Below are 144,179 nucleotides of genomic sequence, written 5' to 3'. Positions count from 1 at the left end.
CAGACTTCTCAGACACTGACCCCTCTTTGTCTGACCACTTCAAAAAGGCAGCTGCCACTGAAGGCTCTGCCTGGTTGATCTTCAAAGGGAACTTCCATTGCTTGAACATAATAAGCAATAAGTGCTGAGAGCTGACCAGAGTTGACCAACGCCTTATCTCAACTGTGTGCTCACAGACTGACTTTGTGTTTGGTTTGTTAACTTCCTACCCCTGTTCTATCTTGTTTGTTGTGTGACTTGTCTTGTGCTTTGCTTTGTATGACATGTAAGAAGCCAAGTTAAACATATTGGTGAAATGTCATTGAGTTTAGAACCCTGAACCTGCTTTGTAATTATGTTAACCTTGCTTTATGACTAAATAAACCTTTTTAAAATAAAGCTGACATTTTGGAAAGACACCACTCATGTATGTGCCTTCATAGCGTGTGCATCACATCTCCAAAAGGTGCATTCTGAACTTCATGAATTAGAGGTTAGTACCTTGCAGGCAGTGGATTAGGGATGGATATGCACTAGGAGTAGGGAAGGCTGGGGTGGGGATATAAGGTAGCTTTTAACCCATATCTGCTTTTATGGTGCTTGACTTAGCTAACTTCAGAGAGGCTTATTTGGGTGCTCTGAGACTACAGGTGGGAATAACATACTTAAAGCTAACAAGTCTGGGTGTCACGCTGGCCCAGGCCACCCTTCTTGGTGCCAGGACACTAGGTGGCATTGGGAACATAGATTGGAGGGTTGTAGAAACAACAAGGTTGTCATCCTTCAAGAATAAATCTTTCAAGAGACTACAGTTTTTCTCAGTTCACAACTGAGTGTAGTAGCAATCATTCTCCTCCTTCTCCACAGGGTAAAAGAACTTGTGGTCTCAACAACCCCAGTGGCTTTTAGGTATTCTCAAAACAATGCAGAAGAGCTTACATGACCTCAGAGATCATTCCAACTTTTGCTCAGTAGCCTGGTCTACGAGTTGGGTTGCACGTTTGCCCTTTGAGTGGAGAGGGAAGAGAATGTTAGGGGTCTACCCACTGTGGATACTCTTCAAATGAACTGGCAATACTGGAGTTGGCTCAGCCAATTTTTATGACTAATAATAAGTGCCAGGGTGGAGTAATATTAAGCAATTGATGTTGCTGCACCTCTTCATAGTGAGAAAATTCTGTCCCCGCCCAAACACACACTGGGATCACAGGCATCTCCCAACATGACTTTGTGTCAGTTTATATCCTGGGAAAAATTGACTCATGCATAAGCAGAGGGCCATGCTCTCAAAGGGTTTTTGGGAAATGTTAATTTTTGAGTTTGCCTTTGTGGATTGTGTTGCTGAGTTCAACTTAGCAGTGCTTCCCAACATATGATCTGAGGACCACCTGTACCATAATCCCCTGGGATGCTTCCTGAGCCCTGTCCCATATTTATTAAATTAAAATGCCATGGGGAGTGAACCCTAGAATCTGCATCTTATTATTTTTTATTTTTTTATTAAAAATTTTTTTTTAAGTTTATGAGAGATAGAGACAGCATGAGTGGGGGAAGGGCAGAGAGAGAGAGGGAGACACAGAATCTGAAGGAGGCTCCAGGCTCTGAGCTGTCAACACAGAGCCAGACAAGGAGCTTGAACTCACAAACTGTGAGATCATGACCTGAGCCGAAGTCAGATGCATAACCTATTGAGCCACCCCTGCGCCCCTAGAATCTGCATTTTAAAGAAGCTCCCTAGATGATTCCTATGTGCATTAAATTTAGAGGCTTAGCAACTTACAATGTTGGTGTCATAAGTTTATAGATGCAGTAGGGAGGTGAAAAGTTGGAAATCTGGAAGAGCAGTTCACTGCTAGATGGAGGCCATTTTTACAAAGAGAAAACAAATGAAAACAGCCCATGGAAAGAGTTAAAGCAAATGTTAGTAACATGTGGCATTCATATCAAGTTACAGGCATAGCTTCTGAGTTCCTGTTGTGGAGCATCCAGTGGGGGACATGTAATGTGCCAGTACTTACTTAGTCCAGTGGCCATGTCCCCAAATGTAGTTGAGAATTCTGTGCCTGGGCAGGTGGAGCTCTTTAATCAAAAGGGGACAGATGATGGTCATAGCACTATCACATCATCTATCAAAAGCCTAACTGATCAATATTTCTCCACAACCTGTGGAGTCCCTTTGACTTCTGTGTCATTTCCATTTGTTTTTTGTGCCCTATAGATAACCAGTGTGTGGTTTGTTTGTTTGTTTGTTTTCAGCTCTGTGGTTCTTATTACGATTGCAAGACACCCTCGGTAATAACCATCAGGAAACTTGTGGGAAAAAACTATACTATTTACATGTTCTGGAAATTACATGGCACACATGGGGCCACACAGTAAGGTCACAGGTGGAGAGACAGAGAGAGAGGGGGGCATGAGAGAGAGCAAGCATGGGCCTGGAGTTCTGCGTTTATTAAAGTTGAGAGTGAGGCTTTGCAGGATCATTATTTACTGGTGAATTTAAAACAGAAGAGCAGGAATTTAAAGTGCCGGAAGAGAAAAAATAAATGGCCCAAATGCTCAGTTGTCGAAACCAACCAAGATCTCTAAAACAGAAGAGCCTTGGTGGGGGTAGGGGATAGGAGAGTGGCCTGGTTCCTTATCTAGTCCCATGGTTGGCAATGCGTTTATTCAAGATAGCCATCTTTGAAGTGGATGCCCAGGCAATCAAAGCTTCTGTCAGGCACTTGCATTACCAAAAAGAAAACCCGGGGCGCCTTGGTGGTTCAGTTGGTTAAGCGACTCTTGATTTCGGCTCAGTTCCTGATCTTACAGTTTGTGAGATCAAGCTCCATATCAGGTTCTGCACTGATAATGCAGAGTCTTGGGATTATCTCTCCCTCTCTCTCTCTGCCCCTTCCCTGCTTGCATGTTCTCTCTCTCTCTATCAGAATAAAGAAATAAACATAAAAAAAAAAAAAAGAAAAGAAAAGAAAAACCTACTGTTGGGGCTTACACTATGCCATTTTAACCTTTCCAGTGTTCCTTTTCCTTTGCATGGATCCAGCCACCCTGGGAAAGAAGAGAGGGCAGAGTTAAGCTTTAAAACGTCTCTTATTTTACATTCATTGATATTTGGAAAATCCATATTTTTATCAAGGGCTTTCTAAAGACTGAAATAGAATATTAGCAATACAAACCTTACACTAAACTCAGTAAATGAGGTCTTGGTGTAATACTTCTGAGAGGCTAGAAAACTCTAACTTCGGGGCGCCTGGGTGGTGCAGTCGGTTAAGCGTCCGACTTCAGCCAGGTCACGATCTCGCGGTCCGTGAGTTCGAGCCCCGCGTCAGGCTCTGGGCTGATGGCTCGGAGCCTGGAGCCTGTTTCCGATTCTGTGTCTCCCTCTCTCTCTGCCCCTCCCCCGTTCATGCTCTGTCTCTCTCTGTCCCAAAAATAAATAAAAAACGTTGAAAAAAAAAATTTAAAAAAAAAAAGAAAACTCTAACTTCAAGGCTCATTGCACAGAAACCCAGGGGCAATGTTGCTAGGAGCTACTCTAATACACTGGCAGTTATGATTTCACAAGGTCTCTCAAATTCACCCCCCCCCCTTGCTGTTTCCCGGGTGCCATTCCAGCCAAGCTTTCATCACACCCTTACCACATTATTGCTGACACTTCCTGGTTGGATCCTCCCCTTCTAGCACCTCCTGAAAGCCAAACTCTTTCTCATACACTTAAAAAAATGTTGCTCCATCTTGGGAACTTCCCATCGTTTATCAAGAGCATTCTAAATTCTTAAGAATAGCACTCGAGTACTCAGGGTTATTCCTGAGCCAGCCTTCTCTTTCAGAACTTCCTTGCAGCTGGGTCTTCTTCATGTCTCTCATACCTCTTCCTCATTCTCATTTTCACCTCCATGCTCTTGCTCGTCCAGTGCCCCTTGACAGGGATGTTCTTCTTCTTCTCCATCAGTTTGCATTCACTACTGCTTCGAAACCACGCCACGCAGAGCCTCTGTGGTTCCCCCCCCTTGTTCTTGGTTTGCATTGCATATTCCTGTTACCTCACTTACTGCGCTTACGTTCCACTTATCCTCTCCATGATCTGATTGTAATCTCTTCCATGACAGAGACTGCTGTCTTGGCTGTTACCCAGCGTATCTCCTAGACTGTCAAACAGAGCAGCTGCCCCACAAATGGGTGAGCAAGTCCATAGGTCTTGCCAATTTCTTATTGGGAAAAGGGGGCTACTGGTCACTGTAGACTTCTGGAGTCCTTGAAGGTTGCTGGCTGAATATGTCTTGTTCAAGTTCTCTGCTTTGCAAGAAAGGAAACTGAGGATCACTTTGGATTCACAGTGCTTGTTAATCACAGGACTGACACTAAATTTAACTATCAGTTTGAATGGTCTTTTCTTAAGAATCCCATATAAAGAAAAACCCAGTCAACCGCGTGGTCGGCGGGTTTTAACACCTTCTGATGTCCATCTGCCTATTCATGTCTCTCTAATGATAGAACACAATTTCACATATGCAAGAATGGTAAGGGTAACATTTTCCTTTTCTTTTCCATTTTTCCTTTTCTTTATACAGATAAGCTGGGCTTATATTTTCCAGATAAGTTGAAAAATATTTTGTTTTTTCATACAAAATAGCTGTGTTCCAGAGAGACAAGCAGTTTACTGGCAAGAAAAGCAGGGCACCCCTGCCAATGTTGGGTAGCCAAAGCCTTGGCAGCCTCTGTCTTGGGCAGCAACTGAGGACAAGCCAGGGAGCTGGCCAGAATTGAGAGACCTGTGAAACAATTAAAGTGGGGTTTGACAAGCAAAGAGAGCCCTTATTTGGCCTTCATTATATTTCTTTACATATGTGGCATTTTTAAAAAAAAGTTATCTATTTATTTTGGGGGGGGGGAGAGAGAGAGAGAGAGAACGAGTGGGGGAGGGGCAGAGAGAGAGAGGCGAACAGAGGATCCAAAGTGGGCTCTGTGCTGACAGTAGTGAGCCCAATGTGGGGCTTGAACTCATGACCCACGAGATCTTGAGCTAAGTGAAGGTCGGACGCTTAACCAACTAGACTACCCAGGTGCCACCACATATCTAGGTTTAAATATAATTCACACAACCCTAATCACAACCTTTAACATTGTGTCTTGAACCGATTATCTATTTTTTACCTTGCAATATGTTTAAAAGGATTTGAATCAGCATGTCTAGGTGCTTCAAACACAGCAACAATATGACCAAATGTAATCGAGGCTATTGGGAATGGAGGAGAGAAGGGAAATAAGAGTAAGAAGAAAAAAAATGAAGCCGAGGTGAAGTTATTACACTAAATGCTGGCTTTTCTAAGGTAGGGTTAGTTGCCAGAGGCAAGTTACAGATTTGGATTTTAAGGTCCTTGGAGCCAAAGCAAAGAGGGAAATAAAATTAGCTCAATAATTCATGGAGAAGAGAAAATAAAACAAACTAGTTTCTTTTGATAAGCACAGCTATTCCCTGATAGACATTTCTTCCATGGTCCCACAAAGAGGAGATGTGTAAAGCAGTGACAGAGCTGTCTTCAACACATTCCTATGGTAAATGCAAGTTCCAGAAGCCTTAGATATCCTGTTTTCTATATACTGGCTAGTCCAGAAAAAGCAGTTTTCAAGTAGCATGATCAGCATGAAAATTCCTTGAGTTACTTAATTCAGAGATAACATCTAAAGTATTTAGAATACTATATTCATTGGATCTCTTGTAGATATTCTTCCATAAACGTTTCTTACAGATGGACAGCCAGGAGTTAAAGGTTATACCCCTTGACAAGTCGCTGGGCTTCAGATTCTCTGCACTGCTGGCCAAGGGCTGGTCCAGATGTTTCGACAGTTTGATCAGTCATTCATCTAATATGTTCTTATAAATGAGTTGTTTGGCAGTCTGTATGCCTGGTCTGAATTTAGGCTTAAGGCCTAGTAGTTTGATCTAAGCTGGTACAGTTACGAGGCTTCTAGGTTACACAATTCCAGGGATGTTATTCACAGCATATTCTTTAAAAAAAAATTTTTTTTTTAACATTTACTTATTTTTGAGAGATGGAGACAGAGTGTGAGCAGGGGAGGGGTAGAGAGAGGGAGACACAGAATCTGAAGCAGGCTCCAGGCTCTGAGCTGTCAGCACAGTGCATGATGCGGAGCTCGAACCCACAAACCGAGAGATCACCACCTGAGCCAAAGTCAGCCACTTAACCGACTGAGCCACCCAGGTGTCCCTATTCATACTATCTTCTAAAATGGAGCTCACGTTTGCAGGATGTTTTTACTAAGGATACTTTCTTATTTTCAGTAAAAATGTGCATAAAGGGGGAGAAGGCTTTTATGGGATGAATTTAAATTCACCCACATTTTCAAAGGAGGGCTCACTGGAGGTAGAAAGCCTAGCAAGTAATACAATGGGTTTTCAAGTTAGAGATGGCTGGGTTCAAGAATGTGGACATGTGACTTCACCTTTTTGAGGACCAGTTTCATTGTCTGTGAAATGTAGCAACAACAACCACTTCACAGGGCTGTGAGGATTAAATAGAAAATGTATGTAGAGTATTTCACTCAGTGTCTGGCATATGTATAATGTTCTATAAATGGAAGCTAGTTGCATTTTCATTTCCAGATATCCTAGCAACCGTCCTTACATTTTGCATCCTCAGCTGCATCTTGAAGGATCTAGAAATATAAAAAGAGATGAAGGAAAGAAAACAGATTAGAAGAATGCATTTGTATTTTTGGATTAATTTTTAATATTTGAGGTTAATGAGATTAAAAAGTCTCATCATTATAACCAAACCAGGCTGGGTACCTAAGTATTTTTTTCTTCTTTTTTTCCTTATGTAAAGTGGGTCCTTAGTGGAGATATTGGGTGAATAATGCTGGATGGTCTCTTGATTGCAGGGTCTACTTCTGATGACTCCCTCCATCTTCTGGTTCTTATCTTTCTGTGTCCCATGACTTGGTCCTCCCGTTTCCCAAGTCGGAAAGATGGGTGTCACCCTCCACTTTCTTTGCTCACTCTCAGCCCCCTTATCAAGTACTCACCACCTCCTGTCAGTTACAATGGACTCCACCATCTACCGCTTTCCGCTGGGATTGCACCACCCTCATTCAGGCCTTGATCATGTCTCTCTTGAATAATTGCAGTGGCTTCCCCTGTCTCCTCCTTTGACTGTGCTTCTCTCACACATGCTCTCCCCTCTTTGCCTATGCTCCATTCTTACACAACAGCCAAATATGTTTTCCCGAAAGCAAATGTGGGGCACCTGGGTGAGCTAAGCGTCTGATTTCGACTCTGGTCATAATATCAAGGTTTGTAAATTTCATCCCATGTCAGGGTCTCTGCTTTTAGTGCAGAGTCTGCTTGGGATCCTGTGTCCTCCTCTCTCTCTGCCCCTGCCCTGTGTGCACACTTGTTCTCTCTCTGTCTCTCTCTCAAAAATAAACATTAAAAAAAAAAAGCAAATCTGAATATATTGTTTCCTTAGTTAAAATCCTTTGATAGCATTTTATTGTTCTTAGGATATAATTCTCACCCTTTAACATGGCTTATAAGAACTTTAAAATTTTTTTAAAAATTTATTTACTTGAGAGAGAGAGAGAGAGAGAGGGAGAGCGAGAGCACGAATGAGAGAGAGGGACAGGGGAAGAGAGAAAGAGCATTCCAAGCAGGCTGCATGCTCAGTGTGGAACCCAACGTGGGGCTCGATCCCATGACCCTGGGATCATGACCTGCGATGAAATCAAGAGTTAGAGGTTTAACCTACTGAGACATCCAGGTGCCCCTTATGAGACCTTTCTGGGGCGTCTGGGTGGCTCACTTGGTTAAGCACCAACTTCGGCTCAGGTCATGATCTTGTGGTTCGTGAGTTCAAGCCCCGCATCAGGCTTTGTGCGGCCAGCTCAGAGCCTGAAGCCTGGTTCGGATTCTGTGTCTCCCTCTCTCTCTGCTCCTTCCCCACTTGTGCTCTGTCTCTCAAAAATAAAATAAACATTAAAAAAAATTTTTTTTTAAAAAGAACCTTTCTGATTTGGTTCTTGCAAAATTCTCCTAGGGTGCCTTATTCTTTGCTTCTTTGCTCATGCCTTCTCTATGCTTCCATTTGCCTGATTCTTCTTTATCAGGCCTGTTATGGACTAAATTATGTATCTCCCCATTCATATGTTGAAGCTCTAATTTCTAGTACCTCAGAATATGACTGTATTGAAAGATAGGGCCTTTAAAGATGTGTGATTAAGTTAAAATGAGGTCACTAGGGTGGGCCCTAACCCAATATGCCTGGTGTCCTTACAAGAAAAGGAAATTAGGACACAAATATACAGGCCATGGAAAGACAAAGAGAAGATGACCATAGAAAAGCCAAGGCGGGAGGCCTCAGTAGAAAGCAACCCTGCTGACACCTTGATCTCAGATTTCTAGCCTCCAAAATTGTGAGAAAACAAATTTCTGTTGGTTAAGGCACCCAGTCTGTGGGTGCCTCTGTTCTGGCAGCCCTAGAAAACTAATACAAGGAAGGCCTCGCTGAAATGTTATTTCCCATCCCATCCCTCCAACCCACCTCTGACATCTGTGTGTCTCTGCTGCATACTCCTGTAGCGCTTTGTAATTTCTCTATCAGAGCTTTTACCACAGTGTTTTAGAATTGCCTGTTTTGCTTTTTCTGTTGTTTTTGATTGTTTATTTCGCTTTTGTGTGTTTGGTCTGTACTGTCTAAGCCATAAGCTTCTTAGGCAGGGACCATATCTGTTTTGCTCACAGTTTTATCCTTAGTGCCTCACACAGTGTTTTACACATTCCAGGCATTCAGTGAATAGTTGAATACAGGGGGTGAATGAATTGAGGATGATTAAAATCCTGGAGGTTAAACTAATGTTAATTGAAGGTCACCTAGAGCTAGAGACTCAGGATGTAATTTTGACTGTCAGAGTTGCTTAAAAGAACATTAACTAGGTTACAGTTCTCAGCACAACGATAGAAACCATCCTCCTTCTACCATTCCAGTTACAAAGCAATACTCAAAACAAACAGAAGATAGCAGAAGATGACATCTTTGAATGAAGCAAACCACTTTAAAACTCCGAATGGAGCTTAAGATAACTGATTCAGATATACGAAGAAAAGCAGAGTGGCTGTAGGTTGAAATCAAGCCCTGATTCAGTAATGACCGGTGGGTTCTTATCCTTCACATTCATTAGTCTTCCCCAGGCATGACTGGGTCAAGTTCCATTCCTCCTTCTAAGTACCATTGCTCTGCCTCATCTAATCTGCAAGCCTGTATGAGTAGGTGCGGCTGTCAGACAGCCAGAGCAGAGCCTGGAGACAAAGGGTGGAGTCAGGAGTTATGAAGTCCAGGACAAGTAGTCAGACCAGAATTTTACGCAATCAGTTCCTGATGACTCACTTAACCTGCGAACCAGGGCATTGGAAGCCTGTATGACATATTCAAGTTACTTCCTGGTTCTGTAGTCAACTGTGGTGAGGCAGTACCCTTACATTACAATCTCCTCTTTGGATCAGCAATTAGTGTACACATGATTTGCAAAATGCTTTTACTAAGCATATTATTATCTGAGAATTAAAAAAAAAAAAAAACCAAGATAGTATATTTTCTATGGGATAGCCAAGAAATTTAATTATTGCAAGACATTTCTTTGGTGAGCAAGGAAACCTAAACAGGGCTGAGATGATCTCAGCAGATGTTTCTTTTCTTTCTTATTCTTGTTGTTGAAGATCTCTGCTCTCATTTATGTTTAAAAATCCTTTTGCTGAGGTATAGCATGTAGATGGGACACAAATAAGAAGCTCAGTCAATGCTTTTTGTCTTTCAAATAACATTATTTCTCTGATTATGAAAACAATATATACACAGTGTAGAGATGTTTTAAAATATGGAAAGAAAATAATTATCATTAATAATTCTCCTAACACCATCACACAGGGATCCTTTTTAACATCTAGGTGAGGAACTTTCCAGCCTTTTTCTATAGGCTGTATTCAAATATGTACTTTATAAAGTTGTAATTGCATAGCTTATCTGGGTTTATTATTTTTACTGTGAATATTTTCCTATATCATCACATATTTTATAATTTGACATTTAACAGCTGCATAGAATTTTACCCTGTGATCTTACTCTATTTAAATAATTCTCTATTACTGAACATTTAGGTTGTTTCCAATTTTTTGCTAAAATAAATAATGCTGCATAAACATTGTTCTGTATAAAGTCCTGCCCACATATATGATAAATAGATAAATGATTAGAGGATGTTGCTATTCCCAATTTCCTTGGCGAAGATGATCAGATGTCCTGATTTTGTGGGTCAGTGTTAGTTTATATTTTCAGGTCCCTGGATCCTTGGTATTAAGGAAGCATAAGCCACAGTAGAGGGAAATACTCAATTGAGGAAAGTGCGGTTAGAAGTAAAAGTCAGTTTACCAACCTATTTCAGTAAGGATGACAATAATAGACACAGAATTATTTAAGAAAGATATCTGAGAACCTAGGTAAATACCAACAAATAAAAGTGTGGCCAGATAATATTTCAGGTATTTACCTATATTTTTACTCTTCTGCTTTTTCTTGCCCATTCAAGCTAGTGGTCTCTGCTCATCCATTCCTCAAAGGACAGATGTTGCATGTTAGAAAGCAGATGTAGTCTGAAAGACTTTCTGGCTTCTGTTTCTAAGAGGTTAAATTCTAGAATAGAGAGTGGGTAGACAAGCTGTCTGTCTGAAATTGTAATGAGACTTGAAAAATATTGTCCTGACTAAGGGGAAGGGAAGTGGTGAATGAACAGAGATTTTGAGGGGGGTTGGAACAAAGGAGGATGGTAGAAAAAACCTTAAAAAGGAAATAGCTTCAAAGTATATCTAGGTGTGTGGGTCCTAGGCAGCCTCGCAAAGATTCCGGTGCCTGGGATGTCAGACAGGAGCAGAGAGGCGTGCTGACTGGAATGGTGGGCATCTGCACTGTAAATTGGGTGCACTTGAGAGTTGGAACCAGATTGTGACTCCTATTCCCCATCTTTGGCACTACATAAGTTTCTGGAACAATGGCACCCAGAGTGAGTGAGGGAAAAGAATTAAGTCAAAGAATTAAGACTGTTTCCCTGTGAGATGAGAGCTCAAAACAGAAGCAGAAATTTAGAAAATCATTATATTCCTTTAATACTTGTGCTTATGGATTGAGATTTATACCCACTATAATTTCTATATTTTCTGTAGAAATTAATAAAATTTTCAAAAATTCTTACAAGAACACTAATGGGAAGAGTTATGGGACGGAGTTGCAGGATATAATCCGTGCAAATTTGGATAGTATCATGGAGTTATTTAAAAATATCTGACATTCCTTCACACTGTTTCAAAGGAATGAAGTAGTGATTTGGGCATTTTAAGAATTAGTTTATAATATTTAGAAACTTTAAAATTTGCTTTAGAACTTTAAAATATACTTTTTTATATTAATTTTCAGTGCAGGTTAACGATGTCACATGTTTTACAATTTAGTGAAATCAAATAGAGGCTTATCAGAGTCCCTAATGTTCTGGCTTAATCTAAGAGTTAACTTTGTAGTATTTAGAGCAAGAGATATTTTCTCTGGCTATCCTGCAAAAATCACATTTCTCATTACTGGATTTGTGATAATAATTGGACAAAGAATACTGCAGGCTATACTATCTGGTAAATTCTCAGTGGGCAACTTCACTTTCAAGCTTTTTCACCTGATTTGGTTGGCCAACTAACTGTCAGGGAACTTTAATTATTTAAACATAAGTTACCTAATGCTTTATAGGGAGGAGATCTGGAAGTGAGACAGAAATAGCCATGGATAAATATGAGAGTTAGAGAGACAGACAAATAGAATGGATAACTGCTTTTCTAGGGAGCTCTGAATTCAGTCCCAGATCTTCTTTGGTATCTAAGCGGCCTGGGGTAAGGCCCTGATTCCTCATGAGCCCCAAGGGTGATAATAGTCTCTAGTGACTTCCCAGGTGGGAGAGGCTCACGAGAGATGATGTGACTGAATGCTGCAAGGGCCCTGGCTCACTGTGCTCACTCAATGTTCCCAGCACTGCCCACCCCTCCCCCCCACACACCCCGCCTACCTCCTCTTTTCTGCTGAGGCTCCTTAACAGAGAAATACTTTTATATGGAGAAAGGTCATTTTATAATCCCCATCTCTTTCCAGAAAAAGTGTGCTGTTTTTTGTTGTTATTTTTCATTTTTAATTTTTTTAAGTGGCAGAAAGATACCCTTTATTGAGCCTCTCCAGTCCTAGTTCTCTTTCTCCTACACAGTCTTGGTTCTCCTGAGATGTCCAGTCCCCTGTTTAGCAATGAGACCCACTTTGCAACCAGCAGGGGTATTTTTGAAGATGGTATCAGGTTTGACAATGTGCTGGTGGTTGCCACCTCCAAAGGGATGCTCCACAGAGTTCATGGCCTCATCCCGCAGGCGTGCTCAGAAATTTCTCTTTGCCTTATACTTGTGGTAGGCACAGCAACCGAGCTTGTCAGTGCAGTCCCCTCTGGCCACCACGCCGACCACAGCTTTGTTGGCTGAAGAGATGACCTTCTTGGAGCCTAAGCGCAGCTTCATTTGGGTCTCATTGGTCTTGGGGTTGCGGTAGGTGATGACGGCGTCGTTTTGGAGGTTCTGGCCAGCTTGCCTCTGTCATCAGCTTCTCCTCCAGGCAACATATGATGGTGCTCTCGGGAATGGTGTCCATTGCGAGCACATGGCCAATGCTGAGCTGGGCCTTCTTGCTGCAGTACGTGAACTAGCCAACGTGGATGCCCTAAGCTGTGAAGAACAGCTCTGTTTCTTATACTCGTAGGGATCCCTGAGGACACACTTGGCAAGGAGTGTGTCACAACCCAGAGCATGGATGACATCCTTCCTGATGCCCTTGATGTAACTGTGTGGCTCAGCAAAGTAGGTGTGCAGCAGGGTCCCTGTGCAGCAGGGACCACTGCTATCCTCCAGAAGTTTCAACGCTGCTCTTCGTCATGTATGGATTTAAAAGCAGGTAACTTCTTTCTCTCCTTCTCTACAGTTTGAAGATATTTTGCCCAGACTGACCATAACTTAGGATTCCCTATGTTTTATTCTTGGAGCTAGTGTAATCAGTTATATGGTTATCGAGTTGATCATATCTAGGCTCATGGTCTTAGGTGGACAGAGAAGAAGGACAAATACAGGGATTCTTATTCCCTCTCATACTTTGGATTCTGACCATGTGGAAGAATGGACTGAGGAAGTCAAGTCGAGGTCTTACCTGGAACTGGCTGTTCCACGAAGTAAGTGTTAGGTTAGCCACCTATATATATATATATATAGTGTATATGTATATACATATATATATACACTATATATATATATACACACTATATATATATATACATACTATATATATATATACACACTATATATATATATATATATATATATATATATATATATATATATAGTGTATATAGTAGAGTTCATGGAAAACTGATGTTCTTTACCAGCAGAAAGGGGAAGTGAGGTTTTTGGAGGGCTTTCCAACTTGGAATTTTCCAGTCTAAGCAGCTGTAAGGCAGTGATCTTCAGGTGTGAGAAGACAAGTCTTGGAATCTCTTTGTAGTAAGAGGAGGAGAAGGACATACAAAGTTTGAAAACCCATATGTGTATATGTGTTTGAAAGACCAAACATAACTACTTTAAATAATATAACTTTCATAAGAGAGGTAGTCTTTTTAATTCTTATTTAATGAGTATGTGAGTAAATAAAGTTTGAGAAACTGCTTTAGTCTGTAAAAGAAGGTGCCAGAGATGTAAACCAAGTTTAACCCCAGAGTTAGCAAAGTAGGGAATGAATAGCAGCTTAATTAGCAGAGACATAGAGAGCCAGACCTGAGAGACCATCCAACCCAGCAGTTGCCAAACTATAGCCCTAAGAGCCAAATCCAGGCTGGCTGCTGCATTAAATTTTTTTTTTTTATTTTATTTTACAGAGGTGGGGGGGGGGGGAGAGAGAGAGAGAGAGAGAGAGAGAGAGAGATAGGTGGAGAGACAGAATCTCAAGCAGGTTCCACACCCAGCATGGAACCCATGCAGGGCTTGATCTCTCGAATCTGAGTTCATGACCTGAGATGAGATCAAGAGTCAGATGCTTAACTGAGCCACCCAGGCGCCCCAGGCAAGCTGCTGATTTTTTAATGACTTACTAGCTAATAATGGTTTTTATGTTCTTAAATGGTTGAAAAAAAATCAAAAGAAGAATAATATTTCATGACATGTGGAAACTATGTGAAATTAAAATCTCAGTGTCCCTAAAGTTTTATTGGAACCCAGCAATGCTCATTCATGTATTCTCATTTGCTGCTTTCATGGTGCAGGGACAGAGTTGAGTAGTTATGACAATTTATGGCTCAGGAAGCTTAAAACATTTATTATCTGACACTTTACAGTTTCAGGTACACAGCATAATGATTCAACAATTTTATACATTATTTAGTGCTCATTAGGATAAGTGTACTCTTGATGTCATTTATTTCACCCCTCCCCCCCACCCCCCCTCCACTTTCTCTCTGGAAACCATCAGTTTGTTTTCCGTATTTAAGAGCTTTTGTTTGTCTCCTCTTTTCTTTGTTCATTTGTTTCTTAAATTCCATATATGAATCATATGATATTTGTCTAGAAATCATATATTTGTCTTTCTTTGAGTTATTTCCTTTAGAACCATACCCTCTAGGTCCATCCATGTTGTTGCAAATAGTAAGACCTCATTCTTATTTTATGGCTGAGTTATAATACTCTTTTGTGTGAGTGTGTGTGTGTGTGTGTGTGTGTGTGTGTGTGTGTGTGTGTGTATGTATCACCTCATCATTCATTCATGGATGGATGGACATTGGGTTGCTTCCATATATCTTGGCTATGGTAAATAATGCTGCAGTAAACATAAGGGTGCATATCTTTTTGAATTAGTGTTTTCATTTTCTTTGGGTAAATACCCAGTAGTGGAATTGTGGAATTATTGGATCATATGGTAATTCTATTTTTAATTTTTTGAGGAACCTCCATACTGTTTTCCACAGTGGCCATACCAGTTCGTATTCCCCACCAGCAGTGCACAAGGGTTTCTTTTTCTCTACATCCTCACCAACTTGATATTTCTTGTGTTTCTGATTTTCACCATTCTGACAGGTGTAAGGTGATATCTTATTGTGGTTTTGATTTGCATTTCCCTGATGAATAGTGATGTTGAGCATCTTTCCATGTGTCTGTTGGCCATCTGTATGTCTTCTTTTGAGAAATGTTTATTCATGTCCTCTGCTCATTTTAATCATATTATTTGTTTTTTTGGGTGTTCAGTTGTATAAGTTCTTTTATATATTTTGGATATTAATCCCTTATCAGATTTCTCATTTGCAAATATCTTCTCTCATTCAGTAGTTTGCTTTTTGTTTTCGTAATGGTTTCCTTTGCTGTGCAAAAGCTTTTTATTTTGGTCTAGTCCCAATAGTTTAATTTTACTTTTGTTTGTTTCCCTTGCCTGAGGAGACATTATCTAGAAAAATGTTTCTGTTGACAATATCAAACCCATGTGTCCTTCTAAACATTTTATGGCTTACTGTCTTGCATTTAGGTCTTTAATTCATTTTGAGTTTATTTTTGTGTAAGAAAGTAGTCCAGTTTCATTCTTTTGCATGCAGCTATCCAGTTTTTCCAGCATCATTTGTTGAAGAGACTATTGTTTCCCTATTGTATATTCTTGCCTCCTTCATTCATAGATTAATTGACCGTAAGTATGGGTTTATTTCTGGGCTCTCAATTCTGTTCTGTTGATTTATGTGCCTGTTGTTGTGTCAGTACCATGATGTTTTTTGGTTATTACAACTTGTAGTATATCTTGAAATCTGGGATTGTGATACATCCAGCTTTGTTCTTCTTTCTCAAGATTGCTTTGGCTGTTTGGGGTCTTTTGTGGTTCCATACAGATTTTAGTATTATTTGTTCCAGTTCTGTGAAAAATGTTGTTGCATTAAATATGTAGATTGTTTTGGTTAGTATTGACATTTTAACAATATTGCTTCTTCTAATCTGTGAGCATCATATATCTTTCCATTTATTTGTGTCATTTTCAATTTCCTTCATCAGTGTTGTATAGTTTTCAGAGTACAGGTCTTTTAGTTCCTTGGTTAAATTTATTCCTAAGTATTTTATTATTTTTGGTGCAATTTTAAATGGGTTTATTTTCTTATTATGTTTTGCTGCTATGTTTACTAGAAAGCTTCTTAATTTCAAGGTGGAATGGCCTTTTTGTTTTTGATTTTGCCATTAATGTCTAGTTTCATTACATTGTGATTATCTTCAATCTCTTTTTAGATAGTACCCTTCTCTTTCTCCATTGATGTACTGAAGAAACTAGGTCATTTATCTCATGATGTTCCATATCTTGGATTTGGCTGCTTGCTTCTTCATATTGTCATTTAACCCATTTTTTTTTTTTTTTTTTTTTTTTTTTTTTTATAATTCATGTTTCTGTAAATTGCTGGTTACACCTCAGGCTTGATTAGATTCAAGTTTAGTGTTTTATGCAGTAATACTTTATGGGGATGCTATATACTTCCTATTGCAACAGATCATAAAGCATGTAATGTCTTGTTCCACTTCAGTGATACAGATATTATTCATCGGGTTTAGGTGAGTAAGCTTGATCCTCCATTATAACCTTCACTATCAACCTTTTGTGTAATGGTTTTAGCATCCATTGATACTGTACCCTTGACCTATTATTTCATTAGGTATAGCAAAATGATGATTTTCCTGTCATTCTTTTTGCTGGTTTTGGTTGTTGTGGTTCTATTTATTTTTAATAGCTTTATTGAGGTATAATTGATGTATAATAAAATGTACATATTTGAAGCATAAATGTTAATTAGTTTTGACATGTTTATATGCCACTTATTACTATATAATACATTATTAAATATTATATATTAATAACTACATGTTTTCTATGAAGAATTTTTCACCATCAGCTATTTGATTATCCTAAAATACAGTTAGTTCATATAGGGAAAGTCAAGCGAAATGCTTGATTCTTTCCATTAATTTATCAGTTAACAGATAATGAGTTGATGCCCTGGAAGCTTCCATTGGTAACAATTAAAGTTTTTTTTTCCAACACTTTTTTTTGGGGGGGGGTGGAAGGGTAATATTATGAAGCATGCATTTTTATACATTTGAAATGTTTCAGTCAATTACAGTCACTATCTTTTTATTCATGTTCATGTTGTCCAATCTTAGGCTATTGGGAGCCTCTTTGAGTTGGCTCTTAATATATTTTTGTACAATTTCAGTAGTCTTTGATAGCTTCTTTGCTTTTTGGCACAAAAAGATGTCATAGATTCATCTTGAATATTTTCTACCACAAACCTGGAATCAGACAATTTTCTAAAGAGTCCTGGTTCCTTTTATTGGGGAATGGTAATTAGAGCTATGAGCTGTTCTTTATGTTTTCATTTTTAGTATTCTAAAATGATATATTGGTTTATTACTAATGGTATACATTATTGAATTAATATTTTTTATATTAATTGTTTAAGTTAATAGTGTTTAGGTTTGTTTTTTAAATATCAGAACTAAGTAATAATCTATGGCTATTTAAAGTAACTTTATTATATCTTGCCTATTTACTCATGTAGTCAGATTTTACTTACCACAAAAACTATTTATAAAAGGGCACTGGAAGGGCACCTGGTTGGCTCAGTTGGTTAAGTGTCCGACTGTTGATCTTGGCTCAGGTCATGATCTCAGTTCATGAGATTGAGCACTGTGTCAGGCTCTGTGCTGACAGCATGGAGGTTGCTTAGGATTCTCTCTCTTCTTCTTTCTCTGTCCTTCCCCAGCTTGTGCTCGGGTGCCTGTGTGTGTGTGTGCGTGTGTGCTCTCTCTTTCTCTCTCTCAAAATGAATAAATAAACTTAAAAGAAAGAGCACTGGGACAACAAGTTGGGAGACCTGGGGACTCAGGCTCACTTTATAGGTGGTATGAACTTGAGGGAACCACCAGCTCTCTCTTTTAAGTTTCTTTTATTTTTTTAAAAAATTTTTTCAATGTTTTTAAATTTATTTTTGAGAGAGAGAGAGACAGAGAGAGAGCAGGGGAGAGGCAGAGAGAGATGGAAACACAGACTTTTAAGCAGACTCCAGACTCTGAGCTGTCAGCACAGAGCCTGACATGGCATTCGAGCTCATTAACTGAGAGATCATGACCTGAGCCAAAGTCACCACTTAACCAATTAAGCCACCCAGGCAGGATCCCTTTCTTGTAAGTTTCTGACTCCTCTATACCTAGGCAGGGATTAGAGGCATTGGCCTATCTCTGTGGACAGCTGATAGCTGTATATGCTATTTGCTATATCACCCATTTGTTGGGCATCAACAATCAGTCTATCCAGCCAAGAGAGACAGCCAAGAGAGAATGATAAGAATGACCAGATAAGTTTGAGACATTTGTTCCTTTTCACCTTTTAGATCAAAGAGAGATGGAGGGGGAGGAGTGAAACAGCAAACCATAGCCATTTCTTATTCTTTTTTTTAATGTTTCATATATATATATATATATATATATATATATATATATATATATATACACATACATATACATATATAATTTATTGTCAAATTGGTTTCCATACAACACCCAGTGCTCATCCCAACAGGTGCCCTCCTCAATGCGCATCACCCACTTTCTTCTATCCCCCACCCCCCATCAACCCTCAGTTTGTTCTCAGTATTTAAGAGCCTCTTATGGTTTGCCTCCTTCCCTCTCTGTAACTTTTTTTCCCCTTTCCCCTCCCCCATGGTCTTCTGTTAAATTTCTCAGGATCCACATACGAGTGAAAACATATGGTATGTGTCTTTCTCTGCCTGACTTATTTCACTTAGCATAATACTCTCCAGCCATTTCTTATTCTGAGTCTCTCAAGCCAAAGTTGTTCTGGTGGAGAAGATGTGATCATTAAATTGGATTTGAAATTAAAATTTTACTAATACTAGAATTTTTGATAAATAAAAGTGACTGGAAAGAAAGATTCTGCCCAAAATGTTAAGGGATGGGAAAGAAATTTCAGCAAAGCTTGGTCAAAGGCAGTGAGGGATGGGAGAAAAGCAAAACTCTTTGAGTTCATAGCCCACTGTGTTCAGAATGTGCCATAAACTGGGTGTATTTGGTAACCATAATGGGAGAAGTTAAATTTTTCTTATGCATCAATATAAGAAACAGAGATTCTGAATAGAAAATTTAGAAGGATTTTCTGTACTTTAAACTTAGAGATTGATAATTTCCTTTACCTACTCATCTCAGGCTTTTCCTGTAATTCAGTTATTCTCTGCTAGGTGGCAGAAGATATCCTGGTTATGCCATCCAGGAGCTCAAATTCTAATTTTCTGCTCAGATTTCATTGTAGATTTTAGCTGTATATTTTTCAAATAAAAAATAGCAGCATTATTTGAGTATTTTAATAAAAACTTTAAGTATGCTTTAATATGAATAGGAAATGTTGATCAATCATATATATATTTTTTAAATCTAAAAGGTAAACTACATAGAAGTATTTTTCACTGTATTGCTAACTAATCTTGTTCTTATCTCTAGACTGACTAGAATGCTATTTCTTAATTCCCTCTGATTTACTTTTGTAGTAATGTGTCAATAGTAAATTGCTGGCACAGTTCTGAGACTTCATGTAAACAGTATAATTCAAATTTGTTGCAGTTTCCTTCTGGTACTGGTTCTAGGATGTTGGGGTTTAGGAATAATTTTGTGTCTGTCTGTTTTTACTTGTACATAGGTTTCCATTTCTTATTTTCAGAGTTTCACTTTTATCCCTTCTATTGGCAAAATCAAGAAATGAAAATCTCTGACCTGCTGAGACCAAAAATCCCCATTCTACCAGGTTACCTTCTTCAATTAGAGGGCAGTAATTTTCCACTGATTCATAGAATGACATCACTTTTTCTTATCAGCTTTCTAACTGGAAACTCATTTAAACTACTTTACATATGAGAGTACTTATCTTGCTACATCCTAGCCACAACTCTGAGTTTCTACAAATAATTTTAGAAAGTTCTATACATTTTAAGACAAAATGTTAAGTTTCTGAGCAATAGTTCAACAAATATTTATAAACAGTTTTAAAAAATAAATCCCCAGCTTTTTATTACAATGTTTCTAAACATTCAGAAAAATGTCCAATAAATATTCCTATACCAACTACTCATATTAAATAATTAATATTTGCCACATATTTAAATACATCTTTTTTGTGATACATTTTAAAATTGCAGATACTGTGACCATTTACCCCTAAACAGTAGAGTCACATCCCCTAAAATGAGGACATTCTCCTACATAACTGTATCATCACCCCTAAGAAAATTAACAATACTTCCTTAATTTTATCTAATAACCAGTCCATTTTCACATTTCACATTTCTCTCAAATTCAAATTTAACGCATTACTTTTCGTTGCTATTTAGAATTATTATAATCTAGAAAGGCCTTTAAAATTTTTGAAAGAATAATGATACTGTTTTTAAAAAGTTTATTTGGAGAGAGAGAGAGAGAGAGAGAGAGAGGGAGAGAGAGAATCCCAAGCAGGCTCTGCATTGTCAGTGTGGAGCCCGATGTGGGGCTTGAACTAATGAACCATGACATCATGACCTGAGCTGAACTCAAGAGTCAGATGCTTAACCAACTGAGCCACCCAGGTTCCCCTAATGATACTGACTTTTTGAAGAGATCAGGACAATTGTCTTATAGAATGTCCAATATTTTGCATTTGTCTGGCTTTTCCTTATAGTGTCATTTGATTCTAAGAGAATATTGTCAAATTAATTTTATGGCAACCAGTTCCTACTACCATGTGAAAGTTTTCAGAAGTTGCAGTAGTTTAAAGCCATAAAATGTTTGTACTGACTCTTTTATAGTTCTGGAAGACTTGCAACCCGAGAATGTCAGAGCAGGAAAGCCCACCCCCACTGACACATTAGAAAAGGGGAACATAGAAATCTATTGCTGCTATAACAAGTTACCACAAATACAGTGGCTTAAAACAGCACAGATTTGTTATCTTATAGCTCTGGAAGCCAGAAGTCCAAAATCAAGCTGTTAGCAAGACTGCATTCCTTTATGAAGACTAAGGGAAACTTTGTTCCTCACTTTTTCCAGCTTTTGCAGGCCATCTGCATTCTTTGGCTTATAGTCCCTTCCTTCATCTTCAAAGCCAGCAGTATAAAATCTTTAGATCTCTCTCTGGCCCTGACCCTGACTTTCCTGCTTCCCTCTTCTGCTTGTAAAGACTACTGTGATTACACTGGGCCCATATGAATATAATCCAGAATACTCTTTCTATTTCAAGGTCATCTGATTAGAATCTTAGTTGCATATGCAACCTAATTCTTTTTTGCCATGTAACACAACACATTCAGAGGTTCTGGGGATTAGGACGATGATTCCATTATTCTGCCTATGACAGGAAGTGACTTGACAAGTTACTCTCAAGAGTCTTTTTTTTTTTTTATGGTTAATTTTTTTTTGAGAGAGAGAGACAAAGCGTGAGTGGGTGAGAGGCAGAGAGAGAGGGAGACACAGAATCCGAAGCTGGCTCCAGGCTCTGAGCTATCAGCACAGAGCCAGATGCAAGGCTTGAACTCACGAACTGCGAGATCATGGCCTAAGCTGAAGTTGGACGCTCAACTGACTGAACCACCCAGGCCTCTTTTCAATACACTGCAACCTTATATGTTTGTTTTGCATTGGAATTGAGTAAAAGGTGATCCTATGTTGAACCCTCTTTAATAGAGTTTAATAAAAGAGGCATTGGAAGGATTTTATGACAAAATTATATTCTTATAACCATGTGGATACACAGCTGGCTTTTTTCCCACTTCCTCTTTTTGAAAAATTTCCTTTAAATTCAAGTTAGTTAACATATAGTGTATTTGTTTCAGGAGCAGAATTTAGTGATTCCTCACTTACATATAACACCCAGTGCTCATCCCAACAAGTGCCCTTTTTAATGCCCATCACGCAGCTAGCTCATCCCCCCGCCCCCACATAGTGTTTGTGTATCTTATAAATCTGATGTCAGATCGTTTCATTTGCTAGTTTTATTTTGATAAGGAAGGTAAATGTTTTAACTATGATTGGAGAATCTAAAGGCTTAAATCTTATAATTCAACTCAACCTCTTACATTCTAATTTTCTTCTTCTGTCACTTCAAGTTAGAGTGAAAGAATCCATAAACATTGGTGGCTCACACATACCACCTTCTGGATTATGTTTAAATCAGAACTGAAGTGGATCATGCTGTCGACATTCAGACTCATGTAGTGTTAAGAGTGGTGTTGGAGTGGTGTAGGGCAACTCAGCATCCACAGGGCTCTTTGGGTGCCGACCTCTTATTCTGATAATTTAAAAATTTTTTAAATTTATTTTTGAGAAGGAGAGCGGACACAGGAGGGGGAAGGGCAGAGAGAGGGGGGACAGAGGATCTGAAGTGGGTTATGTGCTGACACTAGAGAGTCCGATGTGGGGCTCAAACTTATGAACTGTGAGATCACCGCCCGAGCCTAAGTTGGACGCTCAACTGAGTGAACCACCCAGGTGCCCCTCCTATGATAATTTTTATAAGCGCTAATGCAATAGAAATTTTGTTTCTGGCTCAAATATTTTTATCAAAATTAAGAAAATCAGAGTCATTGAGGCCTCATTAAATACAGTAAAATCTGTTCTACTAGTGTTGGTGGGTTATTCTGAAATAGCAAATGAAAATTGTTGGGTATTATTGATCAGATCAGGTAGGGAAATCTAGGAAAGGGAAAATGATGAGGTTTTAGTAGAGTGAAATGTTTTAAGTTAGTGAATTTTGGGGAGAAGACAAAATAAGAAGGAAGAAACTAAAGAATCTTGGGTATACAAAAGTTTGTTGAGCCAAGAAAATATCTGGAGTTGAACCAGGTACATTAGAGGCTTCGGTTTAAGTGTGAAATCTCTACTCTCAGCTACCCTGATTGTGAGGCCTACGCTGTAAAATTAATGATACTATAATGGGAAAATCCACAACCTCCACCTTGGGGGAAGGTCTGGAAGAAGTTTGGGAGGGGCTTGTGCAGTAGACCAAGGAAGTGATTTTGAGGGCATGGTCTTGGATTCCAAGTAACAGTGACTATATAAGCTTGGGAGCTCAAGAATGTCTTGGAAACCTCAACTATGTTGAATGTCCCACCAAAGTGGTTTTGCCAGGGGAAGTAAACTAGTGTTTTTGTGTGTCCACATTAGGTCATTTATTCTGCCCAGTGGCCATTGCTATCTGGGAAGGAACCTTAAGATGATGGGAACTTAGAACTTATTCTTTGGTGTGTTCTTAGATCCTGACCAAGAGGGCCGCCTGCATGGGAAAACAGAAAAACTAGAGATACTGCAGGATGTTTGGGAATGAGGAGAGTGCATCACTCACATTAAGGAATCTTCAGGAAAGAGGTCCCCAGCAATGGAAGAGGGTCTCTAAAGAACATATGAAAGTACTAATGAGCAGGAGTCATCTGTAAACATGTGCTGGGTATCAGTCAGTATGGGTATGAGTATCCCAGTTTACTTTTTCTTCCTCTCTGTGCCCCATCCTTGGAGAGGATTGCCACATGTGTAGGGAAGCAAGGGCATAGCACCTGTGGGATAAATAAGGAAATGGCTGACCACAACCCCTTCCCTGAGTACTGGCTTCTCTGTCTGCAGGAGGCCTGAGCTGAGGGGAAAGGGAAGGAGACTAAATTAAACCAAGTTTGACTGTGATAAGAAACTGGACATTTGAATTACTGATTAGGACCTCGTGTCACCTAACAGTTATCAGAAAAGTCATACCCAAGTTTTCCACTTAGGGAAAGGAGAACTCGCTCACGGAGCAGATTTAGATGGATAAGGACACAGAAATAAAGTTATTTTAGGATTATATCCCATGATTTTTGCTTTTTTGATATGATTATTACAGTTGTGAAAGTTAAAGGCATAGATGTCTGGTGCCTTAATTAGGATGCTGGGGGGAGAAGGGAAGGGTCAAGAGACTGGAAAAGAGGAGAGATTGAAGGATGCTAATAATATTCTGTTTTATATTTGGGTTAAAATTTACTTACCACATTTATATAACAAAGAAAGTGATTTTTAAAATTATTCTTTGAATGCTTTACCTTCCACCTTATTTAATATTAAATATTAAATAAATCACTTAATATTGGCCAGGATGTAGGGAAATGGATTAACACTCTCCATAGCTTATCCAATCAAGAATTCTGATGGATTTACATCAAGACCCTACAAATGATTTTTTCTAATCTACTTCCCACTATAATCTTGGCCTTATTAGTCCTTAAATCATAGCTAAAATACCTCAGGTAAGGCTGTGTTTCTTTCTCGTTCCATCCCTCCCTCCCTTCCTCATTTTAATGATGTTATATAGCATTGCAAAAAAAGAGAAGCAAACAGATGATACTATTTTCCTTCCCTATATTTTCTCTTCTTCCTTTTCAATGAAACCTCATTCATATTATTCTGTGAGGTCACACTATTCTGTGTCCTACTATCCCCCTTAACATTACTGCTAGACTTGATTATGTGTTTTGACATAGTACACACACTTGTCATATCTGTTGTTTATGGGCTCTCCCACAATGGGATTATAGTGTAATTTCCTTAGCCATCCCCTGGATGTTGTGCATCTGGATTTTTTCTTGTTTGTATCACAGAACTTCAACAGTGTATAAGTGATCCCTTGGTGCAGTCTCCAGGCATGTGGCTCAGGTGGGTTCTCATGTAGCTGGAATATGTTGCCGCTAATTAATTTTGTTTCCTGTTGGATTATTTCCTTGGGAGTGTATACATAAAAGAGAAACTATTGGCACAGAGGCTGAGAAGGATCTGTTTAAACACTTTTAAACCTTTTGCCCAAGGACAATCCAGAAAATGAACCAGCCCACAGTTAGTTTATCTAAGGAGAGATCATAATAGATGACATCAGAAGATCCAGGCTGTCTTTCATCAGCCTCCAAGACCTTTTTCATATAGTTCAAGGAATTACTTCTTGAACTTTGTTGTCTTATTTTTATTTTCCAACTAAAATTTTAGCTGTTTGGCAGACTTTCAGGTTCTTTTTGAGTGTTTGATGGACGGACTTCTCTTGTGAAAATGGGGCCAGTCAAATCACTGAAATTCTATTGTGTGATTTTTTTTTTTTTTGGCTGATTAATTCTTTTTTATTTTTTGGATGCTTTTTAACATTTTCTATTGTGGAAATTTTAAAAACTTACAAAAATAATGTGGCACCTGGGTGTCTCAGTCAGTTAAGTGTCTGACCCTTGATTTTGGCTCATTCATAATCTTATGGTTCATGTAATTGAGTCCTGTGTTGGGATCTGTGCTCACAGCGCAGAGCCTGCTTGTGGTTCTCTCTTTCCCTCTCTTTCTGCCCCACTCTAGAAAAAAAAAAAAAAAGAAGGAATAGAAAAATGGAGTTCCATGTACCCATTATCAGCTTCACCAACCACTAACTTTCTGTTGTTCTTTCTTCTCTTTCTCCTTGTATACTTATTGCCTCCTCATATTGTGATATTTTAAAGCAAATCCCAGACATTGTATGATTTCACCCATAAATACTTCAGTGTAAATCTCATCTTATTAAATGACCATGGTGCACATGGCAAAGCAAATGGGGTAAAATGTTATCAATAAGCAAATTTGGGTAGAAGGGATATATGTGTTCTTTGTACTACTTATTTTTGTAAATTTTCTGTAAGTTTGAGATTATTTCTAAGGAAAAAGTAAAAAAATGACACCCAACCAAACAAAAAACATGAACACAATAATATCACAGCTGATGATCCAAGGAATAGTTTTTCTTGTTTTACTATAAATCATGCTCTTGGAAATAAATTAAGGGAGAAAACTCAGATAAATATTAAAAAGAAAATAAAAATCAGTCACAATTCTAACACCCAGACACAATCACTATTAATGATTATGTATTTTTCTTCAGTCTACACACAAACATATGCCTATCATTAAAAAAGTCAAATAGTACTAATGAGCTTATAACCAAGCACATAATTCCGTTCTCATCCTCTCAAGTACTTGCTCCTGCTTGCTCTCTCTTATCTGCTAGCAGGCTCCAATGGCAAAGTGCCAGCTGCAGCTCTGTTTTCAGCATAGTACTTTCTTATCTACCACAGCTGTTAAGATGAAAGGGTATCATATTTTGCTTGCTTTTACTCAGGAGAATGTGTTTTTCATTTTGTGTTTGATCTTAAAAATGCTTTGTGGGGCAGTGTATACTGCAGATTGGTTCATCCATCATCCACTTTGACCTCCTTCTAGCATGTCTTCCTATACTCTATAGGCTGGACAGCAAAAGCCACATTTCCAGACCCCATTGCAGCTTGGATTTTGCACATGGCCAGTGGGAGGCTTGGAAAGTTGATGTGAATGGGGCCAAGTACAGTGGCAGAGGGGTTTGATTCCTCAAGCTACAAGGAAGAGCCTAGCGTCCAGTTCCGTGTGCCATGGGTGCTAAGTGGCAGGCAGTGGAAGTAAATGAAGTTTTTGCCAGAAGAACCCCATGGAGGGATTAGATATTTCTTCTGACTGCATTGTTCCTGATTGTGTAGCATCCAAGCTTGGATCATCAGAAGTTTATAAGCATCTTGATAACTTATAACAAATCTAGGATGAATTTTATGGTCTTCAACTCAGCCACTTGATAGAAGAAATGACTGAACTCTATGATACTTCAGATTCTAAAAGCAAAACCTCCAAAATTTAGTCATCTGTGGTTCTATGATTTTCCATATTTTCCCCATACTCTTGAAGGTGATACTTTTACAGGAGTTATTTTTTTTTTTTTTGGCAAATAACCAATTATGGCAGCTAATATTATATTCTCTTTACATAAGAAACTAAGACAAATAAATTTGGACATTAACTACCTCATCTAAGGACATATTATAGTTTATCTGTTATGATGTTTGGAATCCAACTCCTGGTTTTCCACGGCTCCAATACTCGACCTATTCGTGACTAACAATAAAGAGAGTCCCTAAGAGTCCTGGAACCAATTATAGCTGTAGCAGGACTTTATAGGAGTGGGTAATTTTTATCTAATACAGTTTGTTTATTTGTTTAAAACTTAACTACATGGCTATTTTAAATTATTTTCTTAATTTTTTGGATATAATCTTGTGCTTTAATGTACAAAATTTGAGAACTATAGACATTTCTAAAGAAGTGGAAATGATTAGTCCATCACCAAGTAGCAGTGTCTTTACAATGTGAATGTTTTCCTAGGTCAGATAGAAACAAAACATTTAAAGAAAATTGGGAGATTTTGGACAATAACCATATCTTTGGGTTGATATCAAGGAGAATAACACATTCTTCCAAAAACATTTCCTAATGCTTTCGTCAGTGATCAACTCCTATATTGACCATGAGGGTTATTCTTGGGCTTTGATCTCTTACCTATTTTCAATATACTCACAAACATTTGCACTCTACGTTCTGGGAACTCAGTCTTTGAGTTAATTGTTTTATTGGTTCTAGCCTCCTACTCTAGCTAGTTATCCAGGTAGCTAGTGTCCCAATTTCAGAAGGAGATAGTTGGTGATGTGCTTCTATTACTCCCCCAGCCCCTTACTGCAATCCAGCTCTTGGTATAAATAAATAACCCTGCCTCCACTCCAAACTCCTCCCACTCTTGTGCATGATTCAGGGAGGGGATGGATGTGGTGGTGGTTCCAGCAGAAGAATGACCCCCTAACCCCACTTGATGCCTGGGTCACAGTTATCTTACTAGTCCCCAGGTACAACTTCATGCTGGTTCTGTCCAGCTTCCTGCCTCTTTTTGGCTTCTTCTAGTAGTTCTCCACTTCTCATACCACTAGCTGAGCAGCAACTCTCAAGGCTAAAACTCTTCTCCCTGTCCTTTGAATGCACTTTTGTTCCTGTGACTCATCCTACCCTGTACTTGTTATATCCCTGACCCCTACCTCACTCCTTGCATGATAACAGAGTTCTCATCCAACTGCTAGTATTTTCCCATGATCCAGGACAGGAATCCAGGGTTTCCTGGACACCAGTGATCTCATTACAACAACTTCCTTCCACCTATCCCACTCCAACCACCTTTGAGGTGCACCTTTGTATCCAACGGACTCCTAAAATGACCATTCAGTCTTAGACCAGGGATGATTAACCAGCACCCCTAACTAATGCTGTGTTGCTCTTCCAGCCCAGATATGTTCAAATTCAGTAAATGGCAGAAGGAAACTGGTCTGTGCAGAGCTAGCCCACAGAGCTTCTATGACTTTAGCCAGGCCCAAAGAGATAGCATTGCTCTGAAATGCAACTTTTTGGAGAAAAACGTAGAGAAGTCCAATTTCCCCCAATTGAAATGAATGCAGTTAGACACAAAATAGCCATGTAGTGAAGTTTTAAACAAATAAACAAACTGTATTAGATAATAATTACCCACTCCTATAAAGTTCTGCTATAGCTATAATTGGTTCCAAGACTCTTAGGGACTCTCTTTATTGTTAGTCATGAATAGGTAGAGTATTGGAGTAGTGGAAAACCAGGAGTTGGATTCTAAATATCATAACAGATAAACTATAATATGTCCTTAGATGAGGTAGTTAATGTCCAAATTTATTTGTTTTAGTTTCTTATGTAAAGAGACTATAATATCATGTAGTTGATGATTATAGGGACTTGAAGAGTGATAATGTTGCATGATGATCATTACCTATAAAATTCTAATGTAAGTTCTCAAAATCTTCTAGGAAACTCTCTCATTTGAGTGAAAATCCTTCATAATTATAGAATTCATTTTTATTTTCAAAAGAAAAATAAACAGTTTCCATTCCCAATGGACTCTTAAGAATCTTTTGGAAAAACTCTTGACTGACTTTATTACTGGGTCATAGGGTAGGTCTATTTTTAATTTTCTGAGGAACCTCCACACTGCTTTCCAGAGCGGCTGCACCAATTTGCATTCCCACCAACAGTGCAAGAGGGTTCCCGTTTCTCCACATCCTCTCCAGCATCTATAGTCTCCTGATTTCTTCATTTTGGCCACTCTGACTGGCGTGAGGTGGTATCTGAGTGTGGTTTTGATTTGTATTTCCCTGATAAGGAGCGACGTTGAACATCTTTTCATGTGCCTGTTGGCCATCCGGATGTCTTCTTTAGAGAAGTGTCTATTCATGTTTTCTGCCCATTTCTTCACTGGGTTATTTGTTTTTCGGGTGTGGAGTTTGATGAGCTCTTTATAGATTTTGGATACTAGCCCTTTGTCCGATGTGTCATTTGCAAATATCTTTTCCCATTCCGTTGGTTGCCTTTTAGTTTTGTTGGTTGTTTCCTTTGCTGTGCAGAAGCTTTTTATCTTCATAAGGTCCCAGTAATTCACTTTTGCTTTTAATTCCCTTGCCTTTGGGGATGTGCCGAGTAAGAGATTGCTACGGCTGAGGTCAGAGAGGTCTTTTCCTGCTTTCTCCTCTAAGGTTTTGATGGTTTCCTGTCTCACATTCAGGTCCTTTATCCATTTTGAGTTTATTTTTGTGAATGGTGTGAGAAAGTGGTCTAGTTTCAACCTTCTGCATGTTGCTGTCCAGTTCTCCCAGCACCATTTGTTAAAGAGACTGTCTTTTTTCCATTGGATGTTCTTTCCTGCTTTGTCAAAGATGAGTTGGCCATACGTTTGTGGGTCTAGTTCTGGGGTTTCTATTCTATTCCATTGGTCTATGTGTCTGTTTTTATGCCAATACCATGCTGTCTTGATGATGACAGCTTTGTAGTAGAGGCTAAAGTCTGGGATTGTGATGCCTCCTGCTTTGGTCTTCTTCTTCAAAATTACTTTGGCTATTCGGGGCCTTTTGTGGTTCCATATGAATTTTAGGATTGCTTGTTCTAGTTTCGAGAAGAATGCTGGTGCAATTTTGATTGGGATTGCATTGAATGTGTAGATAGCTTTGGGTAGTATTGACATTTTGACAATATTTATTCTTCCAATCCATGAGCAGGGAATGTCTTTCCATTTCTTTATATCTTCTTCAATTACCTGCATAAGCTTTCTATAGTTTTCAGCATACAGATCTTTTACATCTTTGGTTAGATTTATTCCTAGGTATTTTATGCTTCTTGGTGCAATTGTGAATGGGATCAGTTTCTTCATTTGTCTTTCTGTTGCTTCATTGTTAGTGTATAAGAATGCAACTGATTTCTGCACATTGATTTTGTATCCTGCAACTTTGCTGAATTCATGTATCAGTTCTAGCAGACTTTTGGTGGAGTCTATCGGATTTTCCATGTATAATATCATGTCATCTGCAAAAAGCGAAAGCTTGACTTCATCTTTGCCAATTTTGATGCCTTTGATTTCCTTTTGTTGTCTGATTGCTGATGCTAGAACTTCCAGCACTATGTTAAACAACAGCGGTGACAGTGGGCATCCCTGTCGTGTTCCTGATCTCAGGGAAAAAGCTCTCAGTTTTTCCCCGTTGAGGATGATGTTAGCTGTGGGCTTTTCATAAATGGCCTTTATGATCTTTAAGTATGTTCCTTCTATCCCGACTTTCTCAAGGGTTTTTATTAAGAAAGGGTGCTGGATTTTGTCAAAGGCCTTTTCTGCATCGATTGACAGGATCATATGGTTTTTCTCTTTTTTTTTGTTAATGTGATGTATCACGTTGATCGATTTGCGAATGTTGAACCAGCCCTGCATCCCAGGAATGAATCCCACTTGATCATGGTGAATAATTCTTTTTATATGCTGTTGAATTCGATTTGCTAGTATCTTATTAAGAATTTTTGCATCCATATTCATCAGGGATATTGGCCTGTAGTTCTCTTTTTTTACTGGGTCTCTGTCTGGTTTAGGAATCAAAGTAATACTGGCTTCATAGAATGAGTCTGGAAGTTTTCCTTCCCTTTCTATTTCTTGGAATAGCTTGAGAAGGATAGGTATTATCTCTGCTTTAAATGTCTGGTAGAACTCCCCTGGGAAGCCATCTGGTCCTGGACTCTTATTTGTTGGGAGATTTTTGATAACCGATTCGATTTCTTCGCTGGTTATGGGTCTGTTCAAGCTTTCTATTTCCTCCTGATTGAGTTTTGGAAGAGTGTGGGTGTTGACTGACTTTATAAAAGAGAGAAAACAAACCCCTGTTTTTGGAAGCTACTGGTTTTCAGGTTTGTTCTACTAACATATAATGGATAGAAAATGGCTGTTAATGATCTAAAACCAAAACCCAGAAAGACTAAGAACACAAGGTTTATAGTTCTCCAAACAGATTTGAAGGACTAGAATATTGGTCAGACTTTTTTTCGGGGAGGAGAGAGATGGAGCTAGTTGGTGGGGAGAGCACTAGAGGGAGACCAGGTGGATCTCTGAGAAAGGCGCTGGACTGTTTCCTGAGCTGAAAACGCTCAAGAAAGGGGGAGTAGAGTAAAAATGTTGTATTAGTTTCCGTTGCTTCTGTGACAGTACCACAAACTTAGTGGCGTAAAACAACATAAATTTATTATCTTACAGTTCTGGAGACCAGCAGTCCGAAAAGGCTCTTACTGGACTAAAATCAAGGTTTTGACAGGGTTGGTTCTTTCTGGAAGCTCTGGGGAAAATTTGTTTTCTTGCCTTTTCCATCTTCTAGAAGCCTCCATGTCTCTTGGTTCATGGTTCCTTTCCCTATTCAAAAGCAGCAATGATCTCTGGAGTTTTTCTCACATCACATCATCCTTACACTGATTCTCCGCTTCCTTCTTCCACTTCTGAGGAGCTGGTGATTACATTGTGCCCACCTGGACAATCCAAAATGATCTCCCTACCAAGGTCAGCTGATTGGCAAACTTAATCCCATCTGCAGCCTTAACTCACTCTTGCCATGTAACGTAACCATCATAGGTTCTGGAGATTAGGACGTGGGCATCTTTGGGGGGCTGTTATTCAGTCTTTGACAAATGTCTATACAGATTTGGAGACACATGCCCTGTTTTCCCTCTGGCACCTTGGAAGCTAGTCTCTATGAATTCTCCATACCATCATGGGGAGGCAGCAGTTAAGTAGAGGCCGGGAGGGAGGGGCCTGAGAGCTGCCTGGCAGTTCCTAGGCTCCAGTGTTCTCTATTCATGAGAGAGCTGGCAAGCCTGAGAGGGCCCTAGCAGTTGGGACAAAGTGACACAGCTGTGAAAATCACTGTGGATCCCATGACCGGGGACCATATGGAGATGGGAGGCCTCATAGGATGCCAATATGGAGGCATAACAATTACTGAGGACCAGATCAGAATGTTCTCAGAGATGTCAATAGGAGCTGCTGATGTTTGAGGAACCCCACCTCCCTTTACACTAAAAGCTCTCATGGAAGTGGTAAGGAAGAAACCTCTGAACTGATGCCCAGAAATCTGAACCAATTCAGAAAACTCTGAAGTTCCTGAGAAAACCCCAGTTTGACTAAGATGGAAGTTTCTGTCACTAGGCTGAATGGGAATTTGAGATAGAAACTAAGTTGTTAGAGAAAAATAAAGTTCACGTTTTACACTCCTGAATCTGTGCTGAGAGTTGTGCTGCAACTCAAATGAAGATAATGATGTTGAGTCCAACATTCTCAGATTTAATTGCTATATTTTGGCTTTGGCTTAAGAGCAGCATTTAGAGTGATCTGAGAAACTACTGCCAGACCGGTGACATTCTTCTCTTGGCGTTGTGATCATAGAGGCAGAGCATGGGGGCCTCTGGGGGGGTCTGATTGACTTTCTGGGTTTGTTGCCATGAGCAAGCGTTACTAGGGCTGATCAGAGTTCTTGGGGTTATTATGAAGAAAGTTTGTGTCATCAGTGGGCTTGTCATTAAAATCTGAATGGTAAAAAAAGTTTGTTTTATATTTTAATGAAGTGAAAAAAATAATTACAATATCAGTAATAATATTAACTAATATTTATTGAATGCTTACTATATGCTAGGCACCATGCTAAAGTACTTTACATACATCATCTCATTTAATTCACATAAGCGCTCTGAGGGGAAAGAATGATTATTACCTCTATTTTAGAGACAAAGAAGCTGGGGCTTAGTGAAGTTAAGGTTCCCTGCCTGTGGTCATCCAACTTGTAAGTGACTGGCTTGAACCCAGGTCTCTCTGTCTCCAGAGCCTGAATGCTCAGAAATATGCCATTCAACCACTTTAACCACCTATGGGCAGATTCCCACTGCTGGAGGGATTTTAGGTATGGCATTTGGCAGGGAGAGTGCCAGGCTGATGTCCTGTGAGAGCTCTCATGGAACACTTTCTTACCCCAGCAACTGGTAGGGGCTAATGACTGGGATCTTGTTTTCCACAGAGTCAGCTGTGGATCTGGCTTCGGGAAGCTTTGGGGACAGGGATTGGGGGAACTTATGGATCCCTGGGGCTTACTTGGGCTTAGCTCATGGAGGTGAGGGTGGTGGGGTAGGCAAGGATAGGCAAGGAGCTCAATAATACTGCCTTATATTAACCAGACTGACATTTTTTCAGTTTATATTGTCCATGAACTATTATAACATTATTATAACAGAAGCATTTTCTTAGAGATAAAGCTACATATAGCAATATTAATTACAGATACAGCTCATTGGATTCATGCAGTTCCTTCCCAACAATTTGAGGTGATTCTTGTGATCCTGGAATCTAAACATGGCATCACTATGACATTCTCCACCAGACATGTTGGTGTAGGAGGGATGCTAATCTTCTAGATGTCACATGATAGCAGCAGCAAGTAGGAGACCAAATATCTTATGGTTTTCATAAATAGGAGGGGACATGTTCACCTTATGCTCTTGAACACTTGAAGTTCTCTTCCCATTGTCAAGGTGCTGGGAAGCACTGATGATGTTCTGTCTTTCAGACTCTTAACTCTAGTGGTGGCCAGTCTGAACTTTTTTCACTCTGCACACTTTTGTGTCTGGGCCAGGCTGTCTGCAATGTTCAGGGCAGGCATTTCGGTGTTAAGAAAAAAAGAAGGGAATAGGTGGGTTACTAAAGTCTTGGTTTTATATCTGGGCAGTTGGATGGGATAGAATGGAGGATGAGAACAGAGGAAGAGACATGAACAGCAAATCTGACTATGATGATCTCAACACTCTGACATCTCCAACCACAGAAGGACACGGTTCTTTTTTTTTTTTTTTCTTTTTAACTTTAGAGGAAACATTAGTCAATTCACTGTTATTTAAAGCAGTGCAACTAAATTTGAGGTGTTTGGCGTGTCTTATTCCTCCTTCCACACACAGGGGAAAGGAGTCTGGGGCGATTCCTCATCCCTGTCAGAGAACACGATCCCAGGAATCCTCTCTGGATCCTCCCTGGACTGGCCACCTTCTTCCATTTTATGAATGCAGTATATTTTCTGTGACAGTGCTGCCACCACCACTGATGACAAAGCTTTGTGAACTGGACACTACAAGTGCTGGGGACATCTCTTCAGGGTCCTCCATCTCTGGTCGGAAGTCCCCGTCTACAGGCCCTTGAAGGCCTCTCTCCTGGGCACTCAGTTCTGAGTCTGTCTCCCCGCACTGTAGTGGGAGTAATGCCTGATGTCTGGTGAGGGTCTCATTGCTTTTCTGGGCCTCCAGGGAGTTCTGGTGCATAGAATTCCTGTGAGCCATGGCACTCTTCTGAGGCTCATCAAAGCTCAGTGAGAAGGTGACTGTGCCACTGCCGAAGATGACTTTCTGCTTGCATCTGGGCTGTGGCTGTGGCTGTGGCTGCTGCTGTAGGGACGAGGGCTGCTGTGGCTGCGGCTGCTGCTCTTGTTGGGTCAGGGCCAGTGGCTGCTGCTGCTTTTGCCTCTCGGGCTGTGGGAAGGGGTCTTCACTGTTGCTCTTACTGCTGATGGAGGAGGAGGGTGTGGATCCCGTGGAGCCCCCAAGGCTGCTGGACCGCTTGCGAGAGACGTTGCTGCGGCGCAGCGTGGCCCGGGCTGCTACTTTGAAAGCATGGGCAGCAGTGCTGCAGCGCACCTCCTCGATGGTGTTACGTGATGGCTTGAAGAGGATGATGTAGACCTTGTTGAAGAAGATGCAGGCCAGCAAGCCAAAGCTGGCTGCCAGGATGGCGATCACTTCCACGGCAGAGACAAACTTGCCATAGGTGCTGGCGTAGGCTGGAATGAAGGAGATCCAGACGATGAAGAAGATGAGCATGCTGAAGGTGATGAACTTGGCTTCATTGAAATTCTCTGGCAGCTTCCGGGACTTGAAGGCAAAGAAGAAGCAGATGGCAGCCAGTAGGCAGGTGTAGCCAATTAAGAAGCCCAGGGCCATTAGCGAGCCCTCGTGGCATGTGATAAAGATGATCTCATCCTCCAGCTCGTGGTTGCGGTAGCTTGAGGGTGGTGCAGTGTAGAGCCAGATCACACAGATGACAATCTGCATGAAGGTGCAGAGGAAGACCAGCAGGAACTGCAGGTTGAGCCCCCACCACTTGCGGTGGAAGCTCGTGGGGATCTTGGCCTCAAACACCAGGAGGACACGGTTGGTTTTCACTAGGATGCATGATATGCAGAGCACAAAGCTGATGCCAAAGGCTGGCTGGCGCAGGCGGCATGTCCAGTCCTGGGGCTCACCAATGAAGAACAGGGAGCTGGAGAAGCAGCAGAGCAAGGAGAAGAGGAGGAGGTAGGAGAGCTCTCGATTGGTAGCCTTGACAATGGGTGTGTTACGGAACTTGAGGAAGACACCCAGCACGAAGGCTGTCAGGAAAATGCCCAGCACAGCAAAGAGAGTGAGTGCAATCCCAAAGGGCTCCGTCCAGGACAGAAACTCAATCTCCTTGGCAATGCAAGAAGTGTGGTTCTCATTGGACCAGAAGTCATCGGGGCACTTGTCACAGGCACTTGCATCTGTAAAATGTTTCAGGGAAGAGTTAGTCACTGTGGGGCATAGACTAAGACCTGAGTGTAAAAGTGTTGGTAAGGGTATACAGATTATTGGATGCGGTCACTTTAAACTTTCTTTGTTAGTGAAATGATCGAACTCTGACTTATGTTTGTTAACATACTTATTTAATTTCATGTATTTTTAATAGTTCTGTTATTTTTTTCCTTTGTACATGGTGGGGGGGGGTGGTGCTACCCCTATTAGCACTACTTGCTGATGGTCTTTAGCAGAGAATGATCAATCTTGCTGGGCAGGTGGCTGGCTGCCTACATACCAGGAATCTAGCATAGTTTACCAACTTCTCACAGTATTCACACTCAGCTTGATACATTTTGGATATATGGATGGACTTTGTGGACATGTCAGAGCAGACTTCCTCTTCGACCAAGGCAGAATATCCCACACAAACGACCTGTGCCTTCCTCACTCCACATTCATGACTTTCCAATGAGGGAGACTGCAGACACATTCAGTCAGTAGACATTTATTAAGGCTCTACTATGTCCCAAACACCTTGCAGTTTTGGGGAGTTAAAGGAACATGGGCTTTCAGTCAGAGATATGGATGGGAATCCTGGCTCTTCTGTTTACTAGCTGTTTGGTCAGGCTCCTTAACCTCTCTGAGCCTCAGTTTCAATCATCTATGCAAAGAAAGCAATAATCCCATTATTGTGGTAAGGATGAAATGAGATAATAACAGTAATAATAACAATTATAGTTAATATGTGTAAAGCATCTCCAAATGCCAGTTAAGGTTTTTACTTAACATTTATCTAGAACTTAGCATGTGCTATAACAGTATTAACTCATTTAATTCCCCCAACTCTGTAAAATAGGTTTATTATTATTTCCACTTTGTAGATGAAGAAACTGAGGTACAGGAAAAGCGTAAGTAAGACAGCAAATACAATGCCAGGCACCCAACAGGCAATATATCATGGCCTATTAATTGTGTAGTGTAGAACAGACAGAACTTTGTCTATTTAGGGCTACTGAGCTGTAAGAAAAGGAATATCAAATTGGAGAGTGGCATCAAAGTAAAACGAAAGATGTGTAACCTTTTATGGTATTACAAGGCATCCAATATTTCTTTTCTATCCCCCTCAATGCCCAGCCCAACGTGACTCTCAGACATACCTTGTTAAATGAGAAATTGTGCGAAGTACCTCCTCAGCCTACCCCTTCCAGGGACTTGGCTGACCCCAGTGCTCCAAAGTGAACTGAGCACTGCAGGAGAGCATGTTCCTTTACCTGTTTCATCACTGTACTCCCCATCAGGACATTCCACACACTCAAAGCAGCAGGTGGGCTCCCCCTCAATGATTCCTTTTCTGGTCCCTGCCAAGCAGTCTCGACTGCAGTTGGAGAAAGGTACCTAGAGAACCAAGAGCACAAAAGTGAAGGGCTGCAGCTGTGGGATCAGTCTCCCCTTTTGACACAGGCACGGAAGAGGAGTTTGTGCACAAGGACCAGTACAACAGACTTCAGACTCATTCCAGACAGAGGAAGCCCCAGAGATCCTTGTTCTTATTATCAATGAAAGGGAGGTGGGAAAAAAAAAAAGAAAGGGAGAGGTGTCCTTGGGCAAGTGCCTGCAGGTGTGCGTGCGCGCGCGCGCACACACACACACACACACACACACACACACACACACACACACATCCATGGGAGTCTGGAAAGATTAATTGTTGCCACTCTACACAGTGACCAAAATCCTCCTTAAATAACCCCCCCATTCCATTCCCTCCAAGTCCCAGAATGGGACATCTGTTTGCTTTCCATGGAAACAAGAGTTTAAGGCAAGCTAAAAGATGCAGGGACACAGGTCTACATACATATAGAGGGATAATCACAAAGGGAGATGCTGAGATGAGAGGAAATTTGTTTAGAAAATGGGATTCTGAACTTTGCAGTGAATTGCAATTCCTGCAACTTTATTTTAGGCTTTATAGGGTGACTTCTGAGATCCTTGAACCACTCAGCAAGGCAGGCAGGACAGGCATAGAGGAGCCAAAAGTAAATGGATCAGAAAAATATGTCAGGTAACTACTACCCAAAAGAAATCTGCAATAGTGATATTAATTTCAGATAACATAGATTTTATTTATTTATTTCATTAGTGGACTTCAGGTGCATGGAATTTGATTAATCATAATCCTTGTTTTCCCATCATTACTTGTTCATATTTCAATCACTTTTAGCCAGTCATTTTTAATGACTACCCCCCCAAAAAGCTAGGACTAGAACAGTAACCTGCACTTAACTGTATGCTTTCCTCTAACCTCTTGCTTCCTTCCCTACTATATATTCATACCTGAGATGACCACCATTCTCTGTTTATCACAGGCAAATGACATTAAACATTCTTTCTTTTTTAAAAAAAACACTAAACTTTCAAGGGACAGATGAATCTAATCTTATGTGAACTCTACCAGAGATTGGGGGGAAAAAAGGGGAACATCTTCTAACTCATTCTTATATAAAGGCCAGTATAACTCTGATTCCAAAACCAGATGAGAACAGTATGAAAAAGAAAAAAAAAATTACAGGCCCATCTCACTACTTTAAGTTGTCTTTAGAAGCAGACCTGAGTTGTGGATTTGTCTACAAGTGTTTGCAAGGAAAGTTCTCCCAAGAAACCAGGAAGAGAATGGAGCAAGTCAGACACAGAAGGGAAGAAGACAGCAAGGGTATGATCTTGAGCAAAGTCCCTTAGAGGGTAGCTTCTGCCTGATCCCATAGGGGAACTCTGGACTGTAAGTTATTCCTTAGAGCTGTCCTGACCTAAGGAAAAGGGAGCCAGGGTTTTTGTACTTCCACACCACTCATTGTTAAGGATCTTTTTAGGGAAATGTAAATTTGTAGACTCTTCTGCCTTTCTGAGCCCTGTGGGCAAAGTGGGTTCTATTAGCTCGCTGGTAGTTTTCTGAAAAAGTGTGGTGAGTTCTGTTGGAAGCAAAAATATATAGAAGTCCTGGAGATATACGCAAAGTGTAAGGAATCTGAAAGGACCTGAGAAGAGTACAGCTACTTTTTATCACTTGAATATAGATGAAAACACTAAAATAATTAACAAACTCAAAGGACATAGGAAAGAATATGTAGCATGATCATGTTAGGTTTGTGCCAAGAATGCAAACAAGTTCAGTACTAGAAAATCTATACTGCATCTATATATATATAATCCACTGCATTAATAAATTAATGGAGAATAATCATGATCATCAGTAGATAAAGAAAAAGCATTTGATGAAATTCAACACAAAATAGCAATTAAAAACTTACCTGAAAAAGGGAGATAGGAAGAAATATCTTTAACTTAAAAAGGGCAATATAAAAACTTCTTAGGTAAACATCATTCTACATGAAAAAATAAAAGCATTTCTTTTAAAACAAGAATGCCCACTATAACCACTATTATTAAATATTGCAGAGTTCATAGCTAGTGGGATAAGACAAGAAAAATAAGGGCATAAATATTGGAAAGAACTCAGTAAAACTTGTTATTTACAGATGATATGATTGTCCACGTAGAAAACTTAAAAGAATCAGCAACCAAATTATTAGAAATAATTGGGGAGCAGCCTCAGACTGCCACAGACTTTTCTTACCCAAGTTTCATTAGTTTTTCTTAAAAAGGCACTTCAGCTTTTGTTTGCTTTGGTTGATTACCATATCCTTAAATGGTTGTTTTTGACAGTTTTGTCCAATTTATTGCTTTATTGTTTCAGAAGCTCTTCTTCTCATTCCATATGATCATGTCAAGTAACACAGAAGGGTGCATACTATTTCCAAAATGTTTCTTTAAAAAAATTTTTTAAAAAATATTTATTTATTTATTTATTTATTTATTTATTTATTTATTTATTTTGAGAGAGAAATGGAGTGCAAGCAGGGGAGGTGCAGAGAGAGAGGGAGACACAGAATCTGAAGCAGGCTCCAGGTTCTGAGCTGTCAGCACAGAGCATGATGCAGGGCTCAAACTCAAGGACCGCAAGATCATGACCTGAGCCGAAATCAGACGCTTAACCGACTGAGCCACCAAGGCACCCCTCAAAATGTCTCTTTAATAAGACTCTTCCCTTCTCTCCCCACCTACCTGCTTGACTTGGAGACATCTTACAAAGTTAAACACATGGAAATCAACAAAGGAAATTTTGTACTATATCAGAAAAATAACTGGTTTGACGAGGATTTTTTAGAAAACTTGAAGAGAAAATAATTGGCATTATTTTCTAATGAAAGAGGGATATAAATGACAGTATTGGACCTGATGATTGCTAAGATTCTTGGGACCTTGGGAAGGAAAAGAAAGGAAAAGAACTAGTGAAGGACATTAGTACTTTCTTTTTTTTTTTTTTTTTTTTTTTTTTTAACGTTTATTTATTTTTGAGACAGAGAGAGACAGAGCATGAACAGGGGAGGAGCAGAGAGAGATGGAGACACAGAATCTGAAACAGGCTCCAGGCTGTTAGCACAGAGCCCGACGCGGGGCACGAACCCACGGACCGTGAGATCATGACCTGAGCCGAAGTCGGATGCTTAACCGACCAAGCCACCCAGGCGCCCCAGTACTTTCAACTATAGTAACACAGTACCCTCAGAGATGTTATCTTTCCCAAGTTACCAACCCATTTGATTTTCTAAGAAATTGTCCTTTTGATTTATAGGTCAGCCCGGAGCTATTTGGATAACAGGGAACTACCTCTGTGTGAATTGTCCAGACCCTACCTTGAGTGATATTTCTGTTTGCTTAAATATTTCACTCTGGTTGGGGAAAGTTTTAGTCAAGGAAACTATTAACCATTTAGCCAAGGGATCAGATTTGTAAAGAATAAGAATTTTCTGAGGATTATCATCTGTATACTAAACACTCATGGATTTCATGGAGAACCTTGGCATTAGAGCTATATGACAAGAGCTAACAAGAGTTAGTGAGTTGAGGGAAGTGGTCTCATCATTTTGCAAGTCCAGTGGTGAAGCCTAAGGCCCTTCCGAAGTCTAGCACAGTTTCCTGCCTGTGGTGGAGGCATCTGTGGTTCTGATGGACAGCACATACCTCCCTGGAGAATCCACTCCACAGGATTTTCTCCTCATTGATGAAGAGCCTTTCTCCTTTCTTGGCATAGACGTTGTAATATCCGACTTCCTTAAACACTATGGAGCCATCCTCTGGAGAGAGGTGCCAGTTGATGATGGAATAGTTCCCCACCAGGTCCCCACATTCATCGAAAGTCACCTGCTCCCCCATATTGTTGGTAAAGTTTAGGTGCCGTAGGTGCTTCAGGACCTAAAGAGGAACAGAGACTTTGAGTACAAGCCACAGGGCTACCACATATGTTTAAGTATGTTATGTACTGCATGAGGACAGTAAACTATCTTGTTCTAACAAAGTGGAAGGAACATAACTTTAGGAAGAGGCACCTTTTTCTAATTTACACTAAGGTAATTGTATGTGTTAGCAGTAGCCCTGGTAAGCCACAGGCTTTACTTGATACTCAAATTGTAACTGGGGCGAAAACACCTTCTTGAAGTCAGGAAAGTAGACTGGGCACATCTCACCATGGCCCCTGGCCAAATCAAGTCTTCTGCAGGTACATCATCAACTGGTGGTGCCCCAGGAAGGGCAGGGTTTGTAACCCAGAGCCATTTCTGGTGCCTTCTGAGATGGGTTTTGGGGAAGGAGTGGAGGCATGAAGTACTTTTAAGATCTGTTCCATCTTTCTTTATGCTGCTGCCTCTGTGAAAGTGTCTTGCTGCCAAAAATCATGGAGTGGGGTGAGTGGAAGGAAGAAAGAAATGAGGCTGTGGGTGGAGCCCTCACCATCACTGTTGTAACAGTCATGGCCAATCCCTTAATCTTCGCAGGGTTTTATATGTCATATAACTCTTGTATAAAAAAGTAATGATAATAATTGTTAAACTTTAGGGGCGCCTGGGTGGCTCAGTCGGTTAAGCGGCCGACTTCGGCTAAGGTCATGATCTTGCGGTCCGTGAGTTTGAGCCCCATGTCGGGCTCTGTGCTCACGGCTCAGAGCCTGGAGCCTGTTTCAGATTCTGTGTCTCCCTCTCTCTGACCCTCCCCCGTTCATGCTCTGTCTCTCTGTCTCAAAAATAAATAAACGTTAAAAAAAATTTTTTTTTTAATTAAAAAAATTAAAAAAAATAATTGTTAAACTTTATTGGTCATTTTACTACATTTTAGGCGCAAATGCTAAATGCCTTATATTTATTATCTAATCTTATCCTTACAACAAATAGTACTATCACCCCCATTTTACTGATGGGGAAAGTGAGGCATAGGAACAGAAGTATCTTGTTTAGGGTTACACAGTTAGCAAGTGGTGCAAAGCCTGCGCTCTTAATGGCTATGCTCTATTGTAGTATTGTTAGGCACCTGGCTTTGCTTCCTATGTGCCCCTGACATGGGTCAGGAGGAGACAGTGAACACTCAGCCCCTTCATGTGGGATGTGCCAGGGGTCCCAAGGCATCAAGAGAGAATAACACATGGTCCAGCCTGTGAATATAAGTGTTCTTGCTTCTACTGCACCTCACAAGTCACCGAGATTTATCACCCTCCTCCAGCTCTGAGCATGTTTCCTCACCTTGTAATGAGAGGGCTGGTCCAGAGAGGTTGAGGAATCTCTGCAAACTCTGGTATGGACTCTTCTCTCTGTTCTGTGGCTTCATGGTCCCTGAGGTACATCTAGAGGCACCTCTCCCTTTTATCATTATTTTTATCGTTACCCCTAAAAAACCAACATCTAATCTGACACTGGGGAAAAGTTTGGGTTGAGTCTGTCTAATGGATGGCTTTACTGAGGCCTTGCACCTATTATCCAGGTTAATATTCATGACAAACTAGGTGACTTAGCTAGGCCCCTTCAGGGCACCTTTAATATTCTACCCATTCCAGAGATGACACTGCTTTTTAAAACTATATATCTGTATTCACTTTACTTTCAAATAAACATTTATTGTAAGGAAAATTAAATAGGGAAAAGGAGTCACCTGAATTTGCTCATAAACAGCTCTGGGACAAGTTTGGAGACAGAGTCAATGGCAGACCATGTATGCACACAAGCATACCACCCTGGTTGCCTCACCTAACCTTCTGTATGGGATTTACTACTTTAGTGTCCTCACTGCTACCCTGGCAGACTCTGGCTGCCCTGACTTTTGCCCAGAGCTATGGGGAAAAAGGGGGTGTCCTTCCCTTCCTGCTATCTGTTCTTCTATTCTGCAGTCAGAACTGCTGAGCTATCCTCCAAAAAGATGGAGAATGAATCCTACTGAGGATTCATGCTACCTGTGTTCTCCTGAGGCTTCCTTGATGGTCATCCATCTTATATTTTTTCCTCCATTTTTACTGACCTTTTAAAACTGTCTGCAGAGCAGTACCCCAGATATTTTCCTTTTTTATACCTCCAGTTCTCCTTCCTTTTCCTCCATGCTCTTGGAATGACCTGGCCTCCTCCTATACAGAATGATGTACATCCTTTTGTTTGTACCCCAACACATCCTTGTCCTGACACAGCTTTTCTTCCCTGAGAGGAACATACAGTCCTTCTGCTGTGTACAGCTGAGCTTCTCTTGCAGCACTTAGAACCTCATTCCTTCCACCCACTCTGGAACCTCCATTCCATAGTCATGCTTTTCTTTTCCCACATCCTGCTGGGGATCTATCATGGCTCAGATGAAATATTCTTCAAACTTCTCTAGGTAGCTTCCAAAACCTTCCATACTTTGGTTTCATGTACCTACCATTACTTGTTAGTGCAAATGTTTTATCCTAGTCATACAGTTTCCACTGTCCTATCCACAATCATGCTAACTCTGTCTTTGCTCTGATGTGTGTAAAAGGAGATGAGAAGAGTGGAGAGGTAGGGAACTACCTCTTATTTACACTTCCTATGTGCCAGGCATTGTACTAAAGCTTTACACACAATATCTCATTTAATCCTCACAACCACTCTATTATTATATTCATTTTATAGATGAAGAAACTGAGGCATAGAAGTCAAGAAACTTGCCGGTCATAAGCTAGAAAGTTCTTGAGCTGTGATTTAAACAGGGGCGTTTCCTGCTGCACTCTCCTGCCTCTAATATAAATGATTTAGAATGTCCATGGCAAATATTTGTCAGTAATATTTCCTCATTAAATATATTTTGAAAAAGCATCACTGTTATTTGAAGAATAATTTTAAAAGCATATATACAGCAATAAAACTGGAGTATTGAGCATAAATTTACTTCCTTCTTATTCAGGTTTAATTCCTTGGTTCTCAATATGCCAGGCAACAAGCTTCCTCTCTCCTTTTCTCTGTCTTTAAGTTCTCTGCAGTGAAAGTCTCCAGGCATTAGTGGATGAATAAGGAAGGGAACAGGGACAGTCATTTTATAATTAAATTGTTATCTTCTACATTGGTCAGGCTGGACAGAAACGTGACTCAAAGATCACCACTGGCTGTAATCCTTTTGTGTTGCTATTGGCATGGGATGGAGATTTCTACCATAATCCTAACATGAAAGAAGAAGAAGTCAATCAAAAATCATTTTCTTAAAGTTTCCATTAAAAAATTATTGTAAACACAGGGTGAGATGTGTGTGCTGTTAGAATCAGTCAACAAGTAAATATTTATAGACTATCTACTATGTGTTCTGAGCTAGGCTGCAGTAGTATAAGACATAGTAATATAGTCCTCATGAGCTAACTTATAGGGTATCAGCTCTAAATAGAGCTAAATTCAGAAGGGATGGAAATTTAAAAGGGCTAAAGAGGTCAATACAGGCTTGAGGCATGGTAGAAATTTGGATTGGCAAAGGACAGAAAGAAGGAGGGTGTTAAAAACAGTGGGAATAGCATGGACAAAGATCAAGTTAGGAATAAGCATGAAGTGTTCTGGGGGCAGTAAAGAAACCAGTCTCTCAAAATTCGTGTACATGCTAGAGAACAAGAGGAAATAAAGTAGATAGGTAAAGAGGATTCAAGGCAAAGAGGCTGGATTTCATATTAAAAGGCACAGGATCAGATAATAACAGGTTGATGAGAATGTAGAGAAATCTCCATACACCGTTGGTGGGGATGTAAAATGGTGCAGAGACTTTGGAAAATAGTTTGACACTTTCTCAAAAAGTTAAACATAAGAGTTACCACTTGACCCAGGAATTCCACTCTTATGTGTAATCCCAAGAAAAATGAAAACAGATATCCAAACAAAAACCTGAACACTACTGTTCATAATTCATAATAATAAAAAATGGAAGCAACTTAAATGTATATCACTCGAATCAATGGATAAATAAAATATGTTATATCCATATGATGGGATACTATTCAAGCCATAAAAAGGAATGAAGTACTGATACATGCTACAACAAGGATGAACCTTGAAAACATGCCAAGTGGAAGAAGTCAGTCACACAGACCACATATTTTATGATTCCCTTTATATGAACTGTGCAGAAATATCCAAATATAGAGAGACAGAAAGTAGATTCGTGGTATTTAGGAATGGGGGGATGAGAAAGTAGGGGGTGATAGCTAAAGGGTATGAAGTTTCTTTTTGATGTGGTGGAAAGATTCCAAACTGATTGTGGTTATGGTTATACAACTCTGTGAATATACTAAAAACCACTGTAGTAGGTGAACTGTATGATATGTGAATTATATATCAATAAAGCTGTTACCAAAAAAGGAGGTATTGAAAGGGATTTCAAATGTCCAAATATGACTTCATTGGTGGAGCAGGTAGAGACCTTGATAACAAGGTAACCTTGAGTACATTTGGTATCAAGAGTTTACTAATGAGACATTGCAATTCTAGCCTCAGATGGGACAGGGAGATAAGGATAGGCAGAAGGTAAAAGCAGGGCAAACATCTTATCCAGAAAAGGAAGAACCCAGGATCTTTGTGGCTAGAAATTTTATACCCAAAATTTATTAGACAAATCTCCTCTAAAGTTAAAGACACTATCTTATTCCTTTCTGTGTCCCCAGTGATTTGTAGAGGGCCCGAATTTGAATGGATACTCAAACTATGTCTGTTGAATGTTTAGTTGACAGTCTAGGCATTAAACTAACACTGTTGAGTTTGTCAAGTGGTGCTCATGATGAGGTGTTCACCAGTCTGAGGATAAGTAAAAAAATAAATAAGGTCAATATGGTGTCTATATCAGTTAAAAGAGCAAGTAGGTAGAAAATCAATAAAGGTGTAAAAGACTTGAACAATACTTGATCAATAGCACTTGACCTAATTGATATTCATAGAACACGCAACCCAATAGCAGTAGAATACACACTCTTTTCAAGGGTACGGAGAATATTTACCAAGATAAACCATATTCTGGATAATAAAACCAAGTTTCCATAAATTTAAAAATATTCAAACAAAGTATGTTTTTTGACTCCTGAGAATTTAAATTAGAAATCAGTAACAGAAAGATATTTGAAAAATCTCCAGATACTTGGAAACCAAATAACATACTTCTAAATAATATATGGGTTAAAGAAGAAGTGGAAAGGAAAGTTAGAATGTATTTTGAATTAAATGAAAATGAAAACATAGCATACAAAATTGGGGGGATGCAGCTAAAGCAACATCTAGAGGGAGATTTTTAACAATAAAATTACTATAGTATAAGAGAAGAAAGGTCTCAAATTAATGACCCCACTTTCCAACCTAAGAAACTAGAAAAAGAAGAGCAAATTAAATTCAAATAAAGCAGGAGAAAGGAAGTAATAAAGCTCAGAGCAAAAATCAATGGAATAGAAAACAGAAACATAGAAAATCACTAAAACTAAAAGCTGGTTCTTTGGGAAGATCAATAAAATTGATGACTCTCTTCTCAGACTTATCAGAAAAAAAGATGAAGATGCGTATTTCCAAACAAAGAATGAGAGAAGTGACGTCACTAGAGATCTTGCAGACATTTTCAGGATAATCTGAGAGTATTATAAATAATTTAATAAGCAATATTCTAAACAAATTTATGCCAATAAATTCGACAACTTAGACACCGTCTTTGAAAGACACAATCAAAGCTGTCTTCAAAGCTGTCTTCAAAGGAATAGTTCTATAAGTATTAAAGAAATTGAATTTGCAGTTCAGAATTTTCCCACAAAGAAAATTGGCCCAATTCACTGATAAATTCTGCCAAATATTTAAGGAAGAAGGTAATACCAATTCCACACAAACTCTTTCAGAACATTGACAGGGAGGCAATACTTCCTAACCCATTCTTTGAAGGCAGTATTACTCAGATACCAAAACTAGACAAAGATATTATTAGAAAATAAAACTATTGACCAATATCTCTCATGAACATAGAGGAATAATTTCATAACCAAATTTTAGTTGTCTACCTTCCTACATTGTTGTAGGAATGCAAGGGTGAACATTCAACTACATTAACATACTACAAAAGGGAAACCATATGATGATCTCGATAAATACAGAAAAAGTAGTTGGTAACATCCAATCTCCATTCCTGATAAAAAATTTCCATAATCTAGGAGTAAAAAGGAACCTCCTGAATCCTCTACAAAACCTATGGTTAACATTATGCTTAGTGGTGAGAGATTGAATGTTTTTCCTCTAAGATCAGGAACAAGAGAATAATGTCCATTCTCACTGTGGCTATAGAGTATTATACTGGAGGTGCTAGCCAGTGCAGTTGGGCTGAAGTCAGCTGATTCAGACTGAAAATATAAAGTTCTAAGTTCTACACTCAAACAAAAACAAACAAACAAAGGAACTTTCAGATAAGGTTGAAAAGGTTTAGGATTCACTTTTTGAAAAACTTACCATTGAAGGTCATAAAAATTAAAGTTTTATATAATCAGTTATAACTTAAACCTATTTTTAAAAGCAAAATACTCAAAATTATACTGTGGGATTAAGGTCCAATACAGTTTCTCCCTTTGAGGTATCACTGTAACTTAAAAGTCCCCCCCCAAAACTGTTCCATATAAGATTGATGACAGAAGTATGCCAGAAGATGAAGAGAGCAATCAACACTTGAGATATAGGACTGATATCCCCTTAATATAGAGAGATCCAGAATTATTCTATTAGCTATAATAAATTCATTCAAAGTAATAGCAGGAAAGATCAGGCCCCCCTTTTAAAAAATAAAATCAGTCAAAATAGATTTTTTTTAAGTTTCTTTTCTCCTTTTGGGTTTTTTTCATTAGTACAAATTAGGCTAAATTTTTTTTCCTGATAAGATCCTTAGGAAGCCTGTGTCAATTAAAAAACAATAGATGTTGGCAAGAATGTGGAGAAACAGGAACCCTTGTGCACTGTTGGTGGGAATCAAACTGGTGCAGCCACTCTGGAAAACAGTGTGGAGGTTTCTCAAGAAATTAAAAAAAAGAACCACTCTACGACCCAGCAATAGCACTACTAGGAATTTATCCAAAGGATATAGGAGTTCTGATTCATAGGGGCACATGTATCCCAATGTTTATAGCAGCACTATCAACAATAGCCAAATTATGGAAAGAGCCTAAATGTCTATCACCTGATGAATGGATAAAGAAGATGTGGTTTATATATACAATGGGATACTACTTGGCAATGAGAAAGAATGAAATTTGCCATTTGCAACAATGTGGATGGAACTGGAGGGTATTATGCTAAGTTAAATAAGTCAGGCAGAGAAAGATAACATGTGTTTTCACTCATATGTGGAATTTGAGAAACTGAACAGAAGACCATGGGGGAAGGGAAGGGAAAAAAAATAGTTTCAAACAGAGAGGGAGGCAACCTGTAAGAGACTCTTAAATATAAAGAACAAACAGGGTTGGTAGGGGGCAAGCAGGGGAGAGGGAAAATGGGTGATGGGTACTGAGGAGGGCACTTGTTGGGATGAGCACTGGGTGTTCTATGTAAGCGATGAATCACTGGAATCTACCCCCAAAACCAAAAGCACGCTGTATACACTGGATGTTAGCTACCTTGACAATAAATTATATTAAAAAAATAAAATAAGAATAAAATTTAATGGTTTCTGTATCTTCATGTCTCCATAATCCTGTTTATACTCTTAAAATCTTTATTGAAGTGGTGTGTTTCCTCTGTCATTTACCTCTTTAATGAAGAGTTAAGTTTCAGCCCGAATTTTATTGTTTTTTTGTTTTTTTTTTTTTGTTTTTTTTTTTTTTGTTTTTGCATGGGCATTTTCTACTGACTTCTTTCAGACCACTCACCTTCTCTTTTACCTGTGCCTATGGCTCTACTGTTTTGTTATTCACTTAACCTCTATTTACCCCTGTTACTTACCATTGTCTCATTCTCTTTATTTGTTCATTCAAAAAGTATTTATTAAGCACCTAATATGGGCCAAACAGGCACTTTTTTTAGTGACAAGAGACACAATTATATTCGAGATGGACAGAGAGATGTTTGCTATACTCTAATTTCGTCAGTTGTGTCCACTCTTACTTATTTTCACACTGTACTTTGTTTCTGTGTCTGTACTGTGAAACCATTGACTGACCCAGCCTCTTAGGAGTTAGCAAGGATGTGCCTAAAGGGACAATTTGGCACATGGTTCTTTTAACAGTAACCTTGGTTGCTGCCTGGGGGCAGATGTGGCTAGGTACGTGACTTTGGGCAAATCATTTTGGCTTCTCTGGGTCTTACTTTCCTCACCTACAAAAGAATACTACTCAAGACTAGTGTTTGCTGAACACTTATTATATATAGTCAGTATCCTGAGCACTTTATACATGTTAACTAAGGTCATCCTTATAATGAATTTCTACATCTCCATTTTTCAGGTGAGGAAAGTGAGGCACAGGCACATTAAGTGACTGCCCATGGCCATACAGTTGTTAGGTAGCAACTGGGATTTAGATCTAGTTAGCCTGGCTCTAGAGTCCAAACTTGTCAACCATTACATTATATATTATCCATTCAGCTGTAGGAGTCAGATTAGGTAGTCTATCACATTGTCTATTGCTAGTTACAAAGGTTAACTAATATAAAATATAGGTTGAGAAGATGGGCTTATTTTTAAAGTGGGATCATGGAGGCATGTATAATGCTTGTGGCAACACAAGCGGCCTTAATTGGAAAAGTGATCCATACTAAACGACATCCAGAACTCCATGCATGGCCTGTACTTTCCCACTCCAGGGTCTTTTCATTGTTTTATATTTTTAATCAACTTTATTGCAGTAAAGTTGACAGAGGATAAAATATGTCTATTTTAAGAGTACTGAGTTTTGGCAAATGTACATGTCTGTGTAACCACCACTACTATCACCCCAAAAAGTTCCCAGATGTCCCTTCCAAGTTAATCTTCACCCCCACTTGCAGCCCTAGGGAGCTGTGGATCTCTTTTCTTTCTATCATTAGAGAAAGGATATCATATAAATGTAATTACAGGATGTATTTTTTTTTTAGGTCGATTTTTTTCACTCAGCATGATGTTTTTGGGTTTTACCTATGTTACCTTTGCATTTGACATTTTCTCTAAGGAACACTTTCCAAAAATCCTGTCCATCCTTCAAAGCCCATCCCAGATGATATCTTTTGTTTTCTTCCTTACTTCAAATCCTAACCTTTAAGGTACGTAGTGTTTCATCCTCACAGTCAGTTTTACCTTGTCCATTAATAATCACTTAATTGTTTTCTAAGGCATATCTCTAAGTCATCTCTTTAGATATCTTTAATATTTCTTTTGGCATTCTGTCAAGTTTTGCATTTGAGCACTTAATTTTCTACATAATACCTTGCATATCAAGGAAGGTGGAGATGGAAACCATTTCATCCTTAAAAGGAATGACAGGGAATCTTTAAATTGATAATTACTGACCCACAAAAATCAACATACATTATAAAATAAGTTAGATATTTCCCCAAGCGAGAACACTCTTCTTTTGCAGTTTTAAAAGAGGGACTAATAGTTCCATTAAAAAAGAAAATATAAAAATTTCCTTGAGATTTGTAATCCAGCATAATATGCTTCTAAGTTATTTTATTTAGGGAGAAATATGAGGAAAATAAGAATAAATGAAGGGGAAGAGAAAGGAAAAAAGCTAAAAGAAAGACTGACACATAGAAGATAACATACAGACAGAGAAGCTGACAGGGTTTTAAAGAAAATTAAACACTGGGAAAGACACATTAAGAGAGAGACACATAGTTTACAACATGCACACACAGAGATGATCACATATTATCTTTTATGTGGTAATATTTCCATCTTGTGGCCTTTTAGGGTATTTCCTCTAAAAGATTTTAAAGTCAAACTGTTGCTCATTATAAGCATAAATGGGAATTACCTCTTGGCACATACTCTAATGGCTAATTGAAATAAACCAAAGACTAGACACTAAAACCCCCCCCACTGTTGTCTAGGATTTCTAGTTCTTACACATGGCATCACTTAACACAGAGGGAACATGGGATGGGGTATACAAAGCACCCTGTTCACACAGAGGTGAATGAAGAATGGTTTGCGCAGATAAGGAGTCTATTGTTTCTTGCCCACTTCCTACACTAAGAGTGCTGGGAGATCCAGACTGATCCTTATCTCCCCTCCATTTCTTCTGGTTTTCATCCCAATTCACACCCCTCTCCAAATCCCAACAGTATTAGCAATTTCTGGAAAGATCAATTTGATTTGGCTTCTGTTATCACCATGGTTTTGTCATCATGCATACCTATTTTTTGACTAGTGAGTGGTTGGTGTAAGGTGGGGGAAGTAGGAAGCATGCCTTGTGCACAGTCATCCTGAGAGAAGGAAGAAGGTGATTCCACACTTACATGATTTTCCATACAAATTTGATTGTTGGGCATGTGGTCCAGGCTTATCTAATCAAAACCAAGAATACCTAAACCAGAGTGATTGATGTAAGTAAGGGTGGGTTGTTAGATTGAACAGTTCTCTGCAAAGGGCTCTAGGTAGTGTTGTCAGGCCAAATCAACTAGATCACTACTCTTTCTTTCATTTATTCTACACATACACAGGTGTCAGGCATTCTGGACACAGTGTTGAACAGTCCAGTGGAGGAGTCAGTGTGAAGAGAGAGGTGAGGAGCAGTGGAGAAGGACTTGGGGATCTCCATGGAGGTCAGGAGGGAATTGTGTGCTGTGCGCTCATAAATTATCTGTTAGTGTTACTTTTAAGGATATGAATTGATAAATTTAGTGGGAAAAACATCAACAAAAGAAAGAACTTGTGATTGACCTAATTTAATCAGAAGTTTAATTAGTAAGAATATATTTCAGTCAACTAAAGAGTTGTGGAAATTTAAGCTGAATATATAAATGGCAAAAATGAGGAAGAAAGATTGTAAAACGTGTATGTGGGAGTATGACTTGAGAAGACTTCTAGGAGAAAGTGAATTTTGAAGAAGTTAAAAATTTGTGGTGGACAGTGTTACGTGGGACAAAAATGGATGGTGCTTCAGGTGTGGGATATAATCTAAACAAAAATGCTATGCCAAAAATTCGTAAGTGCTTTATGGGGAGGTGCCAGTCAGGTTGGCTTATGAGAGAATTGAGAGAAGGTAGGGGTTGAAATCTAGGCTGAGATACTTACATTAGATTGTATAGATTATAGGGGTGATAGGTTTCCATATAGGTCTTAATAATGAGAGTGAATAGGGGTGCCTGGGTGGCTCAGTCTGTTAAGTGTCCGACTTCAGCTCAGGTCATGATCTCATGGTTTGTGGGTTTGAGCCCTGTGTCAGGCTCCATGCTGACAGCTCGGAGCCTGGAGCCTGCTTCGGATTCTGGGTCTCCCTCTCTCTCTCTCTCTCTGTCTCTCTCTGCCCCTCCCTCTCTCTCGCTCCCTCAAAAAATGAACAAACATTAAAAAAAATTTTTTAAATAATGAGAGTGAATAATTGCTGGTCTATCTCCTGATACAAAAGACATGGCCAACATCTTAAATTCTAGAATTCCCACCCAACTGCCTGGGTTCCTGAGGCTTAAAGGAAGCTTTTACAGAAAGCACACAGGACATTTTGGCCAATGACCACATGTTATTCCTCCCTAGAGCTGTGACTCTATTTTTCTGTCTCCTCTCCTGAATGAATTGTGCCAGACTGTGTATGAGCCAGGAGGGCACATCTTAACTTGTAAGTAGGGTCAACTGAGGTGTCTGTGTGGTGGATATTTTTTTAAATTTTGTCTGCTTTGCTTCTCTTTTTTCCTCCTTTGGTAACACCCTGATTTCCCTTTGGGGGTCCACTCCCCCTCTAACTCTCCCTATGTAATTTGAAAGGACTCCACTCCTAGCTTCAGTGATAGATATGTGATCTTAGACTGGTCGATCAGTGTGGTTTCTGGGACTTATACAGGAGATCTTGGGAAATAAGAGCCGAGTAGTAAAGATTTTATGAGCCTGAAGCTATTATAGAGGTTGAAAACTGCTAACCCTGAGGAATAAGGAACAGAGATGGAGATGAAAGCATCTACTTGTATCTGGAATACTTCTGAAATTTTCAGTATTATGGGCTACTAATAATATGAGTTTCTTCTGTTTAAGCCAGTTTGGTTTGGGTTTTCTACAGTATGGAACTAAAAGTCCCACTCTTGACTGTAGCCTCATTCTTACAGCTTTTTTCATATATGCCCAAGCTTTGGTCTTGACAATCTAGATCTTACTTCCTTGTTTGGAAAGGAGTCATTGAAGAACAGAAATGTCAAATTACCCACTGGAAGCCTCTTTTCCCTTCAACCCCACCCTGGTCCTGTCGGCTTTTCAAGAGCTGGAGTCTTCCTTTTAGGAGACATGGAAGGGAAGGGAGGAAAGACAACAGTATTTGCTAAAAGATTGTTCCTTTGTTCCTCCATCTTAAAACTCCACTCTTTATCATAATGGCTCTTGAAGTCTTTTTTGGTCTTTGACTGTCATTAGAGTGCTTCTTTGCCAGGGTTCAGGAAACAGGTGATGCAGTGCAAGGAAGGAGACTTTAAGTACCTCATAGAGATGAGAAACTTTAGCCAACAATGATGTCTGAGTGTGGTTTTCCCCACAAGAGAAGGGCTGAGAAGCACTTGCAGGTCCTGGCTCATTCTGCCAGCCTCGACACCGCTCCTTACCCTATGATAGTCTCTAAAATGACTGACATAGGTTGTATATTCTTTGTTTCTTTATACCTTTTCCCAAGGGTCTGTGGTGGTAGGGTTCTACATACACAGCTGTTGTAGTTATCATTTTTAACCTGGTTGCCTAATTAGAAGCATATTGAAATGCTACTATAATATCATCTGTTTAGAACTTGAAAGTTTATAAATTGCTTTCACATATGTCATCACATCTCATCTTTAAAAGAACCTTGGGCAGAAAGTGGGCTAGATATTGAGGCCATTTTACAGATGAAGAGACTGACTTAGAACAGTGGCTTGCCAGGGATGATGCAGCTAATTTATGGGTGAGCTGGAGCTCAAGCTGGAGACTGGGTCATTCAGCTCATGTTCAGGAATGTCTCCTCTCCCCTCCCCCTATAATCATGCACTCTCTGATAGGTCAGTCTGGAACTGAGGAAAAAATAAAAGCAGTATAAAACAAGGTTTGATTGAAAAATCAAGGTAACTACACAAGACACGAACAACTATGTAGGATTTAAGTCAGACCAGACTTTTATCTTCAGAAATTTTATGAAATGAGAAAAATTATGATGTCTCTTCTATGTGCAATTCAATTCAAAAATACAAAACAAGACTAAAGTCTAAAATGAGTGTAGGAATTCCACCTAAGTTCCAGTTATTTTCTATGATAACTACTTCAGTGTTTATTTTTATTTTTATTTTTATTTTTTTTTATTTTTTTTTTTTTCCTGTGCCCTTGATTTGCTTGTGTCCTAAGCTTAGTTGGCCTGTTGGGTGGTCTATCACATTATATTGTGAATAATACTTTGGTAAAAGTAGTGGCTAAATGCGATAACACTAGCATATGGAATTTAATAGGTACTAAACTAATACTTGTTATAAGAGGACAAGATCTGTAATTTACCATAATTGTAAAAATACTCCATGTACTCCATTTAATACATAGTATTAAATCTGTTCCAGGATATTTAAAAGCTCTTAGGGGCTGGGGCACCTGGGTGGCTCAGTTGGTTAGGCAACCGACTTCGGCTCAGGTCATGATCTCACAGTTTGTGGGTTTGAGCCCTGCGTTGGGATCTGTGCTGACATCTCAGAGCCTGGATCCTACTTCAGATTCTGTGTCTCCCCCTCTCTCTACCCCACCCTTGCTCACGCTCTGTGTCTCTCTGTCTCTCAATAATAAATAAACATTAAAAAATTTTTTTAAAAGCTCTTAGGGGCCATACTTTAGTTATTCTGAACCCCTGGACTAAAGAACAGTTGAACCAAGGCTTTAAACAGATAACCAAATTAAATTACTATCAATTTTGCAGAAGTCAGTTACTTAGAATGTTTGAAAAGGCAATTTGAACCCAAAGCTATGTATAGCAACATCATTTAGATACTGTCTTTTTGAGGTGACCACTTTATCTGTCTTGCCTGGGTCAGCCCAATTCTGCTACACAGTGAACTGCTATCTAAGTGAAGTATGTACCTGCCAAGCCTCAACCTTCTTGATATCTGCGCAGGAACCATTGGTGAAGAGCCCTCTTCCAGGTAAGCATGTATATATATCTTGCAGGGCATGAGCAATGGAATAGACTGCTAAGTAGACATTGTAGGATATCCGTAAATGTGTATAATCCATGTAAGGGGTCTCCACGCTGCTGATGTTCTCGTCCCCTGTACAGAGAGGTCGCAAGGCAGTGGAGCTATTGCTTATCCTGCCACCACCTTCTTCATGACCTCTCAGGAAAGTGTCCAGTGCTAAAGGTCCTTTAGCACCTTCTTGGAGGTGGCAGTTAAAGGTTTCTTCCCAAAACTCCTTGGCAAAACCATTGTGGACAGACTTTCTGGGATGGACTTTCTGCAGGAATTCCCGGAAACCCGGGATCTGTCCAGCCTTCAGAGCGAATCCAATGGTGCCTCCAACCACATGGAAGTACTCGGGCATGGCAATCAAGGAAGAGCTGGCCCAGGCCTCGCTGGCCAGCCAGATCCTCCCTGTGATATTACGCCGGACAATCTCCTTGATAAGGGGTTCAAGGTCTGGGCCACTAGAGAAAACAACAATGACTTTGGCTGTGGAATTCTGGATCACCTCCACCACTTGCTGGATCTCTTCTTCATCAGAATACTGGGAGATGAGTTCACTGAAGTCAATGCAGATGTCCCTCTCCTCAGCTTCCTCTCGAAACTTCTCAATCCCTGGCCGGCCGTAGTCATCATCAGCAGCAATTGTGCCCACCCAGTTCCAGCGGAAATACTCGATAATGTCTGCCATGGCAGTGGCCTGGTGTTCATCATTGGGGATGGTACGGAGAAAGGACTTGAACTGATTTTTGTTGCTGAGGAGTCTGCTGGAGGAGGCATAGCTGACCTGGAAAGAACATAGGATGAATGAGTGAATGAGATGCCAGATGAACCTCAAGGTTCTGTGGGGTTGGCTTTTTGAGCATTCATTAATTTATCAAACATGCTGTTCATTGCAGATGGGATGAAAGGATGAAGACAACCAGAATATGTTCCTCTCCAGTGTGAGCACTCAAGCATCAGTCAGTCTTTGGGGGAGCATTCTAATTCCCAGTGGGTGATTCTTCACAATGCCACTTTCAGAAATGGGTCTGGCCATAAAGTCAACCCAACAATAGTAGAATCTACTTACCCTTTCAAGGAGAGTCTTTACACGCTGTTGCAAAGTTGCTCCTAACTTCCTTTGTGATGTCTCATTGGTTATCATATATCCATGTACACATCTTCTTCCTGTTATGTCCAGGTTCTGATCTAAACATTTAGCTTCCCCTTTACTATGATGAACACTGTGTCCATGACTCACTTCTGGAAGGAATGCAATTCTCTGTGGGTGATAAACCTAAGGCTCTTCAGAGGAGCCCCAAGGGGTTCTTCTTTCCTAGTCTGTCTAGGTTCTCTCCTTCAGTCTCCAGTTAGTCTCCCTCTTGTTAACGAAGGAGAGTTTAATAGTTCTTTTCTCTAGTTTTCTAGAGAGATTTTAAAGGAAACTAAGTTAAAAAATTGGGGGGAATGTCTTTAATATTTCTCACCCATTGAAACAATTAGTTTTCTATGTTTAGTGTTTTAAAATGAATTTTCCAATATATTTCTTCTTACCAATGAATAGTTTCTACATCAAAAACATGAAAGACATTGGTGTATGAAAGACCATGACCAACTTTGCTAAAGAGCATGATTTTTCTGACAAGAGCTTTGATTTTGGAAGTTACAATATAAAATTGACAGTTTTTTCTCTTATCAGCAAGCCCCTTCTTGCTCTATTATGAGAGATCATGAGGTGTAGGTAGTTAGATTAAGTAATTTATTGAGATGTTGTTGTTTTCACAGAGCTCTACTTGCAGACCCAAACAACAGGCTTCTGTCAGATTTTTGCAAATGAAAAACCTACTCAGGCATTTTGTAAATTTATCCATTAATGTTTACTTCTTCTTTTTGAAAAATGGGTTGAAAAGGGTTTTAAAAGGATTAAAATTACAAATATATCTACTATGAATATGTTTCTCTTAAAGAATGCATTTATAATATTTGTCTAGTTTTTAAAAAGAAACTAGGAATGAGGGGGGTAAATACTACTTCACTACCAGTTCTCCCCACAAAGAAAAAAAACCAACTCTTAAAAATACACAAAACTTTCTTATATTGTGAGAGGGGAGAATTTCATGAATGAGTCAGAAAACTTCTGTCCAGAACTTTTCTAGCTGGTCTGCTTGTTCCATCCACTTGGTGGCATGAGTAGCATAAGAAATACCCTTGGCCTCTGCCCCTACCCTGCAGAGCAGTGGCTCCCAGTTCTGGTGCACATTAGGATCACCTTGGGAGCTTTCAAAACTCCTGATGCCCAGGCTGCATCTCATATCAATTAAACCAGGATCTCTATGGTGTGAAACCCAGGTATCGGTTTTTAAGGCTCCCCATGTGATTCTAACACGCAGTCATGGAAGAGAAACATTACTGTAGATATACTTACATTGTTTTGACTGAGAATTATAGTCTTCATGACACTTTAATAATTCAAATTTAGCTTAACCTTGTCTTTCATCCAAACCATAAAGAATTAAAACCTTTACATTTATATTCTTTATTTACCTTATCCACAATTATACCTTGTGCCTCTTGGCCACAAAAACTTACTTTCACTGTGTATTAAAAAAATACTGTACAATATTCAAAATTTATAAGATGCATATTTGCATCTTACCCAACACATTTACCGACCATTATTAGATCATTTTGTGCAAAAGTTATAAAGCCAGGGCTTCCCCATGGGAAACACCTTTAATTCCCTGAAGTAAGGATTCGGGAAATGATGACAAGTCTTTTTCAGTTGCCACATGAATATAAAAGGATAATGTCTATCACCAAAGAAATGGGGACCTCCCAACATATAAATGTGAATTTATCAAAGGTACTCTTAACAAATTTTAAATATTAGACATTGAAAAAAATAAATTTAAAGCATGATCTATAATTTTAAAATTGATGTAAAGGATGTATTACAATTGAGCTGATTCTCTCATCCACGGACATTTAGGTTGTTTCCAACTTTTCAGTATTATAAAATGATGTCATAGATCTATAAATATTAACATGAAAAAAGATTTGCTACATAGGGGAAAAATATGCAACTTTGAACAAATGTTTATTAAAGCACTTGTTTCAGTGAATTGTTAGCATTTGAAAATGCAGACATCTCCTCATCTAGGGTGAGTTCCTGCAGGGTGGACACTATTTGTTCATATGTGCTCTATAAATATTGTTGAACGAAATAGAATATTTTCCATTCTGGAATGTGCAAGACAATGATTAAGTTCTTGTTCTGTGAGAAAATATACTCTGCTTCCCCCTGAGCTAAACTTTAAGCCAGAAGTTAGAGAGGCAGAATTTTAAAGGAATAGGATTAGGAACAGATTTTGAGTTTGAAAGGTAAGTTTACATCATATGGCCTCATTCCTTTTAGTAAAGGCAGAAGAATGGTCATTTACTAAAGGAATGGAATGGAAAATAAATACCTGGCAAAAAAGGCAAAGTTTTACACAAGGTATGTTTAAAAGAATTTTGGAAGAGTTGTGAAGGTTTAGTGGACATGGTTGATATTGGGGTCTCAGAAATCCCAAATGGTCATGGTACAGTGCCCCTACTAATTAGAAGGGGTTTTTTTGGTGCCAGTGTAAAGCCAGAGATAGGAAAATAGCAAACTGTATGGACACTGGGCATGGAAGTCACTCGAGTCCTGATCCCTGCCCGCATTGCCCCATATAAGAAGTCATGTGTACCTGGGGAATGTAGAAGAGGCCCAGCAGGTTTGCCACCGCTGTGGAGATGCCCGAACCAGTTGCTCCCACCACAGCGATAGTAGAGGGGATATGCTCTGAGCAGTTGCAGAACTCGTCGAGGTTCAGAGAATCAATTTTATTTTGTGCCACAAAACTCAGAGTGGCCTCCAAGGCTTTAGAAACAGTGTTGCAAGTGTCAAATATCCTGTATCCCAGTGTCATGTTGGGAAGAAGGACTGGGCTGCTGTTTATTTCCTCGATGGCAAATATCATTGCTTGTAACCAGCGAAACCCGCGGAAATTATACCTGCAAGAAAGAAGAAATGGAAGAAAATGGGAGGCTTTCTGGTCAACCACTTAAGAGTAGGGACTGGGCAAAGCTCGGTTTGAATCATGGCTGTGTTATTCTTTGTTTTCATGATGTGTTCTTTGAGACTCATTTTACTCTCTGTAAAATGGGGACAATGCCTACCTCATATGATAGCTGTGAACATGAGATAATTATGTAAAATTCTCAGCCTGGTGCCTTACACAGAGGAAGCAATGGTAGCAAAGATTGTTATTAGTAATAGAATGAATAATTTGTATCTGCTTCATCCAGCAAAAAGTTTGAAGTTGCTGATCTAAAGTATTAAAAATAATACAGATATTTTTAAAAAAGGACTACAGAAAATATAAATAAGATTAGGATTTTAATATGTAGGAGCCTAAAACTAACCTCAGATTTGCAGAGTCACAAATTTAGATTATGACATTACTGGAGGTCAAAGGGGAAAGGGAGATGATAGAGCTCATCTTTGTAAACAAACAAACAAACAAACATGTAGGATGGCTGTTTACAAATAGTGATTATTTCTGGGTGGTGGAGCAATGGCTTTTAAAATTGTGGGCTTTTGGTTTATTTATATATTCTGTTTTAAAAAATGAGTATGCATTGCTTTTCAAAGAACATTATTTTAAATAAAAATCAAGCAAATTAAACAAAGAGAAGTAGGGTCAGTTACATAGTTTTCACTCTCCCAAGATTTAGCTCAGAGTGAGGGCTAGTTAAGTATGCTAAATCAGTGTATCAACGTCCAAAGGAGGAAATGTAACAACTCCACAGGTTCTCTCTTTATATGGTAGGTTATACTACTTGAACTCAATGGCAGGAGGTAAGAAATATTTGCTGTACTCCACTGTGTTGTTTAGGTTCCAAACTTTTATTTTTATGTATTTATTTTTTAAATGTTTATTTATTTTTGAGAGAGAGAATGCATGCAAAGAGGGGCAGAGAAACGCAGAGAGAGAGGGAGACAGAGGATCTGAAGTGGGCTCTGCACTGACAGCAGAGAGCCCAATGTGGGGCTCGAATTCATGACTGTGAGATCAGGACCTGAGCCGAAGTCAGACACTTAACCAACTGAGCCCACCCAGGTGCCCCAAGATTCCTAATTTATTCCCCTCCACCCAGTTTCCTAACTTTTAATGTGACCTTTTCTCTTAGTCATTTTCTTTATGTTTCCATCATTTTTTTGTTGTTGTTTAGTTATTTGTTTTAAACCTTAAGTTAAAAGTTAAGTTTTAAGTTAAGAGAGATTATAGAATTTTTCTTTACATAAAACATTTATACTGCTAAACTGATTTTACTATCTTTCTTTAATATAATTTAAAAAATATAGTATTCCAGGGCTTTTTGCTTAACCTTAGGTATATACATGGCACATGCACAACTCTGGTCAGCAGGGTACAACAAAGAAGATATTTGTCCAAATGGGTTATATGGAGAATATGATCAGCATAGTTGAAATTCTGTACTTAGTTTTTCTGTATTTATGAGAAAAATGTGAAAATGCTATCTAATTTTAAAGCTCTCATTAGAACATGAACAGAAATCCAGTTTTGTTGGAGCAATTCTAGTTTTCATGTTCATTTTCCAGCAATCAGGGAGACCATGGAAGAGTGCTGGATCCCTTCTGAACATTGCAAGTCTTAGAGAGAAAGTGTTATTTTCTCTTAGAAGTTGGGTAAAGACTTGGGGTGCAGTCACGGTCTCTGATATCCTTGTGAAGGGAGGTGATATACAGTCCATTCTACTCTGTGGAAGTCAGATTTTGTTTGAAGGAACTGCCTAATTCTAGGTGCCATATTCTGCTAGAGTCATGATAAATTAGGGAGCCTCAAATGGAGGGAAATCAAGTCATGAAGTAATTGTTCAGAAGACAGATTCAGGCCTGGAAAAGAAGTGATTCAATGGGATAAGTTAGCTGTCTTCACATGGCTGAAGAAAGAGTTCAGTGAGAGATTTGGATGGATTCTGTGGTTTCTCCCATCAGTGTTAGGTATATTCTGTGTTAAACAAGAGGATTTCAGCCTTCTATACGAAGGGCTTCCAAAATACTATAGACTGCATTTTGTAGATGCCTGCGTCATGCCAGCCACTGACGTTTCTTTCAACTTTAAAATCCTTTAAAAAAAAAAATGAGAATAAGGCAGCTAACACTCAGGTATTATTGACCTTTGGGGCACTTAAGGTAAATGGGAGATGTTACTACTCAGGTTTGCAAGACCTATAATAAATTGCCTTCTAGGTACTTAGTCTTCCATTAAGCAACACTGCTGCCAGATATGAACAATGACAACTCAGTTACCAAGTGACTGGCACATACTCCCAACAGGCCATGGATTTTTCTATTCAGTATATTTGACATTTTACTTTTTGAAAACTTTCTTTTAAAGAGGGTCATGGAATAATTTCAGCATGACTACCACTCACCATTTTTGAAAAAAATAAAACCAAGTTTGAAAAAAAATTATTTTGGGTTTGATACAGCTTTTCTCCAACCACCAGAAGAGAAGAGACTCTCTGACTTGGCTCCTTTCCTTACCTGATACATTCCACAGACTCTGGCCTTGACTTTAGATCTTGATCTTTGGCTGCTACTCCAAAATGAATAGGAAAGAGCCCCCCGAGGATAATGTCCCCTTTCTTCTGAGCTCGTTGGTCAGGCCCATAGGCAGAAGTGCACCCGGTAATTGCCAAGAGGATCAAACAACAGCTATAAAATGCCATAGTTCTGCTTTCTCTCCAGGGGGAGAAACAAGAGTGCTGGTGGTTCGGGGGCCCCTGGAACTTTTCCCCCTTGGTGCAGTTCACTCCCTGTAGTGGTGGCACATGTCTACAGAGTGATTAATAACAGAATGGAAGCTGTGGTGTTTGAATATCCATTTCTGCCTTTGCCATTGCAGACTGGTAAGGTGGGTGGTCCTTGAGTCTTTAGAAGCCACATCATGTGAAGACTGATGCTTTCTAAAAGAAAAGAGAGACAAAATTAATTCAGCTAAGCCTAAATCCCATCTTGTTATGATGACTATAACTGAGGTAGCTTAGAATTTCCATTTAGAGAGGTTGAGGGGTAACAGGAGGGGACAGCATGACTTAAGAGTCTTAGACTATGTTTTTTTAGTACTTCATGTAAGATACAGAAAACGTCAGTTGCCCATATTGGAGAAGGACTATGTTCAATTGTGAGGCCACATTTTAAAGAGGTCATTGATAAGCTAGGGACCCCACTGATGTTATTGCTGGATTTTAATCCATTCATTCTTCTGCGTGAATCATGCATAGAATTTTCCTAGGAGAAGCAGTTTCTTGCATTAGTATAATATAAATAATATTTTATTCACCACCTATGTTCTTATAGAAAATATAGAATGAGTCATACTCAAGTTTAAATCTGGCTTTAAATCAAACAAAAATGTCAGAAAAGGCCATTTATTCTTTATGCTTTCTTTCTTATGGTGGCTTCCCTTTTTTGTACCTGTTTATCACAGATATCTGGTTTCAGTTTGTAATAGGACACTCCACAAACATTTGAGGAATAGTTCTTGTAAAAGGACGCAGATAAATCAAAGCTCAGATTATGTTGTAAGACTCGACTACTAGATTTAAGGAAAAGTTTCTACTTTAGCATGATTATCCTAGTAGGAACTCTTTGCTCTCTATCTCACCCTCTCTGTGAGTCAATTACCAATGATACGTTGATGTTGGGTAACTATACAGCTTCTCCTGAGGTTCAGGACCAGCCCTGAACTGTCAACTGGTCATCTCTACCTGGATGTCCCACAGGTGCTTCCAACTTGACAGGCTCTAAACTCATCTTCCTCCCAGATTTGTTGCTGCTTGTTTTTTAATCTCAGCAAATGACGTACCATCCACAAAGACACAAAATGAAGAGTCATCCTAGCCTCCTCCCCTCTCTCCTCATCATTGCCTTTCATATTCAAACAACCATCAAGTCCTGTAGATTCTCCTTCCTAAATCTCTGGAATCCATCTACTCCCTTCCATTTCCAAGGCCATCTTAAGTCTGCCAGCATTTCATACCGGGATTTCTGCAACTATTCCCTAATAAGCATTCTTGCCTCTGGTTTTATCCCTTTGCAGCCTGCCTTTGCAGATCTTTGGATGTCATGGAACATATGGTTTGGAGCACAGGCTCTGAAGTTAAAACTGGCTTTGAATCATAGTTTCACTGTTTTCTAACATATGACTTTGGTAAAGTCACTTTCTGTGATCTCATTAAAATAATGCATGTAGAGCCATTAACATAGTGTAACTAGTAAACTCACAGAAAATGCTAGCTGTAATGAATACCTTTCCAGCCTCACTCTTGGTGGTCTTCTCTTTGAACTCTACACTCCAGCCATGCTAAAATTCTTTCAGTTCCTAAATTACACCAGACCCTTCGTAAAATCCCCAGACCTCACACATGCTGTTCCCCCTCATTGGTCCCTCTGGCCTAAACCTTGCCTGGAAAACATCTACTTATCTTTTAGCTTTCTGATGCTTATAACCATGAGGCATAGCTTGCCAAACTGTGGGGTCTTTATGTGAATGGAGAAAAAAATCTCCTGTGGGGTAGACACAGCCTTGTACTAAGGCATCCAGCTTGGGAGTGGAGCACAGGCTGGATTTCCACTCATACTAACCCCTCAGCTGTACAGTGAGCAACTTATAGGACTCTTCAAGGAGGTCTTATCTGGACCCTCAGACTAGGCAGGTCTAATCTGTTATAATCTTTTACATCTTGGATCTTGGAGTTCTCCTCTTGGGAGATTTTTCACACTTTATTATAATTACATGTATAAATGGCTGATTCTAGAGCCGAAACCCTTAATCATTGTCGTATGCTATCTCTTGCCCTTTAGGAACCCTACCTCCTCCTCTGTCAGCTATTCTAGCAGAGGGTTCTGGGCGCCATATGGAAGGAGCACCCCAGCAGACACTCAACATTCCTAGAATTGTTTCCAACAATGTCTGGACACCCACGGCTATCCTAGTTTTCAGACTCTGGTCCTGTATTTAGAGTTTGGGCTTCATTTCTTGGTTGTGCATTCATAAGTACATGTGCTAAGATCTGAGAATACAAAGATAACAAACATATGCAGTTCCCTAGCCTGAGAAACCCCCAGTACAGGGGCAAGTACACTGGTGTAGAGGATCAGAATTTACCTCAACATTCAGAAGTGAAAAAGAATATTATAACTTTGGTTTCAATGACTGAATTCAGCTGTGCTCCTCAGCACTTAGCCCAGTGTCTTGAAATAGTAACTGCTAAGTAAATGTCTGTTGAGTCAATGCATAAAAAAGAAAGCACTTTGGAAGAAGACAGAAACTAGCATTTATTGAACCAGGCATTGTGTCAGGTCCTTTAAAACGTCTAATGTATTTTAAATTTCACAACTGTAAAGAAGGCAGTACCAACTCCACTTTCAGCTTACTCAAGTGAGAAATTCTGGCACTTGAATTAAGAATGCCTCAAGAACTCAGAATTTTAAGGAGTTGCAAGTAGTGTACTGAATTAGGAGAGGGAACATTATGACTGGTTAAGGTAGGTCACTAAGAACTGTTAAATTTTTTCCTGTGAAAGATTAACTACTTGGAGAAGTTTATTAACTTCATTAGTCCATTGAAAAGAAAATTCATGGCAAGAAGTAATAGATCAAGTGGAGATTTCAGGTCAATTTGCAGCCGTTAACTCCACCAGTCTAATGCAGTCTCCAAACCACCCTTTTTAGTCCAATTACTAGGGTCTAATTTACTTTAAAGCTGAATCATTCTAGATCCTCATTCTCCCTTTCCTCCAATATCCAATCACTTTGTCCTGTTGATTCTACCATCTCTCTCCACCCTGCCATCCCCTTTCCATTGCTGTTGTCACTGCCTTAGCCAGATTCCCCTTGCCACCGCCCCCCCCCCCCATTTCTTTTTTGCAAAAGCTTTCTTTTCCTTCTATCTCACTGCTTCTGTCATTGATAGTGACAATCAGACCAGTACCAAGTGTGATCATAGCATGGTGGATTAACAATTGGAGTTCATCATTGTGACTTCAGTTTACAGTAATTAGAATACTAAAGTTCTTGACTAATCACTAACACTTCAGTTTCAGTATCTGCAGTAGAGACGTCTAATTGTATCCCTCATATCTGTACTCCTTTTATGACACAGTAAAATAGTTTTTAGCTGGATAAATCGTTATCTAAAATAAAAACCACTTTCCTCAACTTCCTATATAATTATGTGTTGTCATATGACTAAGTTTTGGCCAGTGGGATGTAAGCTGATATGCTCTGTGGTAGCCTCCAAGAAACTGCCTGAGAAAGAGTGTTTGTCCTTTGTCCCTTCTTCATCCCTCTTCCTTCATTCTGAGGCATGGAGGTATATGTGACAGCTGGAGCCCATCTTGAACCATGAGCCATGTCTTAGGGAATGATGGTGCCATGAGCTGACTGTTTCATGGAGCAGAACCTTTGTATCAGACTGTTTCTGGACTTTTACGTGACATATAAAAAAAGCTAGCTTGTTTAAGCTATTGTTATTATATTTCTTCTTATATTAACAACATCTATCCAAGAGTCACAAGTAAACTCATTTGCTTTCCTTACTATAAGTTCATTTCATTTAAATCATATAATAGTGTTTGCCTTCTTGCAAAAAAATATTGTAAACACAAGCTGAAGCTAGTATTTGTTCTTTATCTCAATGGAAAATATATTTGGAGGAAGAAATGACCCATGTACCAGCTGGTTTTATGTTTAGAAGGTCCTTGAAATCATAAGGAGTGTTTTAGTACTAACAGATGATGGATCACTAACTTCCTCATCCAGGAGACATGGGATGGCAGGTCAGGGCAGACTGGTCTGTGGCTCCATAGATTAATTTGTAAATTCATGCAATTATTTATTCATTCAAAAACATTTATTGGGCTCTCCTATGTGTTAGACACTAGGGAGTGCAAGGTACCCAGGAGAGAAAGTTGAGATTGCTGCCTTCAAGGTGTTTATGGCTTAAAAGGAGACAAAGATATGTATTACAAGTTCCATGAGGCAAATGCTAGGAAGAGGCATGAATTAGGTGTTGAGGGAGTGCAGAGGGAGGAGATGTTGCCAGGAGAACAATTCACAGTGGGGACTGGAAGCTTCTTGGGGGTAGGGCCTATCTCTTTTCCTCATCACTGTACCTTGGCACTCAGCACAATATGTAGAACTTAATATGTGCTTCACAAATATTTGCTGAATGAATGAATAAAGAAAGCATGATCAGTAAAAATGGGGGCTGGTTGGGCAATTCTAGGACAGAACAGAGAAGGGGTCACCCCACAAGACCAAAGGTTTCTGAGGGCAGGGTCTTTGTCATGATCACAGTTGCACTACCGGCACTGAACATGGAACCTGGTACTGAAAGGATGTTCAAAAAATATCTGTTGAACTTGCATTTGTTCCAAAAGTTCCGGAATCAAGTACAAATTAACAGAGGATAGAAGGGCAAGGTTAGAAGGCAACATTGCAACATTTCAATTTTAATCAAGTTAAAACCACCTTGGCTCTTGCCCCTTGGCTTTAACATTTCCGGAAATTATGTAACTCTACAGAAGAATGATTTTACCTACATTTCAACTAGAGAAAACCAAAGCACAGACCGCCTGAACATAAAACACACTCAGTAAATTAGAGGCATGGCAAGCTCAAAAACTACAATTTCTTGATTCCTAGGCTGCAGAAATAAAAATTCTGGGTTGCCTAGAAAAAAAGGTGGTTATGAAACCAAAATTGATTTCCAATAGAAATCATTTATCTACATAGGGTGAGTACCTTAATTTGTCTGTGATTTATTGTACTGTAATCTTTGTCCTCTTGTGTCATGCTGATCATAAAGAATACTAACAGTAAGGTGTGAAGCCACCATTACAGAAAGGTGAAACTTGTATGTTTTGATGAGGGTGAACAGGGAAAAACCTGAGAAAGTTCGACCAATAATCACAAAACCCGTGTACCCGGCTCTGGTTACAGCTTTCTTTACCTCTTGCCGAGGACATAACCACAAGGTGGGTTTTTAAATGCACCTGGTGTGCATTTGCTAAAGAATTAGGGACATCTTATCTGTCATTATTAATGTGACCATCCTCAGTTCTGTGTCAGACTTCATTCCTTCTGTATTAAAGCAAGGGGTGTCTTGTTTTGAAATGAGGGCCCTCTTTCAGCACTGGGAGAACACAGACTGTAGAGTCACACTCGGCTGCCTCCCTCCAGCCCTGCTTGCTGTCTGCACGCCAGCTGCACAGGTTCTTACCCTCCATCTCCCTGACAACAGGTGTGACTTTTGGAGAGTCCATGCCTCATTTAGCCCTGGTAATGACTTAATTGAGTTGGAAAAATGCAAGGACAGGATCGTGATAAAAACCAGCTGAGCTGGGTTCCTGTTAGTCATTGGAAAAAGCTATCAAGGAAGGGAGGAGAAGGATGAACAAGAGTGGGGAGGAGCAGCATGGGGTGTTGAGCAAAATGGGGAGAAAGAGCCAAGACAAAGCAAATAAAGGAGATACGTAGGAGAGGAAATGAACATTCATTAATGTTGTACTATAAGCTCCTTGACAACATGGCCTGGTTTGTTCTGTTTGTGGCCCGGAACCCAGAGGAGCCCTATAAATGATTAAGTGAATAAATATATGTGTGGAGTGCCCACAACACAATAAACCATCTTAGGAGTTCATGAAGCTATCTCAAGAAGAAAGGAAAAGACAGAAAAAGAAAAAGACATAGAATGGGAGTTGAGGGAACGTGAAAAATTCAAGGTTAAAAAATGATGAGAGGGGCGCCTGGGTGGCTCAGTCAGTTAAGCATCCAACTTTCACTCGGGTCATGATCTCGCGATTTGTGAGTTCGAGCCCTGCGTCAGGCTCTGTGCTGATAGCGGCAGAGCCTGGAGCTATTCTGTGTCTCCCTGTCTCTCTCTGCTCTCCCTCCCTTGCTCATGCTCTGTCTCTCTCTGTCTCAAAAATAAATAAACATTGAAAAAAAATTTTTTAAAAATGATGAGAAATGCTCATTGTCTGCTATAGAATCTTATGAATTGAAATGTATGCTGGCTTTGGGCTTTGACATTGCCAATGCCTGGTTTCCATGATAGGACTGAGTTCCTGGGGACACAGGCCACGAGGTAAGAGATTTCTTGTCCTGAAATGATTCTCTTCATGCCTTGTGTAAGCTCTGATGATGGATGTGTGGACACCCATGAAATGGTTCAGGTGAAAAGCAAAGACACTCAAGTCATGTTTTTATAAAGAAAAAATGCCAGAGCTTCAAGTCCTACATGAGAAAAAGATTTCTGTGGAATAATGTCCTGGTATCACCTTTCAGAACTGTAAGGAACCCTGATTAGCCAGAGTGGTATCTTTCAGTCTGGTGTCCCAAGATGTGCTACCACAGCGTCCTCAGGTAAAATAAGTTTGGGAATTGATGTACATACACTCTGTGTCGCAAGGACACATTTGCCTTGGTTGGTGACACATCCTCATCATTGGTCTGTGCCTGGTCCATTTTTATTTCTTTTTTTCTTTAAAAAATTTTTTTAATGTTTATTTATTTTTGAGAGAGAGAGAGAGAGAGAGAGAGAGCGAGCTTGAGCAGGGGAGGGGCAGAGAGAGAGGGAGACACAGAATCTAAAGCAGGCTCCAGGCTCTGAGCTGTCAGCACAATGCCTGACACGGGGCTCGAAACCATGAACCGTGAGATCATGACCTGAGCCAAAGTTGGACGTTATCCTACTGAGCCACCTAGCCGCCCTGATTTTTATTTCTTTATTAAGTTATTTTTATTGATTAATTTTTTTGTTCATATATCTTTTTTCTTATTCTATCAGTTTTGGTCTTTTTTCCCCCTCAAATTTTAAGAGTTCTTTATACATTATGGATACTCGCCCTTAAGCTGTGATATATGTTACAAATATTTTCATATAAGTTGGCAGTTCTTTGACTTTATGTTACCATGCAACTTTAAAAACATTTTTAGGTAGTCAAAATTATGAATTATTTCCTTTATTGCTCCTGGATTTTGAATTAATGTTAGAAATCTTTTCCTTATACTGAGTTTATAGAGGAATTCACCGTAATTCTTCCAGTGTAATTCATTTAATTTATTTTCGAATTTTTTTCTTTACATTTAGTTTCTTGATCAGTGTGGAGTTTATTTTTATGTATGGTATGAGGTATGGATCTAATGTTGTCTTTTACAAGTAGCTGCCTAGTGTGCCAGCAACATTTATTAAAAAGTCCATCTTTGCTTCTCTGGTTTAAGATGCCACCTTTATCTATTCTGTTCTTATCTGTATGGCTCTTCTCATGGCAGTGGCAGTAGCACCTTGTTTTGTTTTGTTTTTTTTTTAAATTTTTTAAAATATTTTTATTTATTTTTGAAGGAGAGAGAGAGACAGAGCATGAGTGGGGGAGGAGCAGAGAGAGGAAGGGATAGAATCCGAAGCAGGCTCCAGTCTCTAAGCTGTCAGCACAGAGCCTGACGCGGGGCTCGAACTCACAAACTGTGAGATCATGACCTGAGCTGAAGTCGGACGCTTAACCGACTGAGCCACCCAGGTGCCCTGCACCTTGTTTTAATTATGGGAATTCGTAGTATAGTTTAATACCTGGTAGGACTAGTCCACCTTTGTAGTTTTTATTTCTTAGTGTGCTATTCTTGCATGCTTGTTTCTCCTTTTGAACTTTAGCATCAACTTGTCCAGCTCCATAAAAAAGCTTGTAGATATTTTTATTGGGATTGTGTTACATTGACATCTTTATGGCGTTGAGTTGTCCTATCCAGGAACAAGGATGCATGTCCTTTTGTTTCAAGTTTAATTTCGTGTCTTTTAAGAGTATCTCCTCTCATTAGTTTTGTACATTTTTGTCAAGTTTATTCCTAAGTATTATCTTTGTTACTATTATAAATGGGGCTTTCTTTACCATTATGTCCCTTGGATGGCTATTATTTGTGTTTATGAACTCTATTGATTTTTGTATGTTTAATTACATATGCTGATACTTTTCTGAGTTCTTTTATTATTTAAATTAATTCTATTGTTCACTGATTCTCCAGTATTGTCTGGAGATATTTTTACTTCTACTTTTTATTGAGATAGAATTGACATATAACAACATATGATTTCAGGTGCACAACATAATGATTCGGTATTTGCGTGTATTGTGAAATGATCACCACAATAAGTCTAGTTAACATCCATCATCACACATAGTTACAAATTTTTTTTCTTGTGATGAGAACTTTTAAGATCTACTCTCAGCAACTTTCAAATATACAGTACAGTATTATTAACTATATAGTCACCATGTTGTACATCTGATGACTTATTTACTTTATAACTGGAACTTTGTGCCTTTTGACCACCTTCACCCACTTTTATTTCTTTATTTCTAAGCTATTTTAAATAACAAACAAGCATCCCAAACAAAGAACATCAGTAGTACCCTACCCGAAGGTTCCCCTTGCACCTTATGCTCCTGCTTCTCTCTCACCAAAGAAACCATTATCATGAACCACATGTTTATCATTTCTTTGCTTTCCTCTCTACCCCTCCAACCCCTGCTTTAAAAATACCTTTTTTTAGGGGCACCTGGGTGGTCAGTTGGTTAGGTGTCGGGTTCTTGATTTTAGCTCAAGTCATGATCTCACGGTTCGTGAGTTTGAGCCCTGCATTGGGCTCTGTGCTGACAGTGTAGAGCCTGCTTGGGATCCTCTATCTCCTTCTTTCTCTGCCTTTCCCCCACTCGTGCTCCCTCTTTCTCAAAACAAACAAACTTTAAAAAAGGCATCAACTCAATATTTTAAAAAATAAAATAAAATATTTTATTTTTAAATTTTTAGGGAGAGAGAGCATGTGCAAGAGCATGTGCGAGTAGGGAAAAGGTTCAGTGGGGAGAGAGAATCTCAAGCAGGCTCCATGCTCAGAGTGGAGCCCAGTATGGGGCTCCATCCCACAACCCTGGGATCATGACCTGAACCAAAATCGAGAGATGGACACTCTCCTGACTGAAGCACCCAGGCCCCCCCCCGCTAAATTTAAAAAATCATGGTAAAGACTGGGAGGATACACATCAAAATATTGAGTGATTAGATCTATGATGGAATTGTGTATGTCTTCCTTATTTTGCTTTTTGTTTTTGAAATTAACAAAAAATATATAATTTTTTAAAAATCAGAAAAGATGTTATTGTAAAATGTTATTTAAAAGGTGGCTATAGAGGTGCCTGGGTGACTCAGTCGGTTGAGCATCTGACTCTTGATTTTGGCTTGGGTCGTGATCCCAGGGTCGTTGGATTGAGCCCCGTGTTGGGCTCTGCACTGGGTGTGGAAGCTGCTTGAGATATTCTCTCTCTTAACCCTCCTCTGGCCCTCTCCTCCACTTGCACACTCACACACACTCTCTCTCTCTCTCAAATAAAAAAATAAAAGGATGGCTATAGACATAAACATTAAACATGAAGGAAAAACACTGCAAAAATGATTTTACTATCTAGTCATACTATATATACTTCAAAAGATATTTTGAAAAATATGTTTATGGATACTTCTTCATATCTTCCATTCTTTTTCAATAAAATTTTTACCTCCTTCTTTTCTCTTCTCTGTCTCTTAAACTTTTAATTGTAATACAAGACATCAGACATATACACAAATCATAAGTGAATGAAAACACATCCATGAAACCAGCATCCAAGAAAGTAGATTAAGATATAGAACCAGAACCCCAGAGGCCCTACTCACATCTCCTCTCACTTATTATCCTCAACAAAGGTAACCAGTAGCCTGACCTTTACCATCACAAATCACACATTTTCCATGTTTTTGAACTTTATATATATGGAATTAGGTAGTATATACTCTTTTGTGTCTGGCTTCTTTTTTTCCAACGTTGTGTTTGCAAGATTCATCTATATTGTTTTGTGTAAACATTGTTTTTTCTCACTGTTGTATAGTTTATATGTGATTATATCACATGTTATTTATCCATTTCCCTGTTAATTTTTTGGTAATGTTTATTTATTTATTTTTAATTTTTTCAATGTTTATTTATTTTTGAGAGAGAGAGAGAGAGAGAGAGAGAGCGTTGGCAAGGAGCAGAGAGAGAGGGAGACACAGAATCTGAAGCAAGCTTCAGGCTCCGGGCTGTCAGCACAGAGCCTGATGTGGGGCTCGAACTTGCGAACCGTGAGATCATGACCTGAGGCGAAGTTGGACGCCCAACGGATTGAACCACCCAGGCGCCCCAAATGTTTATTTGTTTTTGAGAGAGAGAGAGAGAGAGAGAGAGAGAGAGAAAGAGAATATGAGTGGGGAGGGGCAGACAGAGAGGGAAACACAGAATCTGAAGCAGGCTCCAGGCTTTGAGCTGTCAGCACAGAGCCCAACACGGGGCTCAAACTCGTGAACCTTGAGATCATGACCTAAGCTGAAGTCGGATGCCCAACTGACTGAGTCACCCAGGTCCCCCATCCATTTCCCCATTAATGAAGAGTTTGAGGTTTTAATAAATAGTGCTGCTGTGAACATTCTTGAACACGTCTTTTGGTAAAATATGTTGAGTACATGCCTGAAGTGGAATTGTTGGGTCAGTTTGTGTATGTTTAGCTTAAGTAGACAATTACCAAAAAGTTTTTCAAATGGTTGTAATCAATTTATCTTTCCACCCAGAAGTATATGAGAATTTCCACTGATCCATATCCCTACCCACCTGTGATATTGCCAGTCTTTTTCACTGTAATCATTTCTTGCTTTCTTTTTATGTGGTTATTTTGTATTTACCTGTATTCCCAAGAAGCATGAATTCTTTTTTAGTTGTTTTAAACTTTATCAAAGGGCATCATATTGTATGTAATCTTCTGAGACTTATTTAAAATTATATTAATAAGATTCATCTATAATATGTGTTACTGTGGCTCATCATGTTGACTGCTGTGTAATAGCCCATTGTGTGAATATGTCACAGTTTATTCATGCACTTCCCCATTTATGGATATTTGGGCTCTTTCAATGATATGGCAGTTCTTTCCTTCAAGTTTGCTCTATGCAAGAATCATGGAAGAGTTCTATGAAATTCCCAACTGCTACTAACTCTTTGCAAAATCCAAGGCCAAAAATGACATACGCCCAGTGTTTTATCATTCTGTTTTTTCTCAATGTTAACTAAAATCACATGAATTTTAAAAATTAGGGCCATTTCATTTTGCTTAACTTATCACTGCAGCAAAAGACTAGAGGCAGAAAACTCTAATTCATGTAAAGGTACAAGAGAGTTGCCTTCATTTTTCCAAGCTTAACAACCCAAATTTCTTTTAAACCTTTTTGCATAGGCCTAGTTCATATTTTTCTAGAGATATATGTTACTATTCTGTGAGCTTTTTCTAACTTCTTCATGCCATTTTTTAGTGTATGCTAACAAAAAACGGGACCATGCTTGAGACTGACTAGAGGGTGAGAGGCATTGTGTCCCAGCCCTTTTGTGACAGATCTCAGGACATATTTGTTGGCTTTTGCCCATACACCATAATTAGGCTGACTCATATTAACATTCTGGTCATCCAGGTTCTCCTTGTTTTTCTGATATGCATTTGTTTTCACAGTCCTTTCAGAATGTATATTTGTATTTTTTAAAATGTCCAGATATATCACATTGTAGCTGTTCAAGGTGAATTTTATTTCTCAAGAATTATGGCCCCCTGTTAAATTCATTTTGAATTTTGTTCCCATTTTTGAAGGACCATGTATGTCCCCCTGGTAAGAAATGTCAGGAAATAACTGACCTCTCCAACTTTGCACTTGGTGGAGAATCACAAATTATAATTTAAAAAATAAATGCTGGAACAGTTGCCCCTATGAGAAGACTCTCCATTGGACACCTGGAGCTGTTCTGGAGGAGGACTATCTCAAAGTAAGGAAATCTTCCCCAAATAAAGCTATTTATGTTTCCATAAACCTGACTTTGAAGCAGATTATCCAACATACCCTCATCTCACATGCTGGAAACCCATCTAATTGATTCCCTCCAATGTAGTAAACCTCAAGCAGAAATGTAATGTTATTGAATAGTGGGTCTTATATCTGTCAGGAACTGGGCAGGATGTAGGGCAGTGGGTCTCAAAATGAGGTCCCTGGACCACCACTACCAGCAGGAGTAGCATCACCTGGAACCTGTTAGAAATACAATTTTTTTTTTGCCAAAAATGCAGTTTCCTGGGCCCTGTCCCAAAATACTGAGGGTGGAATCCTGAAATCTACATTTTTAAAAAATATATGAAATTTATTGTCAAATTGGTTTCCATACAACACCCAGTGCTCATCCCAAAAGATGCCCTCTTCAATACCCATCACCCACCCTCCCCTCCCTCTCACCCCCCATCAGCCCTCAGTTTGTTCTCAGTTTTTAAGAGTCTCTTATGCTTTGGCTGTCTCCCACTCTAACCTCTCTTTTGTTTTTTCCCCTTCCCCTCCCCAATGTGTTTCTGTTAAGTTTCTCAGGATCCACATAAGAGTGAAACCATATGGTATCTGTCTTTCTCTGTATGGCTTAAGAAATACAAATTTTTATATTCCACCCTGACCTACTGGGTTAGATACTTTGGGGGGTGGGGCCCGGCAATCTGTGGTATATATTAAATACAAGCCATGTATACTCAAGTTTGAGAACCACTTCTGGACTATCACAACAACTCTTTTTTATCTGCACTGGTATAGGCTAGTAGAGTCTGTTCCTGGCCCTGAAAAGTCTATTTCCTAGGAATAGTTTTAAAATGAACCTTTTTTCCCAACACTATAGTTTTTTTTCCCCAAGCATAATCTAGCAAATTAGAAATGCATTGGAACACATACACAATAGTTTCCTGTCAATGTCAATTTTTTCTTCGGTTTTTCTGAAATCTTTCTCATGCAATAATTCTTAACATCCAATCACACCAGTATATACCAGGAAACATAGTTCAGAAGTCATTGCTCTGTAGCTAGGGTAACTTTCAGAATCCGTAATCAGTATGCATGATTTGTAGAATCAGAGAAAATGGCCATTAACCACAGATTGGCCACTTTTCGTCTTCTCTCCCAGCCAGATGGAGGGGATTTACCTATCCGGTGATCATTCTCTTCTACCTTTCTCTGGAAGAAACTTGGGAGTTCTATTTTTAAACTTATATCTTTCATTATTAAATTCCCCTTTCAAATTTGCCAAATGGATATATATGCTTCACAACCAGTGGATTATCTCCAGATAATAAGGTCCAGGATCCTGTTTACATGTGACCATTAGAAGTCACTTTCACAAATCTCTTCTGTCCAGTACCTCCTGTTCCCTTCTTTCTCTGGCAGCCCTTCTGGGGCTCAGAAAGGCCTCTCCTTCAGGAGCTGGAATAACCCTGAACATTCTGCAATCTGTAGCTATCCAGTGCACTCTCAGTGTCTCTCTGCCTGTTCCTGAGCCTGTGAATGGCTTCTGAAGACATGGTCTGGATAAGAGGAGGCCACAGAGGCCTAACAAAGAACTCTTACCACGTTGATTCCTCCATTCCTCTTCTTTTTTTTTAAAAAAAAATCTTTAATGTTTATTTATTTTTGAGAGAGAGAGAGAGAGAGACAGAGCGTGAGCGGGGGAAGAGTAGAGAGAGAGAAGGAGACCCAGAATCTGAAGCAAGCTCCAGACTTGAGCTGTCAGCACAGAGCTTGATGTGGGGCTCGAACTCACAAACCACAACTGAGCCATCCAGGTGCTCCCCTCTATTCCTCTTCTGAAATGAAATCCTATTTTCTTATTTTGATTGTTTCTCTCTTCTCTTCCTCTTTTGCTGTGTGTGTGTGTGTGTGTGTGTGTGTGTGTGTGTGTGTGTGTGTCAGAAGTTTCCGAACTGGTTTTTAAGACTTCTTCCAATCCCTCTGATGAGAAATAAACTCTTTTAAAAGTTATGGTAAAGGTTACTATTCCTGTTCCTATTTAGCTATGCCCATGCGCTGACTATAGTAGACCAGGGGGCAAACTATGGCCAGATTTGGCCCACCCATTTTTGTAAACACTCCATTGAAATAATAGGCATGCCTATTAATTTGAATATTATCTGTGGTTGGTTTTATGCTACAAGGGCAGATGGGCCTACAAAGCCTAAAATATTTACTATTTGATCCTTTACACAGAAAGTTTGTTGACCCCTGAATTAAACTGAACACAGAGAAAACTCTGCCTTTATTGTGACTGTATGCCAACAGCTTTGGGAATAGCTATGTGCCTGGTGTGCACAATGGTTTCTGCAGATTAAAAGAAGCTGATTCCGTCAGCCTTTCTGATTAGAGGGATGGGTCCAACAGCCTGTTTTGTGGCCAGAGAAACAGGTCACTTCTTCCCCTTGGTTGCCATCTGACTCAGGAGGCATCAGGGGTCTTGTTTGTTTACCATTTTCTCACATGAAGAGAATGGAGTGGGTTGTGTGGTGGGGATTACCCCAGTGAAAAAACTTTAAAGATGGGAAGTCCAAGCTGAGAAGCTGAATCACCAGCAGCAACCATTTCTACCCACTTTGATACTGCCAAATGAGTCAGTTCCCTGGGAACCAGTTACCTTCCTGTGAAGATGACCTTAAGAAAGAGTATGATTGGTGTGGTTTGGTTGGGAAACAGAAAAACCACTACCTCCCATCTAGCCCATGCATGATCTGGGTGAGGTGTAGGCCTGACGGGAGGAAGCCCAGCACTTCAAGTGAGGAAGAAATGTTTGGTGATCATTTTAATTCTGCTCCCTTATCATTGGATGGATGTAAATTCTCTGGTGAACTTGTCCTCTTGCATTTCCCTCATTTTCTTCTCCCCCTCCACTTCATAGCTCCACTTCCCACCACTCTGAGGCTCGGATAAGGGCTCCTGACATTAGATTAGAGAACATCAGAAGAGGAGGGGGCTTATGTCAATGCCTTTTAGCCAAGCACCACCAGGACAGGGGAAAGGGAAGCACCTAGGGTGCAGAATGTGAGAGGCACTGCTTGTTATGGCTGGCCCTAGTCCTGGCTCTTCTGGAGGAACAGCCTTGTGGTTGGGCAAGTTAGGTTTGTTACTTATTTCAGAGAAGCAGAACTGTGGGTCATCTCAGAGAAGGTGGTAGAAAGGACTATAGGGCTGAAGCTTGTGTGAGGGGATTTTGCAGAGGGTTTAAGGAAGCAGGGCTTGGGATGCTGCCAGGAAGCAGGGGTCATTCTATGATTGGGCATCTTAGTGACTCTTATCCAAAAGGAAGGAAGACTAGAGTGAGGCTGAAGCTGTAATTGGTAAAGAAGCAGTAGTAATCTGAGCCAGGACAGGGAAATGTTTGGTCATTTTTGTGGTTTGGATAATGTTAACGTTTTGTTTTGTTTTGTTTTTATCTGTGCTCAGACATGATTGTGGAGTGTCCATCACAGTCGCAGAGTGGCCTTGTTTGATGGTGATGTTCTATGAAATTGCATATATTCAGCATGAAAACACCCACCCAGCTCCCAGGTATCGGGAGCCATTTTTCTCTTTCTCACAGATCAGTTACTCATTGCCTCACTCTTTTTCACTTTCCTTAAAGTCACAAGATCACAGGATAGTGGAGCCAGAAAGGACTTTAGAAACCAGCTAGTTCAAATTTCGAATGTTTAAGTTAAGGAAATGGAAGATCAGAGATGTTGCCTGCCTTGCCAATATCACACAGCCAGTTAGTACTGTGTCTCACACACAGCATCACACAGCTGGTACTGGGACCCAGGTTTCTTGACTCCAGAAGCCCTGAATACCCTGACCCTAACTCCTTCAGCAGCCTCACCTGTAGGTGTAGGGAGAGCCTACACCTCTCTCCCTCTTCCTGTGCTCCATCCAGTCTGCCTTCACTTCCTCCAACAGGCCACGTTCTTAATTGTCTCAGGCTCTTCCCACAAGCTGTTTTCTCTGCTTGGAATGCTCTTCAACGCCTCTGACCTGCACTTCTGGCTTTCTTCATTCCTACTCACCCTTCAGGGTTGGCTCAAATCCCATCACCTCTCAAGGAAGCCCCTTCGGACTCTCTAGGCCTTGCTCTTCCTAGTGCTCTCTGTATCTTCCTGGCATTTCCCTGCCAGTCCCTCTGAGTGTCCAGGCAGGCAGGGATCTGGTCTATCTCTTTCACTGCAGTATGCTCTGGACATAGCAGGTACTCGATAATGAACGGACACTTTACCCCAAGCCTGGTGGAGGTTCTGCGGCTAGAATTCTTTTTATAGAACAACAGAAAAAAGGATTCTGAAATCTTTTCTGTGTGCCTTTATATAAAGTCTGATTGCAGGTAAAGTCTGATTGCAAGTAAAGTCTGATTGCAAGTAAAAAATACAACAGTAGGGGCGCCTGGGTGGCTCAGTCGGTTAAGCATCCGACTTCAGCTCAGGTCACAATCTCATGGTCTGTGAGTTCGAGCCCCACGTCGGGCTCTGGGCTGATGGCTCAGAGCCTGGAGCCTGCTTCCGATTCTGTGTCTCCCTCTCTCTCTGCCCCTCCCCCGTTCATGCTCTGTCTCTCTCTGTCTCAAAAATAAAATAAACGTTAAAAAAAAAAAAAAATACAACAGTAAAGCAAAAATGCTGAGGTGTTGCAAGTAGGTGGAGGATGAATTTGATGATTCCACCCCAATGTCGTCCTTCCTGTGATCACTATCTGGACATGCGGGTGTGCTGGAAAGGCCAGCATGCAGCTGGGAGCCCTTCACATCCCTGAACCAGAGATGGGTCCCAGAGTCTGAAGCTGCTGTTGCATCATTATGTAAAATGTTAGAAGACAATTAGAGTAGGCTGTTTGTCATGAAAAATACTATAAAGATGAGATAGTCCAGACAGCTTATGTATATGGATCTCTCTAACATGCTGATAAAAACTATGGCTGCTCTTCCCAGAAAAATGCACATCTGCACGTAATTCTATTTGTTGCAGGTGTTTCATATACCTGAAAAGCAAGGTTATATGATTTGAGGTTTTTCTCTCTGTGGAGAAGTATATCTCTGTTACCTCTGTGGAGAGGCAGAGCAAAAATGGAAGCTAAATTTCCTTATTCTCCATATACCGTCCTTTCCCATAATATCAAAATGTTTATTCCATCATGAGATGGAACAGGGCATAGCAGTTGAAGGCACAGGTTCTGGAAGAAGCCAGGGTTCCAATCTCTGCTTTGACTAGTTGGTGAGTTGGGGCAAGTTGTAATTTCTGTGCTTTTGTTTCTGCATCTATAACACAGGAATATAACAATGGTGGGGTTGCTGTGGGGATTACATTAAAATAATCTTGTAAGAACATATCACAGAGCCTAGTTCGATAAACATTAGTTCTTAACATGATAGAGATGCCCTCCCTCCCCCGTCTTTGATGAGAAAGGTCACTTTGCTGTTTTTCTCTGGTCCCAGAATATACCTGGTTTAGCTCACCCACAGCATGGCTACCTTCAAACAAGTGTTTGATAATGAGAGAGGCCTGGGGCAGAAAGCCAGGCAAGCCACCCAACTAGCTAGATTAGAGGTGCAGTTAGCATCCTGTCCACAGGGTGGATATTAGCTGTATGGCACACTCCTACCATGGGATCATGATCAGGACATTTTCTGATGTCTCCAAGGTGACCACAGGCCAGATGATGACACTGAGAGAGCTGCAAAAAGTCCGAGTCGAGTCGATGGCAAAGAAAGCAAGCAAGGAAGGTCGTCTCAAGATTCCACAGGGAGAGATGGGTTTCAGGTTTCAAAGTGCAAATCCCTGATCTTTATGTATCAGCCTGATAGGTCTTTGCAACAACTTGGAAGCGTGTTTGTGAAGAAACCAAGAAAGAAGCTCTTTGGCTGAAAAAAACTGTTGGAGACAGACGCCTAGGAGGGATCAGGAGACCATAGTTTAGTCTCTGCTCTGCCACTCGCCCTCAGGACCAGCTGTTGCTCTTCTCTGGGCTTTGGTCTCTTTATCTGTAAGGTTTTCTGAGTTGGGCAGCAAAGGTTTGGTGAGTCCTGCAGGCGGAGCCTCAGTAGAGGGCTGGGCTTAGAAGTGGCCACTGTCCCCTCCCCTAGCCTTCTACAGGTGAGCAACTGTCTGGGGGACTGGGTGGCGGGAGGGGCAGTGAGAGGATGCCCTTAGAGGAAGCGGGCTCCTTTCTCCGCCGTCAGCAGCCCCCCGCCGGCCGCTCTGGCGCAGCCCACCGTCATTCCGCCCGAGCGCCCACGCGCCCGCATCAGCCAGGGTACCGGCTGTGCTGGAGCAGAAAGATCGCAGATCGATTTCCAGCCCTGCCTGGCCGTGGCGTCAGCAGGGAAGAGAGGTTGTTTTGACTTGTGCGTGGAGCTAAGGGAGAGGCCTTCTAATGGCCTTGGGCGCCGGCCTCGGGCGAGGGGTCACCGCCTTTGGACTTTTCTGCTCCACGAAGGCGACCCATGCAAAAGGCTGCCCCTGCGTGCCTCGGCTGGGTTTGGGGGATCGCGTCCCAAGGTCCTAGGCTCTTCTAGGGGGTATTGATAAGACCAGAGACACACTCTGCGCAAAATAAATACATAATAAGGACTTGTTACTTTGAAGTAGCCATATTGACCTGGCCAGAGAGTTATTTAGATGCCATTAGAAAAAGTTTTGTTTGCTTTAAGAAATGATGCAGTAATGTGCCCATCAGAAGCTCAGTTCTGCTTCCTGAATCTCTCATGGGCGAGTGGTGTGGGCAAGCTGCCGGGCACTTTATGCACACACCCTGTGTACGTGGGCTATTAGAGCTAGTGGGGACTTTAAAGTGAATTACTTAGCTAATGAGAAACCAAGGGTTGAGACAAAGTGAATTGTTTTTATCCCCAGCGGGTCATGGGTCTTCCCAAGGGCCTCTTTCAGTCTCCATTACTTCACTGTGTAGAATCTTTTCTGAAATAATGATATTGTCTTTTGGAGGCTGTCTCAGAAAAAGACCAACACAACTTCAGTCCTAGAAGAAAGTGGCCAGCCCAGTTCTCCCTTTCTCATAGAATTCTCAGTTAATGTGCCTGTGGCAGAAAGGAGGGGTTTGAATAGCTGTGGATTCAGGTGGTTGTGTGGAAAATGGATAGCTTAATGGATCGAAAAGGAAGTGGGAGGGGCTCCTGGGTGGCTCAGTTGGTTAAGTATCTGACTCTTGATTTTGGTTCAGGTCATGATCTCAGGGCCCTGAGATGAGCCTGCTGAAGATTCTCTCTCCCCCTCTCTCTCTGCCCCTCTTGCACTGTCTCTGTCTAAAAAATAAGCAAATAAATAAATAAATTAATTAATTAAAAAAAAAATGAAGTGGGAGAAGATGGGAGTTAAATGACAAATAAGAGAGAGGTGAGTAAAGCCTATTTTATATTTGCCATAGTTGTTTGTTAAGATTCATTGAGTTCAGGGTTCAGTTCTCAAGGTGGCTTAATAAAAACTTCAGGAATACAGCTTCTTCCATACTACCAGGTTAATTCTTCATATGCATTGCATGAAAGATTAATGAATTCAGAGTTCTCTCTGAACCCCTGTTAGATCCCCATTCTGCCCCATGTGGACCATCTAGGTGAAAATTTGCTGTGGGTAGAGAGATCCTAAAGCTTGGGTAGGGAGGCTGGGTTGGATCTAAGGAAAAATTTTAGCACCAATATGGTAGCTGGAACAGTGAGGCTTAATGATTCTCCAAGGAAGGGAATGAGGGGGAAAAACATAAATGGTAGCCTTAGAGTACAATTTCCTAAAGTGTTCTTGGTCAAATATAAACATTGTGTGAAATAAAAGTAAACATGTTTGTTAACCGTAGGACTTATCAGTGCTTTTAATAGCCTAATATGCATGGTAGAATCTCCAAGAAAAGGACATAGTAAATAAAGTTGAAAGATAAGAAAAATATAGTTTCATTCTGTTAATTTTATTTATTTTTAATTTATTTTGAGGGGGGAGGGAGAGAATGCACATGCTTGTGTGTGAACGGGGGAAGGGTGGACAGGGAGAGAGAGAATTCCAGGCAGTCCCCATGCATGAGTGTGGAGTCTGATGCAGTGCTTAAATCCATGAAAGGTGAGATTGTGACCTGAGCTGAAATCAAGACTCAGATGCTTAACTGACTGAGCCCCCCAGGTGCCGCTCATGCTGTTAATTTTCTTATTCTTATTTTTTCTCTCTTCTGGATTTCAAGTTCATGGTGCTGAAAATCCTTGACGTAATACGATTTATTTATTCGTATTTAGCTGTGATTGTCAGGGATACTCATGATGACGAACAGGGATGCTGCTCTATATTTCCCGTGAAAATTTCAGTCTGTGTCACACCGGATTCCCAATAGTTGGAAATCATCAGTACTATCTTACACTTCCCTGGATCAGACTTATTGTCATAACTTGCCAAACTTTCTACATGTTGCTTGGTAGCATTAGCATTGGCTGGGGATTGAGACTGGAAGCAGAGCAAGAAGGAGTAGTCAGATGCAAACAAGCTCTGGGAGGAGGTGCATTGCTGCTCCCTGTGATTGATACCAGAATGGACCATCCTTCTTTTGTCTTGTTTGCCTTGGGATCAGGTATCTCTCCTATTTCTCTTTTTAATAAAAACATTTTTGTTGAGGCATAACTTACATATAATAAAGTTCACAAATCATGAAACTACAACCTGATGAATTCTTACAAATGCACAACATCCATACAAACACCATCCAGATCAAGACATAGAACATTCCCAGCACACCAGAAGACTCCCTCATGCCTTCTCAGAATTATACCCCCCAATTTGATTCTATCACTCTAGATTAGTTTTGCTTATTCTTTAACTTGAGAGCAAGCATGGAGACACTTATTGCCCTGAAGGTTAATGCACCTTGACATTGCTATTACTCAGCTGCCCCAGCTGTTACATATGCATATATGCATATGTACATGCAGATATAGCAGTATGGCAGCACTGGGATGACACTTGTCACAGAATTCTGAATATTTTACTTCATGTGCATAATGTTGTTGACATGGCAGAGAAACAGAGAATGGGAGTAGGAAGGCAAGTATGTTTCTAGTGAGGCTGCCCAAAGCCTCACACTCTAGATCAAACCAAGTCTGTAAGGCAGGAACTCCTCTTGTCTAAATCACAAGAAGCTGAACAACATGGAAACTGTAGTATTTGGGATTCTACAGTAGATCTCAGATGTCTGAATTATCCACTAAATGCGTCATCAAACTTGTGTGATAGGTGGTACATCTTCATCCCTCTAACTTTTGACTGGTGTCTTTGTCACTCTAACCTTCATGGTTGGCCCAACCCTAACCCAGGGTTTGAACTAGTTCCCACTTTTGGCTCCAGGAAGGCCCCGCTTGTACAGACCTAGCTCAACAGATTCCCCCTTCATTTTGGTCTGCTATGACTTTGGTGACCTTAGTCTTGGTGATCCCTGATCCCAGTTACCCTGGTGTCAGTTTTGGTCTCTGATCCCCGATCCATGGTGGCTGTCCCTAATGCCAACAACCTGCTCTTCTGGAGCTTGGACAACTGCAGCCTTATGCTTGTATGGACTCAGGAGATGAATTGAAGATCCTGTTTCTATAGGTGGATTACATCATGCTGACAACTTCTGCAGCTGAATCAAGCCCTCACTGCTTTTGGGGCCATTTGAATCTTAAATGAAGCTAGTTGGATTTATCGATAAAATGCATCTGTCCACCTCATATCTGTCTACTTCTCCTTGGTTCACACCCCCAGTCCAAGCCATCATTTTCTTTTTTTTCTAAGTTTATTTATTTATTTTGAGGGGTGGAGGGGCAGAGAGAGAAGGAGAGAGATCATCCCAGGCTCCACACTGTCAGCACAGAGCCCAATGTGGGGTTTGATCCCACAACTGTGAGATCATGACCTGAGCTGAAATCAAGAGTTGGACCCTTAACAAACTGAGCCACCCAGATGCCCCCACCCCAAGCCATCATTTTCTATACCTGAATGACAGTCTCCTATCTGGTCTCCCTGTTTTCACTCTTACTCTAAAATAATCAGTTTCCCCCCATTTTTCATATAGCAGTTAATCTTTTAAACACCAAAAGTGATCTGCTTCTTCATCCCCATTTTGTATGACTCTCCCTTTGTTTATTATTTTTAATCACCCTAATTTCTTACCTGTTCCTGCAACACAGCAAGCTCTTTGGCCTTGGTGTTACCTCTACCTGGAATGCTTTTCTCCCGGCTGCCTCCTTCTCATCCTCTGATCTGACCTTAAATGTCACTTCCATAGGTAAGTCTTTCCTGACTACTCTGTCAAAAGTTGCCCTCACCCCATTTGTCTGGTATCCCTGTCTGTTTTTTCTTCATAGCACTTATATCTATAATCACCCACTCTGAAACATGTAATTGTAATTTGCAAATGCAAACATGTGATTGTTTATCTGTTTGCTTATTATCGACTCTCTAGCTCCAAATCTAGATTGTAACTCCTTGAAGGTAGGGACCTGTCTCTCTTGTTCACAGCTGAATCCTCAGGAATTAGCATAGTGTCTAAAATTTTGTAGGGGCTCAGTACATATTTATGATGAATGAATGAGTAGGTTATTTATATCCCCGCTCCTTTCCTACCTTCTACATCCAGTTCATCATGAGATGCTGTAGATTTTGCTCTTAATTAACTCTTGATTTTTTCCACTTCTTTCCAGCTCCACCACTACCACCCTAGGTGAAGCTGCCATCAACCCTCACGTGGCTTGCTGTAATGGCTTCTCACATTGCACCCCTGCATTCAGTTGGGCTCTCCTCCAATCCATTCTTCTCCTTGCAGTGGGAGTGATCTTTGAATACAGAAATTTAGTCATTTCATGTTCTTGCTTAAATCACTTCATTGGCTTCCTTTGCTGTGAAGGTCAAGACCACAGTTCTTATGGTGGTCTGCAAGGCCCTGAGCTCCCAACCTCATTTTCTTCTCTACAACCTTTATTCTCATTATTCCAGATGTGACCATGCTCTGTTTCTTCCAGCCGCAAGACCTTTGCATCTGTTTATCCACTGCGAATCTGCTCCTCCCCATTCTTTGCTACACAAGTCCTGTTCATTATTTGGATCTCAGCTCACATGTCATGTACTTAAGAAAACTCCCTGAACCCTCCTTTCATCCACACAAGATTGGGTCCACTCGGCTACATAGAATTATACTTTCCCATCATTGCACTTAAAACAAGTTCTAATAGGACACTTATTTCCTATTTGTTAAATTATTTGTTTATGGCTTGTGGCCTTCATAGTAAGCTCTATGGGGATAAGGGTTATGTCTGTTTGGTTCACTGTTATATCTCCAGTGGATGGCATAATGCCTTATATGTAGTAAATACATAAATATATGTTGAATGAATGAATATAAATTAAAAAACAAAATTCCAAATGGTGAAATTAAATCTATAAATTATATATGAGTAACATTAGCTCATTATTGATGAGGCACTCTTTCATCTGCCAAAAGTTGCTGATAGTATATACACTGACATCTTTATAACTTACGGAGTCTATACATTTCAATTTTTGTATTAATAAGAACATCAAAAATACTAGTTAACATTTATTGAGCACTTTTTATGTGCCAGACTGTACTAGTGCCTGAAAGTTAGTCCTCCCAACCACCTATTAGGATGGTACAGTTATTATTGCCATTTTCGTAGATGAGGTAACTATAGTTTCTAATTTTTCTAGCCCTTTTTAATGCATCATGGGAACTCCTAACTGTTCTCAGATTCCCTTATTTTCTGAAAGACAATGTCAAAAAAACCTTTCAGGTAAATATTAAATTGACCAGATCCTTTTAAAATTCCAAAACAGAGACCCCAGACTGAGATCATCACTACCCCCTTCCCCTAGGCTACTGAAAGGGAGAAATGCCAGTGGTGGTGATTCAAACTATGCCCCACCCATTCCCTTGCCCACACTCCGGTATTGGAAAAATCAGGTAAAATGATCATGAGGTCAAGGGCAAGGCATCCTTGAAGGGATAAACCTGCAGCCCAAGGAAACTAGAAAGGGAGAGAGTAGTTCTATCCACTTATGCTTTGATGATGTGGCTGTCCATAGAGTGACTGTAGGAGGTGTGCCCATCAAGAAACAAGATTAATTTGACAAACATACTTAAATAACAGTGCCTTACATTTGTGTAGGGCTTGACAGTTTACAAAAGTGCTTTCGTGTCTGTGACCTAGTTTGATTCTCGTAACAGCTCATGAAAAGTAGACATTATGAACATCCCATTAAGATGAGCAAACAGAGGCTCCTCAAGGGTAAGGACCTGATGGAGGCCCACAGCTCTCAAGGGACACAGTCCTAGCTTAGTTCCGGAGGTTATGGTTCCCAAGGTTTCTGCCATCCCATGCACACATCCTTCAGAGACAGCCCCTTGAGGGCAGCTCTTGTTGGAGTTCAGAGCACATCTGACATGGGTGCCTCTCATAGAGCCAATTTCTGAGCTGTCCAAGAAAACCAATTACACCTGACTTGGCACCAAACTCTTGTCACTCAGCTTAATCATTACCTTATTTGCCAGACTTAGCTGGCTCTTAGCAACTTTGACCTATTTCCAAAAGTCAAATCCTTCCTCAAAGGTGGACACTTTGTCAAAACTGATGATATTCAAAAGAATGGGATATATAGAGAAATGGCTGGATTATCCACCAAATATTAATGATGGACTTTTGGCTGTTTAAAAGCCTTTTAATTTTTGTTCTTTTCTGCCTTACTTGAAATCTCTATAATAAACTGTGTTTTGCTTTAATATTTATTTATTTTTAATGTTTATTTATTTGTTTTTGAGAGAAAGAGAGAGATAGCATATGTACATGAGTGGGGGAGGGGCAGAGTGAGAGAGGGAGACAGAGAATGCCAAGCAGGCTTTGCACTGTCAACATAAGCCTGATGCCAGGCTTGAACTCACGAACTGTGAGATCATGACCTAAGCCAAAATCAAGAGTCAGATGCTCAAATGACTGAGCCACCCAGGCCTCCCAGCCATGTTTTGCTTTAATGAGAAACAATAGGAACAGATTTCTTACAGAAAAATGTTGGAAGCAAATATTGCAGAATATTAACAGTAAGTAATTTTGACTTGTAGATATCAATGATTGTCACTTGTGTGGGCATGTGTTTTCCTGCACTGAACCCCCCAACTATCTTTTGATCTTTTGAGCAACAGAAGTGTCATCCAATATATGGAAAGCCTTTCAAGGTGCTTTACTTAAAAGGAGACAACACTCATTTGGCTGTGCACACACCGGTGTGTTGATTTAAAATAAATTAGTAAGTCATTTTATGCCTCATCCATAGCCCATCTGTACAGTTGTGCCCTTGGTTCACTCCTGGAGGCAGAAGGCCACAATCATGGCATGGCTCAGCTTTCTCATATGTGTGGGCAAAGACTCTCTTTCCATCTGTTATTCCGAGTAGTGAGGCAGCCATATTTTGGAGAATAGCCAAGGCAATGATAAAACTACTGCTTCCTTTCTTCTACCCTCCCCCTTAGTGGTCCAGAAAACTCTGGTTAATGTCCTTCCAGTGGCACAGATTAGTCTCTTGGTGATGCATTCCACACTCCTGAGGTTAATAAATGACTCTTAAGAAAAGCAAGTAATTTATCATGGGCTTTTGTTGTGACCCTTAATCCAGTCAATGAAAAAATACTGTGCTATGGGTGCTTTCAAACAAGGAATTGGTCTCACTGCCCCATTGCCACGTGTCCAGTTAGGGGACATGGCCTTTTCCTTGTTACTTTCATTCCAAGAAGTCCTTAGCAGCCAAGAGAGATTTTATTTGGCTAATGTCTCACCATTAGAATCTAGACTGTAAAGCATTCCTGTACAATCTAAGTACAAAGTGAATGATAACTGAATTTACCTGAATAGTAGTATATCTTTCTCTGTAGGGCTAGAGTTGGGACTTCAATGTGTTCTGCCTATGTCATAAGATGATCTTGATGTTCTGGGTCCATTCCCATCCCTCCTACCCAGTCCACTCTCTCCTTGGGATTTTTTAACATTTTGAACTAAGAACAGTAAGGTTGTGTCTGCATCCTCTTGTCTGAGTCATCCAAGTGATAGACTGGAGAACTTGGTTCTCTTCCAGCTCTGAAACTGCCTGTCCATACCCCCTTTTAAGATACCATAAAGCTACAATAGATGTTCTGAGGAAAGAAAGCTTTTATTTTTTCCAGAGGCCAGCACAAATTGCAGACTTTAATGAGCAAAATGGATATTCTCCATTAAAGATTCTCTAAAGAATCTTTCAAGTAGATACTGTAGGTAGAAAAAAGACAGCAGAGTCATAAAGTATAATAAAGACAACAGAATCATAAAGTAATTTGCTAAAAGAGCAAATTAAAGAATCTGGCAAATGAAAGATCAGAAGGACAAAGGGATAAGGAAATAGTATACAACAGCAACAAAAATGCAAGTACTTCCAAAGGTCACCTTGGAGTTTTCAAAAAGAGAGGATAACACAGGGTCAAGTGTTGAGGAGCTAAATGTGGGTAGACAGTGCACTGATATAGGTCCAGGATAATTGGCAGAATTTGGTCAAGTGGAACAAGCACACGGAAGAAAATAGAAAGATATCTTCATGTGGGGGGCTTGTACCTCTTAGAAACCACAGCTGAAATAGTCAAGAACCAGCTTGTGCAAGTTGTCTTAAATTATCTTTGACCTCTCTTTGCTATGGTTGTCAAATTGGCACATAAAAACGAATGTTGATTTGAGTAATTTAGATAGGTGTTTTTGATACTGGCTTAACAACTATACCCAAATAGTAAGAAAAAAGATAGAAAGGTGTCTATAATGCCTATAGGCAATATATGGGCCCCAGGGTCAGGTGACTACTAAAGCAGTGGTTTGTTAACAAGGACCAGGAGGACCAAGAACACTATCATACCCATCCTTGGCCTAGACTTCTTATGTCGTATGATGTCCAGGTATATATATTTCAATATTAAAGAAAGGGATCCAGATAAGCTAGTTCATGTCTAGAGAAGGCAGACAGGACAATGAAAGCTTGAAAATGAAGCTATGAGGAGGAAACATTTGTGGGAATGAACTGTGATAGTTTGTCAGGAGAAAAGAACTCTTAGTTGGGACATGATTGGAGTCCTCAGGATGCTGAAAGAGGTCTTAGGTTTTTTTCTCAGTGGGACCAAGAATAGGACTGGACAGACAGGCAGAAATTCAAGGCAGCCAGATTTTAACGTGATGTAAAAAAGAATTTCCTATCAAAACTGTATAGCAACGTACTAGGTTTTCAAAAGCATGAGAAAAGTTTCCTGTTACAACAATTAAGACTATGCAACAATGGAAATACAGGCCTCCCAAAGTGAGGGTGTAAAAGTATTCAGAAAGAGGCTGGATGACCAGGTGTGAGGGAAGTGGAGGGCCGTAGGTGAGTGTGGACGGGTGATTTGCATGTCCCACTGGAAGAATCTACAATTCTAAGAACTATGTTGAATTTATACTGTACCTTTCTTTCTTGGAACTTAAAGTACTTTTACTTCTAGCCTCACGAGAGTAGTGAATCACAGAATAATGAAGCAATTTGCTTAAAAACTGTTTGTAGCTAATTTGGAATCAAAACCCTTCATAGGGGTGTAATTCTCCATGTTTTCTATACACATACACATATGAAGCTACTTGAGTTTACCTAGAGGCAACATGCTACATATATCCAAGGCTTTTCAGATTTTATAGGGTAAATATAGGGATACTGATTTATATGTTTTAATGTGTCAGTAAATTGAATCAAACAGTCCTAATGACAAACACGTAAAATAAAATAAATGAATGCTGTTACCTAGGTTGACTTCTGGCTAATCACTCTTGCTGTATAGGCCCAACAGGTGAGGACCACCTCTATGGTTCCTTCCAACTCTGCTGTATTATACACTAACTATCAAAGCTAGAGACAGCATTAAGACATGATGTCCAGACAGCCGGCTAGCTCTTGACAGGAAGTTGGCAGGCAGCAGGCATGAGAAGGGAATGGAGACCTTGCACTCTTCTTATTTTTTAGCAGTTGCCAATTTACACCATAGATGAGTAAAAACCCAGTATCAGAAGCATCCTCTGATCTCATTACTATGTCCAGAGTTAGTCTTTGGTTCTCCCTGGAACCTCTGGTATTGCTTTCCCTCCATTAGGGCAATGGATTCAACTTCTTCCTTAATGTGATTCTCCATGTTCCACCCCTGCCACTTCACTGGCCCTGAGCCCATGTAAAAGTGTCTGGCAGGGACTGCAGCTCCTGAAAAGATGAACATGACTTTAAGGCTTGTACTCTTGCAGTACTTCCCTTTTCTTATCTACTTTAAGAATAAATCCAGTTTATCTGCTTAATAGGAAACTTGCATTAAGTTTGTTACTTCCTGGGGCTTGGGCTTCTGATTTACCCAGCACTTACTGTCTTACTTGGCAGAGGCCCATCTCTGTGGGGAACAGATCTTAGCAATGAATTGTCACTTAAATTGCCATCCTGTCACTGCCCCTCCTAAAAGCTATGCAGGTCTCACTGTCATCTTTCCCCTCCATGTCCTTTGTTGGATGCAGACTGAATAATCAGCCCCACCTGATTTATTTGCTTGTTTGTGGTCTCCCTTCATACTTTCCCATGAGTTCCTTTCATGTTCTGTCCCAAATCTCCCATTTCCTCCTGTGTTTCCCTCTTTCATTTCTTCCATGTTTGGAGTGGCCATCTGTCATCCTCCAGGGATGGTACTCATGGTTGCAGTCTCCCTCCTTCCTTCTCAGGCACTTTTTTTTTTTTTATATTTATTTATTTATTTTGAGAGAGAGAGAATGAGTGGGGCAGGGGAGAGAGAGAGGGAGACACAGAATCTGAAGCAGGCTCCAGGCTCTGAGCTATCAGCACAGAGCCTGACACAGGGCTTGAACACATGAACCGTGAGATCATGTCCTGAGCTGAAGTCAGATAGATGCTCAACCAACTGAGCCACCCAGGCACCCCTCAGGCACTTTAATAATTTTGTTTCCTTGTCTCTGGATTGTCACTGTTGGGATGTTTTAAGGAGCTGGTTAGGGCAGCGTTTCCCTCTTTCTTTCTTTCTTTCTTTCTTTCTTTCTTTCTTTCTTTCTTTCAAACCAGAACACTTATCTTGTGACTAATCATTGAATCCTTCAGATGAACTGGATGCTGCAACAGCCACCCTCTTGGGTTTAGGTGTTGTTCCTTCACAGAATCCATCTCTGAATCTGCGGCACACAATTTTTGGGTGCCTCTTTTGACCAGTCCCAGGGGTATTTCGTCTTTTAGCTTTGCCACTCCAGTTATACTTTCTCTTCTGCTTGGCAAGATAGACACATTTGCCACAGGTCAATTTCTGAAGGTGGTAGGACTTAGAGCCACAGCAGCAGCACAATGCATGCATCTTATTGCAATGCTTTTCAAATGATGACATCCCCTTCATCATATTGTTTCCATGGTGGAGACCAAAAAGAAGACTAGTTTTCAAAGTGTGGTTCTGGGACCAGCAGTATCAGCATCACCTGGGAACTTCTTAGAAATGCAAATTCTCAGGGTGCCTGGGTGGCTCAGTCAGTTAAGTGTCTGACTTCAGCTCAGGTCATGATCTCATAGTTCATGAGTTCAAGCCCTGCATTGGGCTCTGTGCTGACAGCTCAGAGCCTAGAGCCTACTTCAGATTCTGTGTCTCCCTCTCTCTCTGCCCCTCCCTGCTTGCACTCTGTCTCTCTCTCGAAAATAAACAAAACATTTTAAAAAGTTAAAAAAAAAGAAATGCAAATTATCAGTCCCTACCCCAGGGACTCTGAGTCATAAACTCTGGGTTAGGGCCCACCAATGTGTGATTCTGATACCCACTCATTGCATTAGGAGGTGGTTTTGGCTGGGACTCAAAACTACTCAAATCCTGACTTCAAGGTTTTGGAGGAAAATGTATCTACAGAGAATATTAGCTGGGGCTGTGGCCCCAAACCCCAGTGTCAAATTCTAGTGGGCCACATAGAAAATCCTTCTTCTCTACTACACTAGCCTAAGTAATCTAGATCTAAGGCATATGATTTTGCCTCTTGCTCCAAGGCTAAACTTGACTTGAGCTCTTTCCAATCAAGCATGAGAAAAGTGTGCTCCAAAATATAAGGCAGCTCAGTCACTAGAGATGCCAATCACTATATGTAATGATGAAATGTTAAAAGCCCTCCTTTCAAAATCAGGAACAAGACAAGAATGCCCCATCATCATTTCTCTTTCACATTTTCCCAGAGGTTTTAGACAATTTAGTGATAGGAAGGTATCAAAAGTATACGGTTTAGAAAAGAAAAATAAAATTATCATTAATTATAGACAAGATAATTTTAGAATCTACATAAAAATAATTAGAATTAATAAGAGAATTTACCAAAGTTTCCAGATATGTAGTAGGTAAAAGTCAATTGCATTTCTATTAATCATCAATAACAGAAATATATATTTTGTAAATAGATACTATTTATAATAGAAAAAAGTAAGTTTCTCAAGAAGAGAATGAACTAAATATGTATAAGATTTCTTTTTGGAGAGAACTTCACATTAGTGAAAGACACTGAAGACAATCTAAATAAATTGATATCTCTGTTCACAGAAGACTCCATATTGTTATCATGTCAATTCTTCCCAAATTGATCTATAGAAACACTACAATTCTAATAAAAATCTCAACAGATATGTGTATGTATACACTTGCCATCAGGTGTGTGTGTGTGTGTGTGTGTGTGTGTGTGTGTGTGTGTTGTATGCACACACCTTGACAAACTGCTTCTATAACTTATGTGGATGAACAAAGGCCTAGAATATTCAATATTTCTGAAGAAGAAGAAAATGGAAGGGAGGCTTACCCTATCAGCTGCCAAAACAATATTATGCTGGAATAACTGAGATAGTTGATAATGGCAGGGAAGACAAATAGTAAAGAGCAGAGAACACAGAAAGAGACTCATGAATACACAGAACCTTGATAATTGACATGGTGTTGTATTGGTGGGAGAAAGAGTGGACTTTGCCTCAACAGTTTTGAGACAGCTGGTTAACCATGTGGGGGAAGTGAATTTGGATCTCTACTCAGATCATGCACAAAAATCAACTGCAATGGTTTGAAGATTTAAAGGTGACAGGCAAAGGACCGGGGGCAGCAGAGTCCCACACCCCCACCTCTATCCCCACCCCTACCTGTACCCCCACTTCACCTGCCGCTACTAAACTCCACTCACTCCCAGTTTCCAGGTCGGCAGATGTACTATTGAATCTCAACAGAGTTACCATGAACTTAGGGAATCTTTTGAAACAAAAGCAAATCCTGCCATCATGTTGCAGCCCAATACAATGTGAATTTACTTTAAAAAAATAAATGTGTTCTTCTCTGCCATTTTTAAGACAAGATTTCCATTAGCAAGGCATTCTATTTTCCATTAATCAAAGTTTATGGTTCACACAAAAAAATTCAGAAGAAAATATAAAATGTCTTATAACCCCAAGTATGGAAAGATTTCTTAAACAAGTTTTAAAAAGCACAAATAATAAAAGGTGACAAATTCAATTACATTAAACTAAGAACTGTTAATGAAAAGATCAAAAAAAAAAAAAATCCTAAAAGGGAAAAGACAGGCTGCAAACAGAAAGGGGATAGTTGTAGCAATGTAACTGAAAAAGGAGTAGTATCTAGAATATACAGCATTCCTATTGAAAGAAAAAATAGAAACCTCCCAATGTCAAAGCAATGGGTAAAAGACATGAACGGGCATTTCAGAGAAATACGAATAGACAAGCACATATACATTGGTAATCAAGTTAAAACCAGAACAATTTGGCAACAACTCAATTGTTGGCAAGGATGTGGATAAAGGAGAACTGTCATACACTAATGATTGAAGTTTCAATTGGTAAAATTACTTTGGAGATTCATGTCACATTACCTAGTAAACATGAAGATGTGCATACTCTGAGCCTAGCACTTTTATCCCTAGGTAGAATGCCCTAGAGACTCTTGTATATGTGCCAAGGAATCATGTACAAAACTGTTTATAATAACATTTAAAAAATAACATCAGAAAATTTCAAATACCAATTGCTGATCTACAGGAGAATAGATAAGCTTTGGCACACTCAGAGTGAAATTCTGTACAGCAGTGAAAATGGAACCAGAGCTATAGTCATTAACATGGATTATTTAACAAATACAATATTTTTTAAAATGCACATTGAAGAATGCAAACAGCATGATTCCATTTGTACAAATACAAAATTCAAAACAATGCAAATTAAACTATTGTTTAGGGATACAGATGTTTTTGATATAATATAGGCATTTAAAAAAATCACTCTCATTCTTCAAAACCATGCATTAATAGTAACAGAAATTATGGACTGTTTTCCTTATGGAAAAAATTCTAGATAACTTTGTAAACAGAATATTAATAAAACCAATACAAATCCTAATAAAAACATTAGTATAATTACAAGACATATTACATTCTTAAGTAAATATGTCTGCAAACATTAGAATTTATCTTATAGAAAAGAGGAAGATAGCTTTTTAGAAGAAGGCTTAAGGAAGGTTGAGGAAGCTGCTTTTGGGCAAAGATCCTAAGCCTGAAAATCAGGAAGAACTGTGTAACAAGCACTTCCTATTTAGGTATAAGCACTTCCCAGATAGGGTATAAGTCTAAAAGAAATCAAGAGAAGAACTTGGGATGGGTAGGTTTTGTGTACAGAAATTCAGTTTGATGCCTTCAGCTGTGTTAGTATACTTTGCAGTTAGCTACTGCTCCTTAGTAGTACAGAACATTTATGTGTGGAGAAAAACGTTATATAAACAATGTAACTTTTGTGTATATTGACACAATTCCCTTACTCATTGTATTAAAGTAACACAAGTTGTAGCATAATGAACTGAACATACATATATTTCATAAAACTATAAAGTAAAGGAATGTGAAATACAAATTTGGCAGTAGTTAATCTCTTTGGAGAAAGGAACAGGATGGGCTTGATTAGAGGCACAGAGGGGTTCCAAAGAATTAATATTCTTAAACTGATTATGGGCATGCAAGTATCCATTTTATTATTATTCTTTAATATTCATATAATATATATATATTACATATCTCTAGTATGAATATTTCATAATAAGTCAAGCAATGTTTGATATTTTCATTGTAAAATGTTAGGAAAATATAAAATGAAGAATCAAAAATTGAAGTTAGTTATGTAATTTACTAGGAAAAGAAAATAAGTGTTTTTTGGTTTAAAAACAAGAATTGCTACCTGTAAAATATGCTAGCAATGTACAAAAGTATAAAGAAGAAATCAAAAGAAACAGAAAATTAAAAATCACCCCAAAGTCCATCACCAAGAGATCTTTTGATGACTATATATACACATACATGTATAATTTTACAGAAAGGGGATCATGTCATAAATTCTGGTCTGCAACCCAGTTTTTTTCATTAAACAATATGTATTTCTTTCCATACATATGTAATAGTCATATTTAATGACTTCATAGTGATTAGTGGTATATCAAACTTACATAACCAAGCATTTACTGCTGGGTATTTAAGATATTTCTTAGTTTCTTTTTGCTATTACAACCAATATTTCAATTAACATATTTTCAAATACTTCTTTAACACTTGTTCAGTTACATTATTATTATTATTATTATTAGAGATGGAAATACTGTGTCATGAGCTTTTTTGTGTTTGTTTTTGGTCAAGGATAATTTTCTCTTTTCAAAGATTACTTGCTTTTAAAAAAAAACCAATATATACATTTTTTAAATACAAGGAGTGCTAACTGATATTTTGTTTTAGTAAGTTATTTTCTAAGGTTAAACTATTCCTTCTACAATTGGTTATGCTCTAAAGAAAAAGCATGAATTAGAAAGCTCCACACCCCCCTCAGGGAGCCTGAGTGGTGGAACTTGTTTTTAAAATATCTGAAAAAAAACACTTCAGAGAAGGTCCAAATCAAAGGCTGAAATGATTAGACTAAGGATTACCAGCTGAATGGAAAGTATAAATAGATGAAAGACAGACAGGTGGACTCTCTAGAAGCAGAAATGGGGACTTAAAAGGGGTCAATGAAGGAAGCCAGCAGAGAGATGATCAAAGTGATGAGAGCAGAAGGAAAAGCTGAAGGAAGAATGGGAGGCACTTTCCAAAGACACCTTGAGACCTGAAAGAAGGGGAGGCAATGTGGTGAGTTGGAGGAGATGGATGTGAGTCAGCTGCAGGAGGCGGTTGGAAGGTGATCAGGTCAAGAAACCAAAGTGCACTGAGTCAGAGAAAAAAAAACTAACGAAAGCCTGCATTAAAGAAACCAAGAAGATGGAACTCAAATGTCAGTAGAAATGGTTGTTTGTGGAGGAAATAATAAATATAAAAAGGAGCACTGGTAAATATGAACAGCATTCATAGATCTTATAATTTTAAAAAAGTGTGAAATTTTCTTCACAGTGTGAGTGAAGTTAAGGAAAAGTGGCTACTGCTCTAGAGGAAAAATGAGGTCTGTCAGGGTTCACACAACCAGGTAGCAGAGGGAAGAGAGGATGTTTAGTTAGTTTAGACCAGGAAAAGGATTTGGATCAAACAAGCTCTGAATTTGCTACCTGAACCACAGGGCACAAAATACCAGACAAGAACTTAGTTTCATGCAGACATTTCCAACACATACGATCAGCTCCCCAGCTTAGCCCCCAGGTGGGTGGACAAAAAGAACAATCCAAGATGTCTTTAGCATAAAAACATTAACAGAGGGAATGCGCAAGATGGAGTGCCAAAGATTCTATGTCTTCAAACAACACACAGACATTTTTCCAATTAAAGAAGAAAAATAAGTTTTAAAAAGCTTCAATGTCAATTTGAAAGGTGCACAATAAAAACAATAAAAGAAAGTAAAAATTAATCTTAGTTCTATCCCCTTAATCTCACAACTCTTTGCATTTTTGATGTATACTACATATCTGTGTCTCTTGCTCTGTATCATTTCTCTTTGAATCTATTTTGTAGTATCTGTTTTTACAAAAATGGGTGTAATCTGAAATCCTATAGTAGTTACTATATCCTGCACACATTTCTATGCCACTGAATATTCTTTTTCCAAATAATTTTTAATGACTACTTGGTACTTCATTACCTCTGTGTATCATATTTATTTTCCTCTGTTGGACATGGAACCTATTTCAATTTTTCATATTATGAATATTGCCTCCTTGAACTCCCTTAGGGTTAAATCTTTGCACATATTAATGATTATTTCCTTAGGATAAATTCAGTCATGGGAATTGCTAGATTAAAAGGATAAGGACATTCAAAAAGATTATAATATGTGTTGCCAAATTGCCTTCAATAAGGGTGTTTCCGTTTATACCATCATGGCAGTATATGAGAGAACTTTTGGCAAAATTATCGCGTTTTTTGAAGAATAGAACAAATCTCCCAGAAACTAAATTTTGACTATGGGCTTTGGAATTATGTGACAAATGTTTGAATGTAGGCTGTTCCACTTACTGGCCGTGAGACCTCAGGCAAGTCACTTAACCTCACTAAACCTCAGTTTCTCCATTGTATTGGGATAATACCTAACTAAAGTTTTTGATAGGATCAAACAAAGCAAGGTATAAAAATGCTTAGCACAATACATTGTAAACACTAAAGAAACAGTAAATGGTATTCCTTAGAATTTTTTTCTTAGGGTTTCACATTGAAAGCTACCAAGAATAGCACATGGAATGAGGCACCAAATAGAAGGAATTCAGACTACAGGAGGTACTGAAGGAAAGCATCAGGGCCACCACAAAAGTGGCTCACAAATGTGGGTCAGAAAAAAACCTTCTGAAAAAAAGAAAACTAATTGAATCTACCATAATGTACTAGTGCTGTCATTTTTAGCAGGGTAGCTACATGAGGCTATAACACAAACACAACCTGTACTTTCCTACTAATGGACAGGGAGGAAATGAAAGCACCATGGGAAATCTCACTCTTTGGCTATGAGGCCCAGCTGCTCTGCAGACACCTTACAAGGAGATAATGAAAATTAAAAAAGGAAGATTTTAAACCCTGAGATGTATAAGCTGTCATAGGGGGTTGATAACACCTTTCAAGCAATAACAGGAATAATGACCTCAAAAAGAAGGAGGAACGCAGGAATGGAAGGAGGGAGGGAAGGAGGGGAAGAAGGGAAGGGAGAAAATACCAAAGTGTACAGACCAAATGGATGGGTCCCACCATACTGGCCCTAATAGATTTCATTAGGGGAAATAGTTCATTTCATTAGGGGAAATAGGCAGTTGAGAACTCCTGACATACTTGAATGAAGACAAGGATGCAGAGTGAAACTGGGAAGCAAAATAATGGAAATGGAATTTGAGTAAATATGGAGGGAGAGGGGTGGTACCTGGAAACCCTCAAGAAGAACCAAGTGTTATAGGGCATTGCTAGTGCTTCTCTGCCAAATGTAGGGCCTCATAGAAAAGTTCCTTCCCATGATACTGTGGAACAACAAGGCAAGTCACCCACAGCTGCAGTGGAGGGAGGCGGGAGATTAAGAAGGGTTAAGGTTGGCCTTTTTTTTTTTGTCTTCTTGTTGATGTGGCTTGATTTCACCAAATTAGGAAAGGACAAGGTGGAGATAGGGGGCTAGGAAAGGAGAAGAGTAGGAAGGGGGGTGGGTAAGGGAAGCAGTCAGTCCCCACCATTGCTAGTCCAAGGGGAACCCAGAGATGCATGAGATGGGCCTGGATTTCAAGGAGTTCCAAATTCAGTTAGGAAGACAAAAATCCCTTAATATGAAAACATAAACACATATGATAAATCCCCAGGTAAAAACAAAAGATGTGGCGGGGTGTTGGCTGTGGGCAGCTGTAGCTGGGAAAGCTTCCTGGCATAGAAGGCCTGGCTGGGATCTGGATAGGTGATGAGGAGACGAGGGGGTTCTAGATTGGAGACTAGGCAAGAGCTAGGCAGCTGAGGCAGGACCGAGAAGGCATGTTGACTAGAGACCTGGTGACATGTACCACCATGTGAAAGGGATAGGACAGTAAAATAGAAAAAGCTTGAGCTTTGGGGCCAAGAGGACTTGCTCTTCCACTTACTAGGTGTCCTAGGACCTCAGTTTTCTCACCTCCAAAATGAGGATGTTGGAAGGATGAAAAAAAATAATATGGATAAAGCACTGACCATTACTGGAGCATCATAAGTGCTTAGAAAGTGATATAAAATTTTATTATATTACTACTTCTGGAAATAGAAGCACAGTGTAGTAAGGAGAGAATAGGAGAATGATAACATAAAAAACAAGTTGGGGTTTCCAGAGATTAAAATGTTCAAATAAGAAAGATACTATACAAGGGGTGATAAAAATGAAGGAATGGATCAGAGCAGGGCTACCTAAAGTGTGGTCCATGGATCAGCATCCTCAGCATCACTTTGGGAGCTTGTAAGAATTACAGACATTTGACTCCACCCCAGAACTACTTAGTCAGAATTTCCGGGTGTGGAGCTCAGCAATCTACATGTTAAGAATATCCCCAACCTTAAAGTTTCAAAGTCCTGGGCTGGAGGAATCAGAAAAATTTCTTGGCCAAGAGATTAGCTCCAAGTATATACACCTGATTCCAGTTAGGTTTGACCTTAGAGATTCTGCATGGAAAGTAAAACCATGGAAAAGGATTAAGATTGACGATAGTCACAGAATATGGGTACAGTAAGTGGGATAAGGTTGTGTCAGTTTATGTCAGTTCAATTATATTTTGCTGGTAATAAAGATACAAATTTTGGAATTGTGAATGATGTTGATTCATTTAAGCCACAAAACAACCCTATGTGGTAGGTACTCTTGTCATCCCCTTTGTGTAGGTGAGAAAAGTGAGGCATGGTGAGGTTTCCAAGGTTACATGCTAATATGTGGCAGAGCCAGGATTTGAACCCAGGTGGTGAGGCTCCAGAATCCATGCTTTTAGCTGCTAGACTATGCTGCTTCCCCCCCCCCCCCACACCATAATTTATTTAACTACTCCCTTACTATTGGACATATAGGTTGTTTCTAGTATTTCACTTTCGTTCTTTAAAAAAAAATTTTTTTTATTTACATTTATTTATTTTGAGAAACAGAGTGAGACAAAGCATGAGCGGGGGAGGGGCAGCGAGAGAAGGAGACACAGAGTCTGAAGCAGGCTCCAGGCTCTGAGCAAGTGGTCAGCCCAGAGCCTGATGCGGGGCTCGAACCCACGAACTGTGAGATCATGACCTGAGCTGAAGTCGGACGCTCAACCGACTGAGCCACCGAGGCACCCCTACTATTCCACTTTCATAAATAAACACTGTGAAGAACATCTTCAGATATAAATCTTTAATTCCTGATGACTTCTGTAGGACAGAGTCTCAGAACTGAAATCCTTAATCAAGGGCCACAATTTTAAGGCAATTGTTTTCCAGATAATGTTACAAGGATAGCCATTTCATCCCACTCCACCAGCATTATATTTAAAGTCTTAGTATTCTTGATAAACAAACTGGCATACCATTAAAAAAGTTCTTATTCCTTTTATTCAGGTAAAGTTAAAATATTTTTATATGTTCACCAACCTTGTGCTTTTCCTTATTTGAAAACTGTTAAATCCTTTGCCCACTTTTTTGAAACCACAGTTTTAGTGTTCTTCCTATTCAATTCTGTGAGCTCTTTAAGATACCAAAACTTAGGGGCTCCTGGGTGGCTCAGTCAGTTGAGTGTCTGACTTCAGCTCAGGTCATGATCTCACAATTTCTGGGTTTGAGCCCCATGTTGGGCTCTGTACTGACACCTCAGAGCCTACAGCCTGCTTCAGGTTCTATCTGTCTCTGTCTCTCTCTCTCTAACCCTCCTCTGCTTGCACTCTGTCTCTCTCTCTCTCTCTCCCCGAAAAATAAACAATAAACATTAAAAAAAATTTTTTTAAATAAGATACCGAAACTTAACCTTTTGGCATAATTGGTACAATTTGTTTTAGTTTATTTTCCTTTTAATTTAGTTATGACTTTTATAGATAAGTATTTTTAAATGTTTATGTAATAAAATCTATCAGTATTTTTCCTTCATGATTCTCTGCTACTTTTACACTTAAAAAAAAAAAAAAAGAATTTCCTCATTCCCATAAAATATCCTCTGTTTTCCTCCCCACACCCCCCAAAAAGAAACTTTCCAAACTTCAAGTTTAACTTGAAGTTACAATTTGATGGAGTATATTTACAGTAAGAAGTTCATTTCTTCAGAAGGCTAAAAGAGCTATCTCTATGTGTTCACTTTTGCTGTTGGTTATCCTTTGAATTCCATGAAACCTGCATAAGATCAAGAGACAGCCAGATAGTGGGAAGGGTAGAGAGCTGGAAATAAATGAAGTCCAGAGTGTTAATCTACTCTGTCATTTATAGTCACGTTTTCTCAGGCAAGTTATTCCACCTTTCAGTGCCCTCACTTGAGAAATGGAGATGATGATACCTGTTCATTTCCCTTATTTATCTCTTGGGATGTTCTGAGGATCGTGAGTTAATATTAGGAAAGTAGACTGGTTTAGCAGTCTACAGTACTGAGATTTGTTCATTCATTCAGCTCTTCCAATGTACTAGTCACCAAGCTGGATTCTGGGGTTTTAACACCGAGTAAGACATGCTGTCTGTAGTTGATGAGGTTGAACAATGTGTATTGGCTCATTTAAATCTTTTAACAACCAATAAGTGGGCAAAGTGAAGTGGGTGAAATGGGTGAAGGGGGTTAAAATGTACAAACTTCCAGTTATAAAATAAGTCATGGGGATGTAATGTATAGCATGGTGACTGTATTGCATATTTGAAAGTTGCTGAGAGTATATCTTAGTTCTCATCACAAGGAAAAAATGTAACTATGTATGGTGATGGATGTTAACTAGATTTATTGTGGTAATCATTCTGCAGTATATACAAATACCAAATCATTATGTTGTATATCTGAAACTAATATGTATCAATTGTAAGTCAATAAAAAAATAATCAATGAAGTGGGTAATATTAATAACCCCAGCTTATGGATAAAGAAACTGGAGAACAGAGAGATTAAATAACTTGCCCAAGGTTACACACTTGTAAGTTGTAGGGCTGGGACACAGGCCCAGGCAGTCTAACTCCAAAGCCCAGACTTTAAACCACCATGCTGTGCTGCCTCTCAAAAGATGATGGTGAAAATTAGATGATAATTGCAGAGTGAAACTTTATTTGGAATATTTTCATTTTTAAGACTACAGAAAGAGAAGACCATTTGGCCTCCTCACTATTTTTATTTCTTGGTTTCTCCATTGACAAATAGCACAAAAGGGCTCTCTTGGACAGGGCCTTGGGGCATAGGGAGGGACAGACCAGGATCCTGACTTGAAGGAACTCATGATCTGATGAACCAGGGGTCTGAAGCTGTGGTAGAGAACCTCAGTCTGAAGGTTCCCTTCTCAGTGGCTTTCTCTGATCAGCTGGCAACCCCCCCCCCCCCCCCCCACACACACACCTTTGCCTACCCATCCTCTTCTGCAGGGGCCACCAGACTGGAGATCTGGGTATCAAGGCTGGCCTGAGTGTGTAGTGCTAACTTAATGCCTGACATGCAGTTGGAGCTCAACCAATGTTTATTGAACTAAACTAAATGCTTATGTCAAATTATAGAATATTTAGAAGGACTAAATGGAGGATATGATAATTTTTTTCAACCATTAACTTCTGTTAAGAGGAAAAAAACAACTTTCTTTCTAAGGACAAACAGATCATAATTATTATTGAGGGTTGGGGGAAATGGTTACAATATTTTTGAGCCTGCTTCTCTCTACATGAAAAACAACAAATAAATAAGAAACATGCTTGTTAGGAATGCCGAACAACAAAAAACATGGGAGAAAGAAGTCAAATCACTTCATTTTTCTTACTATTAGTAATTTTTCTTGTATGTAGGTGAAAGACTTGTTGAAAGAATAGCTAAAATTAGTCTTCTCTCCGCGGGTATCATATTACCTTTGTCCCCATCATACTGATAAGCATTCCCCGAGGGTGGAGGAAAACAGATTTCCACCCCAGTTCCCAGGGGAAAAAAATCAATTATGGATGAGAAACACATAAAAGCCAATTAATTCAGGTTACTTAACCTAAGAAATCTTGATTCTTCCTGCTTTTTCAGTGTAAAAAAAAGATTTCAGACAGGAGCTGAGCCAAAGGATACAGACCAGTTAAATAGCTACCTTGCAGGCATTGTGTTAAACACTTTTCATTTATAGTTCATTTAAACCTCACAACCACCCTTTGAAGGAGACACTACCTCAGTTTTACTGATATTCAAAGGAATATCCACCAGTAAAAACTGAGGCTCAGAGAGGTGAGATGTGTTGCCCAAAGTCACAGAGATTGGAAAATCCACTTTTATCCAAACTCTCTGTCTCTGGCAGAGGCAGACCTTATTTTTTCTCATTTCACACTTTACCACCTAACTCATTGGCCCTGCCTAATTATAATGTCTGTTCATTTCTGCGGCTTCAAGTAATTATAAAATTGTTCAGGCAAGTGAATCCAACATTCAGTCAGCATTTCCTAGGATCCAGACTTGGGGGAAACAGGCATAAAGTTCCCAGCAACTTTTCAGCAAACACTATCACACATATCTGGATTATTTTCCATCTTAGGAACAGATGATGTGGTTACCAAGACTACCTTGCATTATAAAATAGGGAGCACCTCAATCCTCTCATTCTCACTAGCTTTGATAGAGGCACCTCAGCCTGTGCATATTGGATTCTGAGAGAGCATTTGAGAAAAAATTCAATCAGGCTGGTGTCAGGCAAGAATAGAAACAAAACTACAAGGCATGAGTGCTTGTTGTATGTGCCACTTTATGACAGTGGCAAATGGATGAAGTCTACTGTTCACTCACCTTGAACGAAAAGCCTCCCAGAGATGAGAGAGATAATGGATTTTATTTGTTATGGATCAACTAAGCCTTCCCAGTACTATTTTACGTTGTGACATAGAAGTTGTCAAGGAGTCTTCTCAGTTACAAAGACAGCTTTTTTTGGTACCAATCATTAAGTCCTCTGCTAACACAGAAGCACTTCCTAGATACCTGATCCCTAGTCCCGGTTGACACATGGCTTCCTTTCCTTTATCCTAAAATCACTTAGATGACAGAACCAAAATATGACAGAGCAGAGTCCCACTTCCCACAAGTAATGAGTAATTGAGTTTTGTGGAGTTTACATTGCAGACATCTCTAGCATTGGTTCCTTTTCTCCATGGCCACTGCTATGGCCACCATGGTTCGGGCTATCCTCATCATCATCTGAATGGTTATAATTTCTGTAAGTGGTTTCTCTGTTCCAAACTTGCCCCCCTTTAATTCAGCATCCATATACAGCCAGGATGATTATGATCTAACCCAAAATGCACATTAAGTCTACTTAAAACCCTACAGTGGCTTCCTTTGCATTAGGATAAATAATAATAATAATAAAAAAAAGCCAATATTAACTATACGCATAATCTTGCCACGTACCACATGACTTATCATTTCTTGCAGGAACCTAATAAGGGAGGTACAACCTTCACCGCTATTACTTATTGAGGTCAAGTTACTTAACCAAGGTTCCACATCTAGAAAGTGGCAGAGCCGTGACTCAAACCTGGGTCTGTATCATTTCAGATGCATATTTTAACCACCAAGTTATCCATGTGATGGCATGCAGGTTCTCTGTGACCTGGCCTGCCCACCACTCCAGCCTTGTCTCTTCATGAGTCCCTCTTTGCTCCTAATGCCTCAGCTCTTTGAGCTGCTTACAGGTCCTGGACCTTGACATGCTATTTCACACCTCTGGTTTTGCACATAAATCCCTTCTCTATAATGCCCTCTTCCCTTTGTTTGTCTTGTGGAGTGTCTCATCTTTCAAGATTCATCTCAAGTGTTAACTCCTCCATGAACCTTTCCTCAGCCCCTCTTCTCCTTGGTAGAATTGACTACTCCATTCCCTGTGTATCACTGTACCTTAATTATGCTTTCATTATGGCAACCACAACACTTTCCTATCCTTCCATGGACAAATGATTCCCTCCTCTTAGATTCCTATGAATTCCTTAAATGCTGAGACCATGTCTTACTAATCCGTTTTATCCATAGTATCTAGCCCAGTGCTTGGCTTACAGAAATTTAACTGCAAATATTGTTGAATGAATGAAAATATTTGTTTGTACATGAAGTATGCTGCTTGGTCAGAGCACCCCATGCCAATACATTGTGAGATTTATATTGCTTTTATTTACAGCATCAGTGTAATTAGTAACGTTTTTTCTTTACTGAGGGACTGAATATAAAACTCTGAAGAAGTACATGCAGCTTTATGATAACTAAACATTTTGACATCCTCCCAATTAGAGCAGAAGATAGGACTGGAGAGAAGATATTGTAGTCTACCTACCACACTTATTTTCACTTGAGAAAGTACTGGGAAAATGATAACAATGAGTTGTCACTGTACCAGCCAAATTTGGTATGGCAGTTACATACATATCTGCCTCTACAATGGGAAATATTCATATTTGAACCACAATGCACATATTTTATTATGCATAATAAAATAAACTAATAAAAATGAAATTAATTTGAAATTTTAATTTAAAAGCAAGAATGACAGCAATGGAAAGCCACGACCAACTCAAGACGGCATAAATGATGTTGTGTGAACAAGGAATATCTCCCCAAATTCCAGAAATGCCAGTTCTACATGTCTACACATGCCATATGGAAAACACTACATGGCAGCCAGACTTCTTGATTACTAACTCACTAGCAGCCAAATGCAATGTCTAGCCGATACATTCTGGTCCCATCTCAAAACCATATATCTCCAATATTTCCACCTACTCTTGAATCTCAGCTCAAGGGAAACTTCCTTGAGAAAGCCTTCCTTGGTCTATGCAGTAAAGTCTGTATACACCCTCAATGAACTAACATTCTTTTCTTTAGGGAGCTTATTTTAGTTTATAAAAATATATTTAATAGTTTGTTATTTTACTAACAGTTGCCTCCCCAAAGCATCTATAAGCTCCAGGAGATCAGAGATCTTGCCTGGTTTTTTCACCACTTTTCCCCCAGTTGCTGACACATAGCCAGGCACTCTTATAAACATTATGAATGAATGAATGAATGAATGAATGGATAGAATGATTCCTTCACCTCTTATTCATTGTCCAGTTCTCTGAAGAATTATACCTGATTCCTTGGGAAATACAAATCAAAACCATGATGAGATACTAGCTCACACCTGTCAGAATGGCTAAAATCAACAACATAGGAAACAATAGATGTTGGCGAGGATGTGGAGAAAGGGGAAACCTCTGACACTGTTGATGGGAATGCAAACTGGTGCAGCCGCTCTAGAAAACATTACAGAGGTTCCTCAAAAAGTTACAAATAGAACTACCCTACTCTCCAGCAATTGCACTACTAGGTATTTACCCAAAGGATAAAAAAATACAGATTTGAAGTGGTACATACACCCCAATGTTTAAAGCAGCATTATCAACAATAGCTAAACTATGGAAAGAGCCCAAATGTCCATTGACTCATGAATGGATAAAGATGATGTGGTATGTATATACAATGGAATATTTTTTTAAATGTTTATTTATTTATTTTGAGAGAGAGTGAGAGAGCATGAGTGGGGAAGGGGCAGAGACAGAGGGGGAGAGAGAGAATCCCAAGCAAGCTCTGTGCTGACAGTGCAGAGCCCGACGCAGGGCTCAATCTCATGAACCTCAAGATCATGACCTGAGCCAAAACCAGGTGTTGGATGCTCAACCAACTGAGTCCCCCACGTGCCCCTACAATGGAATATTAGCCATCAAAAAATGAGATCTTGCCATTTGCAACTGCATGGATGGAGCTAGAGTGTATGATGGTAAGCAAAATAAGTCAGTCAGAGAAAGACAAATATCATATGATTTCACTTGTATGTGGAATTTAAGAAACAAAACAGATGAACATGTGGGAGGGGAAAAAAGGGAGAGGGAAACAAACCATAAGAGACTCTTAGAACAAACTGAGGTTGATGGAGGGAGGTGGATGGGGAAAGGGCTAAATGGGTGATGGGCATTAAGGAGGGCTGTTGTTATGATGAGTACTAGGTGTCATATGTTAAGTGATGAATCATTGAATTCTTGAAACCAGTATTGCACTCTATGTTAACTAATAGAATTTAAATAAAAATTTGAGAAGAAAAACCACAAAGATTCCTTATGAGACTCAAGCTGGTACTCAATTCATTCCTCCTCATTGTTTCCTTACCCTATGACAAGGATCAGTCATTATTTTCTAATCCATTCTCCTCTCAACCTCCATTCAAAAAGGCTTCTTAGAAAGGGCAGTTTCTAACCAACCTGAACTTTCTGACATGTGTGGGATCCAGGTCTAGGTCATGCAACATGAAAAAAGTGAACAAAATAAAGGAAAATGTAGTGACGTGGAGTACCTATTAGGTTATTTTAAACACTCTGCATAATTCCTAAAAAACTTATTATTTCATTAAAAATAATTTAAACCACTTATATTTTCTCATATAGATAAAAAGGGGTTTATTTGCTGATTTTTTCCATTTCTCAATATATTTTGGCCTTGCATAGTAAAAGCCTTGGAACAGAGTTGATTGTGCTGATTGTTGGCAGAAATAAGCCACATGTGTGGTCTTTTAGCAGAATTATCTGATGATTGTTCCTAAATGACAGGGCCCTGTGCTCCAGGATTCTTTTCCACTCAAGAGTCTTGGCCTACTCCTCCCTTCCTACTTCTCTGTTCCCCTCTAACTCTTCTACATCTTTCCCTCCTGGTGGTCTGCCACAAAGCTATGTCCCTGAGCCCCTTTACAAGTATAAAACACCTATTTTCTGAGATTCTTACGGAGGAAGAATACTATGCCTGCCACTCTGTTGGTCCTGGGTGGAGAAGGGACAGGCAATGTAAAAGTGTAATTGGCCAAGTTCTGCTTTCTGGAATTCCTGGAAATCTAGTGCATTTTAGGAAACAGCCTTCATTAATTCCCCCTCAGTACCAGACTCTACTTAAATTACACTTGGAAAGACTAGTTTAAGGGAAAGAACAGATAGTATAGTACTCATCATGGATTCTTCCCGAATGCTGGGACAGTTAGGGAAAGTAAATGAAATGTCATGGTAGTGGGCTCCCTACCCCAAGGGCCAGCCCAGTGAAAGATTCTGAAGACAGCAGGGGTGGTACCAGTTGGGAACACTGGAGATTATGGGGTGTGGGCAGTGGCAATGATGTCATTTTCCTCTGGTACTTTCATTAGGCAGGAGGTAGGATAAAGAATCAAGGGGCGCCTGGGTGGCTCAGTCGGTTAGGTGGCCGACTTCGGCTCAGGTCATGATCTCGAGGTCCGTGAGTTCGAGCCCCCGAGTCGGGCTCTGGGCTGACGGCTCAGAGCCTGGAGCCTGTTTCCGATTCTTTGTCTCCCTCTCTCTCTCTGACCCTCCCCTGTTCATGCTCTGTCTCTCTCTGTCTCAGAAATAAATAAACGTTAAAAAAAAATTTAAAAAAAAGAATCAAAAGGAGGGGACAGAGCAAGAAAGGATATGAGTAAAAACAATGAGCTATAGATACAAATGCTGGTATAAATACTATCTCTAGAGATTAACTTTTGCATTGTTTGATTTTAAAAATCGGGTGCCTGCGTGGCACTCTTGATTTCAGCTGAGGTCATGATCTCCAGTTGCTGAGATCAAGCCCCTTCTCAGGCTGTAGGCTGACAGCACAGGAGCCTGCTTGGGATTCTTTCTTTCCCTCTCACTCACCCTCTCTCTCTGCCGCTCCCCACCTCTCAAAATAAATAAACCTTAAAAAACCCATGCTCATGTGTTATCTGTTGAAATTATCTCTTAAAAATAGTTTTAAAAATAATAAAAAAAACCGCATCTGGTTCTTCTTGCTCTTTTTTCCTTTGTCCTCAAGACACCTGGAGGCTTGGGCCAAGGAAGATGGGTGCTGACACTGTGGCCCTCCCTTAAATATCCGAAGACACTAGAAAGCTGCCTGTTGCCTTGTTAACATACACGGAAAGGTGTGTGTTCTTTCTGACCGCGCCACAGGCAGAAACAAGGCGCAGGCACAAGACACTACCCACAGTCCGTGTCTTGGCACGCACTTCGGTTCATCAGAGAGGGCGACCCCCAGCTCCTTCTGGGGGTAACTGAACAGTCTGGTCCTGTGCCCAGGAAGTCTTTTTGGTCTTGTAACCTGGCCCTGACTTTCCCGCACAGACCCGCACCCGGTGTTCCCGGGGCTGAGGTGCTCCCGCGTGCGCCCTTCCTTTGGTTCCTGGGCCCTTGCGGTCCCTGGACCCCGCCACTGCCCGCCCTGCGTTGGGGTGCTTTCCGGCCCACCCTCCTCCCCGACCTTGGTCCTACCTGCAGCCCTGGCCCGTGCTCCCTCACCAGGGGTAGCGCCGGCCCGTCAGCTGTGGGTCTACACGAGAATGGGCTGGAAGTTGAGCTCAGGACGCCACGCGGGCCCAGCTCCCGATGCCAAGGTCACGGTCTCGGAGAGGCGCCAGCTGTCCGGTCCGGCCACAGCAGCCCCCCCACCCCCCACCCCCCGCGCCGACCCTCTGGGCGGCTGCCACTGCCCGGGCCTCGGAACTCCGCCCCTCTCCCGCTCCCCGCCCGCCTGCCCCCTCGGGGTCCCAGACTGAGGAGCCCGGCTCCCTTCGGAGCCCACTTGCCGGCTGCTCTGTTATCTTGCACTCCTGGCAGCCCCAGCACCCTCACCGTCTTCCCCGTCCACATGGAGCTGCGCTGACTCCTCTGGAGCCCAGCGCCGAGGGCGCGTCTTTTCTCTCCCGGGGGCCACTCGTTGGGTCTGGTTCCCGGGGACCCGGCGCCCCACGCTCGGGTCCTCTCCAGTCCTCTCAGCGCTGGGAATTCCTGGACCCTAGATCCTGCTCCTGCAGTCTGAGAGAACCCCTTCCTTCCTTTTTGGAAATGGAAAGAGGCTTTAGACGGTGGGGGCTTACGACTACACCAACGTTCTCCGTGCCAAGAGTGGGAAACTTTTTTTTGATAAAAGGCCAGAGAATTACAGTAAAATAAATATAAAACCCATGCTCAAACTCTTACTCATTCTGCAAGACTCAGGTCATGCGCTGCCTACGCAGGGAGACTTTCTCGGTGCTCGCAAACAGCTCCCTCCTCTCTTCTGTCCACTCTCCGCGCCAAAGGGCTCTCAGTCCTCCTCGGCCAGAAGCAGTCACCGCTAGCGTGTCATTTCCTGTACGGAATCGACCCTGCGCTCCTTGAAGACGGGGACCCACCTGCCTTGATCATCCCAGTCCCCATCCTCTGGCATGACGCCTGCCACCTATCAGGCGCTAGAATATTTTTTGAAAAAGGGGAAAATTAATTTATTTTGTAGAAACCCAGTTTTTTCTTTTTACCCTCAAACAACATGTACTCCTTTGGGTGAGCAGCTTGCTGGTGTCTGTAAAGAGCCACAAAAATTATTATCCCTTTGATGCAGTAATTTCATTCTTGGGGAAATTTCCAGAACAAAATAATGTTCATGGGCAGATGATCATAGCAAGATTATTTTTTTAAACATAAGATAACAGCAGTAAAAAAACACTAAGGCAAACAAACAAAGCAAACTGTCAACAATAGGAAATTGGTTAAATAAATTATGGGAGGGTAACTTAATGAGATATTACACAATCTTTAAAAATGAAAAACATCAGGGCAGGAGTGCTCAAAATGTTTTTTAGAACAAGAGGGAGTATTTATTTTTAAAGCAAAAAAAAAAAAAAAAGAAACCTAAAAGAAAATATGAAGTAACATGATGAAGTGTTTGCAAAATAACATTAAGCCATAAGAGTGAAAAGTTGCATAGTTACTAAGCTTAACAACTTTAAGTAACAACGCAGATTTCTCCTCTGTATTTCCATTTTCTTGCTTCAGAGGAGCATAGACTCACATCGGGACTCTCAAATACATCCTTATCAGACCCCAGTTCTGCCCATTGACTTACTTCCCTTCCAATGCAGCACAAGGGGAGGTAAACAAATGTTCCAACACCAGGATAGAGTGAAGAGAAGAATCTAGTTAATAAAAATAACTTGTTGTGATGAACACTGGGTGTTATATGTTAGTGATGAATCACTGAATTCTACTCCTGAAACCAACATTGCACTGTACATTAACTAAAATTTAAAAAATAGTAATAAATGCCAAGTCCTCCCTCAGGCCCAAACACCCAGCAATACAAATTCATAGTGGGGGATTTGGTTCAGTAGCAGTAGGTATTAAAATGTCCTAACGACTGTACAACCTAGTCAGTGCCAAAAGGCTGAATTAATTCAACTCCAAAACTGAATGATGCTGCAGCCTTAGGCCGAATTAATTCCTCTCAGGGATTAGTTTATACCTGGGCATAATGTTCAAATGCCTTTGATTAAGAAAGTTTCACTCTGAAGAGCTATTATTACATTTTAAAGATGAAGAAACCGAAGCTTACAGCAGTTAGGAGGTGGTGGAAACATGACCAGCCAAGGTGTTTGACCATTTTGCCCGTGGGTCTCAGTGTGTACATCTCCCACTAGAGGTACAGTAGATGGTTTTGAGTGGTACACAGTTGATGATGTTAAATAACTAGATCACGTGGTGAAAAAATTTATGTCTTTTTCAGTTCTCTTGATTCTATGGATTATGTCTGGGAAGAACTATCATTTTTGTGATTCTTTGTCTTTACACCTCTCTACCACTTGCTAATCTGTTTTAACAAAGAGAAAGCCTGCCTCGGGCTCAGCACCTTTGCTAGGCAACAGTTCCTAAGTAGAATTTAATATCATCACTTTCTCTTCCTTCTGATATTATTCCTTACACTATTAATTTCTAATTGATACAGGCTTTCCACTTACAAGGTGATGTAGTTTCCATTTAAGGTCAATTTACTTGCGTAAGAAAATTGGGTAATTTTCAAAGAAAGATATTAAAGGAAGAATAAGACCAGTGATATTTGGATATAGTAGAAATGGCAACATAATGAAGGTGGGACACAGATGCCTGAATTTTGGGAATTCTGCCTCACACTCCATTATGACCAGTGGATGGAAGGTATGTTGGGGCATGTTTCAGTTGAAAATGAATGGATACTCGAAAAGAATGTGTATTCTTTTCTAAATTCTAAATAATTCTAATTTCTGCTGCTTTAGGGTGAAATGCTCTGAATGTATCTGTTAGGTCCATGTGATCCAGTGTGTCATTCAAAGCCATTGTTTCCTTGTTGATCTTCTGCTTAGATGATCCGTCCATTGTTTTAAGTGGGGTGTTAAAGTCCCATTCTATTATTGTATTGAGTTTCTTTAAGTTTGTTATTAATTGACTTATATATTTGGCTATTCCTACATTGGGGGCATAAATATTTGCAGTTGTTCAATCTTCTTGTTGGATAGCCCCCTATATTATGATATAGTGCCCTTCTTCATCTCTTACTACAGTCTTTGATTTAAAATCTAGTTTGTCTGATGTAAGTATGGCTACTCCATCTTTTAATGTCCATTAGCATGAAAAATAGTTCACCCCCTCACTTTCAATCTGGAGGTATCTTTGGGTCTAAAATGAGTCTTTTACAGGCAGCATATCAATGGGTCTTGTTTTTTATCCATTTTGATACCCTATGTCTTTTGATTGGAGCATTTCAAGCTATATTACAAAGCTTTACTCATCAATACAGTATGATACTGGCACAAAAACAGACACATAGATCAGTGGAACAATATAGAGAACCCAGAAATGGACCCACTACTATATGGTCAACTGACCTTTGACAAAACAGGAAAGAATATCCGATGGAAAAGAGACAGTCTATTTAACAATTGGTGCTGGGAGAACTGGACAGCAACATGTAGAAGAATGAAACTAGACCACTTTCTTACACCGTACACAAAAACAAACTCAAAATGGATGAAAGACCTAAATGTGAGAAAGGAAATTATCAAAATCCTAGAGGAGAACATAGGCAGCAACCTCTTTGACCTCAGCTGCAGCAACTTCTTACTAGACATGTCTCTAGAGGCAAGGGAAACAAAACAAAAAATGAACAATTGGGACTTCATCAAGATAAAAGTCTTGTTCACAGTGAAGAAAACAATCAACAAAACTGAAAAACAACCAACAGAATGGGAGAAGATATTTGCAAATGATATCTCTGATAAAGTGCTAGTATCCAAAATCTATAAAGAATTATCAAATTCAACACCTCAAAAACAAACAATCCAGTGAAGAAATGGGCAGAAGAAATGAACAGACACTTCTCCAAAGGAGACATGCAAATAGCTAACAGACACATGAAAAAATGCTCAACATTACTCATCATCAGGAAAATACAAGTCAAAACCACAATGAGATACCACCTCACAACTGTCAGAATGGCTAAAATAACAACTCAGGCAACAACAGATGTTGGTGAAGATGTGAAGAAAGGGGAACCCTTTTACACTGTTGGTGGGAATGCATACTGGTACAGCTACTCTGGAAAACAGTGTGGAGGTTCCTCAGAAAGTTAAAGGTAGAACTACCCTATGACCCAGCAATTACACTAATAGGTGTTTATCCAAAGGATAAACAAATACTGATTTGAAGGGACACATGCACCCCAATGTGTATAGCAGCACTATCAACAATAGCCAAATTATGGAAAGAGCCCGAATGTCCGTTAACTGATGAATGTATAAAGAGGTGGTGTACACACACACACACACACACACACACACACACACACACAGGAATATTACTCAGCCATCAAAAAGAATGAAATCTTGCCATTTGCAACAACATGGGTGGAACTAGAGGGTATTATGCTAAGTGAAATTAGTCAGAGAAAGATAAATGCGATATGATTTCACTCATATGTGGAATTTAAGAACCAAAACAGATCATATAGAGGAAGGGAAGGAAAAATAAAATAAGATAAAAACACAGAGAGGCAAACCAAAAGAGACTCTTAACTATAGAGAAAAAACTGAGGGTTGCTGGAGGGGAGTTGGGTGGGGGATAGGCTAGATGGGTGATGGGCATTAGGAAGGGCACTTGTGATGAGCACTGGGTGTTATATGTAAGCCATAAATCATTAAATTCTACTCCTGAAATCAATACTGCACTATATGTTAACTAACTTGAATTTAAATAAAATCTTGGAAAGAAAATAAATTAATGGCAACTCTGACAATCAGAGCTGTCTGGGAGGATTTGAAAGGGCTGCCTTAGAGGTATTTACCACATTCCCTTCCCTCCAAGGACTGAAGCAGAGGTTAGGTGCCTGCTTGTCACTAATGATACCATGGGAGGTCACACACTAGATAGGCTATAAGCTTTGAAGTTCCTGTCAACCAGGAGAATCTGAGATTCTTGGCATCAAACTTCCCAGGGAGCTGACCACTGGAGAGACTGCATTTTGAAGTAAATTACATAAACTCCCTGAGGAAAAATCCCAAGAAGGGTTTCAAATAAGCTTAGAGCAACAGCAGCACCAGTGTGACAATTGTGTTATATACAGAACAATAGCAGATTATTCTCAAGGTAGTTGCTTTGAAAGAGATAACATTTGGGGCTATTGAAACTGTTAAGGTGTTTGCTTACAATTCAATCATTTTCTCTATAATTACACTTTCTTCTGGTGTAGCCTCTATTCATAACCATCCCTAAGGGCTGGGAGGACAAGGCTGCTCTTCCTTCTTTCAAATATCAGCATCTCTCAGCCTCAGGCTTCATTTTGTGTGGTGTCTGCTTACCCCAAAGCAGCTGCCCCTGCTGTTCATTTTAACCCATTTTGACCAGTATAAAAATGCATGTGTGGTGAAAAAGGCACATAGCAGATAAAAAGTTACTTTGGTGTGGGAAATTTACTTTGCGACTGCATGGCCTAAAAATTCATGATGTACAGGATCATGATCTGACTGCCTTAAAGCTCCATAATGTTTGGCACATGCAATATCTTAGAGGTCACCCAGCCCATTGCTTCTAAGGATCTTACACAGCAGGTAAACTAGAAGGAGACAAACATTCAGGTGGAATGAGTAAACTGCCTATGCTAGAATAACTGCTCTCAGGGAAGCTCATTCAACAGACAGATCTTTAGGTTAGAAAGTTCTTTCCTGAGGCATCCCTGGAAGGACTCTTTCCCTCACATTCCATATCCAATTCATCTGCAAGTCATGCTGGCTCAGATTTCAAAATAGAGCCAGAATCAACCTCTTGTCTCCACTTCCACCACCACCAGCCTCATCCAAGGCAGCATCTCCTAGAAAACTTTCTAACTGTTCCTGCTTCCACCCTTGCCTCTCTGCAATCTATTCTTCCCATAGCAACGGGATCGATACATTTGGAATAACTTGGATTATGTCATTTCTATGTTCAAAACCCTGTCTGTAATGGCTTCTTATTTCACTCGGACTAAAATCCAGTAAAATGCATTGTTCATAAAGGCCAGCATCATCTGGCTATTTCCCTGATCTCATCTCCTATAATCCTTCTTGGTTCCCACACACTGGTTTCCTTGTTGGTCTTTGAATGTGGTCAGCAGATCCTGCCTCAGAGACTCATTTACTATTCCTGGTCTGGAACACTCTTCTCCCTCACTTCTTTTGCTCTCCATTCAATGTTACCTTTCCAGAAATGCATTCCTCTGGGATTCATATCACCATAGTGTAGCCCCTCTTTCACCCCACTCCATCACTATTTCTTTATTCTTCTTTACCATTTTTTAGGGTGTTGCAAACTTTATTTATGGCTTGAAAGCAATAAAGTTGGGGGGTAGGTGATAGGGTCAGAGAAGTTAGAGCAAATTGCACACAGAAAACAACTTAAAAATGAATATGTAATACTCTGTTCTTTAAAAACATGTAGGAATCCAGCTGCCATGAATTTCTCATTGGCTCTCTTTCCTCCTGGGTTCTGACTTTCCTGTCTCATTGCTAGAGGGTGTTTTCACACTCTCATCTTTAGCCCCTGTCCTCTTTTCATCCTGATCCCTCTCAAGATGCTCTAAGAAACTCAAATGGGGCCTAGTCATTTTCTTTTTATTTTAATTAATAAATTTTATTGAAGTAGAACACATGTTTAGAAATTTGTACAATTTGATCAGCACTTGTACTTTTTTCCATTGTCCTGATTTATAAAACCATAGATTATTTATATTTATATCAGTGGAATCATTCAGTAAATACTCTTTTGTATCTAATTTTTTTTCATTCAACAACTTGTGAGATTCAACCATATTGTGCAGTAACTTGCTCCTTTTAATTGCTGTAGAATATTCTCCTGCATATATCACAATTTATTGATCATTTCAGTTGATGAGCGTTTGAGTTGTTTTCAGTTTTGAGCTATAATGAATAATCCTGCCATGAATGGTTGTTGGTGTACATGTGCTTGAATTTCTGTTGGGCAGTATATCTGAGTAGAATTACTGGGTTAATAAGATAAATAAGAACTCTCGGGGAACCTGTGTGACTCAGTGGGTTGAATGTCTGACTTTGACTCAGGTCATGATTTCATGGTCCGTGAGTTCCAGCCCCACACCAGTCTCGCTGAGGTCAGCACAGAGCCCAGTTCAGATCCTCTGTCCCCCCTCTCTGCCCCTCCCTGACTTGTACTCTTTCAAAAATAACTAAACATAAAAAACAGATAAATAAGAACTCTCATTGACTACTGGTGGAAATGGAAATTAGTATGACCACTTTTGAAAAATCTTTGGCAATATCTTCTAGTGTTAAACACATGCATACCTTTTATATTCTAGGTTCTTTGTCAATTGTTGATATTAAAAATAGTTTTTCCAATTCTGTAGTTTGCCTTTTCACTCTCTTAATAGTGTCTTTTTATGGACAGAAGTTCTTATTTTTAATATAGTCCAATTAATTATCTTTTCCTTTATGGTTAGTGTGTTTTTATCCTGCTTAAGAAAGCTTTGTGGACATCAAGTCATGAATATATTCTGCAGTGTTCTCTTCTGGAAGCCTTATGTTTTCCTTTTACTTTAAGATATATAATCCTCCTGGAATTGATTTTTCTATGGTCAACTTTCATTTTTTTCCCAATGAATATCCAATTGACTTGGCACCATTAATAAAAAAGATAAACATTTTTATTCTGTGTGTCATCTTTGTCATAAAATACCCAATTATATGTGGGTCTGTTTCTGGACTCTCTATTGTGTCCTATTATGTCTTTGTGCATTCTTTTGCCAAAACTCCACACTGTTTTTTTTTAATTGTGGCTTTATAGTAAGTTTTGTAATCTGGTACAGTAAGTTCTTGAACTTTATTCCTCTTTAAGATCATGTGGGCTGCTATTGGCCCTTTGCATTTCCATATACATTTTTAGAATCAGCTTGCAAACACACACACACACACACACACACACACACGTCTGGATTTTTTACTGAGATTACATTGAATATATAGATCAATTTTGAAGAAAATTGATATCTCATAGTTAGGCTTGCAATCTGTAAACATGACATATTCTCCCATTCAGTTAAATCTTCTTTAATTTCTCTCACTAATAATTTATAGTTTTCTGTGTATAAGTTTTTTGCACATATTTTGCTAGATTTATTCCTAGATATTTGATGCTTTTTTGATACAATTGTATTTGGCATAATTTTAAAATTTCATTCTTAATTGTTTGTTGCTGACACTTTGCTGTATTTCTCTTCTTAGGATACATCATCCCCCATCACCTGTCATACTTATGTGTTATTGTATATCTCTCTTACAAAATGAGAATCAAATTTTGTCCATTTTGATTACTGCTTTATTCCCAGTGCCTCAAACAATTCCCAGTACATAACAGATTCCATAAATATTTGTTGACTTGAATTGACTTATATTGAACTGAAATCTTCCTGCAGTTCATCCTTCCTTCCTCTAGAACAATACAGAATAAGTCTCTTTCTTGTACATGCTGGCTCTTCTACTGTTCCCCAGCAGCACTTCCTTCCCACAGCCAAGTGCTTCAGTTCCTTCAGCAGTTCCTCAAAGGCAGGTTTTAGAGACTCTATCATCATATTGCCTTCCTTCCTTAGTATGAACTCTGGTTTGCCAATATTCCCTTTCAATCTGGGCTCCCAGAGTGATTTGACTGATGCCTATGGTAAATTTGGAATATTACTTGCCTGAGATGGCTCATTTTTATTTGCTCTGTCACAATATTGATGCACAGTAAGATTGTGGTCAAGCAATATCCCGAGCTTGTATTTTTGAAATAAAATTCAGTTATCTTAACATAAATGTAGAACTTTTGCCAAAGGTAATTATACCTTCAAACTAAAAAAGTTTAAACATCAAGATCCTTCATTTGTATAGCTCCTGTGAATCTGCACAGGGATGCTTGGGGTTAAATAAAAGGACCTAAATAAAGCTGTAGTGATTTCTTTATCACACTAATAAATACTCACTGTATTTTTTGTATTCATAATGTTGCATTTTTTAATTTAAAAAATTAATTTAATCTTATTAATTTTTCCATTTTATCAAGATAAAATTGACATAATATTGTATGAGTTTTAGGTGTATGTAAATATGAAGTGATATATGTATATTATCGTGAAATGACCACCTCAATAAGTTTAGTTAACATCTATCACCATACATATCTGTAAATTTTTTTTTCTTGTGATGAGAGCTTTTAGGATCTGATCTCCTCACAACTCTCAAATATGTAGTGCAATATTGTTAACTGTAGTGACCATGCTGTACATTACATCCTCAGAACTTCTTTATTTTTTAATTGGAAACTTGTAACTTTTTGATCGTTTTTGCCCATTTCACCCTGTCCTGCCTCTGGCAACCACCAATCTGTTCTTGGTATCTATGAGTTTGGCAGGGGGCAGGTTTTGGTGAGTTTCTCCCCCTAGATTCCATATATAAATGAGATCATACAGTATTTGTCTTTCTCTGATTTGCTTCACTTAGCATCATGGTCTCAGGGCTCATCCATATTGTCACAAATTTCAGAATTTCTTCTTTTTGTGGCTGAATAACATTCCATTGTATACATATACTACATCTTTATGCATTTTTTTGTTGATGGACACTTAGATTGTTTCCATGTCTCGGCTATTGTAAATAATGCTGCAGTGAACATGGGGGTGCAGATATCTTTTTAAGATAGTAATTTAATTTCCTTTGGATACATACACAGAAATGGAATTGCTGGATTGTATGATAGTTCTATTTTTCAATTTTTGAGGAACCTCCATTTGGTTTTCCATAGCAGCTACACTTGGGAAATGCCCTTTTCTCTACAACCTCACCAACACTTATCTCCTGTCTTTTTGGTAATAGCCATTCTAACAGGTGTGAGGTGATATGTCATTGTGGATTTGAAATGCATTTTTCTGATGATTAGTGATGTTCCTGTTGGCTATATGTATGACTTTTTTGGAAAAATTCAGGCCTATGCAGGTCGTCTTATCCGAAATTGTATTGCACACCTGAAACTAATATAATGTTTTATGTTAATTATACCTCAGTAGAGAAAGAGGACAGCTAGAGAAAAGCAACTCATCACATATAAGGGATCCTCAATAAGATCAAAAGTTGATAGAATTCTCAGAAGCTAGAGAGGTCAGAAGGCAGAGGGATGACATACTCAAATACTGAAAGAAAAAAATTGTCAACCAAAAGATATATTCAGCAAAATTATATTTCAGAGCCAGAGAAGAAATTAAGGTGTTCTCAGATAACAAAAAGCGAGACCTGCCCAGAAGAAATACTAAGTGTATGTTGTGATGGACATTAGGTGTTATATCACTAAAGTATTTAATCACTAAATTCTACACCTGAAACTAATATTACATTGTATGTTAACTAACTGGAATTTAAATAAAAACTTGAAAAAAATCCTAAGTGTAGTCCTTTAGGTTCAAATGAAAGGACACTAGACAGTAACTCAAATCCACATGAAGAAGTAAAGAGCACCAGTAAAGGTAATTACATAGATAAAAGGTATAAGTGGGTATAAGTGTACTTTTTTGTTTTTAACACTTTTTTCTCCTATCTAATTTAAAGACAAATGCATAAATCAATGATTATAATGCTGTGTTGCTTACCTTATATGTCTAAAGATACAATTTTTATGACAATAATGGTACAAAAGATGGTGGAAGAAAAGGACCTATACCGGAGCAAAGATTCTTATACTGTTGAAATTAAGTTGGTATTTATCTGAATTAGATTATTTTCAGTTAAGATGTTAATTGCAATCTCCAGAGTAATCACTCAGAAAATTAAAAAAGTATATATAGTAAAAAAAAAAAAAACCAAAAAGGGAATTAAGATGGTATGCTAGAAAGCCTCCCTTTCATCTAAAAGAAGGTAGTAATGGAGGAATAGAGGAATGAAAAGACCTAAGATACATATAAAATAGCAAAAAGGCAAACATAAATCCTATCTTTGCAGTAATTTAATTAAATGTAAATGGATTAAACACTTCAATCAAAAGGCAGAAATTGGAAAAATGGATAAAGCATATGATCCGACATTTATGTTGTGACAAGAGACATTTTTTTTCTGTTTGAGTTGACACACAATGTTACATTAGTTTTAGGTGTACAACAGTGATCTGACAAATTTATACATTATGCTATGTTCACCACAAGTATAGCTACCATCTGTCCTGTTATATTGCTATTACAGTATTATTGACTGGTCCTTGCTCTGCCTTTTATTCCCATGACTTGCTCATTCCATGACTGGAGGCCTATTCCTCCCTCTCACCTGTTTGGCCCAAACCCCCACATCCCTCCCCCTCTGGCAACCATCAGTTTGTTGACAAGAGACATACTTCATTTATTTATTTATTTATTTATTTATTTAAATATGAAATTTTTTGTCAAATTGGTTTCCATACAACACCCACTCATCCCGACAGGTGCCCTCCTCAATGCCCATCACACATTTTCCCCTCCCTCCCACCCCCATCAACCCTCAGTTTATTCTCAGTTTTTAAGAGTCTGGCAAGAGACATACTTCAGATTCAAAGATACAAATAGGTTAAAATAAATAATGGAAAAAGATATACAATGTAAATAGTATCCAAAAGAGAACTAGAGCAACTATCTTAATATTAGACAAAATACATCTTAAGACAAAAATTATTATTAAGGACAAAATAAGTCTTTTTTTAGTGGTAAACGGTTTAATTCATCAGAAAGATATAACAATTGTACACATACACATACATAACAAGAGATTTTCAAGATCCATGAAGAAATAAATTAAAAGAATGAAAGGAAAAATATAATTTTAACAGTGATAGTTGGGGACTTCAATACCCCACTTTTATCAATGAATAGAACAACTAGGAAGAAAATCTAAAAGAAAGTAGAAAACTTGAACAACAGTGTAAATCAATTAGACCTAAACAGACACCCATAGAATATTCTACCCCAAGATAGCAGAATACACATTCTTTCAAGTACAAATGGAACATTCTTCAGGATAGACTATGCTATAGACTGCATGTCTGTGTCTCCCCCAAATTCATATGTTGGAACATAATCCCCAGTGTGATAGTATTTGGAGGTGGGGCTTTTGACAGGTGATTAGGGCTCTGAACTTATAAATGTGATTAGTGTCCTCATGAAAGAGGCCCAGAGAACTCCTTTGCCTCCTTCTCCCTATGTGAGGACACAGCAAAAAGACACTTGCCTGTGAACAAGGAAGTGGGTCTTTACTAGACACTGAAACTACTAGAGCCTTGATCTTGGACTTCCCAGCCTACAGAACTGTGAGAAATAAATTTCTGTTGTTTACAAGTTGCCAAGTTTATGGTAGTTTGTTATGGCAACCTGCATGGACTGAGGCAGACCATATGTTAGGCCAGAAAACAAGCCTCAATTAATTTAAAGGGATTGAAATCATATGAAGTATGTTTTCTGACCACAATGGAATGAAATTAGAAATTAATTATATGAAGAAATTTGGGAATTCACAAATATATGGAAGTTAAACACACTCTGAAATAAATGTGTCAAAGGAGAAATTATAAGGTAGATTAGAGATTTTTTGAGATGAACAATATAACAAACATAAGGGATGCAGGTAAAGCAGTGCTTAGAGGAAAATTTATAGCTGGAAACATCTCTATGGAAAAGAAAGAAAGATCTCAAATCAATAATCTAGCCTTCCAACATAAGAAACAAACAGAAAAAGATGTGAAAACTAAATAGAGAACAAACACAAAGAAGGGAAAAAGGACCTGAGTGGAAATAAGTGAAATAGATAATAAAAAACTAATAAAATCAATAAAAGAAAAATTTAGTCATTTGTAAATGTCGATAAAATTAACAAATTTTTAGCTAGATAAACTAGATAAAAAGAATACACAAATTACTAAAATAATGAATGAAAGAGGTAGCATAACCACCAACTTTGCAGAAATAAAAATGATATAAGAGAATATTATGAAAAGGTGTATGTCAATAAATTAGAAAGCCTATATGAAATGGATAAGTTACTAGAAAGACACAAACTACCAAGAATAACTCAGGAAGAAATAGAAAATTGGAGTAGACCTGTAATAGGTAAAGAGATTTAATTAGTAACTAAAAAACTTCCTACAGGCATAATACCTTTCAGTTCCATTATGCTAAGTGAAATAAGTCAGTCAGAGAAAGACAGATATCATGTTTTCACTCATATGTGGAACTTGAGAAACTAAACAGAAGACCATGGGGAAAGGGAAGGGGGAAAATTGTTTCAAACAGAGAGGGAGGCAAACCATAAAAGACTTAAATACAGAGAAAAAACTGAGGGTTGATGGGGGGTGCGTTGGCAGAGGTGGGGAAAATGGGTGATGGGCATTAAGGAGGTCACTTGTTGGGATGAGCACTGGGTGTTGTATGTAACAATGAATCACAGGAATCTACTCCCAAAACACACTGTATACACAGTGTGTATACAGAGCACACTGTATACACTGTATGTTAGCTAACTTGAAAATAAATTATATTAAAACAAAAACAAAAACAAAAACAAAAACACTTCTTACAGGAAAATGTCCAGGCCCAAATGGCTTCACAGGTTAATTATACCAAACATTTAAAAAAGAATTAATACCAAGTCTTCACAGACTCTTCCCAAACAGAAGATGAGGAAACACTTTTCAACTCATTTTAGGAAGCTACTATTACTCTGATACCAGAAGCATTCAAAGACATCATAAGAAAACTACAGCTCAGTATCCCTCATGAATATAAAAACAAAATCTTCAACAAAATATTAGCAAACCAATCCAGCAACATATACAAAAGATTATATACCATGAACAATTGGATTTATCCCAGTCATACAGGGCTGGTTTAGCATCTGAAAATCATATATTGTAATATGCCATATGATTAAAAAAAGGAACAAAACTGCATTCTCATGTCAACAGATGTAGAAAAAGCATTTGACAAAACCCAACTCAATTTCATTATGATAGAAACACCGAACAAACTAGGAATAGAAGAGAACTTCCTTAACCTGACAAAGAGCATTTTTGAAATATCCACAACTATCATCATACATAAAAATGAAAGACTGGTTCTTTAGATAAGGAACAAGATGAGTATGTCTGTTCTCACCATTTATATTCAACATTGTTCTGGTGGGTTTAGTGAGGGCATTTAGGCAAGAAAAATAAATTTTAAAAAATCCAGGTTGGAAAGAAAGAAGTAAAACTATCTTATGACATGATCTTATATATAAAAACAAAATTAAGAAACCTACAAAAATTATAAGAATGAATAAATGAGTTCAGCAAGTGGCAGAATACACAATAAATATGCAAAATCAAGTGCATTTCTATACACCAACAATGAACAATCCAAAAATGAAAGTAAGAAAAAATTCCATTTTCTGATAGGATCAAAAAAAGAGAAATACTTAGCAATAAATTTCAGCAAAACAAGTATACTCTGAAAGTAACAAAACATAGTTGAAAAAACTGAAAGAAAACCTCAATACAAGGAAAGAGACCTCATGTTCATGATTCAGAAGAGCTAATATTTTTAAGATGGTAATACTCCTCAAATTGGTCTACAGAGTCAATGTAATCCTTATCAGAATCTCAGTTGACTACAGAAATTGATGAGTTGATTCTCAAATTCATATGGAATTGCAAGGCAATTAGAATAGTCAAAACAGTTTTGAAAAAGAACAGGGGTGCCTGGGTGGCTCAGATGGTTAAGTGTCCGACTGTGGCTGAGGTCATGATCTCACAGTTTGTGGGTTCAAGCCCCACATCAGGATCTGTGCTTACAGCTCAGAGCTTGGAGCCTGCTTCGGATTCTGTGCCTCACTCTCTCTCCGCCTCTCACCTGCTTGCACTCTTGTTTTTGTCTCTCAACAATAAATAAACAAAATAAATAAAAAAGAAATTTAAAAAAAAGGAACAAAGTTGAGGACTCACATTTCTTGATTTCCAAACTTACTACAAAACTACGGTCATCAAGATCATGTACTAACTACTGGCATAAGAATAGACATACAGATCAATGGAATAGAATGGAGAGTCCAAAAAATAAACCCATGAACCTGTGGTTAACTGATTTTTTTTTCTTTTTCTTTTCCTTTTTCTTTGTGATGTTTTTCTTTTTCAATTTTTTATTTAAATTCCAGTTAGTTAACATACAGTGTAATATTAGTTTCAGGTGTAGAATTTAGTGACTCATTACTTACATACAACACCCAGTGCACATCACAAGTACCCTCCTTAATACTCATCACCCATTTAACCCATCCCCCACCTGCCTCCTCTCCAGCAACCCTCAGTTCTCTATAGTCAAGAGTCTGTTTTCTGGTTTGCCTCTCTCTTTTTTTTACCCTTATGTTCTTCTGTTTTGTTTCTTAAATTCCACACAGGAGTGAAATCATATGGCATTTGTCTTTCTTTTAGTGACTTATTTCAGTTAGCATAATATTTTCTAGCTCCATCCACATCATTACAAATGGAAAGAGTTCATTCTTTTTGACATCTGAGTAATATTCCATCGTATATGTATAGCACATTTTCTTTCATCAGTCGGCGGACATTTAGGTTATTTCCATAATGTGGTTATTGTTGATAATGCTGCTATAAACATCAGGGTGCACATATCCCTTCAAATCAGTCTTTTTGTGCCCTTTGGGTATATACCTAGTAGACAACTGATTTTTGACAAAGGTGTCAATACCATTCAACAGGTGAAGCAATAGTCTTGTCAGCAAATACTGCTGAGAAAACATGATGGCACATGCAAAAGAATGAATGTAGATCCACCTTATAAAAATTTTAACTTAAAATAGATCACAGACCTAAATACAAGCTAAAGCTATAAAGTTCTTAGAAGAAAACACAGGAGTAATGGTCAATAAGCATATAAAAAGATGCTCAGCATCATCAGTCCTTTGGGAAATGCAAATCAAAACCACAATGAGATACAACCTCATATTCACTAAAATGGCTGTAATAAAACAGATGGAAAATAACATGTGTTGGTGAGGAGGGGGAGAAATTTGGATTGTCATAAATTGCTGGTGGGGATGTAAAATGGGTGTAGTCACTTTTGAAAACACTTTGACAGTTCCTCAAAATGTTATAGAGTTATTGTATGACCCAGTAGTATGTGTAAGTGTAACTGTATATACCTAGATGTTAGGTGTATGCCCAAGAATTGAAAACGTATGTCCACCAAAATCTTGTATATAAGTATTCATAGCAGTGTTATCATAATAGCCCAAAGTGGAAACACCCAAAATGTCTCTCAACTTATATATGGATAAATGAAATATGGTATCTCCAACTAATGGAGTTTATTTGGAATAAAAAGGTGTACAATGCTGATAGCATCCTATAACAGGGATGAATATTGAAATCATACAGAATGAAAGAAGCCAGACACAAATGGCTATACATTGTTTAGTTCAATTTATATGAAATGTCCAGGATAGGCAAATCCATAAGACATAAAGTTGCCAGGAGCTAGGTGGAAAAGGGGAATGAGGAGTGACTATTAATGGATATGGAGTTTCTATTAGGGGTGATAAAAATTTTCTGGAATTAATAACTTTATTAATATTCTAAATACCACTGAGTTATACACCTTAAAAAGATGGATTTATGGCATGTGAATTATATCTAGATAAAGTTGTTATTAAAAATAACCAAGACAAAGTGAAAAATGTGAAGATATCAATAAAAATAGAGAAGTAGTCCAATAAACAAATGGAGAGTGATATCATTTTCTGCATAGAAAGATTTAATATTATTAATAGGGTATATTACCAAGGTATATTATTTGTCCCCAATTTGACATATAAATTTAGTGTAATTTCAATGAAAATTAGTTGCTTTTTAAAAAATTAATCCTGGGATGCCTGGGTGGCTCAGTTGGTTGAATATCCACCTCTTGATTTCAGCTCAGGTCATGATCTCGCAGTTTATGGGCTCAAGCCCCACATTGAGCTCAGTGCTGACAGCACAGAACCTGCTTGGGATTCTCTCTGTCTCTGTCTCTGTCTCTCAAAACAAATAAAGAAAACAGAAATAAAAAAGTAATCCTTTTCTAGATGATTCTAAAGTTTATTTGAAAACATAAAAAAAAAAGAGGTTAGAGTGGGAGAGAGCCAAAGCATAAGAGACTGTTAAAAACTGAGAACAAACTGAGGGTTGATGGGGGTGGGAGGGAGGGTAGGGTGGGTGATGGGTATTGAGGAGGGCACCTTTTGGGATGAGCACTGGGTGTTGTATGGAAACCAATTTGACAGTAAATTTCATATATTAAAAAAATAAATAAATAAAAAACAAAAAACAAAAAACAAAAAAAACCAAAAACAACAACAACAAAAAAGAAAACATAAATACATAAGAATAAACAATAACATTTTAAAATAGGAAAGATATCAAGGAGATATATTCCTCCAGAAGAACAAAACCTATTATGAAGTTAGTAATTAGAGAACATAAAACTAGATCTAAGAAGACTACGGATTTAGTTTGTGATAAACGGACAATTGCTCATATATTTTAGAAAAAATAAAATCACTCTTCACAACATACACAAAATGAAATTCCATACAGTTTAAATAGCTAAATATAAAAAAATCATTACACTAAAACTTCTGAGAGTATTTTTATAATCATGGGATTGGTAAGACTCTTCTAAGGTAGATAAAAACATAGTTGCCAACTTGTTAGGATGAGCACTGGGAGTTATATGTAAGTGATGAATCACTAAATTCTGTTTGTGAAATCATTATTACACTATATGTTAACTAGCTTGGATTTAAATTTTAAAAAGTAAAACAACAAACAAACAAGCAAAAAACCCATAAGTGGCAAAAGGGAGAGACAGATGGATCTGACTATATACAAAAATTAAAAATCTCTGTACACAATGGAGTACTACGTGGCAATGAGAAAGAATGAAATATGGCCCTTTGTAGCAACGTGGATGGAATTGGAGAGTGTGATGCTAAGTGAAATAAGCCATACAGAGAAAGACAGATACCATATGTTTTCACTCTTATATGGATCCTGAGAAACTTAACAGAAACCCATGGGGGAGGGGAAGAAAAAAAAAAAGAGGTTAGAGTGGGAGAGAGCCAAAGCATAAGAGACTCTTTTTTTTTTCAATATATGAAATTTATTGTCAAATTGGTTTCCACACAACACCCAGTGCTCATCCCAACAGGTGCCCTCCTCAATACCCATCACCCACCCTCCCCTCCCTCCCACCCCCCATCAACCCTCAGTTTGTTCTCAGTTTTTAAGAGTCTCTTATGCTCTGGCTCTCTCCCACTCTAACCTTTTTTTTTTCCCTCCCCTCCCCCACGGGTTTCTGTTAAGTTTCTCAGGATCCACATAAGAGTGAAACCATATGGTATCTGTCTTTCTCTGTATGGCTTATTTCACTTAGCATCACACTCTCCAGTTCCACCCACGTTGCTACAAAGGGCCATATTTCATTCTTTCTCATTGCCACATAGTACTCCATTGTGTATATAAACCACAATTTCTTTATCCATTCATCAGTTGATGGACATTTAGGCGAGACTCTTAAAAACTGAGAACAAACTGAGGGTTGATGGGGGGTGGGAGGGAGGGGAGGGTAGGTGATGGGCATTGAAGAGGGCATCTTTTGGGATGAACACTGGGTGTGGTATGGAAACCAATCTGACAATAAATTTCATATATTAAAAAAAATCTCTGTACAATACGAGCCATTAAAAACAAAGAAGACAAAAAGGAAACATTTGCAATATACATTACAGGCAATATATTTTGGTAATATTTAGAGGCCTTCTGTAAATCAACAAATAAAATATGAACAACTTAATAGAATAATGGGCAAAGTACCCATAGTCTGCAACGATAGGAGAAATGAATATATGTGGTTGATATATTAACATTGTGGTTGAGAGTTTAAATGGTATAGCCTATTTGGAAGGCAATTTGGCATTGTCTCCCCCAAATTCAAATATGTGTACCTTTTGACTTAGCAATTATATCTCTAAGAATGTAATCCTCTAAAAATACCTGTCAGTCTAAGAACATCTCCCTCCAGGAAATAAGTGGAAGTTAATAGACAGCTTCCCTTGTGCAGAGTAACTGGGATACCCATCAGTATTGGTGGAAATAGAAACTATATCAATATTTATCAAAAGTGCAAAAATTTCATACCATTTGACCAGGTAAATTCCATTGCTCATAATGCACCATGAGGGAATTACCCTATGATAACAAAAACTTTATAGATAAAGATATTCATAGCATTATCATCCTTTATAGCTAAAAGTTTGAATGTATTTAAAATAGTCTAGTATGGGGAAATATCAAATAAACCAGAGCATATTTGCTCAGTAGACTATTCTGACACCATTGGAAATGATATTTTTGAAGATAATGTATTATTAACATAGAAAGTACTTCTGAGATTATATTTTGCAAAAAAAGTCAAGGTACTAGATTATACATGAATTATCACCACAGATGTGTTAAACAAATAAATATCTACTACTTGGAAAACCTCTTCCCATATAACAGCTCCAAGGCCCTCAGCCCCAATCCACCTATTTCCCCGTTCCCTGCCCCCTTGTCTGCAGGATTCTCTTGTGTCTGCTCTCTCTGAGTTTATCCACACTGCAGCCTGCCTCTCTACTGTTTCCTGGCTTCTACCATTTCTTTCAGCATCTGTGGTCCTGTCTCCTCTGTGCTTCATTCCACAATAGGCACCACCCTTCTTCCTTCATTCCCCCAAGGCTGCAGGAATATAAATATATAATATACTCGATTCTGACTGAGGAGTTAGGGATTTGGCGGGGGGATTTGAAAGTAGCCCTTGAAAAGAGTGTCAGAAGAGTATACATCACTGTTGCTAGTTGTTCTCTTCCCTTAGTAGAATTCCAGTGCTGTTAAAACAGTAATGTGTTTTCCTCTCCTAGTGAAAAAATAATATGCATTGTTTAACTGAGGAAATATGTGGTGATTTTAATCAGACATGCCTACTCTGATTGGTGGGGCTGCCAAGAGTTCTGTATTCTGAGGTTGGGTTTAGGTTCAGTGAGAAAGATTAGCACTGCTCTCTGCCATGGCCCAGGGAGGGCCTCCAGTCAGCCATCTTAGGTTAGTATTAACATTCTGTGATTAAATAGGGTCAGACACTGAGACCATTTCCACAGGCAAGAGAGGAAATCAAATTCTCCAGCCTCAGAATAGGGACAGCTTGTGCTGTTCCAGAAGCACATTAAGCAAAATTAAAAAACAAAATTGTGCTTTCCTGTGAGATGGTGCTGCCCTCATATCCATACGCTAGAAGATAGATGAATCATGTAGCTCCATGCCCTGGTCATCCATGTCCACAGGCTGCAGCCAGGAGTCAAGGACAGGGCAGGAAATGACTGTGAGTTGCTTACCACAGTTTGTTGCTAGAGAGGAAAGCTGCCAATGTCTTCAGGATACTTATGGGGGGATGCAATCTTATTAAGCTCCTGTTAATAAGCACAACTTCCTTATTTATCAGGATAATGTGGTCTGGGATTAGAGAGAGAGCCTAGTGTTTAGCTTTCAGGAAATCAACTATTTTTTTCTCTTTTACCCCACAGCTGTGAACCCAAGATTAACTATTTTACTGTCATGGTATTGACCTTAACCATGATGTACCAAACTCATATTTGAGTGTTTAATTCTGTCTCCATTCTTGATTTATAAAATTGTTGCCAACTGATTATTAAGAAACCCATAATTGTAAATATCAAACTTCCTTTCCAAAGGGTGACTTAGGCTGTTTTGAGAAGAAAAAATTCTGACCATATTTTTCTTTGTGATAAGAACAAATCTCCTTGAATTTTAGATGATTTATTGATTAGGTCCATCAAATTTTCCAGCAGAATTTCTAAGGTGAACTTTACCCTTTCAGGTGGGGAGCCCTGCAGAATGTCTCTTTCCTTCCCTGAGAATCCCTTCTTATTCTGTGTCACAGACTAGTTTGAGACCAAGTGCAGTTCAGAGGGAGCCTCCTTCTACCCCATGTACTATGCCACCAAGAGCAGAGTTTCCTGTAGAGCTGAAGGTTCCATTAAACACTCAAGGAAGCAGCCAGAAATGATGACCTGGTGGGCAGCACCCTACCCCATACTCTGACAGTTTATGATTGGACATTTCATAGCTATAGAGGTAAAGCAGATGACAGAATGCTGCATGGAGAAAGTTAAAACATATGAACTCACTGAAGACCACCATGGTGTGGGATAGAACTCTGGTCAGGAAAGAGATTCATTCATGGGGCCTGGGACTGGGTAAGTGGTCTGCTGTGGAAAGCTAATGCCATGCAACTGTTATTGGTGGGAGAGTCTGCATTGTATGAATGGAGGTCTTAGTTCGTGGATTCCCCGTGGAAGATTTACATGAGGATCTGTGCTTGATTAAAGACAACCAGGGGCGCCTGGGTGGCTGAGTCGGTTGAGTGTCCAGCTTTGGCTCAGGTCATGACCTTGTGGTTCATCAGTTTGAGCCCCGCGTAGAGCTCTGTGCTGACAGCTCAGAGCCTGGAGCCTGCTTTGGATTCTGTTTCTTCCCCCTCCTTCTGTCCCTCCCCTGCTTGCACTCTGTCTCTGTCTCTGACTCTCTCTCAAAAATAAATAAACATTAAAAAAAATTAAAAATAAATAAATAAGCATTAAAAAAAAGACAGCCAGAAGGAAAGTAGCAAAGCACAAAGCAGTTCATTAAGACAGTACACTCTCAAGTAGGGAGAGTGTGCAGGTCCATAGGAGGCAACTAACCCGAGGCTACAGGGGTCTTTTTCTTTTATGTGAAAGTGGGGTGGGCTTGGGTCATGGAGGGTGGTCTCTAATGAAGGCTGCTTCCAATCATTTGGGAGATTCTTCCTACAAGCTGGGAGAAGTAGTTTTTGACCCTACAAGATTTGTACCAGAACAGTCATGGCACCCTTCCCCATGGGGGGACTAAAATTGCAATACAAATGTATTATAATAAGTCTAGGGGTTACCCTAACACAGAAATGGAAGGGGATAATGCATGTATTGCACTGGTGGCTCTTGGTCTGCTAGCCCTGGGGTCTTGGAAACCACAAGGCCATGATATGGAAGGGTCTTGGAAGGCACAAAGTCAGGATGTTGTGTCCCTAGCCTGCTAATGTGTAACCTATTTATTGCTGTTCTTGCCTCCAGCTCATGTCTATCACAACCTTCTATGTTGAGCATGTGGTTAGCAAAGCTCCTCTAGCCAGCTTGAGTTTTCATTTTAGCTCACCTTGACTAAGAATGTTAATATGCATTAGCCAGTGCTTTTGCTTTATTTATTTAAATAAATAAAGCAAGGCACTTGGCCCAGGTAAATGGAGGAAGTCTTTTCCTTTCCATGTTTGGGGGTCTTAGCTAAGAGTATGTGTCTTGGAATGCCGTTGTGTCACTCTTTGCAGACTTGGTCACCAGGCCTCTGAAAACCTCTGTGGGGCTGCAGAGACCATCTACAGAGACCAACTACCATTTATCTTAGAGAAGCATCCTCACTATTTGAGAGAGGCCTCAATAATAAAAGTATAGCTGATTGAACAATAAACATTTATTGAGCATCTAATATATGCTCAACACTGAACTGGGTGCTGAAAAATTATATATTATAAAATTATAATGCTTACATAGATTAAGTATTAAAACCCTCTAGAAGGCCCATTATTATTCAAATTTTATGATGAGAAATTGAGCTCAAAGTGAGGAAGATTAAATAATCTCCCTAAGACCATGCAGCTGGTGTTGCAGAGATTTTAATTGTAAATGCCAAGCCCTTGGCTTGAGGAAGACACTAGAAGGCCCTTTCCTGTCACTTTAGGACTTCTTCTAAGATCCTGAAACCCTAAGGATATAATGGCTTATTTTCCAGACTATAGTGATACAGAAAACGTGGATTCATTGACTGCATGTTCGGTCTTCTGTTTTTTCACAGTCCAAATACTTAGGTTTGTTTTTGTCACGAGATCTCTATTATTATTGTGAGGACTTTTCTCAAGGCACTGGAAGTATTTATGTGCCACTGTTTCAAACAGTACTCAAAGTGTACTTTTATTTACTTCACTATCTGTTTGCTCATCTAAGCACAGAGTATTTTATCTGGATCAGGTTCATCTGACAACTTCAGGGTGATTTTTCCACCCCTACATGCTCCAAATCCCTTACGCTAGGAGTTTTATTTTTCTGTCATATCTTCATTGGGTCAGTTTTCTCAGAACTTCGGTTTTCAGAGCAAGAGTGACTCATGCCATGCTAAGTCAGCAAGGTGGCGAGGAGAAAGGGATGCAGAGGCAAACTTGGGTCTATCCTTATTAGGGATGATGGCTCAAAGTGGAATAGTGTCAGACAAAAGACATGTTGGTAGCCAAGGAATAATAGCCACAGGTATCAGACAATTACAATAAATCATGGTGCAAGCTTTTGTGAAGGTAAATGAGGCACAGTGAAAGCTCCAACACCCATTCTCTCTCCCAGAATTTTGTGTTTCTCTTTCATCATATTTACTACACTATGAAATGAGTGTGCATGTTTAATTACCTGTTAAATGTATGCCCTTTCCACTAGACTGTGAGCTCCATGAGGGCAGGGGTCTTGTCTGCTTTATTCACTACTGTATATCCAAGTTTACTCATCCACTGTGCCTGAAACATAGCAAGTACTCAGTATTAATTGAACAAATGAATGAGTGAATGGCAACCATTCTATTCTAAGAAAGATCAGGAATTGTCTTTCATAGTAGATGCAATGCAGAAATGTTGAAGAGCAAATTAGATATAGGTAAAATGTTAGTGAATTACAAGATGGGGCAAAAAAATGTTTACAGGAAAAAACTCTGGGAAATACAGGTGGAAAGTTAAGAAGCAAAGAGGGTAGTGTGGGAAGACTCAATCAGTTAATCAGAACTGCAGTAGAAGAAAGAGAAATTTGAATATGAAGAGATACTGTATGAAAATTTACTGGAAATGAAAAAGAGATATCAACACAGCAACTAAGAAGCTTCAGGAAACCCAAGCAACATAAATAAAAAGAAATCTGTATCTAGATACATTATAATCAAACTTCAGAACCCCAAAGTCAAAGAGATTATAAAATAAGTCAGAAGGAAAAAGAAGACAGATTGCTTTCAAAGGAGGGACAGATTATCAGTTGACTTCTGAACATAACAAGGAGAGCTAGAAGACACTGGAATAATATCTCCAATGCATCAAAAAACAATTGCCAACATAGAATTTTATATCTGTGTCAAGTACAAATGGTAAATAAACAAAACAAAGAGCTTTTCAATAGCAGACCCTCACTAAAAGAAGGTCTAATGCATATACCTTAGATAGACAGAAAATGATCCTAGAGGGATCCTAGAAGGCCTACAATTTAAGAAGAAATAAAGAACAGTAAAAGTAGTAAATATGTGGGTAAACTGACTATATAAAACAGTAATGATGTCTTGTGCTATTTTTTAAAAAAATAAAGATATAATTAAAGTATATGACAAAACTAATATGTAAGTTGGAAGGAGTTTAAATGGTATTAAAAGTGTGCTGTTAGCCTTGTATTGTCAAAGAGGAAACAGTGATTAATTGTGCACTTTGATAGGTTTGTATATTGTTATTTCTCTAGTAATCATTAAAATAATGGAACCAAAATGCCTAATTTCACACCTAGTAGAGGATAAAACTAGAATATTGAAAGATACTTAACCTAAGAGAAGCCAAAAAGGAGCGAAAAATACACATAGAACAGGTGGAAAAAATAAAAAGCACAAAATAAAGCGATATATTTAAACCAAAATGTATCAGCAATTATAATAAATATAATAATAATTGATAAACCGGGTTTATAAAAGCTAAGAATAAATGTATAGACACATCTAAAACATAAGGGCACTAAGAGATATCTTAAAAGGATGAAAAAAGATATGGTATACAAATACTAACCAACAAATCTGGCATGGTTAACTAACATAACACAAAGTATACTTAAATACAGAAAGAATTACTATATGTAATGAGATTCACTCCATAACAATAAAAGAATGCACCAGGAAGACAATTACAATTTAAAATTTACAATGCATTTAATTATATAGCTTCAAAATATACAAAGCAAAAATTGACAGAATTATAAGAAATGGAAAAATGCTTAGCTATATTGGGCAATTTAACTAGTTTCTCTCAGTAGCTGATAAAATAACAATACAAAAAAGATCAAAAGGATTTAAATGATTTAACTAACATTGATTAACAGATTTGACATACTGAATTTATATAGGACCCAGCAACTACAAAAGTACAAACCCATAAGGAGCATATTAAAAAACGTGACCATATACTGAGCTATAAAGAACAAAACCAAAGGCTGGAAATCATGCAGATCAAAACGTGACCATATACTGAGCTATAAAGAACAACAAAACCAAAGGCTGGAAATCATGCAGATCATGTTCTCTGACTATGATGCAATTAATCTAAAAATTGGTAAAAATAACACAACAAAAACAAAAAAACTTAGAAAATCTCTAATTGTTTAGATAATGAGAAATACATTTATAAGTAACCCACAAGCCATATAAGAAATCATAAGAAAATAGAATTTAGAAAATATTTTGAACTGAACAATAATGAACAATTTGGGGACACAAAGCAGTTTTTAGAGGGAATTTTATAACCCTAAGTAATAGATCAGAAAAGAAAAAAACCCGATGATCAATGGTTGAATCATCTATTTCAAGAAGTTAGAAAAAGCATGACAAAATAAACCAAAAGTAAGTAGAAAGAAAGAAACAATAAATATAAGAGCAGAAATTAATGAAGTAGGAAATAGTATATAAGAGAGAGGATCAATAAAACCAAAAGGTAGTTTGTTGGAAAGACTAATAAAATTGACAAACCTCTGGTGAGATTGAGTGCATGTGTGGGAGAGAGGTTGGTTGGTATGGGGGGAGAGCACAGGAAAATAAAGGTACAAATAACTAATGTTAGGAATGACAAAGGAGCCATCGCTACAGATCTTGCATACATTAATATACAAGAAGATTTCATAAACAATTATAAGTCAATAAATTTGAAAAGTTAGATTGGGTAATTTCCCAGAAAAATATAACAAAACTGATTCAAAGAGAAAAAGTAAACTTGAATAGTGCTATACTACTAAAGAAATTGAATCAGTAGTCAGAATATCCTTGTAAGAAAACTCTTGGCACAGATGGATTTACCAGCAAGGTCTGTCAAACATTTGATATTGAGATAATTCCAGAATGAGACAAACTCTTTTAGAAAATAGAAAAGGAGAAACATTTCTCCAACTCATTATCAGAAACTAACATACGTTTGATACCAACACTGGACTAGGACAAGAAAATTGGACAAGAAATTACCAGACATTTCACACATGAAAATGGGTACAAAAATCTGAAGCCAAATGTGGCAAGCCAAATCTAGTCACATATAAAAAGGATCAAGACCAAATTGTATTTATCACAGAAATACAAAGTTGAATTACGTTAGAAATACAATTAATATAATTTGCCACATTAATGGGATAATGTAGAAAAATTGTATTATTGTCCCAAAAGATACAGAAAACCATTTGATAACATTAAAAATCCATTTATAATAATATAAAAAATCTCTTAAAGTAGGAATAAAACAATATTTAATCTGATAATGAATATGTACAAAAACCACTGCAAACATTCTTAATTGTGAAACATTGGAAAGGATCTCTTTTGAGATCAAGAATAAAACAATACCTGCTATCACTTTTTTTTTAATTAAAATTTTTTTTAAACATTTATTTATTTTTGAGAGATGGAGAGAAAAGAGCGTGAGCAACGGAGGGGTAGAGAGAGCGGGAGATACAGAATCAGAAGCAGGCTCCAGGCTCTGAGCTGTCAGCACAGAGCCCAACACGGGGCTCAAACCCACGGGGCTCAAACCCACTGACCTGAGCCGAAGTTGGATGCTTAACAGACTGAGCCACCCAGGTGTCCCTACCTGCTATCACTTCTAATCAGTTTTGTACTGAAAATCCTAGGAAGAACAGTAAGGCAAGGAAAGTAATAGATGATATAAATATCATCAGAAAGGAAGAAATAAAACTATCACTAGTCTCAGATGACACGACTGTGTAAGTAGAAAACCTGAAAGAATCTACTGATAAATTAGTAGAATTAACAATAGCATTTAGGAAGTTTACTGCATACAAAATTAATGTACAAAAATAAATTGTAGTTCTAGATAATAGCAACAGTTAATTAGATGAAATAAGACTGCAAATATCATATCAAGTGCCAAGGATCATGCCTATCAAAAGATGATCAAGTAAGGATGGCCACCATGGAGAAAATGTTAGCATTTTATTGAAAGGCATCAAAGAAGACATAAATGATTGGAGAGTGTTACAATATTCATAGGATGGAAAACATGATTTGGTGAAGATACCCATTCTTTGTTTTTTAATTTATTTTTTTAAATTTACCTTCCAGTTAGTTAGCATATATGTTAACATATATGTTAGCAACAATGATTTCAGGAGTAGATTCCTTAATGCCCCTTACCTATTTAGCCCTCCCCCGTCCCACAACCCCTCCAGTAACCCTCTGTTTGTTCTCCATATTTGTCTGTTTTGTCCCCCTCCCTGTTTTTATATTATTTTTGCTTCCCTTCTCTTATGCTCATGTTTTGTATCTTAAAGTCCTTATATGAGTGAAGTCACATATTTGTCTTTCTCTAATTTCACTTAGCATAATACCCTCTAGTTCTATCCACATAGTTACAAATGGCAAGATTTCATTCTTTTTGATTGCTGAGTAATACTCCATTATATATATATATATATATATATATATATATATACCACATCTTCTTTATCCATTCATCCACCGATGGACATTTGGGCTCTTTCCATACTTTGGCTATTGTTGATAGAGCTGCTGTAAACATTGGGGTGCACGTGCCCCTTCGAAACAGCACACCTGTATCCCTTGGATAAATACCTACTAGTGCAACTGCTGGGTCATAGGGTAGTTCTATTTTTAATTTTTTGAGGAACTTCCATACCATTTTCCAGAGTGGCTGCACCAAGAAGGTGCCCATTCTTTACAAATTGATTCATAGATTTAATGTAGTAACAGTCAAAATTCAAAAAGATCCATTTGTGGAATTTGGTAAGCAAATTCTAAAATATATATGAAAGTGCTAAGGGCTAAGGACAGTCAAGACAGGAAGTGGAAGAACTTGCTTACCAGACTTTATTTTAAGACTTCTTGGTAAGCCCTAACCAGACAGCATGGTAGTATTGGTGTAAGGATGAAAAACAAGTAAATGGGTAAAACACAGAGCCCCCAAACAGATCCATGCATGTCTGGACAATGACTTATGACAGAGGTAGTATATCAAAGCAGTGAAGAAAGGGTGGGTGTTTTTTTTTTTTTTTTTTAGTAAATGGTGCTGGAAATATTGGGTATCCAAATTGAAAAAAAAACCACTATTTGGGACACTTCATACCATACACAAAAATAAATTGTAGATTGTACTTAAATGTGAAAGGAAAAAAACAAAAACATTTTAGGGGATAACACAGGAGAAGAATATCTTCATGACTTTGCATGTAGGGACTGATTTCTCAAACAAGGTACAAAAACACTGATCAAAAGGGAAAAGATTGATGCTTTTGACTATATTAAAATGAAGAACTTCTGTTAAACAGAAGATACAATAAAAAGAATGAAAAGACAAGCTTATGGAGTAGGAGAAGATATTTATAACATGTAAAACTGACAGAAAAACCTCACTAATAATCAAAGAACTCCTATGAATCAAAAAGATAAAGGTCGACAATCCAATATAAAAACTGAATAAATGGGTACTTCATAATAGGGGAAATTTAATTAGCCAATAAGCATATGAAAACATGTAATCAGGAAAATGCAAATTAAAACCAATCAACCACAAGTGAAATGTCACCACACACCCATTAGATTAGACTGACAATACCAAGATTTGACAAGGATATAAAGTAAGGAAAACTGTCATACATGTTGATGGAAATTTAAATTGGAGCAACTTTGGAAAAGATTTTGGCTTTTTTCTAATAAAGCAGAAGCTAAACATGTCTCATGGCCTTATGTATGAACCCTGGAGACACTTGTTCACATGTGTACCAACACATGTGTGTGAGAATGTCAACAGTGGTATTTTCCATAAGGCTGTACTTAGGAAAAATTCAACTGTCCATCAAGATTCAATGGATTCTCAAAATCATGCTTAGGGAAAGAAGCCAGTCATGAAAGAATAATACATACTAGTTGTCAAATCGCTATGATGTACACCTGAAACTAATATAACATTGTGTGTCAACTATATTTCAATAAAAAATTTTTAAGTTCATTTACTTATTTTGAGGAAGGCAAATCATAAGAGACTCTTAAAAAAACTGAGAATAAACTGAGGGTTGATGGGGGGTGGGAGGGAGGGAAAAGTGGGTGATGGGCATTGAGGAGGGCACCTGTTGGGATGAGCACTGGGTGTTGTATGGAAACCAATTTGACAATAAATTTCATATTTAAAAAAGAGAGAGAGAGAGAATCCCAAGCAGGCTCCACACACTCTGCACTGTCAGTGCAGAGCCAATGTGGGGCTCAAACTCATGAACTGCGAGATCATGACCTGAATCAAAAATAAGAGTCAGGCACTGAACTGACGAGCCACACAGGCACCCCTAAATTTTTTTAAACTAAACAAAAGAATTATGCTTATGTAAAATTTTCAAAAGTCAATCTATCATCTATAAAAACAATCTATAATGACAAAAAGATCAGTGGTTGTCTGGGGACCAGGATGGAGGGAGGAATGGACTGCAAAGGACATGAGAATCTTTTCGTAAATGTTCTGAATCTTGTTTTTAGTAGCAGCTTAATGGGTGTATAAATATGTCAAAACTCATCTAATTATACATTTATATGGGTACAATTTTTAGGTTTTACAAATTGATCTAAACAGTAATGGACAAACGAACTATAGCATCAGGGCTGGCCTTATAATATGCCAGGCCCAGTGCAAAATGAAAATGTGGGCACCTTCAAAACAGCAAAAAGAAAGCATTTTCCTTTATTCTATGGTTTCTTTTGACGTGTCGTAGTGTTTGTGATTTGCTGTTTAATGTCATGCTGTCTTGGATTCAGGGACACTCATAGGGCAAGTGCAGATACTCCCAGACACTTGGGGGCCCCACCTCATGACTCCATACTAGTGCAGGCATAAAACCCACCAACTGCTGGATTCTCAGCAGCTTCCAGACCTGGTCCCCAAAGTTGAGGCAGTCATCTACCCTTTCCAGTCCACATAGTTTTGCAACCTCATGCCTAGAAGTGCTAAGTTCCTGGACATGGGTGGATGAGAGGTTTGTCCCTGCCAAGTCACCTCTGAATTCACCATGGCATACCTGGCCTAGGACAGAGACAATTGCCACCATACTCCACCCTAGATACTGTAGGAACCAATCTTGACCCTCTGTGTGCCCTCACCCAGACCTCCAATAGGGCGTTAGCCATTGCTGTATGGGATTGGGACCAGTAGGCCTGGGATGACTTTGGTTGGGAGTAGTTGGCTGAAAACCTAATCCAGGAAGATGGCAGGAGGTAGGATCATTCTTGAGCCAAGGTTCCAAGTCTGCAGCACATGCTGCATTGTTCCATCAGACTTCCCTTTCAAAACTAAAATTCAAAGATAAAATGATTAAACCAAGAACAGGCCCTTTTGAGTGTGGGACCCTGTATGACTGCTGTGGTTGCATGTTCCATGGAGCAGAACTTGTACAGGTTGTTCATACAATGGAATAACATGGAGCACACACATAATACATATACATCTCACAAACATAATGTAGAGTGAAAGAAATTAGTCAAGCACAAAAAACCATATGGTACAATTTTATTTATATAAAAGTTGGAAACTGGGGTAAACTAAATTATATTGTTTAGTGATCATACATAGGCTACAAAATAATAAATCAAACGAGAAAATGTTTATCACAAAGACAAGATAATAATTACCTCCAGGCGTGGGGAGATGGTGGGCTCATGACCTCAGTTTTCTTCTCATCTGTTCTTGGTCCTTTTTGGTTATATATATTAAACAGCATCTCTGAGGACGGCCTGTTTTCTTGCCCCTCGGGGTACAATTTCTACGAGCCATCTCTAAGGATCGCTGAGGCTCCCTGGCTACTGTTCCAAACTTGTTGCCCATCACATTCATTATGCCCATTACCTCGGATGTTTAAGTGCTGCCCCTGCTCTCTATCATCCCAGGGTCATGTCTTCTCAATACTGTAAAGCCCACTCTGCAACAGCATCTGCTACTATCAGTCCTCATCTACAGAGAACAAATATTACTAGATTTTCAACCATGCTTATGTCCCATAAGCATATTTGTTACTGCCTTGGTTAATCAAGCATCTTCCAGGTCGTCCTGAGAAACACAGTGATAGGGTTTCCAGGTTTATATTGTAGGCTCATTCTAGCATTCTAAGCCTTCTGAGCCTTTCCTCCACAGTTCGCCATCACAGTTCTGACACCTCTACTTCATTTACTATGCACCATGTTTTTTTTCCAATCTTTAAGTCTCATTTCCGTAATATATTAGGACTGTCACCCAGGGCCCTTTTACAGTCAGATGCTAAATCCTTTATCTAGGGTTTCATTCTTCCCCCATTATACTTTATTCTTCCCCCATTATATTTCATTCTTCCCCCATTAAACTTTCCCCCATTACCTGCCAGCCAGGTCCTTCAGCTCCTTTGGTATTTTTTCTTTCTGTTCCTTTAGTAAGCCTCAGACTTCCCAGTCAGGTTTGCTTAGACTTGATATTAATGATGTGTCCAGTGGCCAGATGGAGATGAGGGCATAAAATGAAGAGGGCAAGGATGGCTTTAAAAATAGGGTTGCCAGCACTGCCTCATTGAGTTATCTTTGTAGTCTTTAAGCAGCAGGTGGGCTGTATATTTCAACAAGGGGGAGTTGTTCACTTCTGTAAGCCTAGAGGGTCCAGGCAATTCAAAGTTCTTGATCAATCCTCAGCCTAGTCTTCAGCCATGCCTCCCCTCCAGCCACAGGAAATGAGTGTTCATTTAAAAAATTTTATTTAATGTTTATCTTTGAGACAGATAGAGACAGAGCACAAGTGGGGGAGGGGCAGAGAGAGGGGGACACACAGAATCTAAAGCAGGCTCCAGGTTCTGAACTGTCAGCATGGAACCCCACACAGGCTCCAACTCATGAACCAGGAGATCATGACCTGAGTGGAAGTCAGACACTTAACCAACTGAGCCACACAGGTGCCCCCCCCCTTTTTTTGAGTGTTTCTTTAAATGTTGTCAAGGAGATCCTCTGACTTTCACTGTTCAAAATTTTTCATTGATAAACCTGAGCCTTTGATTTTTCTCTCTGCAAGGAATCAGTAGCATTACCAAGAGCTTTCTTGTAACTTTCCTGTATCTTTTCTTGTAACTTTCTTACAGTCACTGTTGCTCCCCTATCCCTCAACTGTCTGTGGTAGTGGTTCCTAAACTTGCCAGCACACTGAAATCACCTGGGAGCTTCTAAAAATACTGGTGCCTTTATTCTTCCCCCCGGAAATTGTGATGTAATTATCTTATCCGTAGTCTGGGCTTAGGAACTTTTAAAAAAACTTCTAGGTGACTTTAATGCTAGGACATTGTACCAGTTAGTGCCTCTTGTGTCTGTATCCTATTATAGCTTACTACAGGTAAGTTTTAATAATCCACTACCACAGCATCCAGACAGTATTGAAACCTAGATCTCCTTGTTATCCAGCTGGTGAGTAATCGAACTACAGTAACTCACGTTTAGTGTCTACTTTCTAGAACCCTTCCTGGTATCAACTGTTTTAGGTAGGGTTCTTTGAAGCTAGGGAATCCTATCCAAGTAACTTGCTGGGAATGCTCTCAGAAAAAGAGACTGAGGAAGGCAAAAAGGGGCAGGAATAAAAACCAGCAAGAATGTGATCCTACCTGGAGGCTAGCTGTAGGATCTGATCCCCTGAGAAGCTCCTACTGCAGAGTTAGCCCTGTCTTGAGGCAATGGGGCTGACCTTTTGTACCCCTACATCCATTAATCATTGACTGAGGTCTGTCCCCAGAGGGGATGGCAGAGGGCTGGTGTATAGCTCCTTAGCCAGGGCTAGGACTAGGGTAAGGGGAGCAGGGTAAAATTGGAGGGTGAGAAAAAACCTCAGTAATCAAGATGAACACTATTTTAATGCAATATTTTAAATAAATCGATAATTATTGATAAATAATTAACAAACATTGATTACATTAATTTAAGTTAATTAAATCATAATTAATAAAAATCATAATGAACAAAATCAAATTTTAAAGATAGAATTAGGGGAAGAGTTTCCTGTTTGGCCAAGGGCAAGTCTTAGAGAATGCAGCTATGGGTTGTTTAGAACAAACACTCACAGCATCCAAGGGGATGGATGCATTGGTCCTGGATGGTTCACTAACATCCATTACACCACTTTCCCTATACAACATTTTGTTGTATTTGAGTTTGAGTTGACTCTATTCCCCTGGGATTTGGGAGAGGGAGAAATGGAGCACAATACTTGGACCTATTTAATAAGGTCAGAAATTCCTGGCCATGGTGATTGCTTCAGGGATGAACTTGTGACCCAAACAAACCTAATCAGCATCCTCTCAAGGATATATCTGCTGGACCTAACAAAAAAGATTCTCCAGACAACATAAGCCAGAACTTCTTGTGACCATCTTTCACATTGAGAGAACCTGCCTGTAATAGGAGAGGGGGTCAATAAGCAAAGAAAGGGGGCGCCTGGGTGGCGCAGTCGGTTAAGCGTCCGACTTCAGCCAGGTCACG

General features: G+C 39.1%; 2 protein-coding genes and 1 pseudogene across 3 annotated transcripts; all 3 read right to left on the bottom strand.

The window, feature by feature from the left end:
* Positions 1-12,265: 12,265 nt before the first annotated feature.
* LOC132684301 (large ribosomal subunit protein uL2 pseudogene) lies at positions 12,266-12,997 on the bottom strand (annotated as a pseudogene).
* A 20,007-nt stretch (positions 12,998-33,004) lies between these two features.
* Positions 33,005-111,033, bottom strand: CASR (calcium sensing receptor). Of its 2 annotated transcripts, none has more exons than XM_060639797.2 (7): positions 110,496-111,033; positions 62,228-62,645; positions 59,361-59,667; positions 55,550-56,434; positions 41,060-41,290; positions 37,252-37,375; positions 33,005-35,964 (listed from the first exon to the last, which is right to left on the bottom strand). In XM_060639797.2, exons 2-7 carry the CDS (start codon positions 62,410-62,412, stop codon positions 34,451-34,453), a joined length of 3,246 nt encoding a protein of 1,081 aa, XP_060495780.1. In that variant the 5' UTR covers positions 62,413-62,645; positions 110,496-111,033; the 3' UTR covers positions 33,005-34,450. The 2 variants fall into 2 exon arrangements, with proteins under 2 accessions (XP_060495780.1, XP_060495781.1); XM_060639798.2 differs by having other exon boundaries at positions 110,844-111,033.
* Positions 89,075-93,072, bottom strand: LOC132684302 (large ribosomal subunit protein eL37-like). Its single transcript, XM_078452622.2, has one exon. The coding sequence runs from the start codon at positions 92,105-92,107 to the stop codon at positions 91,799-91,801; it is 309 nt and encodes a 102-aa protein (XP_078308748.1). The 5' UTR covers positions 92,108-93,072; the 3' UTR covers positions 89,075-91,798.
* Positions 111,034-144,179: the final 33,146 nt, after the last annotated feature.

This window comes from Panthera onca, chromosome C2 (genome assembly GCF_046562875.1).
Source record: "Panthera onca isolate mPanOnc1 chromosome C2, mPanOnc1 haplotype 2, whole genome shotgun sequence".
NCBI lineage: Eukaryota > Metazoa > Chordata > Mammalia > Carnivora > Felidae > Panthera > Panthera onca.
The sequence above is the reverse complement of the archived record's forward strand: the minus strand, read 5'-3'. Positions and strand labels throughout refer to the sequence as shown.

Excerpts from the sequence above, each read along its gene's own strand:
- LOC132684302 (XM_078452622.2), bottom strand. The coding sequence starts at position 92,107 with ATGATGAAGGGGATGTCATCATTTGAAAAGCATTGCAATAAGATGCAT.
- CASR (XM_060639797.2), bottom strand. The coding sequence starts at position 62,412 with ATGGCATTTTATAGCTGTTGTTTGATCCTCTTGGCAATTACCGGGTGC. Across the intron at positions 56,435-59,360 it reads GCCTCTTCTACATTCCCCAG|GTCAGCTATGCCTCCTCCAG; the intron begins GTACACATGACT and ends TGTTCTTTCCAG. Across the intron at positions 41,291-55,549 it reads AGAAGGTTGAGGCTTGGCAG|GTCCTGAAGCACCTACGGCA; the intron begins GTACATACTTCA and ends GTTCCTCTTTAG.